General features: G+C 39.1%; 7 protein-coding genes, 5 long non-coding RNA genes and 1 other non-coding gene across 18 annotated transcripts in view; 7 read left to right on the forward strand and 6 right to left on the reverse strand.

Moving 5' to 3' along the window:
* LOC139118705 (uncharacterized) overlaps positions 1-262 on the forward strand; it is a 9142-nt gene extending 8880 nt beyond the window's left edge. Inside the window, exon 5 of the mRNA XM_070682128.1 lies at positions 1-262. This exon is cut by the window's left edge and continues 189 nt beyond it. The gene's annotated coding sequence lies outside the window, so the exon portion shown is untranslated.
* A 4481-nt stretch (positions 263-4743) lies between these two features.
* On the reverse strand, positions 4744-17138 carry LOC139118708 (uncharacterized). Its single transcript, XR_011548790.1, has 6 exons — positions 16814-17138; positions 16354-16699; positions 10522-14830; positions 10178-10412; positions 5903-8847; positions 4744-4832 (listed from the first exon to the last, which is right to left on the reverse strand). It is a non-coding gene; the product is annotated as an uncharacterized lncRNA (long non-coding RNA).
* On the forward strand, positions 10963-20132 carry LOC139118704 (uncharacterized). 4 transcript variants are annotated; one of them, XM_070682126.1, is made up of 4 exons: positions 10963-11026; positions 17515-17687; positions 17972-18211; positions 19668-20132. In XM_070682126.1, exons 2-4 carry the CDS (start codon positions 17666-17668, stop codon positions 19715-19717), a joined length of 312 nt encoding a protein of 103 aa, XP_070538227.1. In that variant the 5' UTR covers positions 10963-11026; positions 17515-17665; the 3' UTR covers positions 19718-20132. The 4 variants fall into 4 exon arrangements, 3 of the variants coding, with proteins under 3 accessions (XP_070538227.1, XP_070538226.1, XP_070538228.1); XM_070682125.1 differs by lacking the exon at positions 10963-11026 and adding an exon at positions 14079-14165; XM_070682127.1 differs by lacking the exon at positions 10963-11026 and adding an exon at positions 14079-14165 and having other exon boundaries at positions 17515-17672.
* A 6893-nt stretch (positions 20133-27025) lies between these two features.
* On the reverse strand, positions 27026-30021 carry LOC139118714 (uncharacterized). The gene is made up of 3 exons (XR_011548797.1): positions 29886-30021; positions 29448-29772; positions 27026-28370 (listed from the first exon to the last, which is right to left on the reverse strand). It is a non-coding gene; the product is annotated as an uncharacterized lncRNA (long non-coding RNA).
* A 1092-nt stretch (positions 30022-31113) lies between these two features.
* On the forward strand, positions 31114-32992 carry LOC139118715 (uncharacterized). The gene is made up of 2 exons (XR_011548798.1): positions 31114-31243; positions 32546-32992. It is a non-coding gene; the product is annotated as an uncharacterized lncRNA (long non-coding RNA).
* Positions 32993-37772: 4780 nt separating this feature from the next.
* LOC139118716 (nephrocystin-3-like) lies at positions 37773-47299 on the reverse strand. The gene is made up of 6 exons (XM_070682131.1): positions 46388-47299; positions 43690-45397; positions 43003-43297; positions 42329-42410; positions 41688-41918; positions 37773-39563 (listed from the first exon to the last, which is right to left on the reverse strand). Exons 1-6 carry the CDS (start codon positions 47037-47039, stop codon positions 39409-39411), a joined length of 3123 nt encoding a protein of 1040 aa, XP_070538232.1. The 5' UTR covers positions 47040-47299; the 3' UTR covers positions 37773-39408.
* An 8463-nt stretch (positions 47300-55762) lies between these two features.
* Positions 55763-78429, forward strand: LOC139118719 (protein Wnt-11-like). Of its 3 annotated transcripts, none has more exons than XM_070682135.1 (6): positions 55763-56128; positions 57757-57959; positions 66372-66607; positions 73899-74179; positions 75456-75748; positions 77238-78429. In XM_070682135.1, the coding sequence occupies exons 2-6, from the start codon at positions 57856-57858 to the stop codon at positions 77410-77412; spliced, it is 1089 nt and encodes a 362-aa protein (XP_070538236.1). In that variant the 5' UTR covers positions 55763-56128; positions 57757-57855; the 3' UTR covers positions 77413-78429. The 3 variants fall into 3 exon arrangements, with proteins under 3 accessions (XP_070538236.1, XP_070538235.1, XP_070538237.1); XM_070682134.1 differs by lacking the exon at positions 55763-56128 and adding an exon at positions 57328-57431 and having other exon boundaries at positions 77238-78428; XM_070682136.1 differs by lacking the exon at positions 55763-56128 and adding an exon at positions 57394-57549 and having other exon boundaries at positions 77238-78428.
* A 21842-nt stretch (positions 78430-100271) lies between these two features.
* Positions 100272-103196, forward strand: LOC139118721 (heparan sulfate glucosamine 3-O-sulfotransferase 1-like). The gene has a single exon (XM_070682137.1). It carries the CDS (start codon positions 100400-100402, stop codon positions 101705-101707), a length of 1308 nt encoding a protein of 435 aa, XP_070538238.1. The 5' UTR covers positions 100272-100399; the 3' UTR covers positions 101708-103196.
* An 18134-nt stretch (positions 103197-121330) lies between these two features.
* LOC139118724 (uncharacterized) lies at positions 121331-124560 on the reverse strand. The gene is made up of 2 exons (XR_011548800.1): positions 124470-124560; positions 121331-121809 (listed from the first exon to the last, which is right to left on the reverse strand). It is a non-coding gene; the product is annotated as an uncharacterized lncRNA (long non-coding RNA).
* On the reverse strand, positions 123949-124037 carry Trnam-cau (transfer RNA methionine (anticodon CAU)). The gene is given in 2 exon segments: positions 123949-123984; positions 124001-124037. It is a non-coding gene; the product is annotated as a tRNA-Met (tRNA).
* A 1749-nt stretch (positions 124561-126309) lies between the features above and the next one.
* On the reverse strand, positions 126310-128387 carry LOC139118723 (uncharacterized). Its single transcript, XR_011548799.1, has 3 exons — positions 128004-128387; positions 127528-127566; positions 126310-126399 (listed from the first exon to the last, which is right to left on the reverse strand). It is a non-coding gene; the product is annotated as an uncharacterized lncRNA (long non-coding RNA).
* A 6242-nt stretch (positions 128388-134629) lies between these two features.
* On the forward strand, positions 134630-135187 carry LOC139118060 (heparan sulfate glucosamine 3-O-sulfotransferase 3B1-like). Its single transcript, XM_070681355.1, has one exon. It carries the CDS (start codon positions 134630-134632, stop codon positions 135185-135187), a length of 558 nt encoding a protein of 185 aa, XP_070537456.1.
* Positions 135188-136846: 1659 nt separating this feature from the next.
* LOC139118726 (putative N-acetylated-alpha-linked acidic dipeptidase) overlaps positions 136847-144179 on the forward strand; it is a 22492-nt gene continuing 15159 nt past the window's right edge. Inside the window, exons 1-3 of the mRNA XM_070682141.1 lie at positions 136847-137261; positions 138538-138638; positions 142053-142209. Of these exons, the coding sequence (XP_070538242.1) occupies positions 137124-137261; positions 138538-138638; positions 142053-142209 (396 nt within the window). The 5' untranslated portion in view covers positions 136847-137123. The remainder of the gene's footprint in view (positions 137262-138537; positions 138639-142052; positions 142210-144179) is intronic.

Genomic DNA, 144179 nt, shown 5'->3' on the forward strand with positions numbered 1-144179 from the left:
TCGTTTAAATTTCCGTGCATTGGCTTGGAAACCAAATTTAGTGTACATGTAGCGTCAAGAGGTATCCCACTGAAAACGAAAGACATACGATGAGGCTAAGCCTTCCATCGTTGGGGTGCTCGTGCTGTGCATTTATATTTTTCTCTATGGATATTTCATCGAGATATAAATGACATTCTTTTGAAACTGAAATAATTTTATTGTGTAAGATTTTGATGACATAAATAAAATAAAAATTTGTACACAGGGGTATTTTAACATGAAAGTACTGGTGTTAGTGTATTTATTTGTATTGCTGTATGTACACGATACTTGTTATTACTTTCCATGCAATTGTTTCTAAATAGAAATAAGATGCATATGTTAGGTAAGCTGTGGCACATTTGTCAGAGTCATGGCTGTTCTGCTCGATCACTTTTTCCCCAACAAAGTCTGAACTTGAATGAACTTCAAGATATATGATTTTAGCGATTTCAGCTTCAAAGGCGTTTTTGTGATGCAAATGAACAGTACGTACTCGAGTGACAGGAGGACGTAATTTGTGCATGAATTTTGCAAAATTTACTCGGCCATTTCCCCATTTCGTAGGACAGTCAGCATAAAGCGAAGGGTCAACAAACACAATGTCTCCCGATAGGCGAAAAAGTTGACCCCACTGTTGAGTCTCCCTCTCCTTTCTGCTAATAAAATATCCCAAATTTCTTTGCATAATTACTTCAACGCAAGGAAATCCAACATCGGTAGCCCATGAGTAAGTCTATAAAGTCCAGTAGTAGTTGTAACACAATTATGTATAGAATTCCAAGAAATAGACTCAGTCCAAGCGCAAGTGCAACTGTTGAAGTCATCAGGAGTACACCAAAGTCTTAACAAAGTGAGGAGAAATGATGGACCTACGTACATATTTTTGTTTGCCTTCAAAGCCACGGTTGATACAAATTTGAAGAACTTTTTTAAATGGTCGATGACCATTTGAACACGAATCAAGGATGAGTCTGCGTGATTTTAACCTAAGACAAAATTGGTCCTTGATCACCAAAGCCTACACGTGAACAGATTAATCTGCTTTTCCAACCGATCAGCAGTGATGGACCAGTGTAAACTACTACGCTTGAATGATAAAGTACGTATGGAGGACTAGCAGACTGGACGGAAGAACCGCTAGACTGTACTGCGCTACTAGTCTAGGCCAGGAGTAAGGGACTTTCATGAAGATAGGAGCCCTTCTACTTCCTTCTACTACTCTGCGTTTGTGTCTTCACATTTCTTTGGTGCACCTGGAATCACTGTGGTGGCGAATTCATTACCCGGACATTAGAAACTTAGTCTTGTACATGTCACCAGATAAATGAAGATGCTTGACTGAAGTTATCCTAAAGTATTTACCTATTAGTGTGTTGTCATAAATTGGTGTGCAATAATGGAGCACTATATCGTGTCCACAGAGTTAGATTGGAAATGTCATAGAGTTCAAAAGTGTGCGCGTCCATATTATTGGAGCTAATTTCTCATTGTGTTGACTGGAAAATATCTTGATTAATTGGAATTTTTGTTGTTGACTATACATGTCGGAAATTTTGAGTAAGTGGTAGAGAGGAGAAAAGTATTACTCCAGTGGCGAGCTTCTGTGGTAAGGGTCGTCGGACTCGGTGCAGCCGTTTAGGGCGCATTTTCTGTTGGCGAGATGAGATGAGCACACAACTTACCATAGGCTGTTGGTTTTTTGTACTCGATCGTTCCGGTTGCCAAATCCTTATTGACTGACATTGTTCGTACAATAAATCTCCAAAGATAGCGATATTTTCAAATTTTACCGCAAAATTCACACAGTCGCAACCCTTTGTCGTGAAATGAAAACTCCGTTTTCATTTATACCTGCAACTGACCCAAGTGTATGAGAAACATGTACATATCAAAAGGGCATTTCAGTACGTGCTGTACACAAAATAATGACGCATCAAAGACTCCATGTAATCAAATATTTTATCAAGAGATTTTGTCATGTAGTTTTGTAAAATTGGTAGAATTGTTTCAAAGTACTGTTTTTTCAAAGGACCATTACTAACATTGATAAAAACGGTATTGAGAAAAAATAATACCCAAAGTGATGCGGTGTACTTGTTCGCTAGTTAATATATTTTTCTTGAAGACTACTTCTTTGTAACAAACAGTTTTTCTGTTAATTATTCAAGTTCAAGTGGGCTGCTGTTAACCCCTGACCCAAGGTTTTTCTACACAGTGTCGGCAAAATTGGATGGAAGTTGTCTATGGCCGACCATTTTTAGACATCTTTCAATAAATCGAACAACATCAGCAACTGCTCGTTTGCAACAATATTGGTGAAAAAAGGGTCAAAAGATAGCGATGATGTCCCTTTAAGATCGCAACACCATGCTCAAGTCTCGAACTCCCGTTCGACTACTCAGGACTGGTCTCAAATTCACTATCTTCCAAAAACGAGTCCAGTGCCCTTTTTACCAGATCGAGTTTTTGCGCTTGACAGTTTTTGGTAGCTTAAAAATTGTGCACAGTTCATCCAGTTGTTAGATCTTAGAGTCAAGAACAATAAAAAATCCACTGGACGAAACACAGCAGAAACCCATTTCATCACACTAATAATTGTATATTATTTTATTGCATACTAGTATTTGAGTGGCGCGGTTGTCGCCTACACAATGTTCCAGAGGTCTTTGGCGTCTGACTCGTACGTGATATTCTTTGAATTGATAACACACGAATTTTGTCAGTAAAGTTCCTAATTAAGTATGAGAGAACGAATAAAGTCTAGGTCTCATTAGTTTGTAGAGGTTGGGAACTGCATGTAATTAAAGGTAGCTTTCCTGATTGATTTCAACTAGTGGGTAAGAGTAATTCAATGAAAGTTACTGGGAACACAATAAGGAAGGCAACGTTATTGTGTTATGACATTGCAGCTATTGCTAAACTAAGATATAGCCAATGTACAATCGGAGCATTGCTTATTTGGCGCAGACATCGGGATTAATATTATTAGTACATTTACATATCTACAAATCGCATAATCTGTGCGTTCAGATTACATTGAAGATATTTGCAAAGAAAGTGATCAGCTTTCGAAAGTAAAAGGTAGATAATTCACGTCAAAGGTTTGGCAATCATGCTGTACGAACCAATGCCAATATTAAACAAATAATTTTAATTAAATCTATGAAGATTTATCATGAGGAACTCAATTAAATTTAGTGTCCTGTTTATCGGATGGTCGACTTACTCACAGACCTAATTAGAAAACAGTGTGTTGAAAGTTTTAACGTAGCCTTGCTTTGGTCATAACCGTTGAGTTAAATTTTAAATTGAAATAATTTGGAGTTTTGAAAAAATGAGTTGTTGTGAGCTCCATTAAGAATTACCGTGGCGGCAATGTTTCAGCACTGGATCGCCTTCGATAACACCCTCATACCTTTGTAATAGTCATATGAAGTCGCCTATGACATGAACAGCAGGGTCTTTTGTTGTTGTGTTTGTATGGGGCTTGAGCCAAATTGAGATGTCACGAGGCAAGTTTACAATTCTTGGTACATGTGGCTGTAAGCTGTAAACGTTTTGGATGCAAATTGACATTGCAGACGTCTTTTGTGATCCAAAAAATTCTGAAGGCTTAGGAATCGTAAAGAAAATAAATGTAAACACTATATCAGGGGAAGGTGACCTTATGTGACCCTTCGAGAATAGACATAACGAACAAACCTTCCCATGTAAACACACACGTTGAAGTATGTTTCTGACTGTGCATTCAAAATACTAACAGGAATATATGCCTGCAAATTTCACATTTATATCAGAATACGGAACAGATATTCACGGAATGTATTGTACACACATTCATAAACAAATATCAGTAGACTGCATCTCATTACATGACGACTCAAGTCGGTGTCATTGTACTTCATTTTGAGTTCCAGAACCTCAATCTGAATATGATTCTAGCTGCAATGATATTTTCTGTATTTTGAACAAAGTAGCATCACGTTGCTTTCCATTGAAGTGATAACTAGCAGTGTCTCAGCGTTTTGTATGTGCCCGTATTGCTGAATATCAAAGTGTTGCAGCGAAGGTTGGGAAATATGATCAGAAACAGTTCGTTATGGGTAGGGTTTGGATACCAAAAACCGAAGTGGCTGCAAAAGATGGCAGACGACAGTGATGGGACTTGACAAATGGAAGCTCCCTTTCGCATGACACAAACCGAGGTCATGGGCGTAAAAAGGTTCATCTCCCGAAGGTGATGATGATGATGATGATGATGATGATGATGATGATGATGATGATGATGATGACGATGATGATGATGATGATGATGATGATGATATTATCTTAAGTCTTGCTCGTCTTCACACTAAAAGGTCAATATATTATTAACGTAGCCTGAATTTGTATTGCACTATTGACACCCAGTCGTCACACCCAGATAGTCGGTTTTTTTCTTCTTTTCAGTCTGTTGCAGACATAGACGTCTATATTCCGCATGTGTAACTTCAAGATTTACGTTAAGAGATCTCCATCTTATCCCAGAGAAAACGCAACTTTGACGCGACAGTCGGATAAAGACACTAACAGGTAAACTCGATGTTCTTATAAACACTTGAAAAAATTAATACAGCTACCAGAATGCAATTGAAAAGTAGTATTGGCTCACCACACAGATTTGGTAAAAAAACTCAATGCACAATCGTTCTACTGTAATAAAAACACGTACATTAGTGATCACTCTGACATAAAATACCTTTATTCTTTGATACACAGTAAGCCATAAACAGATGCAGACTCTGGTTTTTTCGAATGCTTGACAGTTACTACTGAGCAGTGTTTTCTCTGCACGTTCATTGAATGGGGCACTTTCTGCCCCATTCATCAAAATTAGGGGGCAAATTTGACATTTTAGGGGGCAGTCACTGTTGATGTTGATTTGCCTTCCTAGGAAGCGCTTCCTCGATATCATTACGATCGTCACCCAGTTCAGTTGCGTCGTCTATGTCGCATGCAGCACCCGTACTAACATCGACATCATGATGTTTGTCAGCTTGTGATGTGCTCGGCTGCTCTCCATCTTCTGTCGATTTGTCACACACAGGTTTTCCGATTCAGAACTTGACGTACTTGTCCCCTTGGACACGATTTGGTCCTAATTTTTGGGTTTAAATCCATGAAAATATGCTCAGCCCGAATGGATCACTTTTTCACGAAAAAATCCCCTAAACGTGGATCGATTTTATCTCCAAAACACTAAGCATGGGTCATAACAAAGTAAATGTCCCATGCTTCAGGAAAACCGTCACGTGCAACAGAATAAAAGTGAAATTCCCTAACTTTGTCAAGCACATCCCTATCAGTGGGCAATATTTTCGGAATATACATGGGTAGATGTTTTCGACTTAATATGGCCGGCACACCCCCGTATGAAAATATCAGGAGTAGGCCTACCCTTCTGGTGCCAATCAAACGATTGTGTTTTATTGTGATCGAGATTGATCGTCTAAATCTAGAATTTTCCATAGTTTCATCATCGATGATTGTTTTCTGCTTTCAAACTTTAAAAACGTGAACATCAAAAACTGCACTAATATCCATGGAGACTGAAGCGCAAATACGTCGTTGGCTGTTCTTTTCCATGCGTACACTCCATGTTATGCACGTCACCAAAGCTGAATGACAGGCTATATTTTGTCTTTTCCGAGGGAATATTCTGAATAGAAACAACAGCAAATTCACTGGTCGCTACACTATGCGCTTGGAACACCCTAAAATATGTGGATATCTTTGCTTGCTGTGTTTTGTGCGCAATTTCCGCGCAGTCAGTAACTTTTAAAGGGCAGAAAATGGCTCGAAATGCGCAATTTGCGCAATTGCGCAGTCGAGAGAAAACCCTGCTGAGGATAATTCAATAATGAAAATAATTATCACTTAATGTTATTACAGATTCCTGAAAGTTTATGTTACAAAATTTGTGTTTAGATTGTCTAGAAATACAAAATATACGTAGTTCTATATTTAAGAAATTCGATGGTCAAAGTTACGATGAAAAATACAATTTTATGTATGCTAAGTAATTTCTAAGTCTTGAATAAAGTCACTCATCTTTGGTGAAACAAACCTTTGTTCGTGGTAGGAGAAATGCACATCTAAAGCAGAACTGAACAACAGGAGCGAATAAACATGCTTTCAGTCTTCATATAATATTAATTTTTGGATCAGGTAACTTTCTAGCTCTCGAGATTTTTATGCTCTCAGCACAGTGATGCGCACGGCAGTAATGTATGTTAACACATGTCATTTGCATTTAACAGTGTATTTCAGTCCTACCATGAACAACTGGTTTTGCAGATGACCACATGATGCTGACAGATTGTTTTTCTTAAGTGCTATCTTTCTGATTTTCTTATGTTCTTCAGATGAAAAACAAAGACAAATGGAAGTCACAGATACTTTGCATACTCGCAAGTTACTCTTCCCGCTTAAGGCAAGTAATTAATTTTAAAAAACATAGTATGAAAAAATAACCTATTTGTAGACAAGTATTGCTTAGCTAGATACATTCTACTTGAAAAATCAATATTACAATGGGACAGATATACAGTCAATTTTATAGAAATTGTTTTTTAATCATTTCACTTCACTAGATTTTTTAAATACACATGAATATTTTAGCGGTTATTGGCTTTTGCCATAAGGCATTGCCATGGTGACTATAGTAAATAGTATGCTTTATTCGTTTTAAACGATTTTGAAACCACTTCTGATAATGCTATGATCGAACTTAGCCTGTTTACTTGGTAGTTGAATAATTAATCTCAGTCGTTGATTTCAAATTAATCGATAGCGCAATTTTTCAATGCTGTTTCTTTGGGTAGAAAAGGTTAGGATAACATAACTTGCGATTACACGAAATGCATGCTATCTCTAATATTTCGAACACAAACTGAATGATATGTCAAAATAAATCAAACTGACCACTTTGTAGGGCTTAATCAAAAGTTCAAAGATCTAGTTTGCTACAGTTGAAATAAAATTACATATCACCTAAGTTGAACCATGCATTATAGATGCACTAAATTGTAGGGTACAAGAACACAACGGGACTTTTACTGCTGTCATAGGTTATAAATACCATCATGATATCACCGTTGATTGTCACTAGTGTTTGTCATACAAATTGCTTGTGACGGGTGTAGTATTCAATAGGTTCTGAGACCAAGAATTAAGAATCGCAAAAACATCACTTCAGGTACGATAACGAAAAGATAACATTCAAAGATGAATCACTAATCTGACAAATTACAGTAACGAGTAACCGAGATGCAATACAGTTGATTATAGCATACCAGTATAAACATAAACAAAGCAAGCTGATTGGTCGGGACATGAATATAACCGTGTTAATATTCGCGATATAGTAAGGTTGACACACGTTCGACCTCTGGGCGAATGCAAAAATCCTGTTTGAACATTGCGTGGCAGAATTTCATTCTACTGTGATGTATAAAAGCAATAAATCACACCTAACGACGGTATACCAATCGGTATTGACGAGTTGACTTCATCTATGCACTCACTATTGCTCGTGCATAATGTCGTGAACTGGTCAAAATCTGGTATATACCGTTCCCAAGTGTGGTTAATTGCTTAAATATCACACTGTCCCTTGGTGTGGTTAATCAAAGTCAAACTCTTTTCTTCTCATCATCATATTTTGACGACGATGTGTTGGTAGGATGAAAAACAGCTGCATGTTTGACAAACTCAGCATTGAACTTAAATGAAATAGACTTGTGAAATAATTGAAAGTCATGAAAAGGCAAGTAACTTTTACTTTGAAAACTGTAAAAATCACCTATAAAGCCACAATGCCATTCCAGGTGATTATCGTATACCTGCTGTATATCAAATTGGCAAAAATAGGATCCTCAACACGATTAGAACTAATTTGGGATAATTGGATAATTGGATAATAACTAAGGTCGGTTTATCTGCAAATGTAAGCTCATCTGCTTTAAGCAATGCACTTGTTTCAACGAGTAGTTTGTATGTTGCAACATTTAGCTATAGAACACCCAACACTATTGAGAAATTTGAAAAATATAAAGATCGAATTCACCCAAATTAGTTTCCAAGCGGGTCAAATATTTGTATAAAATCTCACTTCAGAGGCTAATGTTTGAACTCTTGAAAAATCTGAATGAGCTATCGTACTTGCCAACACTCAAAGACTCAGGGCAGGTGTGGCAATGTGAAACACAGTGAAAAAAGGACGTCACGGGGAAAAGGAAATGCTGGAGAAACGTTGATGAGATAATCAGTGCCATCAACTGAGTTTATAGCTGTAGATTGTTGTTCTTTCTCGATGAGTAAGTGAACTTAATAAATCTTGTGATTACTTCACGGTGGTAACCGGTTTGACAGAACTCAAGCCCAGAGGTCATGCAGTCTTGCTTTAAATGGTAGTGGTTCCATTCTGTAGTAGGGAATTCTTGATTTACGGCGATGGTTGTTCGAGTATTTTACAACGGTAAGTCAATAAGTGAAAGAGGACAGCATAGTACCTTTCAAGTTCAAAGGAAAGTTCGTCCTTGATCGAGGAACACATGGTATTCGGATATGTGCAGTGCATTTAGAAGATGAAATAAATTAAGTTATTGTAACTGACTGATAAACTGTGATAACGGGTGATAAAAGACAAAGAATACGTACAGGAATAAACTATTTTGTTTTTATAATAATAACACTGAACGGCCCCCTGGATCTTTGAAGACCACTCTTGGCTTCAAACATTTAGTATGTTTAGCAACACTTCCATGTTCAACATATTCGTTTCTGCAGAAAAAATGAAAATGTTGAATATGAATTCGATATTTCATTTACATATGACAATCGAAATAGGTTAATAATTTTCCTTCTACACTTTCTTACGACATGTGTCGATGGAAAATTAAATCTTGTATAATTGATCAAACGAGTGAATGTTTGCGGTGCAATAGATGTTAAAATAAAGATCTAGTCGCGAAACAGTAAGCCCCACAAACACATAGAGCCAGAATGCCTTTAAGTTTATAACAGCATTGCTCGTCTTATCGAAAGCAGAAATATTTAAAAATAAGTTTTTAAAAGGAGATTTATTAAGCTAGAAAAAAGGTTACACAAACTTGTTTCAGTAGTAGTAGAAGTTCTGTCGATAAATATATCTCTGATTCGGGTTTCAGTCCTTCCGGCGTTCATCTGCTGGACGTGTTCGTCAGATTTTCACTTCGATGTAATGTAGTACATCAAAGTTATCATTAAAAAATCTCAAATCACAATCAGTCAGGTTTCGTTCACCTAATCTTTATGTGGTTATGCCGTCGTTGTTCATTGAGGATGCGGAGAGTAGGCCCAAGAAGCCAATCTTCTGAGGCGCCGCGAAAGATTTCTGCTCAGTACGTTTAGAATGGCGACAGCTGAGACAGTAGTACAGAGTGCCTCGCGAACAGTAACAGGGAACCATAATCGCTTGGTTTTCAGTTTAATTTTCAGCATATTTTATAACCAGAATAGGCCAACATAATTAATGAAATAAGAGGATGGGGAAAAAGAGATAGTGCATATCAACATCATGGTAGGCTAATTTAGACAATGTTCTAGAAGGTCAGGCTTTGAAGCTACCAAGTGCATGTGGTTTGATGGTGTTAATCTGACAACAGTAAATGGCGTTATTTTACCACACAATTAAGCTAGAGAAGGAACTTTTCAAAATAGAAAAAGATTTACTTATTTTGCGCAGTTGCTGAGTACAGGGCCTTGCCAAGGTGCTGAACAGACTTTAGTGCAGACATCAATCAGTTTGAACTTTCAATGCCAAGAAATTTCTGTCAAATAGGATGTGCGCAGATAAAAAATAAAACTCTTTCCCTGCCAATCAAGACAGTTGCTGTTGGATGCAATAATGAATTTTTGCATGTATAGTTTTGATTGAAGAGGGAGACATATATATTGTTGATCATGGTTCGTATTTTTGTACTGCTCTTAATAAGGCAAAATTAAAACAACGATGTTATACAAGATCTAAATACAGAACAATCACTCTGGTTACTTGTCATGGGACATAGGCCTAGCTAATCTCTCGAAATGACCATTGAAACCTCGTTAGAGCTTAGAACATGTCTCTTACCTTAATTTTTACATCGAAGGATCTTGTTAGGCTGCCGAGACGGTTCTCAATTTTGACGCTGTATAGACCCGGCTTAGTTATTCCGTACAATCTTACTCCATATCCTGTTATGCTTTGATATCCACTTGGCCCGTTGAATGTTGCATCAGGGGTTGGTAAACCTTTGAATCGAATCTCTATATCGTCGTCATAGTCGATTTGTACAAGTCACGGGTGGACATAAATACAGGGGCATCTGCGTATCGAACATTATCAATATCACATTATGCCGAATATAAATGCCCAAGGATCTACGGCAATTTAAAATACAGTAAAAATTTAAGACAGTGGATTATATAACTTACGTTCTGTTATTTCGGACATGTCTAATTTTGTCAAGCTGGAAAAGAAATTGGATATTCGTCGCGCTCCCAACTTTATAAAAAGTACAACATGCAGACCATTTATATAGCATTGCTCACCTTCATGATATTTTATTCGTCCGCCAGCATCACTCTCCGAAGACGCAAACATAAGGAGTCTATTTGCCTTTGCAAACAAATTAAACTACAAGTTGCACGTATCCAGGATTGCATGGGCATCCTTAGCCAAGAGTATTGAAGTATGCCAATTTCGCTACAATAGGTGGGTGCAATCTTGTCGTTGTCTTAGGGGAAAATACGTCATGATAATTTTGGCTAAATGACACAAATTTTCGAAACTATTTGCAAAAACGGTACTTCATTTGTTAGGAGGAGACACAAAAAGCCGAAAAATAATCTTTCACTTGTTTCTTTTTTCTGCGGAAGGATTTTAGGTGCATAGGACATGATGGACAAACGTTGTTTGGCTTGACTATTACGGCAGAAGGTGGGTTTTGCCAAATTGATTTCTCTCCTGAGATTCTAGCTCGGCTTATACTTGACTTGTTTGTCTCAACGCACCCTTTCATACCTCTCAAAATATTTGGTGTCAACCTCAGACTGCTAGCTAAAAGTAGAATTGGCCACGCCTCCTATCACCCACCTATGGTGGCATTCCACAACGCATCGATGAAATTTTGTTTTTCTCCAAAATTGCTGCGTTAGCGGGTAATTTCCAAAATATGTCACTTTTTCGTTTCGGGATGATCCAGTGAAAAAAGCCCGAATCTATGACGAATTGAGATTCATGAGTCACCGTTGTATAGGTGTCGTCTCGTTTCGTAAAGGGTTTTTAACCCGACGTGGAAATTTCCCTAGTCGGTAATCTGAAACAATAGCGTCGGCTAGTATCGAATGCATCGATACATCGTTAACCGTTCAGTCCCTGCCGGAGCTGGTGTTAACAGTTGGGTGCAGACATCACACTGATTTCAAGACAAGAGGGTAACCGTTCCCGATTACCGTCTACCACGCAATCACACTGACAATACGACACCCACATTCAAAAAAGACAACATGGCGGGTCGTGGAAACGCAACGGGCAAAGCGACAACGACAACAACCAGGGACAGATTATGTGAGGTAGCTGCTGATGTTGGCACAGGATTGAGACGCATTGAAGTTCGTGCAAGGAAGCCGGTAAACAACCCAGAAGTCGAGAAAGAGCTTCGTGAAGGTACGTCTGACATAAAAGCCATGTCAATCTGGCTTTTCGCAGTCATGGTATACAGCCACATACATACCTCCCATTTCATAATCTAACCTTAGCTAATTTTATTCGATCTAGCTCATACACAATGTTAGTTGTTATTAAACACGATGAAATTGTCTTTCTTTATCGTTGTCTTTTAAGTAGGACTGTGTAACTTTCTCCACTCAAATTGTCATGACCATTTGTGTGTAAACTGACGCCTTTTTTGAAACAAAAAGCGTGCGGTCGTCACGGTCTCCTTTGTCATCGAGGCTAGCACGCCTAATACTCGACTCTAGTCGAACTACAGTTAATCGCCTACCCATGAATTTGGAATATCTAGCAGCACTAATGTCGTTTGATAAAGCCAAAAAAATTGTCATAAAGTTGACAGATTCAACTGCACAACAATTTACTCAGAATCGCTACGGTTTCACCCTCACTTCAGTCACGTCTTCCGATGACACACAACAGTTTGGCAGTTTCTGTTTATAGGGACACCTCAGCACCAGCCTATCTGGGTGTCGAGTCAGCAGAAAACATGACCCTACTCGTCTCTTCATAAATTATGACGCTTACTACAATTTCTGGCTATCTACGATTCAAGTTAAGCTTAATCGTTGTATGTAAGAATAACTCTCATTAAGATTATTTCGACATAATATTAATATCTTGTCTGTGAAGTTACAACAACCCGTATTGTGAGTTAACCGTACAGAAATTGACGATGAACTCCAAACTTGCTCATTCCTCCTTAATCCGAAATTAACAAAGCGTCCAAGTTTACCCTGTTTCCTTCTCTCTCTTATGTTCACAGCTGAAGAACGAGCGAATATAAAAGAACAGGCTGAGTGAAAGTTAACGAGCGGTCACAGGTTTCATGGACCTCAGAAAGACTCGTGCTACTGACAGAATGTCAACGGGAAATTTGACACTGGTTTATTCAATGCTCACAGACCGTTCCTAATAAGGCGCACCACCCGATCGGCGAGACAATGCAGCATCGGACTTTTCAGAGGAACTTTGCAGTTTGTCGCTTTCTATATACCCACAGATAACATGTAAATTCCGATTTTAAGAGACGAAACCTTGAGGTTGTCATTTTTGTAGTAAGCATAAGCTGCATTTATTGGATAACATATCCTTGAGATCAATATTTCGTATTTTCATAATAAAAAGGAGAAAAGAGTACTGAAAACATCATGTCTGTCCGATAACTTACTCCTCATGAATATTTATCTTGCTCATTATATATTCAGTACGTGTCCTTGGATGACTTCTGAACTCTGCTCTGTACATACAAGGCTGTTATCGAGCTGTCTTCTAACTGTGAAGAATCGGTCCCTTCAAAATAACTCTGTATGATGAGTCTGATGCTTAATATGGGGAGATGTTCCTCTCACAGACCAGAAAGCGAAACAAAGTTTCATTTGCCCTCATGAGCTCATAGCAGACCAGGACGAAGCCAGTATAAACAGGCAGTGTCACCCCCGATTCAGAAACGAAGTTGTCACTGCTTCAAAGACGCATTGTGTACTCCCTACAGTACATAAGATTAACTCATCGATAAATTGGAATGGCAGATTTATTAAAGTGTGATTCATGTACAAATTTTTGACCGGGCTTTCCAGGTAGAAATTGTTGTGAGTCCCCGAGTGAGTCATTGCCAGGACTGTCCCTACGATCTATTCAGGTCATACGAGATGACCTCATGATACTACACACAAAGACCGAACAAACACACAACATGGCGGACAAGAGTTCCAGTGATTCACGAGAAGTGTTCAAAACCCCCAAATTTCACTTGCAGCTTGGTGAAATGCATTCGCCGAGGTACAAGGGTGGTGGGGAGGGTCCCTTCGCATGCATTCTGGTCGGTGACGACGACAGGATGGGCAGGCAAAGTATCGAGCCACTAAAGATGGTATGCAGTTCAATTGATTCTCAGGCGATAGCTCCGTTCATGAATGTTGTCAAGATAAAGCCTTTACGGCATCAGCAGTTTTCACCGGCAGCTCACCACGTTGTAAATTGTATCATTTTCCCTGCCTTGTATGTCAAAAGAAACCCTGTCTTTGCAGACCCCCATGATTATGACAATTTCGTGTTGCGTAGAATTTACGCCTATCGCCTTCATGTTTGCCACCCTCCAGCCAGCCGGGGACAATCGTCTATTTTTGTTATGTAATTCATCTTCGAAGAGCTTACCATGAGCAGTACCCAGGTGTTCTTCGCATGTATCCCCGGTTGCGTTAATTCTGCCAAAGGATTTCACGGTCAAAATTGGAAAACATTACTGCAGCATGAAGAGCATAGCAGTCTGATTTTGAATATACTGCACTGTGTTAAACTGAACATATTGCATGCCATTAACAATTCCAGAAACGGAAATCAGGTAATGAAATACCTTAAAGGGATGTAGTCGTCGGAACTGCGCTCAAAGGTCGTATGGGACCCATACGACCCATAGCAACAATGTATCCAAGGCACAATGGTGATTGATGACAGTTAAAACATGTCTGTCATAATCTATCATCGTATAATTTAAATGTTGCAGCTATGATGATGAGGTGCATCTTGATATCGTGCACGAAATACATTGTTTGTAAAAAAGAAACTTGCACAGGCGCAGTTCCGACGATTATATCCCTTTAAAATGATCAACAACAACGTACTTGGTTTAAACATTTTAATGCTTCGAATTTACAACATTTTACTACTACTACTTGCAAGTTTCATTAAAAAATAAGATTTTCAGAAAACATTTCATTCAGAAGCAGTTTTTTACAAGTACTGATAGATACTGAGGTACAATACAGCGCATAAATACACAAGAATTTAGAGTAGCTAAAGTCCTGTAATTTTTCACAAATTCTTCTATACTGTCATATGCTTGATTCTTGATTGAAGCCGGGTGTATGTTTCTTGAAAATGTGGGCCTATCTTTTGAGTCCTTTCCAAAGCCATCACAAATTAATTCTTGCTCTTTGCATGCCAGTGTTATGTTGACGGCAAATTCATCTGTTTGTAGCTCAAGTTACAGGTTTGTTACCATGTATACTGTATGAGAGCAACAGAAATATATTTACCGGAAGTTAGAAGCGGAATAGTACGAGCAAGGGTCCGAAACAAAAAAAAAGATTCACTTTTGAGATGTTTAACTGTAAGGCCAAAAACAAAAATAATAAATTGTGCTGTTTTGATAGTATGGTTTTCAAAAATAGGGTAGGTAGGTAGGCAGGGATTTGTTTTTTCCAAACTATTTTTATTTTTAAATATGCATTTTTCAGGGGTCAAACACTGGTCACAACATTTCCAGAAGAAAGTATCATATATATAAAAGGCATAAAAGTATAAAAGACATCCTCGTTCAAGCAAATATCAAATGTGACAGGTAACGAACGCGTGATTTTACGGGTATTCTTTTTTCCTTCCATGTCTATGTAGCTCTAAAAAGTCTAGGGTCGGCAGGTAAAAACTAGGGTTGGTCGGGTTATCGGAACAGCACAATTAATTTTGGCATAACAATAATTTCGTCTTCAAAATTCCATTTGTCTTAATTTATAGTTTAGTGTCAACTATCCTAGCATATATACAGTACGTTGAGCTGTTGTGCATTACCAAATTAAAGAAATGTCTCCATGGATGATTGTCTCCCAGGGATTTGATCGTGGTAATACTTGCAAGAAATACTTCTGAGATATGTGTACATATACTTAATTATAAGAGAGCACTGGATGAATGCAATTCGAGGTTAAAATTATGTAAGGAGACTAACTGAGTTTCTGTGAAGTGTTTCACAGTACTAGTTTGCGATGGTATTTTCAGATACGGGGTTTTCCAAAGTTCTTTACGCGAATGCTGGGCTATTTATTTGCAAAGTTACGGTACAGAAGGTCCAGGCCCCTCCTCAAGTTACAAATTTATGCGTCATCAAGAGGTATTCTTGATTCCCTGCCAAGATGTGCGGATAGTCCCCTATCAACCACTTTTGTTGTTCTGAAACCATATTGTTAGGAAGAAAAGTGTCTTTTTTACAAATTAACTGAAAACTGGCTATCCCCATGTACCAGATAATCAGTTATTTCGTCACAGTTCCGGTATACATTTCTTTCACACTCAGCCTGAAATGACTATGACCTTCTGTGCAGCTCTTTGGCCGCATTACATGACTTTCTTTTTGTCACTACCACCAAATCTATTAGTCCCAGATCCTTTCCCCCGAGTCCTTCCCATGCTTAACCAAAAGGTTTTCATACATTATACCTGCTTCTTGTTTTTTCTGGTTCTTATGATAAAGGGAATGGTGGAAAGTATTGGCCGAAGCATGGGCAAACATGTTGAACTTTCATTTTCATCGTGTGTTTGTGTGTGTGTGTGTGTGTGTGTGTGTGTGTGTGTGTGTGTGTGTTGTGATGTGTTGTTTTGACAATGAGGTGTGAACTCTTGATCTTCATCAACAACTTAGCTTATCTATCGAGTATATTTCCAGTGGTTACCTCAAAATGACTATTTCGCCAACGTCATGGATTTCATGTGGCACGTGAATAACTTTTCATTTACTAAGAACTAAAGTTTCTTACTTCAAATCCCTTCATTGACCTTATACCTCCTGTTCTTTAACCGTGACTTTACACTTAGATGAGATTGGTAACTTGGGATTGAACTTGTTTGTGATCTCTACTGTAAATGTACCATTATCTGTTATTTTGCAGTCATCAATAGTCAGTCTCACTTCTGATCTTCCAATGGCGGCCCGTTGATTTATCGATTCAAGGTTCTGACTAAGTTGCGGTTCCTCATAGTCTCCTCTCCAAAACCATTGGGGTCGAAATTCTCGATCGCCACCAACGCTTGCCTCTAATACAATAGTATTGCCCGACTGCACAGTCTGTTTGCGTGGAAGATGAGTAGTGAAGTATGGTGCACCTTAAAACGACAGAGAGAGAATTCATGAGTTAACGATAATTTGCAGATATTAAATAATTTGGAGAAAACCATGATTCTATCACACTTCAGTAAAACTACAACTGTCATACAAACTGGGAGTTCTGGTCTCGCTCATTTTGTGATACTTTTCAGATACAGTTTCTTGTACCAGAATTTTCAAAAAAGCAAAAGTTACTTACTTCGGTCATGGTCTGCCCTTATTAAAGGCAAGAAAGGCCGCATAACTCGGTAATCATAATACGCATCACAGGTAACGTCTTCTATAGTCAATTATATAAAATTGTAGGGATGGTCCGTGACAGGGTGTAGTATTTCAGCGAGCTATGTCCACGCAAGACCAAAATATATTTTACCTGAAAGGGTTTTTGGTTCCCGTGGTAAGTATCTAGTGACTGTAACTGCATAATTAATGCCAAATTTATAAGTAATTATAAACTCGTGTAGTAACATATGATATATATACTTATCATAGTCTGTGACATACCTCGCATCCAGTGGTACAATCCAAAGCCGAATCGTCATGGAGACCTTGTGTTTTGGATATGTTCGCTGACGTAGTTCCCGAATAGTAACTTTGAAGTTAACTTTAAGGTATCGAAAACTATTTTTTCCTGATTGAATGTTGTGAGTACATGTGTGAACGCGTGCATTTGTGTCCGAAAGTGTATATAATATTGCTATCAGCAAAATCAACAGGCAATGCTATCAGATTTTTGCCGTAAGAGCACACTGTCCAAAATGGGTTGTGATCCGGTCCATTATTCTTCATGTATATCATATGTTTACGTCCACAGGCATGTATTCCACAAGGAGTGAGTATATTGACCAGAACGGCGTCTTTTGATATGGCCAAAATAACTTTTGGATGATACAATTGTCGGTGAGACCTCTCGGTGTAGAGGTAGAATCGACGTCAATACCAGACGGATTTCATTGGTCGAGAAGATGATTGGCAAGTACTTTCACGGTAATTTTTCCATGCCATGTCTGTAGAAATCCGTAGAACAGTCTTCTCGATTGTTCTGAACGACACGTCACACACCAAAGGGGCTTTTCACGCGATTTCGTAAGAATAGCACACTCGGGTCAGGACAAATGTAGAGCCAGGGCGTGACGAATATAATTTTCCAAATCACGCCGGAAATTCCCATCCTTAGCAGGTATGAGCGAAATGAGAGCTAAAGATAGACATTTCGCTTTGATCGTTGATGTGAGCACACTTTTAAATAATCAGTGCTTTTTTTATTTCAGCTCTCAATCTCAGTCAGCCGTGTGCGGTTCCCGCCATTGTGAAAACAACAACAAGAGGAACGACAAACATGGCCGATAAAACCTCAACAGACCCAGCTGACTCAGCAAGGCCCAAAGCAAACGAGAACGTGGAGCGACTGAAGCAGACTGCGGCCGAAGTAGGGACAGGAGTTAGACGGGTGGAGGTCCGGCAGAGGAAAGTCATTCTGAATCCAGAAGTTGAGGCTGATATCAAGAAAGGTAAGCTTTGATTGTCACACGAATGAACTTAAATTATTGAAGCTTTGCAAGCCATTTTGACAGTCTTTCATGGTCCCAATGTCTTGCTTATATCGAATTTGTACCGATTTGTTGGTCACTGTGGTCAAGCATCAACCTTGCAGTACACGATGGATAATTTTAATCGTGGAGGGTACGTTGTTGAATAAAAAACCTCTACCTTGTCAACGGGACTATTCTTAATCGGTCAGATATTAAAAAGCACATTTTCCCCTGAAAATTAACGTTGTAAGCACGTTTGTTTCTTTGTTGATCGTGCATTCCTCTAAAAAGACTAGGGCCATTCTTTGCTTTAATGCGCTTTGAAAAGCTTAGCTCGTCAACACAGTTATCGATATTCCGTTTTATGATTGCTTGCAATACTGTCAGCAACCTTTATTTGCCTTTAGCGACACAATCATAATAATGCAACCTAAATTCAACGATTGTCCTTAGTAGTAAACATGTCCTTAATAGAAATGTATTTTTAAAAGAGAAAGTGTCATTGTTACTACAATGTACGTCATACTTCAGTTAGACAGTTGCCATCATATCAGATTGTGTACAGTGGTTTGGGTTGAACCGTTTGCAATACAGGAACTAGATCATAAAATCTAAATTGAGTTCCCAACACTCTCAGGTGTAACTATCGTCTGGCTGTCGTCATGTTGTCTCTTTTCAACCCAAACACCTTTTTCTGGCTTGAATGAATGCAATAATAGCAGCACTTGAGGAATCGCCTCTTCATTGCAATATTTTTTATGAACTGGAAGTTATTTCACTGCGTGCACATTTTGAATATCTTGGAGTCATTTTACTACATGATTGATCGCTGGACTCTCTGAAGTCATTTTATTCAAGCTGTTTCAATATCAAATTTTCAATCGGCACTTTGCTATGATGTCCGGAGAATTTGCAGTCACAACAGTGACAGTTCGATTGTTCTGAGGTCCTTGAACCACCATCGTATTGTTCTTCTGTTTTAACTTAGCAAAGACACCGTGACGTTTATGTCGTCAGTGACCACAGAACCAATAGCAAATAATGCATGATAATGTGATCGTGAAAATGTATTTATCCAGTACTAGCAAACTTTACAACGGGACTACTAGTTTCACATCAATGCTGACCTTTTGGCCATTAGTAGAAAATACTTCTTGGTATGTGATACAAAGAAGTCTTTACTACTGCCATCGAAATAGAATAGTAGATGATCTCATTCCTGTATTATACACACACTACTGTAAAATGAATTATTGGTATCTGAACATGTACAAGATGGGGTGTAAAAAAGTAGTAAGGACGTTAATCGTATGAAACACTATAATAGAACAACATACAACAAGAAAACTAAGCTTTTATATGGTTTGTTATTATTTCTAGAGTCAAGAATTAGATACCACACTTTTTAATGCATTCTCTTCGTTCTGCTTTTCAGCCGAAGAGGAATTCCATAAAAGAGATGACCCAAAACCAGTTAGCAAATGAAAAGACTCTTTGTTAACAAACGCAACTGACGAATGTGATGTGTAAGCGAGTTTCGACCAAGGCCGAGAATGTGGGACAGCTGGCCAGAACAACAGATGCGGCATGTCCGTCACAACGACGCACTTCGGATAGAACTCTTTATTCTCCAATATATGACAAACTCGTTTAAATTTCCGTGCATTGGCTTGGAAACCAAATTTAGTGTACATGTAGCGTCAAGAGGTATCCCACTAAAAACGAAAGACATAGGATGAGGCTAAGCCTTCCACCGTTGGGGTGCTATTACTGTGCATTTATATTTTTCTCTATGGATATCATAGAGATATAAATGCCATTCTTTTGAAACTGAAATAATTTTATTGTGTAAGATTTTGATGATGTACAATAAACATGTCCAAAGGATTATTTTAACATGAAAATACTGGTGTTAGTGTATTTCATTGTATTGCTGTATGTACACGATACTTGTTATTACTTTCCATGCAATTGTTTCTAAATAGAAATAAGATACATATGTTAGGTAAGCTGTGGCACATTTGTCAGAGTCATGGCTGTTCGGCACGACCACTTTTTCCCAAACAAAGTCTGAACTTGAATGAACTTCAAGATGTATGTTTTTAGCGATTTAAGCTTCAAAGGCATTTTTCGTGATGCAAAAGAACACTACGTCACAACTCCAATGCCGGGTGGACGTAATTTGTGCATGAATTTTGCAAACTTTTGACAACCTTGTCCCCATTTCGTAGGACAGTCAGCATAAAGCGAAGGGTCAACAAACACAGTGTCTCCCGAAAGGCGAAAAAGTAGACCCATCTGTTTGAGTCTCCCGCTCCTTTTCCCTAATAAAAAATCCTCAATTTGTAGTTTCTGTGCATAATTACTTCAACGACAAGAAAATTAGTTGCAAAACAGTGGTAGTATACAAGTCCATAAAGTCCAGTCGTAGTTGTAATACGGTTAAGTAATCATACTAATGATTAATTTTGTTGGTTAGACGTGTTTCTGCTTGTCTTCAAAGCCACAGTTGATACAAAGAACTTTTATATGGTCGATGACCACTTGAACACGAATCAAGGATGTGAGTCTACATGATTTTGCCATTCTACACTAAATCGCTCCTGGATCGCCATAGTCCATACGTAAACAGATGAATATGCTTTTCTACCACTCAACATTGTTGGACCAGTGTAAACTACTATGCTTGTGTGATATTGTGCGTATGGAGGACTAACAGATTTGGCGGCAGGACCGCTAGGCTGTGCTTCAATACTAGTCTAAGTCAGGGGCGAGGGACTTTCATGAAGATAGGAAGCCAAGGAGCACTTCTACCTCCATGAGACCAGCAAACGTTATAGGTGCATGTTGATTCATTCTTATTGCGAATTTACTCGGATACGTAAATCTCAATTTTTAATTGACTTCAGATAAAAAAATTCTTCACTGAAGTCATCCTAAAGTATTTACGTACTGACATAAATTGTGCAATAATGAAGCACTATGTGTCCTCCGAGTCAGATTGGGAGTGTCTCAAAGTGAAAAGGTTTACTATTAACGCTCATTTCTCATTAAATTGACTAAAAGAATGTCTGGATTGTTCATAAATTTTGATATTGCATTATTTCATGAATAAGTGGTATCTAGGAAACCCAAGCACTTATATTCCTCAGTGGCAAGCTTCTCAGCGAAGGTGGCCGGATTCGGTGCGGCCGTTGAGGGCGCAATTTTTGTTGGCGAGATAACTTGCAACAACCATCGACAGACTGTTGGATTTTTGAATTCGATTGTTCTGGTCGCTAAATCCACACTGACTGACATTATTCGTAAAATTAATCTCAAGACATTACGACATTTCTTAATTTTTATTGGAAATTTCACGTCGTTCGAGTTTTATTGTGTCACTGACCCAATTATGAGGTACATGTCAAACATGTATTTCAATGCGATACACGTACGAAGTAATGTTGCATCACATAATGTAATCAAACATATTGTCGAAAGATTTTGTCATGAGCCACAGAAAATTTGGTAGAATTATTCCAAAGTACCATTATACAATATATTCATATATAATTATTCCACAGTACCGATAGTTTTATAAGGCAACTATGGTCCCTTTAATGTTGCCCACGCCAAGAAGCCAAGAAAATGTCGTCAGTGGAAGGCAAAGTCATAGATAAATTCGTTGTGTACAACCATATGAAAACTACGGATTGACGGTAAATGGGCGCCCGCATGCGACTAACCATCAAAATAAAACATGACTGTAATCATATGAAAATATGCTTTGATACAGGAGCCAGTAAGGTGCGAGCTGTTATTATTCGATTAATTTACCCATACTGCAATCAAGGTTGACATGGTGCATCATGTAAATATAAAAAATAGAAGGGAGCTTTCGCTTACACCAACATTTTTCTCGCATTTTACATATGTGGTAAGTTAGTCTATCACGCAAAACAGACATATTTGTAAAAACACATTATTAAACAATCATGTGTGTTTTTAAAAATCGTTCTTTTGTTGTGTTCGGATGTTTTGTTATCAGATATTTTGAGATTTTATATCAAAGAGACTAGAGCCGTTGACATTTTTGTGCGTGTACATGTGTTGCCGTTGTACAGGCGACATGATGTGAGGTAAACTGAGTACAGAGATCATTGGATCATTTTTCGTTTACGTAATTATTTTCATCTGCATTTTGCATGGATTTATTTAAATGATGTCAAGCAAGGTGCTGAATAGACAATGCTTATATGGAGTGTGTATCTTTCCGACGTTGCCTTCTTGAGTTGCTGTGGCAAAAGGTAAACAGACTACAGCATGATATAACACATGGCGAGCAAGTCGCAAGTGTACAATAGATCACGATAAGCAAGCAAAATGCTAGGAAAGGTAAAACATGATGACTGTACCAGTGTCATCAATTCAGGCTTAAGCTGCAAAAGTTTGTTTTGTAGTTAGAAAGTAACGTAACATCCCTTACTGTAACTGACTGATAAACGGTGGTGTGCTAAATATAGCTATCATTACTTTCACTGACAATAAAAAAATGATTGACTCGGTGGTGATAAACGATAAACAATATGTGGAAGTATTACCATATAAAAAATAACGAGAATGAAGAAAACTTCATGTTTGAAACATATCTAGATATACTTTTGAATATACCTAGCAATACATTTCACGGGTAAGCGTCCAAGAACATACATAGTAATGTTGCACACAACTCACTAGTCTTTCTCAATTTGAGGAATGAAACGACAGCTGATTTAGGTGATGCTTGTACATTGTACCTTTAAAAATCACCACATGGTTTGATGGCTATCATGTTTAGGACTGTCATTGAAAAATTAAAAGCTCAGGCTTGAATTTACGACCGAACTAACATTTTCAGACGAAACATGTAATTTATTCAACTAATTTCCTTAGCACAGGGCTTTGACTGTGTGCAACAGACTTGATATCTTTATGTAAATCACAATCATTGCCAACGGATGTAATATCAAATCTCACGACAAGTACAGTTGTGATTTGGCAGGAAGACATATACTATAGAAATAACTGACGACGCGCTGACCATTAACGTTTATTTATGGGCAAGGGCGAGAGGAAAGCCAAAAATTAACGGGCGAGGCTTGCCGAGCCCGTTAATTTGGCTTTCCTCGAGCCCGCGCCCATAAATAAACGTTGATGGTCAGTGCGGAGTATGTTATTTCCATTATATTATCAACGAACCGGAGAAAACAGTCAAAATTTGCGAAAATTTTCGGAGCGAACGACAACTGGGCCCAGAACTGAGCAATATGCGACGCACTGTCACGCGCGCTGTAAAATATTGGCAAATCTGCAAATATTTTCAGAAAAAGTATCTCAACCTGGCCCACAAGCGCTCCATTTTATTTTGTGATTGATTATGATTTACGTTTGAGCTGTAAAAACTCGATACTTTGAGTTGTTAATCTTATTATTCATAGTCACGGGCATATAAACAGACCATTACTGTGTATTCGTGGTCAGTCACGTGGTTCAGCTCGATCAATCAAAATGCGACAGGCAGGGCATGGTAATATAATATTTTTTTGCAATTCGTCTTCATACACTTCTCTTACTGTAACAAAACTGAAACATTTATACCTCATAAAATAAATGGCTGTTAAAGATAGTGCAATCGCCCAGTTTCCTGTGATGGGGAAGAATATGTCTCTCAAAATGACTTTTATGATCACAACCCGCTAAAAAGCGACCGCATGCTTTGCTGGAAAGCGGTTCTTGCATGAAAGCGTACCTTAAATGACTGTGTATCGCTGCCATACTTGTTCATGATTTCAATGTTGTATCATGACCAGTCAGAGTTATTCCAGACAAAGTAGATCTATATTCACTGTTAAGGTTGGCTATCCATTTCGTCCTTTCCATATTACTGCAGGTCTGCTTTGCCTCTAAAGCGAGCATATGTTAAACATACTCGATTTATTAAGCGTTTTGTATTTGAGAATCACTTAATACCTCAGTTTCATAATAGTGTTTTTAATTTTGAAAACTTTAATTTTCAAAATTAAGTTATATCATCTATCAATGCACAAAGATTTCCGGTTTTTTAATTTTGAAAACAAGAAGTTACAGTCCTTTAGTTCTGGACATATATAGAAATAAGGCATGTCCTTAATCAAGTTGAAATAAAAGTCAATCACAATATGTTGAAATTGCCCTAGGACTTTCTAAAATAAATATATAGAGTATATCTCACCTTTCTGGGATCTTGATCGTCTGCTAGCGTCATTCTCGAACTCTGAAGTCACCAAGTTAAGTAGTAACCGTTGTATTTGTAAACCAAGTGAACGCATGAGTGTATTGGCATCTTTAGCTAAACCAACAGTAGCGAAGTAGGCCTAGCCAATTTTGCAACGTACACTGAGAGGATAGATGCTTCGCAATACTTTTGGCAACACTTTCCAATGGCGGTACCTCTCTTTGATGAAGAGCAAATTCGGTAAACGAACGTGAACGCTTTCTCATTAGCGGAAGATCATATAGAAATGAGGAACATAAATGATGAGGGGTGGGGTTGACTGTTATGACGGAAGGGTTTGCAAACCGATTTTGTCTTCTGATCCTGCTACCTCGGCCACGTTCATTTTCCTTCGTTTCCTTGAAATCCATCTCACGATTACAGAATTAGGTTCCAACTCTATTTTCCTGTCGACGATTTCTCATGTCATGCCTTTCGTCTTAGGCCTGCGTTAATTATTTGCTTTCTGCAAAACTCCAAGTTGGCACGAAATATCTCAAATTTGCCATTCCTACGCTTTGGATAAATTTAAGGTAATATGCGCCTCGAAAATGAAAGACTTAAACTTTTGCTCGAACTTTTCTCTAGGAATCTTTCAACCATTCTCTTTCAAAATCTGAGAATAAAAATCAGGGGTCACCGTGCAAATTTTGGTACTGGAGAAACAAAATACCAAATATTTATTTACCGATATTTGAAATTCAAAATGGCTGCCATCCTGTGTTAACTCTATGGAGAAAAATAAAATTTTCGATTTTTGAAACACTAAGACGGCAAAAACTTTTCTTACACCAAGAGCTTTAAAATGAACCCCACAAGTACTAGATTAGAGAACCATTGTAAAATGTTGAGTCCAAATATCTGTCCCAAAGACGGGGTCTACCTTAAAGAGAGAAGCCGAACTCGATAACAAATTTTGATTTATGGGTAACCATTGTGGTGTCTTCTAGTTTCGGAAAGGGCATGTACGCTGAGATGATTTATTTCCAATCTTGACATATGTGGAACAATAGTTTCGGCACTACTTTCCCTCACTGATATTTCACCAGGCCGGTTTGCCAGCTTTTCATAACAAATCGTAAACCACCCAGTCTTTGCCAGAGTTGGTGTTAGAACTCGGCCGCTGCATATCACACTATTTTCACAGCGAGAAGTGTTACCCGTTATCTGCGACCACATACCAGCCGACAGACACTCGACAAAAGGTAAAATTATGGTGGGACATGGAAACGACGCAGCGAGCAAAGCGAAAACAATCACAACCAAAGACCGGCTGTGCAAGATAGCTGCCGAAGTTGGCACAGGAACTAGACGGATTGAGGTTCGTGCAAGAAAGTCTATACACAACCCAGGAGTCGAGAAAGAGCTTCATGAAGGTACGTGAGTCGAACAGAAAGTCTTGCCACCTCGACTTGAGACACAGATATCTTACGCGGTATCTGAAAATTATCCATACATCGCGCGTTTGACGATCTGACTCTGTTTTTTAATTCTATCTTACCTCTGACACTTACCAGTATATTTTAAATAATGTGATAGATTATCCTTTCTCCGATTATTGTCACATGACCTGCGGAACTATCTCCACGTCTACATATATTGTCGTATTCGTTTGTGAGAGTAAGCTAGCGCGCGCCGGCTTTTTATAATAATCAGTTATGTAGCTTTCATTTGTCTTTCTACCGTCGAACAAGGAAAGCATATAGCCTGACTCAGTCGAGTCGAACAGAACAAGTTTTCAATAGGATGACTACTGGCAAGCCATGCTGTTGATTTCTTGTGAAAAATGCAAAATAAATGGTCAAGTGACAGTTTCAACTACACAAATGTTACAGTGTACCCGATTCGTGCCGGTTTCGCTCGAACTGTAGCCTTCCCGATGACCCCACAGTTTTGCAAACATTTTTCTATTGACGAGATCTCAGCACCATCAAAAACGGATACCGAATCAGCAGAAAACACGTGCACCTATTCCTTGCATAACCATAGACAGATTTTCAAGCCAAAATAATTCTAGTTGAGTTTAAAGACTTAATTTTGAGTTCGAATAAAATAATCATTGAGGTTATCTTTACCGAAATTTATTTGACATACTAAATCTCCTCCCCATTATATGTATAGAACACCGTTCTGAACGAAATACACAATGAACTAACGATGAACCTGAAACATACGAAGTTCTCCATACTCAGAAATTAACAGTGTTTTCAAGTTGTTCTATATCTCCCATTGTTTCTTTTTTCTCTGTAATTATGTTTACAGCTGAAGAACGAGCTAGAAAAAGAGAACAAACTGAATGAGGTTTACAACAAGCCTAACTCTCTTGATCCTATCAGACGAATGTCTGGAACGACTTGGAAAGACTCGCACTACTACTGACAGAATGTCAACGGAAGATTCTATACACTGAGGTTTTCATCGCTCTTAGAATGACGGTACCTGAGTGGCGAGACAATGCACCTAGGACATTTCAGAGGAACATATCAATGTTTGTCATCAACGCATGTAAATTCCGATTTAAGAGACTCACAGCTTTCATTGATGTCACTTATGGAAAGAGAATTTGCAAGCTGCATTTATTTGATAATATGTCCTGAAGATTAAATATGTCATATTTGGACAATAAAATGGAGAAATGAGTACTAAAAATGTCATTTATGTTCAATAACTTGCTCCCTCATAAATATTAATATTGCTCATTTAATATTCCAGAGTATGACTTTTGAACTCTGCCCTGTATAATAACAAGTTGTTTGTCCAACTGTCTTGTCTAAAATACGAAGGTTTTGCCAGATTGGTGCCCTCAGAACAATTAAATATGACGAGTGTGATACTTTAAGGTGTAAATGGGTCTCCTACATCTAAAGAAACCGCAACAAAGCATATTAACTAGCCTCCCTCTGGCAGCATGAGTTGAGAACCGAAGTTGTCACAAGGAATTTCATCATCTATCAACCCTAATAATTTGTACATTTATTGAAGTGTAATTCATGCAGCAATTTTATGCCCACGCGTTTGAGTAAGAAACAGTAGTGACAGTCATTGCTAGGACAGTCTTGAAAATCAATTTAGGTCATCTAAGATGACCTCGTTATAATGTACACAAATACCGAACAAACACACAACATTGCGGATAACAGTCCCTTGGATTCACAAGAAGTATCTATCCAAAACCAAACAATATCAGTCAATGAGGTGAAATGCGTTTTCTGGGCCACCAGACTTTTGGTAGGGTTTTCGAATGGAGACAACAAAAGTTGAGATTCGGTGTACTTAACGCTCTGACGAAAGCATTGCCCATAATTGTTGTCAAGGTGAGCTTTTACAACATCAGCAGCTTTTATGAACACAGATCACCTTGCAGTACATAATTTATGTTCATATTCTTCGCTGTAAACGCGTTTAAACTTTTATATGAAAGGACTATCAGACTGGCATTGTTGAATTACAATTCATTCCAATCGTCATATTTGTGAACTTGCATGAAATTATTATCAGTACCACTGTGGTTGATACATTTTTATGCTTCATATTGCATGCTCTATTACAACTTATGGTAAATTTTTATTTGCAAAAATCAGGCTTAGAGGCAGTCTACTTATCACAAATAATTGTGCGAATAGGTGAGATACAGTGCTAATTTTAAAATACAAAACATATTTCACTGCAGTGAAGATCTTATAATTCACGAATTCATCATCAACGAAGTCATATATGAGGAAGTGTGCGGCTTTTTGAAAGTATCTGTTGACATGTGTGTCAGCGCTGCGTTGGTGATCAATTCCTCGGCTGTATTTGGACAAGACTCTGTTAGACTCCTGGCATCGTGTATCCACACTGATAGATTTTAAATGCTGTAGCCAGCTGAAATATGTTGACAGGAAAGAAAACGGGAATGAATACTAACAAATGTCTAAAAATGCCTTTCAGATTTCCTACTGTAACAAAATTAATTTCTCATTTCAACGACAATTTGGCTTGAATTCAGGGTCAACCATTCTACCACACACATACATTGAATGAATATTCTGTACCATATCCGATTAAGTTTTTCCTTGCACGATTTTCGCTGTTCTTTGATTTAGATCGTGAAAATACTTTTTCGAATCCTTTTTTTTTTCAAAAATGTGAACTCGAATGTGAGAAGGCATCGCTTAATTTGTTATGAAGGTTAAAATTATGTAGGGAAACTCATTTTGCTTCAGAATTTATGAAGTGTTGCAACACTTTGGTGTTTTCAGATAAGGGGCTTTCGACAGATATTGTATGAATTACGAGCGGTTTTGCCATGCAAATTTGCATTGCAAAACGTAAAGGAGACAAGATTAAAGTTACCCTGGAAGATATATGGGCAAAGGTTTGAAACTTTCATCATTTTAATTACATTGCGACCTACGCTATTCGTTGTTGTGACAAATGGCTATTTGATCGTGCAACCTCATGACAGTTAGCGCCTCGAAATTGAAAGACTTGTCAACTTTTAGTAAACTTTTCCTTTAGTATCATTCCCTTTCAACTTCAAGAATAAAATCAGGGTTTATTGTGCAATATTCGGTACTGGAGAAACAAATTAACCAATTTTTATCGGCACTTGGAAATCAAAATGACTGCCATCGCTGCGTTAACTCTAGAGGTGGGGTAGGGGGAGGGCGTAATTAGATTTTCAATCTTCACACAATACGCCAGTAAAAATTTTAGTTACTCCATTCCTCCATAAATTCAAAGTGAATTCTGTAAAGGTATAGACCAAAGAATAATTGTCGACTACTGTGAGAGTACGAATATCTCTCCCCGGGAAGCAACTACCGGAAAAACGATCGACTAAGTTTTCAAGTTATTTTATTCACCTCCTAATGCGCAACCCACCGTTTTAATGAAAGTGAACATCATAAACATTGTTCGGCACGTGAATAATTTGAGTTTGCCCTGAAATCAACTTACCTTCAAGCCTTTTGCCGACTCTAGTTCAGTACAGTGACTTTACTGGCAGACGAGACTGATCTGCGGGGATTGAAGGCGTTCGTCACTTTTACTGAAAATGTACCATTATCTGTTACTTTGCAGTCATGGAGGGTCAGTCTCACCGTGCCGATAGGTCGTTCAATGGTCGCCCGTTCGTACAGCGGTGTGAGATGAATCGGGCGGTCTCTCCAATACCATTCGGGACGCAATTCCTGAGAGCCACCAACTCTTGCCTCTAATACAATGGTACTGCCCGACTCCTCGGTCTTTTCGGCGGGGAGACGAGTAATGAAGTATGGTGCACCTAAGCGACATCAAAGAGAACACATGAATACACGACCATTTGCAGATAGGAGATGTTTTCGAGAGAACACTCATTATATCACATGTCAGTACAAACAAAACTGTCACACAAACCGGTAGTTTTGGTGTTCACTTGCCAGCTCATTTTGTTGAAACCCTTTTCAGACAGTGCTTCTTGTGCGGAAATAATGTCAAAAGTAACAAACGTCACTGACATCAGACAAGTTCTATCTTTTTAAAGGCAAGAAGTGCCTCGTAACTCGGCAATGATAATACGCATCACAGGTAACGCCCTCATTAGTTTTAGTCAATCAAAGAAAATTTGCAGGGAGGGTCCGCAGCCGACTGTGTCCCTGCAGAAACCAAACTATTGTTTCAAAAATGATTTTTGGCCCTCACTCAGTAAGCATTCCGCGACATTTTGAAGTATAAGTAATAATAAACTCGTATTGCAACATTGTAACCACACTTACCATAGCATGTGATGTACCCGGAATCAAATTGTCTAATCGTACACCGCAACTTATATATTGCGAAGTTCACTGAAAGTAGTTCCAAAATCACATGTTTGAATAAGTCTGCTATACTGAAAACCATCATCCCGTGACTGTATCACTCAAAACTACTGTTCTGTAATTGAATGTTTTTAAGTGCGAGTGGAAACTTGTTTGTCTATGTGTTCGCAGGTGTACATGACATTCCTTGTGCAGTGACACAGGCAATGTTATCCCCGGTTTCGGTCGTAGGAGAATTGTCCGAAATCGGCTGTGATCAGGTCCATCATTGTTCAAATAATGTTTACGTCCACAGACAGGTCTTCCACGCAAAGTGAGTACAGAGATCAGAACGGCCATTTTCCCACTGGTCCAAAATAATTTTGGATTGCACAGATTTCGGTGAGACCTTCTCGGTTAAGAGGTAATTAGAATCGACATCGATATCACATTCATTTGATTGGTGGAGACGATGATTGACAAAGAATTTAGCAGACGGTAATTTTTCATGCAATTTCAAAATGCGTTGACGGTCTTCTTAATTGTAACTAACTTAGTAACAGCACAAATACCAAGTCACACGTCAAAGAGTTTACGTGAGATATCGTAACAATCACGCTGGCGAGTCGTGACAAATTTAGAACCCGGGCACGGCAACCTAAATTTCCTAATGCTGTCAGAAATACTCGTATAGAAGGTCTATTGCGTAACAGTAGCGAGAGATAAACATTGATCCTTGGTGTGAGTCTACTTGTAGCTGATCAGCGTTGTTTTCATTTCGGCTCTCAATCTCAGTCAGCCGTGTACTGTGGTTGTTGTCGTCACTGAACAATCACAGGACGGACGATAAAACATGACCGAAAAAAAATTCCAACAGACCAAGCAAGGCCCAAAGCGAACGAGAAGGAGCGAGTGAAGCAGACTGCTGCAAAGAAAAGTCATTCTGAAGCCAGAAGATTGAAGGTGATATCAAGAAAGGTTGGCTATCATCATAAGGTTGACGCTCTCCCAACAATTAACTCCCATTATATATAACGGTCATTTTTACAGTTGTTTGACGTCCAAATGTCATGCATATATCACATATGTACCAATTTCGGGTCACTGAGGTCAACAGGTCCCTTGCGGGATAAGACAGACTATAATATGGGAAAATTTGGCTAAAACAAAAACTCTCCCACGCCTATCAAAATGTTCTGACCCGATCATATAACAGCACAGTTAGTAAAAATTTACGTTGTTGTGATCTCGTATTTTTTCTTTGTTTACTAGTATGATTAACGATTCCTGCTGCATTTTCACTGTAATTCAAAAGGCCTGGGCTTATCTACTCTTCAATATATTGAAACGCTGAGCTCTTCAAAACTGTTTGATTAAGCGAACTGTATTGATATCAAGTTGTTTGAGGTAGGGTTAGCTCCATGCTTAGTTCATCTTCAGAAATTTAGATACTATGAATTCTTAATATTAGTGACGCCTTCAAGAATATCTTATGTGTCTACTTTGAAAACAGGTAATAATGCATAGGAGATAAAGTTCCTTTAAATAGTATTTTGAATTAATGGGAGGTGTCCATATGCACAGTTTTTATACTGCAATAAGATATTTTATTAGTATTAACTACTACTTTGCTAACTTTCCGAGTAATATCGATGGACCCTGGCTCACGTCATGTCACGAATGGCCTAAAGGAATGCTTTTGGTCATCATAACTCATGATTTATCGCCTTATCGACACTCTGGCATTCACCAACTCCTTGTCTGTACATAATTATGATAGTAGCCGATGCATATGATACTACATGCATGAACAAATCAGTTGTTCTGAGGTCCAATATCATCGATATTTTTCTTCCGTTTCAAGCGTGGTCAAGTGCTGTATGATTGCTCCACAGGACTAATGAACACAAATACACTTATATGATAAATGTATGAAGCAGAACAAGAAAACCTGATAAGGACCTCTAGCCTTCAATCGACATTGGTCTTTGGGTTATTAATCATAAGTTGGATTATTATTTCATCACGATATCGCTGATTCTACCGTAAAAGTGCGTTTGATTTTTGTATTGATGTCTTCACAAGTACAATACTAGTATACCCTGAGTATAAGCAGCAAGCATGTTCACTGTACTTTATGTATATCATATAACAATACTATGACAGGAACAAGGGCATATAAAGAACAACTGGAAAACTACTCAAAGCCTGGTATACATCTTTATAATGAAAAGTCTTAACTCTTGAGTCACGAATGCAATATCTTTGTTTCTCTTCCAGCCGGATAGAAACACCGTAAAAGAGAAGACGGATAGCCAATAAGAGACTCACTGAAACGTAACTGACCGATGCAGAGAGTGTGCGTGTAACGACCAACAGTTATTTTTTATCAGCGGTTACAGTCGTACCAGAACAACATAATATGACATATCAATCATTATTTTACATTTCGGAAAGAAACATTCCATTTTGTAATGTATGGATTTGGCTAAATTATATATTTGGCTTTGAACATAGATTTCTACCTCTGAAAACGAAAGACATTAGAAGTACAGAATGTGAAGCCTTCAACGTTTCAGCGTTGTGGTGGTGGTACTTTACATTTATACTTTTCTTGAAGGATATTCGTCGAGATAATTGACATACTTTTGAAACTGAATATAATATTATTGTTTGGGTTTTAATGAGTTACAATAAATATGTCGAGAATATCGTTTCAACGTGAAACTGTTATCAGCGTACATTTCTTTAGAGCTCTGAATACAGCACTTTTTATTGTTTCTCATCTTATGATATGGTTTCTATTGATAAGCTGGTTCAGGGTAGACAATCTATGGCATATTGGTCAGTATCACGTCATAGCCGTGCGGAAGGTGTACTTTATTTTACTTTATTTTTACAGTGTTGTATATTTGTATTGATTTATGTTTTGAAGGCCATTTTCGTCTTTTATTTGAAAAACACGTGACAGGGGAAGTGAAAGTAGGAGTTGAGCGTGTATTGTTTAGATTTGGGACAACAGTTTATGTTATAGTTTATGAGACAATCAGCCTATGGTTGAAAGGTCAACGAAAATAGTGTCTTCAAACAGGCGAAAAATTGGTCCTATGAGTTTGGGTTCCCTCTTGTACGGTGTACCCAATTTATAATTTATTTTCATAACCACTTTAGTCACAAGCAAAATTAAATGCTGGTGGCTTACGACTGCAGCGAAGTAATCAAAATATGGACTAGTTGGTCAGCCGTTTTTCTGCTTCAAACGAACACATCTCCGAAATGGGGAAAAATCCTATATTAGATACCAGTAGTGTCGATGAAATTAATAGGGACGGTCGTATGCTGGCTATGCTGAGTGCATGGACGTAGCTTGGTATATTGGTGTATTATGGTTAGAAGAGGTCTGTGAAGCTGACTGATCGATGATGTTGAAGAACATTTGTACGTCAGCAGACGAATGAAGTTGGTAGGGTTCGGGTGGGATACAGAGGTTCATTATATTTAAGGTAGAACGCACCTCGGGGACAGACATTCGGACTCTCAAATTTTTACAATTCTCTTCTGATATACCACATGTGGGGGTTCATTTTAAAGCTCTTGGTGAAAGAAAACTTTTCACCGGCTTAATTTTTTGAAATTCGAAAATATCATTTTTCGCCATAGAGTTAACACAGAGATGGCGGCCATTTTGAATTTCTAATATCGGTAAATCTTGGGTAATTTGTTTCTCTAGTACCAAAATTTGCACGGTGACCCCCTATTTTTATTCTTGATTTTGAAAGAGAATGATTGAAAGATTCCTTGAGGAAAGTTAGAGCAAAAGTTTAAGTCTTTCACTTTCGAGGTGCATATTACCTTAAGCAGTAATGTATCCCCTTCCGGCCCATAATGGACGACAGCAAACTTTGCACACATTATGGAGTGCAAAGTTTGCTTGAGTCCATTATGGTATGGGAGGGGGTACATTAATGCTATCATTTTATAGTTTTGGTAAAGCAGATGAATTTGTAGATGTAGAAAACATCTTGGGCCACAATGCTGGATAACCGGATACATTATCAGTATAATCTGAGGGTATGACGTCACAAACTTCACTGGTACTGACAAAGCTGTAATATAATGGTGAAAATGGAGGTTAATATATTATTTAATGAGACCATCTGTAGCATCATGGGTGGATGGACTATTTGTTCTAACGGCAATCATCGGCACGAAAAGATATTTCCTTTTGTTGACAGAGAATGCAGGCGTTTTTGCAATATTCACCTCTTGTTTAGTTTTCATTCATATTAAGATACCTATCAAAAACAACAATACCTAATACAATGTTGCTTCTGATTGTTTTGCCCTGACGCACTTTCCGTCCTCTAAGTTCCCTTCTTACAGGATTGATTTTGATAATGGGGGGGGGGGGGGGGTCTAGAACACCAAGTTCTGTTCTGCGTTCACGGACTGTTCTAAATTATTTATGAAACTTACTGAGTTGGGAAGAGGTTTTAAGGTAAAATTCGAAAATGCGTAAAGGGGGGAAGGGGGGCGACTCCAGTCTTGATGCAGTGGCAAAGCTTTGCTCCAATATCCTGAGTTATTTCGCAGCTGGATCTCCGAAGCCAGTTGTTGCTGTTATTGTTGTTGTTGTTGTTTGTTGTTGTTGTTGTTGTTGTTGTAACAGTCGTTGTTTTATTTTGAATTGGAGAAAAACCCAAATGCGAGGCGTTTGTGCACGTGGGTTTGTTTGTACCGCCATCACGTGATGAAGCCACAATGTAATTTTAACCAAGTATTTTTCATCGGTTTATATCAGACTTCGCCAAATATTCAAGAGAAAATTGAACGGCTACCAAGAGCGATGTTTTATTCGATGAAATTGAAAAGTGGAAGTATCTGCGGGATCATCTTGACTTTAACAAATCATGGAAACAAAGCCATGATATCCATTGGATTAAACATAGAAGACAAGACTGCATTGGACCATGCTAAGTGGCTAACAAAATTGTCATGTTAGTCTTTGTTCACAAAAAGTAAATTAAACCGAGCGTTTCATGTCAAAATGAAGACACTGACAATCCAATAACCCAGCCATTACAGAAGATTATAAATTACAGTTAAACTGCTTTTTCATGACTCTAGGTATCTTAAGCTGTAGTTTATATGAATAACTGTTATACAGTCGCCGACCATTTGAACACAAATCATGGATGAGTCTGTGCACTTAATCTTACCCAATATCAAAAGACTTGCGAGTTCTGTCCTGGACTCAACTGAAGTTATCCTCAGAATTGATCCTCGACCGAAATTTTTACTTTTTCATACCAAACCAGGACCAGGACATTGAGGGCGCCTACACCGACGGCAGGAGAAGGTACAAAAACGGCCAACGACAGGTTGTTAGATACAGTTTAATTTTTGTACTCGTTCGTTACGGTTTTCGAGTTCACGTTGACTGGCAAAGTCGTAAACTTAGCCTCGACATTTATTACGTCATATTGACAAACCATCGCAACCCTAATTTTTTTGAAATAAAAACCTGCTCTCTTTTTCCTTTTGTAAAAGTGAGTTCTTCTAGAGTTCGTGGTCTTTCACTGTACTTGAACCGATTGTTCTGCAATTGTCAGGGTTTCTGTAGGGTACACTAAAGACCTGTCCACCGCTGTCATGTCGTGGAATATACTTGCAAGGAAATATTACGCACAAGCGGTAGTCGGATGCATGCTTGGTAGTCGTGGGGCATTGTGCATGAAAGTTTCTGTCTGCTGACAGAGAGAGAGAGAGAGAGAAGAGAGAGAGAGAGAGAGAGAGAGAGAGAGAGTGTGTGTGTGTGTGTGTGTGTGTGTGGTATACACACACACACACACACTCTAACTAAGGGACCGTCTCAGATTGTCGCAGAAGTTCAAAAAGCGAAATTCATTCGTTTAGGGGGGGAGGGGGTTTGACCTCCATTCAATTAGTGAACTTCACTTTCGCACTTTTATTTTGTGATCACAAGTTTTCGTGTGTTTATTTTAAATTAAAGAAAAAAATGCACACTCGTGCCAACAACTTTGTAACTGTTTCCATCTCGTTCGTTCCCCAAACACAATTTACCGATAGTAACATTGTATCCTAAACCTTTCATTCATCAAATTATTCAAAGACAAAAAGTATCATTTTTTAAAATGTGCTATTTATAAGCGTCTGCTCTAACCACTAGATGTCTTTATTCTCACTTGTTATGCACCTGGTCATAGTCGTTTTAATATGATTGAACACGCCTGGGCCCCCATGTCGAAGTTTCTCGCCGGAGTGACTCTAGCTATATGTCTACCTGGTGAGGAAAAACCACCATGTAAACAGACTGATATAACCGAAGCCCAAATTCGCTGTAAGGAATCAAAGCAAGTGTCTGCGACAACGCAATCAAACAGTCAATGCATACTGGAACGGCCAGAACTGGACAGGGTTTCCTATAACAAGTGAGGGATATCCGTATATGGGTAAATCGCCTGAACCGTATGACGATTACTCGGATGTTACTGCATTTGCAAGTGCATTATGGCATTGCAGACCAAGCCTCGGTTTGTTTAATGTTGTAATGTGGCAAGGGGAATACGTCTTTAGTAGCTATAGCAAAATGCAACATTGTACTCTCAGGCAGACATAAACATTTCGCACTTTTGAAGTTTCGTTTAGGGGGAGGGGGGAGGGGGTTTTGATCTAAACGAAGAAATTTCGTTTCTTGAACTTCTGCGACAATCTGAGACGGTCCCTAAGTAACTAGTGAATGTCAGAACGGAACTGGTCTTGTAGTTGCTAAACTCTGACGCTGTAAATATTGCCCACAGAGTAATTGAATCACCACGGTCCTGTTTTCGAGGAGAAGCTGTTTACTAGAGATGTCAGGAAAATTTAGTTGGTGGATGGCACAGACAAAGATTTGTTTGTGCGAGCAAATGAATACACTTAGGCTGGTTTGCGGTCATAAGCGCCCCCACGCGACAGAATTTTTTGTGACATATTGCTAATGTCAGCATACCAAACGCCTTGTTTGCAAGAAACACCTTGCTTGAAAGAATTGATGCGAAATAAATACCATTAAAGTGAAATGATACTGGTCTCAATTACATGCGAGCCGATTTTGATTTCCGATACTGCAACAGTAGTTGACATGTTGCGTCATTTAAATATGGAATCGAAGGACAGTTACGTTTTACACGAACGTTTTCATCGGCATTAGAGGAAGCCAGAAACCTTGCAAAACAGGGATACATAATTTGGCATACCAAAGTAAGGCATTTTTAGGATAATTCTTTCATAGCGTTTTAGTTGTGTTTTCCGATATGTTGACAAGTAATGTCAATGAAACTCGAGTCATTGCATGTATTGATGTTACTATACTGTCAACATGATGACGTAGCTGGCAATGGATATATAGGGCAAAGGTCAATGGATTATGTCGTTCACGTCATTACATTCACTCACGTTAAACATTTTCAATGAACTTATTTAAACACAAGATACCAAACAAGCGTCAAGAATAGAAGAGGTATTTTATTATGCAAAATATATTCTAGAGAAATACAATGATTTCTGGAAGGCAATCCTTGTGTGGCATTGTGTGTCTTTCCGACGAGTTGCACTTTTCTTTCTTCGAATACGATTGAAGATCTACAGACTGGAGCATGATATAATTGTGTCCAGTAAAACAAACACATCATCACGATAAAATAGACAACAGAAAATATGAATATACATGCAATGCATGCTTTAAAGCATCGTTGACAAGCTTAATGCCCTAGCATATTAACAGTAGCACAACAGTTTATGCTGCATAATTCATGATAAAAGGAAAATATGAACAATTATCGGCATTAAACTTAAAAGTAGGTGTTTAAGATGCAGGATAATAGCTATTAATTATGATAATCTATTCATTTACATGTATTTATGCTCTAAAGACTGAACACATTTTACTACTCCTCCTCCTAAAGTATGCCGAAACACAAAGTATGACTTGTTTTCCAGTTTTGTTCAAAACCAAATCCGTCCTTCATCGTATAGAACTGGGGAATGTTTATTCATTTGCTTCTGTCTCCGTGTACGTTATCTTATTTGGTCCATGGTTTTACTTGCATTGAAAGTCATATCATTTCTTGGTAGCAACTCAGTTTGCTCTATACCTACATAAATTATTAAACAACTTTGCATTAATTTGATTTGGATTAATATAAAAAACTTGTCTTATCTAAGACTGGCAGCTAATTATAAGTTACAGCGTACCCTTGAAAATTTAAATTTCAAACTTTTTATTCTCACAGTGAATGGCATTTACGCGGAAATAGTAATTTTGAATCTGCTGTCAAAAGCTGATTCGCCTCGCAATTTTGGTTAGCCAAAATCACCTAGACTTGAAATCGCAAGAAAGAAGTCATTGACCTTCGTGAAAATAATATTCAGGAAATAACGTCGTTTCAGCCACTGTTTACACGATTTGAGAACTTGAAGGTAAAAGAAAATTGAAAAAAATTCTGTGATTTCAAAATATTCTGGCATTTACTGTTATGTCAAATCTACAACGATATGCTTCAGATCTATTCAATTGCATGTAACTCTCAAGTGGTCACAATTACATGAAACTCTAAAGTAGAAAAAAAATTGGATCTATTCAATTATATGTAACTCTCAAATGGAAAAAAAAAGATTATCTTGTTTGACTTCATAGCAAAATTTCACAAAAGTCAAACGACACGTGCATGTATGCATTTAAGGCACAACTGTTCATCTACTGATAATCTGGCATTATTGACATGTAACATGAAAGACGTGATATTCATTAGGTTTATCTAAGGGAGAGAGCATTAGATGTTTGGAGTAGTGGTAAAAGAAGAAATCGGAGAAGTGAACCTGTTACTTTTTCAGCCTAGCTTTTTCTGATTATTCACGTGAGGGAATGTTGAATATTGTTGCATTGTGGGAAATATTATGCATGCGTGTCCTACACTGAAATTCATTTGATAAATCTCATATTCTTACAACTTCTATACAAAGCCAATGGCTTGTCTCCTACACACTACGACTTTCATTACAGTCAAAAGTCGCTGTAAAATGTCTTTGCATTCTAACACGCCCAAACCTCTCATTGTGCTGTGCCTCAGCATGAAGAAACACTAGTCGGAATCTGAAGAATTTATTGGGATAGCGTCCGCGCGACCATCGTGCCTCAATGGATGTAGTCTTTGGAATGGAAAACAGGAGCAACAGCAGCGAAGACGCCGACAACATGCCTTCCTGAAAATATGTTGGCTTCGACCCGTGACGTGCACTGAAAAAAAAGGAGGAAGTAATGATCAGTTTTCAATTATATTGGAAGAGATATACTGCATCGTTGTTTTCTCTTTCCAACGTCCCTTCTGCCAAGGTTAGGCTCACTCGCTTTGCCTTGAACTTGTCTCTTGTGTTTTTCTGTTCACTAATCTCTTGCAGATATTGAAGTGTTTTGGGATATCGAGTCAGAGTGTTGTCTGTGATTGGTATGAATTGTTTGCTGCTCTGACGGGAATACATGCTCAACCACAGACAAAAAGATGTGTATAAAGGCTGTGTAGAGTGTAAAATGATTTTACAAATGAGACTGTTTTATTCTGAAAATCTTTCATGGAGTATACTTCTGTACCATGACTCGCAACAACTTACTGAGTTTATTAAAGAGACCACCTAACATAGGCTATAAATGTTGTAACACGACCTTTCCATTTTCAATTTCAATGTAAGATAGTAAGGTCAAAGTAATTCTAAGTTTCATGAATTATATAATTTTTGTTCTGAAGGGGTTAATGAGAGGTTAATGTTCCTGCAAGTTATAGGTCACGTGATAAGGTGGAAGATTTTGAAGGGCGATATGATGTGTAGAAGGGATGAAGCTTAGTGAGTGTGTGGTGTTTGTGATATTTTACACACAAATATAGATAGATAGACAGATAGACAGATAGATAGATAGACAGATAGATAGATAGATAGACAGACAGATAGATAGATAGATAGATAGATAGATAGATAGATAGATAGATAGATAGATAGATAGATAGATAGATAGATAGATAGATAGATAGATAGATAGATAGACAGATAGACAGATAGATAGATAGACAGATAGATAGATAGATAGATAAAGAGAGACAGAGAGGTAGAGATATACTCACATACATACATACATACATACATACATACATACATACATACATACATACATACACATAATACAAACATACATACATACATACACATATTATATTACCATGCCCTGCCCGTCGCATTTTGATTGGTCGAGCTGAACCACGTGACTGATCACAAATACACAGTAATGGTTTGTTTACATGCCCGTGAATATGAATAATAAGATTAACAACTCAAAGTATCGTAACTTTACAGCTCAAACGTAAATCATAATCAATCACAAAATAAAATGGAGCACTTGTAGGTCAAGTTGAGATACTTTTTTCTGAAAACATCTCCGGATTTGCCAATTTTTACAGCGCGCGTGACAGTGCGTCGCGTATTGCTCAGTTTCTGGGGCCCAGTTGTCGTTCGCTCCTGAAATTTTCGCAAATTTTGACGGTTTTCTCGGGTTCGCTGATAATATAATGGAAATAACAGACTCCGCTCTGACCATTAACGTTTATTTGTGGGCGCAGGCTCGAGGAAAGCCAAATTAACGGGCTCGGCAAGCCTCGCCCGTTAATTTTTGGCTTTCCTCTCCCCTTGCCCACAAACTTAACGTTAATGGTCAGCGCGTCGCCCGTTATTTCTATAATACAATATCTGTTTGTATGTATGTATGTATGTATGTATGTATGTATGTATTTATCTATCTATCTATTTATCTATGTCTTTCTATCTATCTGTGTGTCTATTTGTCTGTCTACATAGCTATGGCTGTTTCTGTACATACATATAGAGAGATAGATGAATAGATGAATATACACACATACAATTGGTAGATAAATATACTTCTACATTCATACATAATATATTGTTTATATTCATATGCATCAATCTATCTTATGTATCTATATGTCTATCAATCAATTATCCTACAATTTTACTCTCTATTGACTATAGCTGGACTGTAAACGCTATGCCTAATTGCAAACAATAAGGATACAATGGTGACTTGGATTTATTTCTCTTCTGTTAAATGCAAATTTGTTTATCTCATCAGTCACTTGTTCAAAGTAAATCACCCATATTGAGTGCAGTGTTCGGACAGCCATCAACCTTGCTCATCTCAGCTACCTTCGAAACAAGGGCAAATTCTCTGGCAAAATAACCGAATATTTACACCTGACACAACATAGGGTAAACCAGATTTGTCAAAGAGATTGCTTACAAAACAAAAGGATGACTGACACTAGACTGCCAATGGAAAAGGGTTGTTTCTGTTTCCTACCTGTTGGCATGAGCGGTGCTGAGTCTGTATCGAATCTCTCGATAATTTCACTCTGGTCGGATGATGATTCTGACGCTCGTCTAGCCAGAGCCTTCACGTTGTCAATCGTTTTATTCTGTGCCTTTCTACCGTGGACATGTCTCGATGAGTTAGGCGTTTTACCGTCCTTGTCATTGACAACGGTGGGTTCAAGACTTGTGGATGTCGGCCCTTCGTCATTTTCTTCTTCGTCTGAGAAATTTAGAGAAAATTGTTTCACGTGTTTCCGCGTACATGATTGTATTATAAGATAAAGACAATTCTTGTCAGGTGAATTGTCTGCTCTCTTCTTTGTCTGTTTGTGTCTTATGCGTGTCTCTGATTTTGCTGTCTGCAATACTCATTCGTAACTCTATATCTTTTTATCTATACGGGTTTGCCTTTCTCAACCCCAATATATTCTCATAAAATGTTGGCTGCCTGTCCATCCGCTCAGTGAGTCTGTTCTTCTATTCTTTTTATGTTGTATATCAATTTCCATTTCGGGTATAGGAATGTAAACATCACATCAAATATACATTTAAGAGGCACTCACCTAGAAATTGCTAAAATTCATGTTAGTGGCTATTACTACACTGAAGTTATTATTGTGACTCTCTTACCTCCTGAACTCGAAAATCGTTCGTCACTGCTCACTTTCTCATCTATGGTCGGAATGTTTTCGTCTCTCAGCTTTTCAATTTCCTGGTAAAATTGACACAAAAACTCAAGAATAGCAGCTTCATTAACAGTAACATTTGCCGCATTTTCAGTATTTATGCACTGTTTATGAAATAGTAGCTCTCTCTACCAAAAGATCATCTAGAAATGCTTCGTCTTAACTGGTAAACATCCGTTATGCATGCAATGTCCACTATTATTTTAAACAACTCAACTGTAGATCGATCGACTTCATTTTAATATTAGTTGTTCATATTTGTTATTTATGTCATCAACAGTTACTTGTTTTACTCCCGACAGCATGTGGACATACACAGGATTCAGCTTGTCGACTCAGTCTGTACACGTGTAAACTGCAGTTTGTCATTGTTGACAAGTGAATTCTGGTACTGATTAGAATCAAATTTAAACAATAAAACAATAAAAGTGCATTTTCTTTGCGCATAGAGACGTCGTGTCGTCAAGCTAAATAGTTAATGTTTCATCATGCTGGGGGTAATCGTACAATAACTTGTAACAGACAAACAGAACAATGTCGAAAAAAATCATCAAGGCTGCCGGCCCTTGAAATCGCTTTGCCTCATGATCATGGAAACACCTTTGATGAAAACTGTACCTGGAATTTCCGAAGATATTGACTTCGCTCTCGTTCTCTATCTAACAGTCGGCAAACCTGTGGTAGGATTGTCTTTAAGTTCCTCCAATCAGAGCTCATCGCTTTGCCTTCTTTGACCAACTGTTCCTCCATTGCAAGGGCTTCCACTAGGAAATCTCGAGACTTGTCGTAAGCCTTCATATTAAGGAATATACTGCCAACGAAATATATACTCCGGGCGGTGCTGGGATGAACGCCAAGTAGCCGTTTCCTGTTGTGCATGGCAGTTTCTGCGTACTTCATGGCATCTTCATACCTGGGTTTTTGATAGGTAAGGCAGGTCAGGCGAGCGATGGATAGGTAGGCACAGATAAAAGAAGATAGAATTGTATCAGGAGAAAGCGCGGGTTATGTGGTAGAAAGGTAAGTAGGAGATAAAATTTACATATATTGTCTCTACGAGTTGTGATGTTAGCAGCTGTCTTTCTAGGTATAACCTACTCTGTTCCCTGCTTTTTGTTTCAGTCCAGAATAGAATTTTCATGTCAACCATAATTTTACAAATCATGCACAAGCTGCTGTTTTCACAATGCTGAAACTCTATATTTCAACTTACTGTAGGAGTACAAACAATAAAAAACTAGTTCAGTGGAGCACATTTATGAAAATATCGTAAAATGTTACAACTACCATCCCGTTAATACACACCTTCTCTGCTCGAAGTAACACATAGATATGTTCTTAAGAATGACTTGAGTTCCCTCGAAGCCCGATATCTGTAGCTCTTTCTCCAAATCAAGTGCCTTTTTGTACAGTTCAATGGCTTTATCGTTCTCCTGGAGATGCTGGTAGCAAGCAGCAATGTTCAGTATGATGTCCGGCACCTCCAGCTGTTTCTCGGAGCCGGTGATGTATCTGCGCATCTCCAGGGCCTGTTCAGCATATCCCAGGGCAATGTAGACTTTGCTTTCCTGAAACACGCACGACTGGGTGATTGAACCGTCCGGGAGTGTGTGCTCAGTGTCCTCAAATGCAAGACCCAGATTAGCAGCCGCCAGGAGGCCGTAGTTCCGCGAGGTTTCTCTGTGAATTCCGAGGTGGATTTGCCTTATCTTCAAAGATTTCATCAGATATCTCTCTGCTTTCTTGTAACTCCCTCGTACGTAGTACACTTCCCCTTTACTTTGGTAACACGTAGCGAGGCTTAGTTGGACCTCCCTGGAGTCAAAATCAGGCAATCTTTCGAGGATGAATCGGGCTTCGTTAAGGACGGGCATCAGTGTTTGCACCCTGTGACCCATGTCAAGAAGCTGAATGACTTCGCGACTCCTCATTTCAGCATACATTCTTTTGTTCCCTTCCTTTTTCGCTACCTCCCCTCTTTTCCTGTAATAGGAGTACCTCTCTTTACTGGAAAAAAGAAGGGAAATGATAAGTTCCGAGTCTCTAATATCCTCGACCTCCTCTTCGATTCCATCGAGGTCTTTCAACATCTCGATAAGGTATTGAAAGTTGGCGCTGTCGTCTTCCTTGCGTCTCATTGCATCTGAATGATCTTTGTCGAATTGCTTAGAGATTTCTCGCAGTTCGCTCAGATAGTATCGGATGTACTTCTTTTTACCTTTCTGGCACCAAGCACGAACGCTGTCGTCTTTCTCTGCCTTGATTTCGTGAATGAAGGTTCGAAGTAGAAGATGAAGATTGCTGCGCAGGTCTTGAGAATCCATCCCCTGGCATTCATCGTCGGATTCGATCAGGTTCCTACTCTTCAGGTTGGCAAGATCGAACTTGACATCGAGTAGTTCTTTGCATTTGTAACCGAGGATGTGATTGGCTGCTCTGACTGTAAAAGTGCCAGGAATCACCGACAGCATACTGATATTCCGTTTCTCATCTCGGGGAAGTCTATCGAACGTGTCTTCAAGTATGAGATCGATTCTCTCATCCCTTGTCAGTCCAAAGTGACAAAGGGTTTTCATTGTCCTTCCTCGAGATGTCTTGGATTTTTCCTGAAGGCTCTTGATCATATCCCCGACAGACATGCCTAGGTTTGGATCTTCCAACCTCCGAGCGACCACTTTCAGAGCTAGCGGGCACTTTCCACAACTCAGCGCAAGTTGACGAGCTTCCTCGTCGCTCAGTTCGACCCTGCCAGCGTGATATCGCAAAATTTGAACAGCTTCGTCAACCTTCAAGTCGTTTTCTTCGAGATTTATAGTTTCAACCAGGGTATGCGAATCGAACTTCTGATGCTTCAGACCAGAGCGTGTTGTTATCATGAATTTGATCAGCGGGTTGTTGATCTTGATGAAACCATCAAGCATCTCCAAGAACGGTGCCAGGAACACATTTGGTGCATCTTGCGACCCAGGTTCGAGAGGCTTATCCACACTGTCTAACACAATAGTGGCATATCCTGCATAACAAAAACAAAAATACCTATAAGTTGACCAATACAGACAGAGAAGTCACAAATCAACGTCAGCATTTTTTGCAACGGGCAAACGTTCAGTAACTTTATTTATCAACAAATATAGCACTGCAAAATGGGAAACCCATGACCTGCAAATTCGAAAATACAGCAGTGCTTTTTTATAGAAATTAAATAAACATCAGATTTCATGAATCAAAAGTAATGACGAGTCAACGTTTAACAGGATGCAGTCACTGTACGGTATGAATGAATTAGATTTGCATAAATACAGGGCAAGCAAACTAACAGCGTGAGATTCAATACACAAAATTATAAGTAGATGTTTGGTTAATCAGGATGGTTAGAGGATTGAGTACTCCCTCCCGGTAGTTCAAAACTACTCACTGTGTTGTTAGAGAATGCTACAATATGATTAATAGTAATGGCCTAATAAGAAAATTCGTAAAATATGCAAATGAGCTCATATTCTGTACGCCATGCCCACCAACCCTTACCCACAATATTACTACAAAGTAATTAATATACCTGCAATTGCGAAGTCATATCATTTTTTCCATACTTACTCACACACACATATACAAACAATGGTGACACTGCCCCCCCTAGTCCGCCTTCGACAAATAAGGGCCAAAAATGGTCATTCTTTTGATCTCGTATAGAAAGTGAGAATAATTTTCTGCCATCATGTTTTGAAAATCACTAGGACTTAAAGGTATAGTGTCACCTGTTCCAATTTTGCCACAGTTACCAATGAAAGAGAAAATCTAACCAATCACATATTTTAAACGGGTGGCCGCTTTTTAAAAACAGCGCCCTCATATGGGCATTTTGAATACCAAGGAACACCCCTTTGACCATATATGGGCATATTTAGATTACAGGTGACTGTATACCTTTAACTGACCATATGTATGCACTACGCTGCTAAATTAGAACTAAATCATAAAAGTGGTTGTACTGCGTGAACTCTACCTTTATCATATTGTTGCAAATAGTCATACAGAATATTTGGTTCGTAGTCTTTCGCACTCAAGCCGTCTAATTTGTTTACGATCGCGAAAAAGATGCTTTCGATCGAGGTTAGGCTTCGGAGTTCCACAAAGTACGGTTTAATTGGTTTGTGTGCCTGTTGCTCGACCATGAGACATATTTCTTTTGCCAGACGTGTCTTTCCCATTCCGGGAAAGCCGCTGATGCACACAATCTTGGCCCCGGTTGTTTCGTTGTTGAGTGATTTCAGTATCTGGTCTTTCTCCTTCTCACGGCCGACAAAGAGGCGATCGCGGAGCGCAGGCCTCGCCGACTGCTTGCGAGCGACGTCAGCTGTCTTCATGTACTCCTCGACATAATCTGAGAGATCTTCTCGCCCGATTTCTTTCATCAGGAGGCGCAGGTATTCAACGCTGTCGTCGCGAATCACACCAAATTTCTCCAACGCATCAAAGAGCTCGTAGGCGCTTTCGATCATGTCATACTCCCGTTCCCCTATTCGGCTCTTCGCTATGGTTTTCGCCCGTTGCAAGTCGTCAACAGCGTCCGACGTTATCATCGACTCCGCCAGGTGCATTCGCAGAGCACCAAACGGGTCGATCCCGTCATTACTTAACGGACCTTCCGTTAACATTTTAGTTATTTCCTGCAGGAGAGGTTGGGCAATCTTCCAAGCGATCGCAGGCTGGATTCGGGTTACATCGACAGGTACTGAGACGAGTCAGATCCGTGTTATATATAGTTATAGTTAATCAACGATAGGTCCCCTAAATCACATATCTTATTAGCAACATGCAACAAACCGGCGCGGAGTCCGGACACCACTTCACTGTCGTCGAGACATATCAACACGTCAACACACGTTTGTCCAGGATGAACTCTGCTTGCTGCTTTGCGTGACCTTTAACCCGGCTCGTTGTTGTTCCGGGGCATATCTCAAGGACAACAAGATTGCACGAACTCGTTACACATCAAGAAATAAATTATGCCGAGAAAATAAGCTGTCTATACTTTATTCGAGGAAGGCTCTCTTAAAAAAACACAAATACTGTGGCAGTGAAGCAACATAAGACGGTCGACGATTTCACGGTAACGCGCCCAACAAGTAAATAAGGCCAGTTTCATAAATTCTTTCGTTTTCACCATATGTTTTACGTAATGTTTGTACACTTACCCCTCATGCTATTGACAACTTCACTCTACAAGGGAACTATGTCGCGGAATAGTACCAAGAATTGGCAACATTCTATTTCTGTCATTGTTGTACACTTGTCAATAACCACACATATGAAAGATAACCTTTCTCTTCAATGGAAAACCATTATTTCACACTCTGTATTCCGAAAAATTTGATTATAACCATGGTGTCTCGAAACAACTTTAATAATTCGATATAATTTTGCAACATATAACCCCACATACATTGTAGTTATGTAATGCGAGAAGAAAGAATTGAGCGATATGGTATTTTTATGTAATTCCACATGTGGCCCTTTGAGGTAAACGTTGTGACACCTTGTGCCATTCTGTACGTTTTTTCAAATCTTATCGCCTGAATCATAGCAACCACCACTATTAATGTAACCATCATCATCATCATCGTCGTCGTCGTCGTCATCATCATCATCATCATCAACAACAACAGCAACAACAACAACAGCAGCAACAGCAGCAACAAACAGCAAACCAATCGGCAGCAGCAGTATTATTACACCATTTAATGACGACTAATTATAATCATATCATACATATTATGCGTTAACGTTCTTGAAGTGTACTGCCTTCTCCACAGCCATTATTATAGTCATCAACATATGTATTATAATCATCGTTGTCGTTGTCATCAATGGCGTCATCATCATCATCATCATCAACAACAACAACATCATCATCATCACATCATCATCATCATCATCCTTTGACAGATTCAATAGAGTTGTAGATGATGGCTGCAAATAGAGTTTCCCATTACGGTTAGGAAATTGACTATGATTCGCAAGCTTCTACTTTTGCTCAGGATGCTTATATTTTTGTGAAATTAATGAACGAATTCGTCGAAATTCTTATTTGAAATTTTAGCCATTTTATTCCGCTGTAGCTCTTTATCAGTTACGTTTCATTCTTTTTAATCATCTTGTTTGCCGGTGAAAAATGACCTTCGGTATTCGTTTGAATTATTTTACGATATATTTGATTTTCCCTCATTTCATTCACCGTGAGGGCGCCATGATGGATGCAATGATATTCATCAGAAATAAATGAAAGTCATATGCCAGCCGTTGATGATATACGTCATCCCTCACTCGATTCTGATAATCAAGACGCGTCACAATTTCTAACAACGTCAGAAAGATGCCACCACGACCGCTGTTCTCTTCATCTCTTGAGCATGAGTCATCATCAATTGTGTAACAAGGCGAGTGTATGTACATATGGCATCTGATTGCGTCATCGCGCAGTTTACATCACGCTTCCATCATTTAGGTCAATAAGGAATCCTGGTTCCTTTCAAGGGTTACATACCTGCCAGTTTCATGACGTAGGTAGAGCCGCGCGCTCTCTCCTTCTCTGCTCGATTTGACGACATCATCGCCTGTAATAATAACACGGTTGTCCAGACCTATCTCTCTGTAATACTACTTGGGTGTTTTGGGGGTTTTATTTTACTGTCAGTGATTTCGACCCTGGATCACAACATGCAAAAAGCGAGAAATTGTAAATCGAATCACATGGTATGAATTTACAATAATTTGGTTTTGCACAGGAAGAATTCCTGTGGGACTGTTATCATTGATGAGCAGAGATTGTTACAGCGCCCCCAGCAAAATTATACAAATTATCCTTCTGTTTGCTGTAATTTAGTGGAACGCGTAAGACATAGAAAGAACACAGTGAACATTGAAATTGGTGAGGTAGACAAAAAACAGAAACGCTTAAACGAAATATTAACTGATGAAGAAAAGCGAAAAGTAAACATGAGTTGCACTGACACCTGGCAGAAGGGTTATGTGTAATGTCAGGGGACGATTCTTACAAACTCTTTTAAGGTTGTATGCGTCTCCCTCGAAATTGAAAGACTTACACTTTCACTAAAAAATTCCTGAATGAACCTCTCAACCATTCTCTCACTAAATTAAGAAAAAAAGTCAGGGGTCACCGTGCAAAGTTTGGTACCAGAGAACAAGCTGCAAAACGTTTACGAAATTCGAAATTCAAAATGGCAAAAATACAATTTTTGATAATCGAAAAACAAGTTAACGAAGGAGAACATTTTTACTCCAAGAGCTCTTAAATGAGTCCCAACAAGCCGTAGACCAGATAGGTATTGAACAAACTGAGAGCCCAAATATCTGTCCCGAGCGCATTCTATAAGTTGGCAGTCACGTGATAACAAAGTGAAACGCCCTCTTGTAACACTGTTACGTTGTTTCGTACTTTATCGGGTTGTAAGTTTCCACCTGTAATGGCTTAATGAGGCCGACATGAATATTAATTTTTGTTGTTGATGGTGATGATATGATGATGGCGGTGGTGGCGGTCGCGAATTGCCCATAGTATGCAATGCAAAGAAAGCAACCATTTTTCGTGACCCCATCATGACCTTACCCTGGTGGGTTTTTGCTCTTTCTACAAATTGAAATCGTGGACTCCGTAACGGCTAACCGTATTCGCCGAAATCTGTTGACAGTGAATGGTCGCTGCGATAAACATGCATTCCTATGACCGCAAATTGTTGAATTTTGAATACTACCCAGGACTTGTTATCTACCACTGGTAATATTCATTAAATGTGGAAAGTCAGGAAAAAAATCCAGAAGATGACCCGGCATTTATAATCAGTTGTCATTCTACGACTGTGCCTCTTGTAATGCCGACAAATTTACAAGAGTGTACAAGTGCCTGCCCACTGTGATTACTGAAGATAGTTCTATCAGTTCGGTTCAAGGCTTTGATTGGAGAGGGCAGCGGCAATTGCGCAATTCCATATTCCTAACACGTTCTGCCGTAACTAGCATATTTCTAATAGCCTTTGGAATGACAAGATTTAATTTCAAAGCGGGAAAAATGCAATCTGCCCTCACATGTGAGTTCAACACTCTTCGTTGTTTTTTAAATCAATATAAATGGGGCTGGCTTTCTACTTGAAACGAAATCGATCACCGCCTATTACTGTAGATGATGGGTTTATATAGAGCCAGCTTATTCTATTCCGCTTGATGATGTACAATTTAAACTCTATATTCTACAGTTGATGGTTTAATAAGAATGCCGGGATACCACTTGTACTTTAGATATGGCTGAAAGGCTTGTCGTCATAAGTTTGAGAAGAAATGGTGACGAACCGGTGGGACGCAGCGATTGAACGTTGTGCGACTAAATTCATCATTGTGCAGCACTGAACACTCGTCAAAACAGATGAGGATCAGCATTATCTATGAAGATTAGATGTCAAGGATTCTCACCCAACGGCATCATCACTGCGCATGTCTGCCGCACACAGTCCTTGGCCGTTGTCAATTACACGTTTCACGTATTCCTGTAATTTCGACAGTTAGCTTGATCATAGACCCCGAGAGTTTCTCAAGGGCCTATGGCTTGTGCAATGCATTGGCATCAAAAATATTTCTCGAAAGTGGCATATACATTTGAAGTGCTTGCGATTCAAATTAGCTCAATGATTTGTGTGTTCATCGAAATGTACTCCAAGAAGTATCTTCTACCACGGTCACTCCGTGCCCCTTTCAATTCAAAATTCCTTACGTATGAATCATTATCGGTGCATATGGAATGTCTTACATGTGATCCAAGCAAACTAGCACTCTAGCTAGTATGAGAATAACTGTGTTTAAATCACTATATCAGACCGCATGAACACAGGAGCGCTGGAAGCACGAGCAGTCAAACTATACATTGTACTCACACCAGCTCTTTGAGGGTGTGAAAGGTTTTTGTGTTCGCAATTGCGATGGCTATCGGAGGATCCATGCTTCAATGACATTCATTGGAGACGGCATCCAAGCACGGAATGGCGCCACTTTTGATGAGAAATGCTCCTTTTGTACGGGTCAGGTCCTTGCGGAAGTGGAATATAACTTGGCAAGCCCGCTCCACTTCTCGTGAATCGGCTTGCCGATATGGGACACTGGTCAAAAATCTTACAGATGTCTCTTTTTTAAAGGCATTCCAACGTGCAGTTGATCGAAACCCGCTTCTCTCCGAAGACACAAACTTCTGGGTGTTCGCGGAGGCGCTTGACCGGCAGGGATATGACCCTACCTCGATCGTCCCAAACAAATTTTTTCGCTCGATGTGTTACTTGTACTCTTGTTTTGTCGACATAACTGAAGTCTACACAGTATTCCCTGGTTATTTGGGTGGAAAAGAAAATCATGTTGTTACACTGTATATTTTCAAGTTTTCCAAATTTGCATCGGTGGCAGTGACCTATTAATAAAACAGCCTACTTCATTTTTCTTTCCTCGTTTAAGCTTCATTCTTGCTGCCTAAAGTGACTGAAGTGAGACGATCCTGCAACAAGTAAGAATACAACATCAGCCAAGTTCTCATTAACACGACGAAACGCCGAAAAGCTGCTTCATATTTTTGATCTATGAAAACTAATGGACAGTTCTCACGTTCTGTTTATGAGATATTTTACTACGTGAATACTTAGGTCACGTGGGACTGGTCCCACTTACCAGAAGGATGGTGCAGAGTTCGAAAAACGAAAGTTTAACTTTGATGACCAGTAGGCCTACGCGTACGAAGAAACTGTAAACTGTTGTCTTCCATGATAGTGAGATAGTCAGTATGCAAAGTTTTGAATTGGAGATAAAAAAAAAGTTTTGAATTGGAGAAGCAAATTACACAAGGTTTAAATTTACAATCTCTAAAATTTAAATCGATCGCAATTATGTAAGGTCATTTAACAAGGAAATTTGTTTCTATTTACTCACACTTCAACATAGCAAAATACAGATTTTTTTTCTGGTGCAGCCAACGGAGCTATTCATTGGAAAAGCTATTCCGGGGCAATTTTTGAGGGCAGGGAAAATTTTAATTTTGCTAGGGCAGGGGACATATTTTAGCTGGCAGGGGAGCACATTTTAGGGTTTTTGTCGGGCAGGGCAGATATCGGTTGATTGTCCCGGTGATAGGGCTTGGTGAAAAACGAGGAGAGAGGGAAGCTACTTTAAAACGGGGACAGGGTAAGTTTAGCCATGGTGTTTTCGGTAGAAGGCCACTTCAGTATGTGTCTGCATGGAATGTTAATTTTCAGGGGAAATTTTTCACAGGGCACGGGAAGATCGACAGGTTTTTTCATCTCAGGGTAGGGTAGCGTCATGTCTGCAGGGGAAATGGAATGACAAATATTGAAGGGAATTTTTTTCCAGGGCAGGGGAAATCGGCATTCTTTTTCGCCACAGGGCAGGGGAGCTTCAAAAATTGACAGTGGGGAGGGGAAACAGGCAAAAATAAGTGGGGAGTGGGTAAAATGAAGTTTACGTGCGGAAGGGTAAGTCGAAAAATTTTCAGTGGGAGGGCAAATTATGAATAGCTAATAATTACCCTCATGACTTAAAATTAATCAGTTCACATTACTTGTCATGCACAATATATCTCGTCATAGTAAAGACCCCTTTAAAAGTGCGTTGTTCGTTGGCTGCACCCGTTTTTTGCACAAATCACAAAAGAACTGTACGCTAACATATCGATTTTAAAAAAATTACATTCAAAATCTCTGTCCCTGAGGTGGATACCTTATAAGTTTAACTTAATTGCAAGGGAGCCCAGTTTCTAAGGTGACCCAGACCACGAAAGTTCCTTGACCGAATATCAGATACGATAATGTACCGCAGCATTGACGGTTTAACAATCATAACCCTGTTCACAGGTAACATGTATGCTGACCTCTAGAGAGATGTTTTCCAGCTTTGATTAGATTACGTTTTGATCTATTACACAACAACAACGTGTCATTGCTATCTATCGGGCTGTCTTGGCCTCTGCACTTTTGTCTTGACACAGCCTCTGCTCTCGTAGCCGTCACGGTGGTTTTGACGTAATGCATTAAAAATGCAATTGGCGAGTTGGAGATACTATTCTACAGTCACCGGGATACACGGCTAGTTCCAAATAATGCGTTACGATATCGTGCTTCATGATTTAACACACATGATTAAAGCTAGTGTATACAGAGCTTGAAGTATTCGCTCCCTGTGTCCTTGTCTAGGATTATCTTCATGTGGGTCACATTATTAGTACAACGGCGTTCATTAGCAATTTTGCTCGAACGTGATTGTTTCAGGTGACGTGACGATTAATGAGATAGGGTTTCCGAACAACTTCCAAGGTTTAACGTTTTGGGAAATTCTCCCCAACAACCAAGTGAGTATTCCTACACAAGGAGTGTTTCACGTTTAATGTAGTATGTGTCTCGAAAGTGAAAGACTTAAACTTTTGCTGAAACTTTCCTAATTGAAACTTTCAACCATTCTCTCACCAAATCAACAATAAAAATCGGGGGTCACCGTGCAAAGTTTGGAACTAGCGAAACATATTCAAAATGGCTGTGTTAACTCATCCCTGTGTTAACTCTATGGGGTAATACTAAAGTTTTGAATTTTCGATTTAAAACTAAGACGGTGAAAGGTTTCCTTTCTCCGAGAGCGTTAAAATGAGCCCCCACAAGTGGAAGATCAGAAAATAATTGTAGAAATTTGAGAGTCCGAATATCTGTCTCCGAGGTGCGTTCTACTTTAAATGAAACTTTGATATCTTCATTGTTTTGTTCCATATAACAGTGCGATTACTTTAGTCTCCTCCCTAAAGTAGGCAGCTCAGTGAAGCATTGTCCTTATAAATACAACTGCGTATTACATGTATAGTCATTTAAGAAAAATTAACTTTAGTCGATACAAAAAACCCCAGCTCAATGAAAACATTTAGCAATGATGACTCGTGCAGGTTGAGCTCAAAGCTTTATTGGTATTTTGACATGGTTTTTATGAGTAGAAAACAACTGTGTTCAGACAGAACAAAAGATCGTAAAAAGACACCACAGATTACACTTCGGAGACCTTTTCACAATTTAACGGCCATATCGATTTTAAATGTTTTCATTGCTGTTATTGGACTCCAATAATGATAGTGTGTGATATTTATATCAGCACCGTCGTTTGTAAAAGTACAATACCATGTGCGTGGGGCTATTCTGTATATGTACGGGCTATTCATTATACCTTAGTCTATTTGTCCTGTACATCTGTCTATTACTGTATCTGTTTGTCTGTGTGGCTGATTCTACCTACATCCATCTATCCCTCTACGTATCAGATCCCCTGTATTTATCAGCATTCCCTTCATTTTAACATTAATTCATCATACACTCCTCCGAAAACTGCCGACTCTCTTTAACTCCTTGTAGCAACTGAAGCTATACTATCACAGACTCTCCAGTACACTGTATCTGATTTGCGACGTAAAGAAGCTTGAGCTCAAGTAATTACAGTGTATTGTCTCGATCAAATCAAGCCGTTGGTCCTTGGCTTGCAAACTGATCAATAGCCGGTCACTTATCAGCGGCGCAAAAGAGCAACTGTATTCAGATGTTTTCCCTATATCTCTGCTTCAAGTGACTATAACATGGTTACAAGTGGAGGCTAATGACCCACACAGCTCAAGTGAAAGTTTTGTTCCCTGAAGCCGGTAACTTTGGCCAAGGATATTCAATTTCACTCTCTCCACATGTGTTCCTTTGTCTGCAATCTCCAAAATTCCGAACAGGTGTGGCGCTGCGGGAGGCTAATGTTTGGCTTCCTTGAAATACAATTCAAAGGGTTTTCTAAACGGTGAAATGTTCAAACAGAAAGACACCCCCGAAAACCGCTATACAAGACAACTTTTGCGGAGTAATCGCTGTTAAAAGTGAGATGTTCTCGATTCGGAAACAACAACGGAGTTATTGCTCATAAGAGTGTGTGTATTCATAGCAAATTGATTATCTAAATCCTTTCAAAAGTCTTACCTGTTGTTGGCTTTCTCTTTAAGTTCTGCTTTTATCTGTTTTTAATTGCCAAAGATACATTGATGTATTCCATGATAACTTTCCTATTGCTACCACCATACCTTGGTATTTGTAATTACAGATGCTATAAACGTGTCAGATTTGCGTATCAATTCCGAAGGCTGCGCGCAGAGAGGGTACGCAGAAACCATGTCCATTACACTCAATGAGACAGGAGCAGATTGCCATGACTACCAAGGTGTCATCACTTATCAGGGCGGAGATGCCAGTCTGATTTCAATCAACACGAAGTGCCTTTCAGGCATTATCGCGCATGCGTGGGGCGATTTAAGTTATATCAGTCTATTGGGCCCATTGACACCCTTTGTTGAAGCGGCGTTTTCTGTGCAGACCTGCATCCTATCTCCCATTCGAATCGTCTTCAATGCTCCTCCATACACACAGAGGAACAAAAGAGCTTTCAGATATTGGTATAATCAGTGTGTTATGCTCGTCTTTAGCGGGGATACACCAGACACGGACAGGCACCCTCAATAGCTTGACTTCTCTCAACTGTCGCCTACTACACTTACACGTCTGAGAGAAACTTTTGATCCGGCGCGGCCTTCAATAGTCCACCGGGAAAAGCTAATCACACCCGCGGGAGTGGATTAAGGAGCTTTCACGGATATCGAGATAGTGTAGCGGTCTCTCCGGTGAGTACCCACGTATGTTTGTTTTTGTATGACCGTATACTAAAAGCGTCTGCCGCAGCAGGGCGGCAGTGTGTCGTTATTCGCTGGTACTACCGTGTTGTCATATTATACACCGGGTAGATGTCGCGAACTGTGGCGGGGGTCACCGGTACATTTGCAAACAGACACTACACGCCGATACACGCTACCATAACCTACATTTAACAGAAGGGTAGTGAAAGAATTAAGGCGAGAGATGTGATCGGAACGTTTGGATTTGTCAAAAGACGCACCATTTGGCATTGTTGCGCTGGAATTCCTAGTCTGCGTTCTATTTTTGTTGTTGGAATACAGTTTTTTTTTCTTTAAGCGACCTCGGGGTCTCAACTTAAAATGAGTCGCCGACCGATATATACACCTCTTCTTGGATGGATACCTGGCTCGTCAGGTCTCATTTCATCGCCCTAATATGAGGACAATGTTGCCCAATGAGTCGTGCTAATAGTAAACATGGCTCACGGCAGTGTTTCGGAAACCCTGAAAGGTAACGCCTTAGCCACCGTGAAGCAGCCAGACTTGGGCTGACTTGACGGCTGTGAATGCACGTCGTTGTGAGTACAGGCATTGATGTACATGTTACTGGGTATGGCAGCTACCGGGCCCGTGACAAGAAACACTAGCGTGCAGGTGCCGTCCAACTAGCGACCTTATAAAACAAGCGAAACTTTCACGTTGGGAAAGACTATTAAATTACCCACAATCATACAGAGAGTGTGGTGACACATTTTAATATTATTGCCTGTATTTCACCGTAAATCAACACTGAATGATTTAATTAACCCCCTCTATGTTTGGCGGCACATGAGATCTGATCAAAGGAGAACCAATGAGGCTATTGCTGTCAACAAGCCCCGATTCGCTATAGTGGAGAGCGTTACAAATATTTGTGTTTTCCATTAAAGCTCATTATCCATTCTAGGTAGTTGACACCTGTTTTGTTTCGTATCGATAGACGAGAATCGGCGTTGAATGAATGCACTTTGGACATTATTCGTGACACAGAGTGTTGAAATTCTCTCCCGCAGCGACAAATACAACCTGCACCCCTGTTATCTTAAACTTAATTACGTCTCTTTTTGAGGTCAGGGAATTCCAATTAATATTGGAAGCAAGGCAGGGTAAACACGCGATGACCCGGACATGAATGTCCTATAGCTCCCCTGTTTTACACAGCCGTGTGCAATGGGTTTAGTTGATATGTGTTTTCCTTGTTTGAGGCGGGTGACAATGTCGATTGGGCTTGAGGCGTTGCAACTTGGGGCAGGTAACGAGTCTCCGAGATGGCTCAAGATAGCCGTCTACAGTATTTGCATGCTGTACTATACTGCTCCCTCGTACCCTCATCTGACACTCAACATCTTGTCTATTTACACGAACAACTGGTATGGAGAATTGACTGCCGCCTTTTAACACACTAGTATTTCACGTGTAATAGTAAACGTGACGATGTCATATTCACGTGGTTGATTTCATTACAACTCACGCGCTTCTTTCAGAACTCACTGGTAAATACAATACGACAGTTGAGGCTACCCTGTGTACGTTATGGAACTCAGCGTCTTCTGTTTTTCATTCATTTTATTTTTCAGGAACATCTTAAAATTTCAGACTTTGTGATCTTTAAGGAACGTGAACGCAGAAACAGACGCTCAACTCGCAGTGTTGGTTCATAGAAGTTGAGTCAGTTGATGTTATCCATGGCGCTACCGAAGACTGAGTCACCTACAGCGACTGTGTTCTTCATAGTCCTTCTCATCGCTTCCGTACACTTCAGTTACGCTATAAAATGGCTGTAAGTTATTAACACTACTATTTTTCCTCGTCTTTTTAATTTCGAAACTATTGGAGGTCGGGCAAAGGGTACGTTTCTCGATCATGTCATGTGATACCGCGAGAAGTGGCAATTGCCCTCGGGGAAAGGAGTTCATACGTTATCTTGGTGGCAAGACATACGGTGTGCTATCAACATTAAACACTGATGTAAATTTGCTAATATTTCTGCAGACGATTAAACAAGAAAGTACGAGGTTCTGACCGACACGGCACATTACGCATGCTTGGTGTGCCGTTCCCACGCGCAGACACGTTCATCAGCATTCTGGGCGCGTTGCAGTGTCATGGAAGTGCCAATTACCTGACGAAGTGCTTCCACTAAGACGGATTCCCAGCTTGTCAAAATATTCTCTTGAAATGTGATTTCAAGTGAGTAGTTTTGCCGGTCGTTCTGTAATCATTACAGGGTCGAGCAACTTAAATCTCTTGAAACCTTCGATTGCCAGCGGGTTGTGTTGCAACCGTTCTCGTTATTTTTGTTTCATCTTATTTTGTTGTCGTCTTGTTGATGTGTGCTCAATCACAGTGTACATTAAAGGGAAACTGTCGTCGGGACTGCGCCTGTGCGAGTTTCTTGTTTACAAACAATGTATTTCGTGCACGATATCTAGATGCAAGTCATCATCATAGTTGCAACATTTAAATTATACAATGTAGATTATGACAGACATGTTTTAACTTTCATCAATCACCATCGTACCTTGGATACAGTATTTACATCGGTTGTATGGCTCCCATACGACCTTTGAGCGCAGTTCCGACGATTGTATCCCTTTAGCGGAACGGCTGTGTTTAACACTTTCACTTCTGGACGATTTTCCCAAAACGTATCGCTCACTTCGACGACATGAATACATATAGTTGAATAATTGTTCTCATATTATAGTGTTGTTTAAAAAGATACAGTCGTCGGAACTGCGCTCAATGGTCGTATTGGACATATATGACAGATATAAACACTGTATCCAAGGTACAATGGTGGTTGATGAAAGTTAAAACACATCTGTCGCAATCTACATCGTATAATTTAAATGTTGCAGCTATGATGATGAGGTGCATCTAGATATCGTGCACGAAATACATTGTTTGAAACAAGAAACTGCGCACAGGCGCAGTTCCGACGACAGCTTCCCTTTATTTTTTTATTCGTCAACTCGATACGTCAGCAATATACATAGTAACCATTTTATCAATATCGAGATCGCTGGGTTTCAGGTCATCGTGTAGAATTTCTGGTACACATTTTTGTTTTCTGTCGCGTCGAAAGTTTTCGTCATAAATAATGTACCTTCTCCGTGACATTCTTGTTAGCGATGCTAGGTACAAATATCGAATGAGACTACCAGATGGTAACACTGAGGGCCAGACGATAGAACATCGAATTCTCGGAAATGCCAGGAAATCGATCCGATTGGTATAAGAAGGTCGGGAACTTTGTGACTTGATTTGTTGGGGTCGAGGACCAGAGGAAAGCGAAACATTTTGGGAATATTTGCCCCCATTTCGCAGAACCTTAGTTGAATGCGAAAAATGTACAGGATGGGCAGTTTTGAAATAGGATAGGCCGGGTTTGGTCAGCAGACCGTGGGGCAGGTTACCGGAATCACACACATTTTTCCCGCTCCGCCATGGGCTACCAAACGGTCTTATCAAAGCGATACACCGTTGTCGGTTGCCCAGTACCACAGGCGCTCTTTGGCCGGACAGTCTGTCCACAGTCTGTCCGCGATTGCGAGGTGTATATGCAGAGCACCTATTACGCGACCGAGGGCCGCCAACAATCGAGCGCCTATGTTCCGGACAGGCGATTGTAAGTAACCGTGGATATATGATGTCGTAAATTGTTGTGAAGTAGTGAGGGAGTACAATCTCGTTTTGACCTTCAACCTTTGGGATCTTTCAAGAAGCAGTCCTTCGCTTTCTTCTATTCTACGCATCTGAAAAGAGAAAACACGGATATAACAATTAAAAAGAGCCACATGGCACTCGCTCCACTGGGACTCGCGTATCGAGTTCTGGATGTTTGTATCCGTCGGAAACCCTCGTAATCCCGGTATTGTTAAACGATGGAAATTGGACTTAATTGGATGTCAATTATTGAAGAAACGACCCGACCCCAAAACCAAAGGTGCTCACTATGAAACACAACAAACACCGTTTAAATCTTGTTAAAAATTTGTTCACGCCGAGTTCTCAACGGGGCACACCGAATCCTTCCGTTTGACACTACAGACAACTGACTGACTTGAACCTGTGTTTGTTTGTCCAAAGACCCTCGTTTTCTCGAGGGTCTCTCTCTCTCTGTCTCTCTCTCTCTCTGTCTCTCTGTCTCTCTCTCTGTCTCTCTCTCTCTCCCTCTCCTCTCTCTCTCTCTCTCTCTCTCTCTCTCTCTCTCTCTCTCTCTCTCTCTCTCTCTCTCTCTCTCTCTCTCTCTCTCCCAAGTTAACGCACAAAGGAAACGGCGTTTTCAATCATGTGGATACAAGCGAGAACCCATTTCCAGCACGATCCAATAAAATGCGTGTTAGTTCTGACAAGAATCATTAAAAAGATATACTGAGTCAGCGACTTCTTCGACACACAGCGGTTCACTTATTAGGCGACATCATAGTGTAACTATTTCGTCCCTATACAACTGGTTGATTGCTGTGTTGTGCCTGTTCTGTCATAGCATCGGGAATTCCTGGTCTTACAGTAGTTGTCAACACCCTCGTTATACGAATCCGAGTTACGAGTTAAACTTGGTGTCAATCATGACAACTACCCATTGCTTGACGTACGTAGTCGCTGAAAACGCGCGTATTTCCCAAGCCTCCGCGACAAACAAACCGTCAACTCGGATTGATACGCACGCACACACGTATGACTACAGTCATAACACAAACACAGGTAGAGCTACCGTGTACCACTCTGTCCCCGATATGTTTGCTAGTAAAACAAAGCGGTGAGAGACTATAAATGAATGCCGGGGATTTTCACACCCTTGTGATAAATGCCCGTTTAGCAACTACTTGCGAGGTGATGGTCTCAAATACTTCTTGCACGCAAATCAGAACCTTAGTCCCTCCAGGGACTGTGCCTTTACCATGAACGTAATTTTGCCTGTACATACTCGCTTTTACCGTTGGCCGTTGTGGGGTCTCTGTCTGTAAGGGGTGTTAGTTACTAACGGTTTATCAAGGGATTTATCGTCTGTGGCGAGATTCTTTTACCTCGCTCCACAAGAGTACACGGTTTATTGTCAACATTTGGTTTTAAGACACATTCCGCCATAGACTTTGGGAGATCAGAGAACTCTATCGAGAATAGGAGACTTAGCCCCTACTTTGAGCTAATTAGGCTACGTCATCGCCTCAGAAGACCCGCAGGCGAATTGACCATTGAAGGAAACCTCTCCACCAGTTCTGAGCGCCTTCAGGAATTCAACCCGATTGATATTCTCTTGTGTAAATTGTAGCCTTTTACTCCCAGAATAGCGACTAATATCCGAGTGAATTATATCGATGGCAGCCCCATTCAAACTCCCGAGAGCGATCGATAGCCTACCTTCAGTTTGTGACCTGGTTCGGAAAATCCTCCCTAGATTATTGTTGCCCCCGCCTTTCTTGGTATTACAGCATGAGTTTAAACTTTGGTTTTATTATATCGTCGCATTTAACAAAAAAAGACGTATATCATAAAAAACCGCAGTATGTTCACCTGCCAGTCTGATTCAAAGACGGTAGTTGCGTCCGGGACTCATAGGGTATTTCCTATGCCGATATAGCGCATGAAGTTCTGAGCGTTGTTCTATATCATGTCAAGCAATTCAGCACATGTTACATTTTTTATTCATCGAGGAATTTTGTCAGCAAAAAAAGAGAACAAAAGAAACATGTGATGATATTTAAAGCATGTGACCTTATTGTGGGTGATGCGGATTTTGATTTTTGAGGGGGGATTTGTAGAGCAAACAAGATTTCGAATATTGCCAGCTTTTATCCTTCGCTTGTACAAACACTTTGCCAACAAGAACAAGAGCCCCCTTGTTTATTACCCGAGATGTTCAAGGCGAAAGAGGTTCTTTTTTCTATTTGTCATCGCAGCGGGGTGTTGGATGGTGTCTTTTTAATCCCCTCCGCAATGCACCGATAATTCGTATGAAGCCGAGCGAAAAAAACACAGGCCAGCGGCTCTGTGATTGTTCGCCAATATAGCGAACCGAGAGAGAGCGCCGGGTCACTGCCCCTGGAGAAAGCCTGTAATCTCAATGTTGGAATCGGATGGAAAGCGCGCTCATTTGGAAGAAATTAAGTGGAAAGTGACTCATGTGCATAAAGAGTTAAGTGTTAGGCAGCTTCACTGAGCGACTAAAGTAAGGCATTATGTTAAAAAAAACGACTTGCGAACGCAGAGCGACTATGCGACGTTTCAGAGCCTCTCGAAGTTCTGAAGAATCGTAATTATTCAGATTCCGATAAGAAATTAAAAAGAGCCACTGATGAATGGGATTCCGATAATCACGTTAATTAGCCTGGTTTTTATAATTAAAATAATAGCTTCCAAATTTGGCAATGTAAGACGGCATTAGCATATTGTATTCAGATGCTAATCCAGTACTCATTACGGATGACTGCCCTCTAGGCACCCCACTTACACGAATTGTAAGTTGGTTTTTGGATTAATGCTTTCTTTTATTCCAATTAACTGGCGCGGTGCATTAGCGAACCATCAGTAGTGAGTAATTTCATGCATTGTGGCAATGCCGATGGTGTACGACAGCCCGTTCGGGTGTAAAGCCATCGCCGGTGCCTTTGATTCCCCGATCGTATCCGTCGCGAGTAGCGTTGCGAGTGAGGGTAAGCCAGGACGACCGCAGAATCGCGTCTTCGCCGGTGACTGCAAAGTGCAGTGTTTACAGAAACACGACAGATACTAACTGTTTTCAGAAATAACGATCTGTCATTACCCACACTTCAGCTGACAAACGTGCTTCTTCTCTGTAAATGATCGTTAAAAATGGCATTCACAAAAGTGAATGGCGTGTTTATCTTGCACACAGCTATACGTCTCCAAATGGCTTTGAAAAGTCGTCAAAAGATCTTTCCAATCCATAAAACTTTATGGAGTTGTTTATCGTAATTGGGAAAGCTTTCATTGGAATTCTAAATGATTTAAAAAAACCGAACGTCTTGTTATGTGTCGAACAGAAATTCAAGAGATAATGTAGTTGTTCGCGTTGGTATCCGATCTTGATGAGGCAGTGCGGGTCACTGGTCTCTTTCGAGCTTTTCAAATTTTCCTTGCGGAAGGCAATCATCGGTACAAATGCGAACAAGAAACCGACAGCGCGCCTTATCACTTGCAGACTGACAGGGCAAATTTTTCAAAGATTTGATTTCTCTGTCCCCAATACCGTACAAACCCATCAATCACGTTCCTTCCTCCAGAGAAGGGTAATTTGATGGTCAACTTTGACGTCACCTTGTCGCCCTTTAGGGCAAAGTGTCCAGCTCGTCAAAATCACTGTTATGAGATAGTCCTCGTCACATGCGAGCGACCAGAACGTTCCAAAATAGAGCCGTCATCTGCGCACTTTGCTCTGGCAGTTGACCGTTCAAGTCCCGACGTGACAGATTTTACCTTTCAGAACGTTTTGTTTATCATATTTGTTTCTCGGCACTTAGAGACCAAAGTACATCTGATTTGTGTGAACAAATACCGAAAGCGAATCGTACGCCCCCTTTGGACGATTCGCTCGCTCGTGCCACGCAGGAGATACAGTAAATCCGATGGTGCAATTAGTATTTGAAGTTGTCAGATGAATGAAAAATGATTTCTTTTGACCAAAAGTTCATTCAATGTCGTCATAACCTGATTGACAAAACGTGGAACATAAATTCGGTCAGTGGATATATTGAAAAAAAACCCACTGCCAACAGAAAGTAAATACGTTCAAAAACCATAGTAGGAACACTTTATCATTTTACACATTCGCTAAGACAAGGTTTTGTTTGGAGTGTTTTCAAGTGTCATAACCAAATGTACCCATTCAGTCACGAAGGGTAGACACCTAGTTTAGTTTTCTATGCCTTTTTAAACTTGAAGGCATAACAAGCTGGCGTTGCTGTTCTGAACACATTAAAGGGTTAAAGAGGCGACATTCACGACTTTTCTTGCTCTTTCCATTTCTTGAAACACGCACGGGCTTAGTGGGTCAAGAATCCAAAAATGATATTGTCAGTAACCCATTCGTGTGCCGCTGAGCCATGCGTCTATGTATCCAAAACACAACCGCCGCTGAACAGTTTGAGTGACACCCATTACTGCGTCTGTTGTCTGATACTATGGTCGATAGTCTGGCCATGTGGATGATAACAGTAGCGGCCAAGACAACCTAATTTATATTCAGACTACGTTGTTACAAAAGCTGTTTTTGTCATGAGATGTCAACTCGTCTTTCCAGGCTTCTTTGATGGCTGTACATGATTGTACTGATAAGCCGAATCCTTGAGCGCGTGGGAACTCCAACTATCGATACATGGGTCCGACAAGTTGGTGGTATCTTGCCGTAGGTGATGCGTAGCGTGTTCGCCTTGAGAAGTGCCCTCTTTAACATGTGATAGACCCAGTGATTAACTCATCACGCTACGCCTCAAGTAGCTTTCGTGCACGCCACATCTGAGATAACGCCGAACACTCTCTTTCTAAGGCTGTCCTAGTGTAAGATGTCTTTCCACGACTATAGCAAAAGAAGCTTAAAACGTCAACCCTTGAAAGTCCATCTTTGATAATTTCACCGTGGAAATCTGACAGACACTGACGGATGAACTGTAAAATTATATATGTTGGTTTGAACTTTTTGTGACATTTGTATAAAATCTCATTTTGACGTTTATAATATCATTATCAAGTATCATTAAAATTTGTCAAGATCATACATACAAAGGGCTGTCAATAACTTTTAAAAAATCTGTAGAGTAACTGTACCACTTGATATCCCTGTTTAAATGTTTTGAGACAATAGTTGACTTTTTTGTTTGAATTATCAAGATGATACAAGGAGTGTTTGGACATCATATTCAAAACGTCAGTCTACTTAATGTATAAGACGCGTAAAATCGCATTCACGCTTTCGTTTCGTCGTCTGGTGAGAAATTTGAATTTCCGCTGTCACGTTTGATGATATTGCAGTTTGAACATCGCCAGAACCCTGTCTGTTTTGGGGAAGAATGTACCATAGGTCACGTGGTTTGTGTGACCAACAGGTGTCGTCAATGATACGCAAACGGCGATTGATCAAGCGATCCATCCACTAAAGCAGTCGAAGAAGCCATTAGTCGAGAGACCAATCGAGTGGAATGGCAGGAACGAGCAAAAGAAAGCGAAAAATGTTTGTTGTTTTTGATCAGGTTGTTGGCTGTCTTGCTGTTTCTCTAAGTGTTTTGCCTCAAGCGGAACCGGTAACACACCTTCAAAATTGCGGCAAAATGGAACTAGGTCCGACGATTTTCTCATGTTACTCCGTGTTCTGTGTGTAGACAAAGCAGCGCGGCAGTATGAGGCGGATCTGTAAAGTGTCTATGTTTTAGAACTTATTGATGATCCGGGCGATCGTCTTTGCATTTGAGGAAACAGGAGAATGACAGTTTGTATATTAACCAGCGTCGCTAGACAAGTTTTCACGAAAATGTGGTTGTTGATCGACGTTTAGCAGAGACATTCTCAACATATTTTTAAAATACCTTTTTGTTCATGCATTGTGAAACTCAAAAGGCGACACGCCATCTGAATATAAGCAAAGCGTGCCAGAATTCGAGATCAACTTTGTAGTTATTGATCGAGACTTACCACAGTTACCACAAATGATTTACACGATAAGTGTTCATTCTACTATTCTCGAGGGCCTATGATATATGTGAAAGGACTGGTGAACTACGTGTATATTTTAATTGGCCGTGTAAGTGGCTCGATGTTCTTGAGAACTTGAATCCTAATAAAGTGTGTTCTCATGTGAAAGTAAAAATGTTAGCCCTTGTTTGCTAACTATATCTGAACATTTCAAGTGGGTCAACCCTTTGTCAACAAAAATGACCATAATGCAACAGCGTCCATTGTTTACTTAAATCTCAAATTTATGGTATTTACTGGGTTGACAATAAAAATAGCTCAATTATTTAAAAACATAATTTTTGAGTCAAAATCATCCCACAATACGTCATAAGTAACATTATTTTTGAATTGATGACTGTTCAATGAGAATGCAATATTATAATTGATGATATCTTGACCTCATTACTTAAAATGGCATACGCAAAGAATAGTCATTATACGCTTAAATATTATTTATGCTTCAAATATTTATTGGGTTTTATTGAATCTTGTGAAACAGGGCACTGGCTGAACATGAACCCAAACTTTACTGGAACTCAACGAAGACTTGCAAGAAAGCCAAGGGACTGGTCTCGTCACAGGTAAAGTTGTGTCGCCGGAATCTGGATGCCATGGAAGGTCTTGTAGAGGCTGCAGAGCTGACAAAAGAGACTTGCCAAGAACAGTTTTCGGATCGAAGATGGAATTGTAGCAGCATAAATAGAGCACCTGATTATACACCAGACCTCGATAAAGGTAATCTTAACTTAGTCGTTTTCTTTAAATTTCTTTCTTTTATCTAAATCTCTCTCATCTCATTTTTCCCTCCCACCTTTCTCTTGTGTGTGTGTGTGTATATATATATATATATAAATATATATATATATATATATATATATATATATATATATATATATATATATATATATATATATATATATATATATATATATATATATATATATATACACACTCTGTGCCCAAGTTCAGAGGTTGCCATAAAGCCATTATGGTGATAACCGGGAGGGCACATTGTATACATTTTGTGTATATATATATATATATATATATATATATATATATATATATATATATATATATATATATATATATATAAACAAATTACTTAAAGTGTAAAGTAACGAAATCTATTATTAAAGTTTCATTACTTTGTTCTTGAAGTAATTTGTTTTGTCGGCAAACTCCTGTTAACGCGACGAAAACACCTAACATTCCAACATATTTTTGTGGACTTGACCCTGAGAACATATTGAGAATTCTTCACGCAGTAAAGAGCACTCGCGGCAAACATTCAACGCGGCAATCACTGTTGACTGTGAAGAAAGCGCTATTAAAGAGCTATTTAATGTAGAATAGGGAAACAAGACCTCCCCGCTTCTTTGTCCAGTTGTAAAGTGTTTTTACCGAGTTTGTGTTGTTGTTGTTGCGGCTTGGATACTTGCTGCACACCGACAGAATTACGGATGGACACCATGCAGGTACTCAATGCAACAGCCTGGTGGCGTGTTTTGTAACCAAACTGCAAGCGTCCGTATAAATTGCTCGCCCCAAAGCCATCTGACTTCAGAACACCTTGTTGAAGACAACTGGGGTCTGACGTGTCGCCCAGCAAAATGGCGGCGACCAGTGTCGCTATTAAGTGGTCCGAATAATAAAAGAGTAGACTTGAAAAACGCGCTAGAAGAGATGATTGCCTTTCTGAAATGGTGAAAGGAGAGCGCCCACACAAGGCTTCAAATTCAAAAGAAACGCTAACAAGATCCACTGTATTCTATCTACACTGCATCCGTCAAAACAAGCTTTTGTATTCAGGGTGTATGAAGCCTTCCTGAAAAAGTTGTTTCCATGATTGAAAATGTCCTATTCACATCCTATAAATCTAAGTATAGCTTTACTGCTGGAATGGACAATATCTGTAACCTTGAAAACATGCGTTCAATACCGACCGTTATATGATGCGGAATGGCAGTGTTCGTAGTAGAATATGTTTCTTTGAAGAGTGGCGTATTGAACAAACCTGGGGGAACGCTGGGCCTAGTTTTTTATGCCATTAAGGGACTGGACATAAATTATAGGGGGTAGTTTTTTGAGGGTGAGTAGCAATTTTTAGCGCAAGCACTTTTGAAGGGTCACGACATTTCACGCATGCTTTTTGGGGAGGGTCATCATTTTTTGCGCAACTGTTGCAGCTATAAGAAGGTAAGATGTGACTGATAAGCTTACAGTGATTCTTCCAAAAATACCAAATCATAAAAATACATTGGAATCTATTGGGCAAATTATTAACAATTTTCCCCTACAAAACAAGCTATATGGCTGATGATTTATGGAAATGTACTTTTTTGAAGTGGGAGGTAATTTGATTTTTTGATTCCATCAAAAATGTTGATTCACTATACATGGTAGAGGACGAGAAAACTATGATCATTTTCCCAAAGTAAAACTGGTAATATCTGTACAGTTATAGATGTTTGATAATTGATATAAATCTACTTGGTAAGTATAGGGTGGTTACAAGTACATATGGGTACACAAAATTGGAATGTCACTGAAATGTTGTTTCACCATACGTTGTAGTCTATTACAAAACTATGATCAATTTTTATGCAATACAAACTAGCTAAATCTGTGTATTTGTAGACACTTCGTAATTGATATTAATGTACTTGATCAGACTAGGGTTGTTACAAGTGCATGTGTGTGTATACAAGAAATTTCAAGTTGATTTTGGAATTTCACCGAAATATTGATTCACTATACATTGTAGTCTATGAGGCAACTTTGGTTAATTTTTTTTCCATAACTTGCTAAACCTGTGCACGTGCTTTTATAAATGTTTATAATTGATATAAATGTACGTGATGAGAATATTATGTTTGAAAGAGCAGATGTGAACAACAAATATGATATTGGAATTTCACCTAAGTGATTATTTGTAAAGGTTAAAAAGTATCCTTTGAAAGTTCAAAGGTCATCTGAGAACCTATATGTCAATTAAGATATTATTGATACGGACTTTGGCACGCAGGAGGGTAATTGTTCTTTTTGTCGTTTTTTTTCTGTGTTTTTTGCGCATTGAAATTGGGGAGGGTCACTATTTTTCGCGCAGCATCAATATGAAAAACACCCACTCCGTAATTTCTGTCCTGTCCCTAATCCGCCCATTGCAATTAAGGTGACTTATACGATGAATAAGTTGAAATTGCTCGCGGGGTGATATTTACAGCAATACAGTGTGGCGCAATCCAAATATTCTCCACTGTCGCGAAACATTGCATAACATTGTGTTTGTAACGTTGCACACCTTTGGACCTTCATTTCAAGACTTGAAATTAATGTCAAAAAGACAGCGGATGATGTGTGAACAATTTTGTGCTGACAAGCTGAATTCCCGGAAGTATAACGAAACTCGAACATTAACTGGGAATTATACCCTCAGTCTGTCCCACACGACTTCAATCAACGGAACACACTGGAAACATATTGCCTTGTCACTACATGTCAACACAATGCGGAAACAAAGTAATTTTTCCCTCGATGAACATTCTACAATGCTATACCGCGAGAAACGTGGAAGAGCTGACATTTTTTGAAACGTCTATATCAGTTATTTTGTCCCTTTTCTGACTACTCGTTGATAATTCTTAATTGTCTATGTCGTTATTGTTGACAATTTGACGTTATTGTTGAAATATACCTTCTGTACCTGGCTGACGTTGACGTTGACGACTAACAGATGCTCCTTGACATAGAATATATTTGTTATTCAAAACACGAGGCAGTCAATTACGTTCCATCCAAATAGAATGCTAATGTTAAGTTTCTCCGAATAAGTATACTACGTAATAAGCCAGTCAATTAAACATTACAGTAAACGATCCTTTAATTTTCGTTTATTCTAATATTATCTTTACCTGACGGTGATATTTACAGTTGGTAGCCACGTGGGATTATTTTTTCTGTATGTCAGACTGCCATATCCAGTGTATAGATGGATGCACATTGCTAAGCAATTATTATATGCTCATAATTTAATTTTCATTTACTAAGTAAATTTCATGCCTCTTCAGAAAATGAGTTCTTCGAGTTTTATTTTTTTTTTTACAAATATGACTGTAATCGTGAACGTGTTACATAATCGCCACTACCAATAGAAACAGGTTAGGCAACAATTCTTCGAACTTTCAATTTTTCCGATTTTGATTAGGGCAGTTTTATATGTGTACCACGTCATCGATTTCCGATCTCATCTCTTCGCCTCTATGCAAGCTCGTAAGTCTAATTTATAAGCGTTCGTGAATTTTCATTCCATCGAACCTGAGAAAAAAATACTCGAAGCAAACAAATGTCATGGTGTGAAGAACAGTTGGATGTCGACAAATCCGATGCAGCTGTCCAAATTATTGGATTATTTCTGGGTCAAAGTTGCTTTTAACATTTTAAGTTGCCAGCCGCCGCCTTAAGGTAGTTCGCGCCTCGAAAGTGAAAGCCAAACTTTTGCTCAAATTTTCCTCAAAGAATATTTCAATCATTCTCTTTCAAAATCAAGAATAAAAATCGGGGGTCACTGAGCAAATTTTGGAACTAGAGAAACAAATTTACTCAAGATTTACCGACATTAGAAATTCAAAATGGCCGTCATCCCTGTGTTAACTCTTTGGAGAAAAAATAAAATTTGCGATTTTCGAAAAGCTAAGCTGGTGAAAAGTTTACTTACACCAAGAGCTTTAAAATTAACCCCCACAAGTGGTAGATCAGAAAGAATTGAAAAAATTAGGAGTCCGACTATCTGTCCCCGAGGTGCGATCTGTACCTTAAATCAAGTTTATAAACTTGAAACGAAAAACATTGTCGACGTGGATAGATTTACATTTGATTCGACAAAGCTATGGACCAGTCTTAACGGAAGACGTCACTTCGGATTACGAGAAATAGAGTTAGGGAATGTTAGTCGAGATGCAAACCAGTCGTAGACCAAGTGTAACTAATTTGCAAGAATGCCCCGTAGTTATTGTCTGAGAAACCACAAATAGTCCACTTGGTTGAGTCAATGTAATTAGAATAAAAACTTTAACAAGGAACACAAACATCAGTAATACTCTTGTTGTTTTTTAAAGTACAGGATTAAATTCTGTTTGTAAGGCTGTGGTTTCACTCCCTTCTGTCAGGAAAATCACTTTTACACTTAAGACAGCGGCAATTAACATTGACAGGACTGGTCTGGTCCATGTCGTTCCTGTGTCGTGGATGTCTATACAGAATTTGATTTGTCGATTGACGCCGGTCATAATCCAACATCAGCCAATCAAAACACCAGGAGGGAGCCGATATCAAGTCGTATAAAACAACATGACATGATTGATTGCACGGTCGGCCAGTTTCTTGACTCCCTCATCTTGTTAATGAGGCTGGGAAGAAAAACAAAACAAGGAATTGCCACTTATCCCGATGTACTTCCAAATGTTACGGCAGTAATTCCGACTGAGTATATACCGAATTATTTGCATGTGCTTGATCAACTTTTCGCTATTTTAATGACATTCATTTCCGAAATCCCGAGTCAATCATCGCGGAAAAACATGTTTGCGGAATTTTCTTGTACAGGAAGTTCATACATCTTTAGTTTCAGTAGTGCATTCTTTAAATCCATCGCGGTTATACTAATCTACGTTCGCAGGGCCTTAAGGGATTTCTTCTCCCAGCAATTAAAAGTGCTTATTAATTTCATCATAAGTATATGGATTTTCTTGATAAAGGAATAAAATGATGTTCCCATAGATAATAGCAATGGCCTTGCTCTTCCAAGTTTCGAGATCATCTCCTCCATGTCCGCAACGCATCATAATCTACAAGATCTGTTTTCTCCTATGCAAGGTTTACAATGCAGACTTTTACAGAGACAATGCCTTGTCTCTGTCCAGATTTACCTTCACAATTCGAGTTGTTGTCCGCATTCTTTCCATTTCAGGTTTTCTAGTTATGGGTTACACTTTGACTCACTCACTGCAAGCCACCACACGCCAGTCGCAGCCCCCCTCCCCCTCGCAACTCATAATCCTTCCAAAATAATGTGGAGTTTCCAGAGTTCATGTGTGTGTTAGAGAACGGGATAGAGTGGTTCATATAATCAAATAATCAATTACCATTGAACTAAAACTAGAAGAAGATTCTCATAGATTCTCTGGACTGGACTGTGGACTGTATTCTAGTGTAATACGATAGCTTTTTTAAAATTATGATTATCAATTGCTTGATAAACAACAATGGCTGTGCTCAGAAGACGAAACTCTCAGTTGGCGTCACGTTGGGGTAACCTGTTGATTTCTGTAATGAAGATAACTGGGACCCTACTCCCGGTCAAAAGGATTCTGACATTGACTTCTGCCAGCGTCCTTCCACACTCACCCTATACTTCTATACTACACTCAGGATGAAGGACGTTTCGTTTATTCTACAACTGACAGTTCACTGAAAGACTGCCATCCATCTTCATGTCAAACGACTGCATTCCGTCGCAATGTAGTACCGCGAACCACTATCTATCACCTTTGACCCCGTTTTGATGCCAACTAAGCGCCGTAAAATTGATTTGTTCCGCTCTTGTGAATCTAAGTGATCTGTTGCCCACGCTGGTGGCAGTAAACCGCATGCTTGCGCTATGCTAGTCCGTTTTTTCTCCTCAAATAGGTTATTAAAAGATCTAACTTCGCTGCTCTAAACAAATATTTCTAAAATTACGTTCAATTTTTCGGCCCTGTGCAGTGGCCTTTACGGGTGTCAAATTTAAATTGATTTTCACACGTGTCACATTGGCAGCGCGTTTTACTCCGGGGTAAACTTAAATGGCCACACAACTTCGTAGAACTCGAGCTTGTCGACCGAAATACCGTACGCGCAGGCACGCGTAGCCGGATAAGTAATTAAATTTATATTTCAATCGTCTTTGGAATGACATGATTTATATAATCTGGGCTACTTTCAGTCAAGAAAAAGAGCGACTTAAATAAAGTCTTAGCAAGCCTCTTTCTCTTTTCAGAATCAAGTTAACCTCGGATTTCCAGTTGCTCTTGTAATGATAGGAAATCAAAATGTTTTATGTTAGGTTAGATTGTTTCCGCTGACTCGAAAGGCCCTTTGAAATTCGGAGTAAAATGGGGACACAACACATATCTTTGGAATAGTAGCGCCACGCTCAGCAAGTTTAACATTCCGTAAAACCTCTGAGCAATTACTTGTCTCACTCCGCCCAGGCATTTAGTGTCCGTAACCGATGCGTTGGCGGGAAACTAATCGTCTGCTGACGTATTAGGTCGAAGAGGGCGGGTATGTTTCATAGTGCCAAGAGTTGATTTGCGGTGTTTTCGCTGCATATTAATTTTGCCTGAGGCGAGTCACGTTAGTCGGATTCCTAGACACTTAGTTGTACCCTCAGTTCATTACAAAGCAAGGACAGCCATGCCTGTAGTCATAGTAACGGCGGAAGATATAATGACTGTGAATTGTGACATTATACCCTCTGGGTCGAGAATACCCTTTTTAGAAGGGAACAACTACTTCCAAAGTGCTTGGATTAATTCATATCTTTAAAATGTCATTTGGTAATAGTTAAAGCCTGGTTATTTTGCTACCGGCTCGCCTCAAAGCGCGTTGTGGTAAACCGCTGCATAGCTTGTCCTTCGCAAATCCCCGGTGTCTCTTTATTTCGAAGCACCGCTTTCTCTGGCGGCGTTTCTTATAAGTCGACGACTGCAGTATCCCCTCCCAATTTTCCTGAAATTTGCCTGTCTGACTGTGGGAATTTTCAGCTTCTCTGTCCGCTAGCTATGTCTGTCCCCGGGCATGTTTTCAGTGTCACGGTTACCCATACTTCCGGTATGAATTTCAGTTCTGATGATGATGGTAATAATGATGATGATAATGATGATGATAACGATGATTACGACGACGACGATGACGATTGCAAAAACGACGTTATTATTATTATTATTATTATTATTATTATTATTATTATTTCTCCACATAAAAGGTACCAGGGAATCTGCCTACGTATATGCACTATCGGCAGCTGCAGTGGCCTATTCAATCGCTATTGAATGTAGTTCTGGCTCCATCACCAAATGTGGTTGTGGCCGGATGCCCGAAACCCAGAATTTCGAGGACGGCTTCCGTTGGGGAGGATGCAGCGACAACGTTGAGTACGGCATGGATTACAGCTCCCGCTTCGCCGACTCGCCCCTCAGAATGAAAAAAGTCAGGTCATCGTCGAAGTCTCTGATGAATCTGCATAACAACTATGCTGGGCTTCTAGTAAGTTGATTTGTTTTAAACTCACAAAAAAACTTTGCTCGCTCGAGTAAAAATGAGAATTTCGACTTATTCAGACATTCAATCCTAGACTTGTTGTCTGACTTTCACTGTGATGTTCATCCGATATTTCTTTAGGCCACTTAAAAAAATTATTTGTTTGCCGTCCTTGGATTTTTGAAAACCTATCAGCCAGCCAGGGGAAAAAACAAACACAGCCAAAAAGCACAAATGTATTAACATAACCACATTTTTTATTTGGTTGCCTTTGTAAAACTAATATTTTGTTTGTAATAGCATTAACATTGTGTTTGTTTTCTTAATTTTCTCTCAAAACGTATCAGCACGCGGACGGGAAACAAAGAATTTTATTTAAAGCGCCTTATTGTTGCTATTTCAAAACAAACCGCTCTAAATTGTGGCATTTTTAAGCCTTGCAACTACAGTTTGGTGTTCATTGATTCGCAAGTCGTTTGAGAGGAAAATCTGCACGACTGCAGTGATAGGAGTCGTATCAGACACTTCAAAGGTTTAGAGACCATCATTCATGTAGACCGCTTTAAAGATTGCGCGGCCATCTTAACCCATTCATTTGTTCAACTTCAAATCCAAACATATTCGGTTGCTGGTGAATAGATCCCTCAGCGGTCGCTAATGGTTCGTCTTGATTCGTGTGGTGTAAGGTTCTGATATTCACCTATACGTACACGTCAACTTTAAAGGAGGAACACTTTCTCTTTGTTCATGCACAGTCCCTCCATCATAAATTGCATGCTTCGCACTGATTGCCAAAGACAGCCAAATCGTTTATCGTGCTGCATGTGCCGATCGATACGGGAAAAATGGGAAATTATGAAAAGATTTGGTAGATGATGGTGCATGTTACTAGTAGTTTTGCATCGTCGTAAACCACGCGCCTCCACAGCTGAGCGCTACCCATTAAGATTTTTGCGTAGGTCAGCGGAGCGGAAATTATACTCTGGCTCGCGAGAATGGTAGTTTTGATATTTTGAATTAGAGTAAATGCTTATCTAATAAGACAATATAGAAACTAAAACGTTTACAAATCCTACTTATGATGTGATGATGTGCAGTCTCCAAAAAGTGTCATCAGGTACAACGGTCCAACGGTGGTGGCAGTATGCAAGTGAGAGACAAAATACACGGCTGTCACGTGAAAATTGTCTTAATTTTTGTCTGTATGATCATGCACGTAGAAGCGACATTCATGGCATAATCATATATAATCAAAGATGATATTCTTATATTTTCTATCCAGACCGTCAGAACAAGCACGAAAAGGGCCTGCAAATGTCACGGACTGTCAGGAGCATGCAACCTAAAAACTTGCTGGGAGTCCTTACCGGAAATGAGCGAGATTGGCTCTAAGCTGAAGAGGAAGTACGCAGGCGCGACTGAGGTCACAAACCAGCGAATTGGCAACAAAAATGTGCTGGTGCCGCGAGACCCGCATTTGAAGAGGTTCACCGAGGATGACCTGATCTATCTCACAATGTCGCCGGATTATTGCATGCCTAACCACGAGACTGGTTCGGTCGGAACCGAAGGAAGGTACGGTATTTATCACAAAAATTAAAGAATCAACCAGACTGCGATGAGATCATTTTTACCAGCCCAAAAGACAAAAAAGGATCATTACCGCCAAAAAGTGATTCTCAATTTAATTTCCATTCATATCACAACAATATGGTTATTTTTTCATATAAACCACGGAGACAATTCTAGCGCCGCTGTGTCTCCGCTAGCAGTTGTCTATTGAATAACGATACCAAGTAGTGCTTTACCTCTGTGTCAGAGAAATATATCTCAGACAAAAACAGAGGCGGCAATCGAATATGATTCCGAACCGGCAAATCTCCAATCATGTTCAACATTGAATGCTTAAGGTAGAACGCGCCTCGGGGACAGATATTCGGACTCTCAAACTTTTACAATTCTTTTCTGCTATACCACTTGTGGGGGTTGAATTTAAAGCTCTTAGTGTAAGAAAACTTTTCACTGGCTTAGTTTTTCGAAATTCGAAAATTTCATTTTTCCCCATAGAGTTGACACAGGGATGGCGGCCATTTTGAATTTTAAATACTTTGCGTTATTTTTTTCTGTAGTTCCAAAATTTGCACGGTGACCCGAGATTTTTATTCTTGATTTTGAAAGAGAATGCTTAAAAGATTCCTTATGGAAAGTTTGAGCAAAAGTTTTTGTCTTTCACTTTTGAGACGCATACTAGTTTAACGTGGCTAAAACTAACACATCAATAAGGCAAAGAAAAATTTAAGAAATTGTTTCTCATCCAAGACATATTGCAAAAATGATGCGGTGACGCGGTTTTTTTCTCTCAATTTTGTTTTTATTCTTCAATCAACAAGAACGCGCAAAAATCATGACAACAACATAGGAATGCACGCAGAGATAAGTGCACAGCAGTGTTGCTTTAGTACTTTTGTATAGCAACAGTTCTGTGGTTTGACTTTTAGTGCAGCAATGCACAGTTTTGACATATGTGTACAGTTCTGAATGGAATGTTAGTGTCATTTATTTTGTTTACAGTTTTGTTATATACAGCACTGTGTTATGCACTTTCGTTGCGTATTTTTGCATTATTTTTTCATTTTCATTTTATTTCCTCATGAGCAGAAAAAAAGGTTGACGCGGCGGGTCTGAATTGACGCGCGCGAGGATGAGAAACAAACTTTTTATTTTCCTTGGCCTAAGCCATTAAACAACAAGCCTTTAGAACACGATAACTGATTATTCGTAGCTGATTTTGTAATATCTGCAAAAAAAGGCAAAAAGAAATGGACTCTACAAAAAGTAGAAAGTGGGATTCCAATTACATTTGTCCTCTTCTTTCAGTGCCATAAGTGCCGTCATACACAATACCTTGATTTTGCTTCCAAAATACAGTTGCTCCGTTCAACATCTCACCCTTTTGACATTTTATGTATGAATAAAAAGTGAACAGGTAGACACAACACACTCTGACAAGACAAGTTGTAGGTGAGTCTTATATGTGTACCTCGTAATTTTTATTTCCTCGTAGATTCTGCAACAGGACATCTATAGGCAACGACGGGTGTGAATTAATGTGCTGTGGACGAGGTTACAAGAGCATGGTGATGGAAATCGTCGAGCAGTGCCAGTGTCGTTACCACTGGTGCTGTTACGTCAAGTGTAAAGACTGTCGACGAACTCTCGAAGTTCAGGTGTGTAAATAGGACCGACACTATACCCGCAGTGTACCCTTCCCAGGTGACATTTAGTAATACATGGAAATTATATTAAACATGTACAGTGGGAAATAACCGTCTCGCTCATTTTCTCTCCGTCGGGAAAGTTCGGTAGTACGTAATCCAAAGCATCGCGTGACGACGAAATCACGAAAAGCTCCGAACACTTACACTACGCTGCATCCTGTGCATGTGGATTCCGGCAAGCAGCGAAGATTGCCGTTTGGTGGCGCTTTAATAACCGACATGCATGCAGAGCCAGGTTAGGTCTTCGTCTTGCAGCATCGAAGTGATTCATCGACTGGCGGTGCAGTGTAAAATAACACCATCTGTACGAGTGTTTTATAAAGTTCAACTCTACGTTTATAGTTTATCGTACCGATGTAAATAGTTACGATTCGGTGTGGTTGTCATGCAGTGATCTGTATTTGCTGATACATGGAATGCCGTTCTCGTTTTCGTCATGCTCACGTTTACGCTGTGACCGTTTATCGCGAGAAAACAAGTATTTATGAAAATATCATCGAGATATATATTATTACTGTTATTTTAAAGAAGGTGGGGATATTTTAAAACTGATGTGTCGAGGTATTACAACTGGATCCATGCTGAAGACCGATGCTGATTTAATATAACTGTATACAAGAAACTGGCTTAAACTGTGACTTCCATTTTGAAATTCAACAGCGTTTCCACGTCGATCAGCCTGCCAAACGATATCGTCAAAACCCGTTACCAAACTAAAGATGCGCCCTCACAGGAGAGACTCTCACAGAGGGGGCCGAGAGCCCTTTGTTCGGCCTGTCTTCAGGGCACAGTGTTTTATGACTCCGTGTGGTGATAACTCAAATAGAATGTCCTTTGTGACTGTTTAACTGATACCCACCGATTTTTTTCTAACTAGAATATTATATTATGATAAAAATGACTGCCGTATTGTGATGTGGATTTATTCAAACTTTAGCTGATTATACTATTTTGTATAATAAAATACTAATTAGGTCAAAAAGTTCGTCGTCTGAGTGTTACGTACTTAGAGAGTTTTGACAATGACACCCATCGACAAGGAAACGTCAAATCGTATTCAATGTCAGACACAGGCGCTGGATCTAATTCGGATGCATTAAAATACTACTGAGGTTGTTTGATAGGCGGTCATCGACAATTCATCTTAAGTGAGGCGTTAACTTTTCTCTTAGGTCTGCACTAAGGATAAATTAAGACACGTGGGCAGCTGACGAATGTACCTGGCGAGTAAACATTCCGACCAATTGCAGCCTGGGAGAAATTTTGGTGTACTACCACGTAGACGTCATGGCAACCGCTGCTCGGGCTCCGAGTTTGTGTCGTTCTTCATATCCGGTATTTTGTGCACGGTGAATATTGTACAGTTTGTTGAAATATAGTTTTGGACACAGGTACACCCCCTCCCTCTCTCATTCGCTCAATTTGAGTAGATGTATTTTTGCACTACTACGTCACACTCATCTCGGATATTTGATCTGCTTAATTATAATCAGCTGTCAGATGGCAAATTAATGAACATGTAATCGATAATCGGCAGTGAATGAACGAAAACATGTTGCCATGGACGTTTATAATAAAGTGGTTAAGAACAATTTTGCTATTGCCACTGAGACTTGGGATGTTGCTAGTTCACCAGTAACTTTACTGTGACCTATAATATTTCGTTGCACGGAAAATGTAATTTCCCGAAAAGTACTAATATGTTCATATAGTTTACAGTGTTGCCAGGTGTAAACGCGTTTCTAGTTAGGCGTCATTTCGCCAACTGTTCCACAGTTTGCCAAACTTTGTGTACAATCAAATCAAGAGCTATACAATATATTTACCCTAGTCTGGCAGAGACCCTGCGATTCGCGTTCTTCCAAGCGTCAGTCAGTTGCACGCGCGCGCCCTTCAGAGACGCGACGCGAATCCCAGGGTCTGGACGTTCTTGCAAGCGACCGGTCGGATTTCTGCCTGATCCGGGTACTTTACAGAACTCCACACATCCGTTAATCAAACAAAAAATGACAAGTACCTTAGCCAAATAAAATTAAAAATGAAAAATAAAAACATACCGCGTATATTGGTCTACCAGCTACTTGTATATATTCTCTCCACGCCGTTAGATAGGTTTTTCTTTTGACGTCACTACCCTTATGAATATTCATATACTTGCAAGAACCGACAGTCGCTGTGTCTGGCAGCGCGTGCTCACACCTGCACAGCGTAGCCTTCGAATGCAGGCTCAACTTTGGCGCGCACAAAACAAGGCACAGCGACTGTGGAGAGTCTATATTTACCCCTACGTTTACTTTTGCTGTGGATGACACTTCGGAAATCATCAACCATTCCATCGTTCCTATGATCAATGTCAAGTGGAATCAAAACGAAAACTGAACAATAACATGTTGTCTGGAGTGTAAAAACAACCGTTTTTCTGCATTCAAATTTCACCTATGGTGGCAGTTGGTAATATGTGTTATAAATGTTCTAATTAATCCAAACATACAAAAATATAATACATATAAACACATTACATAGTTACAGAAACATAACAAATACATAAATTTACACATACATACGTAAATAGATAGAATGAGATGAATACATACATACATACATACATACATACATACATACATACATACATACATACATACATACATACATACATACATACATACATACATACATACATACATACATACATGTAGACAGACAGATAGATAGACAGGGACAGCTGTCTGGTCAGACAGACAGACAGCTTTAAGATAGATACGCATTCCGACCGACAGTCGGGCTCATCATAGTAAACGTTAGAAGTCTAAACGACCGAAATCCATTGTACGTATACTAAATGAGTTTATTTAAACACCGTCCACTCGTCTGTCCATCTGTCTGTCTGTCTGTCTGTCTCTCTGTCTGTCCGACCGTCTGTCCGTCTGGCCGTCCGTCCGTCTGATTGTCCGTTTGACGCACTGAATCCTTACTGACTTTCAGTTTCATTTTTGTGTCAGATATTTGTGTCAGATATCATTTGCCACTGGTTTGTGTGTAGGTCTCTATCTGTCCACGTGTCTCAAGCCTCTCTCTGGTATCGCACTGACTGCGGATGAAGCTAAACTGGTGACCGCAACGTCACAACAGCTGGTTGACGTCACACCATTTGTGACTATGTATTAAGCATCGGCAAACAAAAGCATTATGAACAGATTGTCAATTTTAAATTTAAAAACAAAAACCAACGTATTAAATCCTTTAACATGGCAAAATGCACAGACTTCAGAGAGAACAGTTCTCTCCATTCGAATTTATGACAGGAATATTTAAAGACTAAATGGTTAGGTAATATTTGATTCAAAGCTGTACCACCTCGTCGAAAACCACGATTTCTCTCGGATCACCGGTCGTCAAAACTGGTGACGTCTCATATAAATTTGTCGACATTTACATGACAGAAAAAAATCAGAAGGATGACTGTGAACCCAATTTATTAGTTAAAGAACGTGTTTAATTGACGGAGATTTAACGCACTACATTAATGAGAGAGTGCGCGTCAACACGGCGTTCGATGACCTGATCGTAACAACACTTTCTATCAGACTGCGAATGCACCGTTCCTATTTTTTTATCAAGGGCAACATGTTTACCTCAAATTCCTTTCAAATGCCTTTCGCGGGGATTTCCAGCTTTTTAGAATGAGGAATACTCAGAACCGACGAGGGAAGAGGTGTACGACAAGAATCGATAAGGAATCTCATAAATGATGTTTGTGTGTTTGAGCTCTTTTCTCCAATTATTTCCCCTGAAGAGCACACACTTGAGAATTCTTTAATCACGATCACTCCTTCAACCATATTTAATTATATTTTATTTAACAGCTTTAACAAATTGTCATGTCATTTCGGGATTAACACTTTTTTGTTTTAATTATTTATGAACATATTGGAGAAAGACCTGCTCGGAAAAAGTTTTTCTTCTGTCACTTACGGGCAGTGATACCTTTTTCATGACTAAATCTGTCACTCGTCTTATGTAACTTTAATCCGTATACCATATTGTTTTGGAATTTGCATTGATCGCCACATTCATGGTCAAATATGAAATTTCAAATAGGTAAAATATTTACTATGGAGCTTTAAGCGCTATTTTGCGTCAGAATGTCCGACAGCATGTTCGGCTGTTCAGCTGCCGGCAGAGCGCTGGAGAAGTTTGCGCGGTGTATCCCCGCCCGTTTGTGCAAAACCGCCGCTCAGCAACGCAGGACTCTGGCCGTCCTGTTCGTCGCGTCGGCAGTACTGGGAAGTTTTTTCCTCTCAAACTGGAACGAAAAGTCGGTTCGTGCGGAAAGTACCAGCAACAGAGAGGTGGGAGATGACACTCCCTATCGCACATTACCGACATTCACATTTGAGCAGACATCGCCGGCTGAAACCGATGACGATTTTCACATCACAGCTTTTGACAATGGGGATACCGATCTGGAAAGAGAGCCGTTAAAAATGAAGGAGCCTGATTCAGATCCTGAGCTTGGAGGAGAGTCCACCACGTCCTACGCCTTCTCCACTCCAGAGACGACCGAACAATCTACCGGAGAGGAGCCCTCTTGGCTGGTGAGCCGCAACGCCACTGCGTACTACACAGAAAGAAGGAAAAGTTCCTGCTATCTTCCCCAGAATCCAGTGTACTACTTCTCAAAGCCGGTCTCACTGCAGGAGTTCACAGAGAAAAAGTGTCAAAAGCGACTCCCGCAAGTCGTCATCGCTGGCATGAGAAAATGTGGTTCTGGCACGCTGATGCGCTTCTTGAACATGCACCCGCACGTCGCCGTCACGAATTACGAAATCCACTATTTTGATAGCAATTTCCGCGAAGGCGTGGATTGGTACGTCGACCAGATGCAATTTTCGACATCCATGCAGGTGCCTATAGAGAAAACACCCACCTACTTCTTTCGTCCCTACGATGCGCCCCAGAAAATGCGCAGGGTCCTTTCAAAAGAAGTCAAAGTGATCGTCATCTTGTGCGATCCGATACACCGAGCCGTTTCCGACTACCTTGAATTCGTCATGAAACGTCGTAGAACGGAACTTAATAATATTTTCTCCCGCAAGTACCTGGCTAAGACCTTCGAAAATTCTGTCATCAACCGCCGCAATGAAATCCAAGTGTACAACGAAATCGTCGACGCGGGCATCTACGTGAAGTACGTACATCGTTGGATGGAGTATTTCCCGCTGAAACAGATGCTCTTTCTTGATGGCGACAAGTTCAAAGTCGACCCGGCAGCGGAATTACGCAGGGTTGAGACATTCGTCGGTTTGAGGCCATTCTTTCGCAAAGAACATTTTTACCTGGACCCGTCAAAGGGCTTTTATTGTTCAAACTTTCCGCAGCCATCCTGCATGAACGCAGCCAAAGGGCGCGATCACCCCGAAGTCGATCCGAAAGTTCTCAAAGCGCTGTGCAAGTTTTACACCCCTTACGATAACGCTCTTGAAACTACTCTGAACCAAAAATTTATGTGGGTTGGCCAATGTTAAGTCTTGTTTCTATGTGAGCATGCAGTTCTGAATATGACGTCTTTCGGTCAATGGAACTCTGAAATCCGGAGATTCTGTGCCGGAGATTCTGTGAGTTTTAAAGTTGGGTAATCACGAGTCAATGGTCAACTGTAACAGTTACAACTTTTTGACATCAACAGGCTGTAATCTGTGTTAAGGAGCACAGCCAAATAATTAACTTAAAGGGATACAGTCGTCGGAACTGCGCTCAAATCAGAGGTCGTATGGGACCCATGCGACCAATGGCAACACTGTATCCAAGGTACGATGGTGATTAATGAAAGTTCAAACATGTCCGTCATAACCTAGTTCATATAATTTAAATGTTGCAGCTATAATGATGAGGTGCATCTAGACATCACGCACGAAATACATTGTTCGTAAACAAGAAACTCGCACAGGCGCAGTTCCGACGACTGTTTCCCTTTAAAGATGAAATGGCAATGCAGTGAAAGTAATTGCCACGTCATGGGTTTGGATATTTCATGATATCTCCCCATTCTGTGACATGGACATTTTCCACAAACTCAAAAACATTTAATGCAGCATTAAAAACCACCGGTGTGACGAAATATGCCATTCACATTTTTACGTCTCTTATGTATCTAGCACGTGACCATCACACTCACGATTTCTTACTTTCCTTGTAAACGGATTTTGAAACTGTGATTCTGTGCCCATAGGCATAGTTTGTCTTTTTGACGGTATATTTTTATGACAATTTCGGTTGATAAATGACAACAACTCTGATACAGCCTTGATCTGAAATCGTTTTGAGGGAAATTTAGTACGAAGTTCGTTTTCCAATTGTAGTTAGCATTCATTTGATAATGTAACAATGTTCAGGAAATGACAACGATACAATTAAAATAAAGGTGGCGTTTTTTCTGTAAAATGGTTAGTGAAAATAAAAATAAAAATAAAAATGAATGTAAAAAAAATGAGTTCCAGCTGGTGTCATGTCATAATAATATACATCTCCAAACGGAGCATTCTGGTTGGTAAATGGTAATGAATTCACATTTAGGTCGACCAATTGCAAAACAGGTAGCATTTTGGAAGAACGCTTGCAACAAGCTGGTACTTTACTGGATAACGGCGATAGGAGGTATTTACACGCCAGAATGCAATACCATGAAGAAGCACAAACACTGCTTTCACACGACAGAGTAAAAGTCACATCTGAGTCGATGGCCCTGGTTTAAAACATAACAATATGGACGCGCTTCGGTCCATTGTCGACCTAATGCGTGTCGGGCCTGAGGAATGGGTTCAAAGTCGACACAAATTTGTGACCGGGTCCAAACTGTGTGTGCGACGGTTCAGGATGTTAGTCCCGTCTCCCAGAACTCGTCGATTCATTCATGTATAATAATCACAGTAACGTGCGCAGCGTGAAACCAATCAATTAGTCTGCCTCTCACAACCGCCAATGGCGCACTTTACCTTCAAGCTCATTATTACATTGTGTCAGCGAATTAACGGTCTTGAAAACGAGATTGGGTTTGCTGGTCGACCTTGGCTCAAATGTACAAAAGTGAGATCGATAAGTGACTGATGAAAGGCCGGAGATTCCAAATATAGTGTAAACGCGGACCAATTTTTTTCTTATTTTACCACAATATCTTGAGCCAGGTCTACAGGCACTTGGCCTGAATGTGAACCTAGCAATAGCCTGGCTTATACCGGTATATGTAAGGCTTGTTTGTCACCGTTCGTTTTCGTGGCGCTCGAGAGACTGTCATTAAAAACAGTAGAGGGTCACACAACAAAGAGAATATCACGAAATCATCAGAGAAGTGGCTTTGAAGAACGGTCAAAATGAGATAACGTTAATTAATTAATTTATTTATTTATTTATTTATTTATTTATTTATTTATTTATTTATTTATTTATTTATTCTGTTGATTGTTTGTTTGTTTATTCACCTTTGTGCTTTCTTCATTTAGTTATTTATATGTTTTCTTCTTTTTATTTCAAATACAAAACCAGACACTGAAAAATTACAGAATTCTGGAAAATGTATATACATATTCTGCATGCTCAAAAATTGTTTAAATTTTTAAATAAAGATAAATTAAGAAAAGAAAGTAATTTCATCTAATTTGGGGATTTTATTGCTTATTTCCTTATACAGACCTTCAACAATTTGCAATGGGACGAATTACTGGGGGTAAATGATGACCAAAAACGAAGGAAGGCCCGAGGCTTACAAAGAGCGTTTGTCATTATTCCTGTTTCCAAAATGGAATTTATTTCTTGGGACATCCCTTGGGAAAGTTGAGATACAGGGTAGTTAGTCCCCTCCCCCCCCCCCCAAGAGTGTTTTGATTTCCTGTTATCGCTCAGGTCATGTGAAAAAGTGCGTGTCATTACTTTCCTTTTATAAAGTTTTGAAAAAAAGAGAAAAACATCATGACAAGAATATAATAAAAAAAGCCGAATACAGCCTAGTCGGGCTTCAATCCAATGATCTGCACTAATGTACATTGAATTGTGAAAATGGAACTAGCAGAAACATAAAATTAACATGTGAATTCATTTTATGGATCAGTTGATATGTTCAATAAACGCTCTGAAATGTCCTCAGGTTTGTTTCGCTCAGTAGCAACCATCCTTTATGGCGGCCATGTTTCAATTCCCCAAAGTGCGAGGGTTGGGGTTTAATGGGGTGGGGTGGGAAGTTTTGGTGGTGGACATTTTTCATTTTTTTTTTCAAAAAGATGGCCCTAACCTTTAAACCTCAGTCAATGAATGATACGACGAAATCAATGACTCTGAAATCACATATTCGTTCCTCGAAAAAGCACTGTTAAATTAATGAATTGAATCAAAATTCACATTTACAATATTAATATTGCTACCAAATAGTTGTGGGTGCCTGGATTTATAGTGTTTTTCCCCAGTTGTTACCTTGACTGTTTTTTATCAGTAACCCCAGAAATATGTCGATATTTTATCTTAGCTCCCTTGATAGACGGCATGGTACAAATTTTACGCAGATTATGCTCGCAACCATACGGTCGATGATGATAAAACTGAATGCCACGTCAAAGCGAGCGTCGGTTGTACTGATCCGTCATGTTGACCAACTGACACTTTCCACATCTGCATATGTCACCTCGAGTTCCCTCTTTTAACTCAGCCTATACAGGGGTGTGATTCGACTAGACGATGATGAAGTTGAACTGTCGTGGACCAGTCATGCCTCTAGCAGAGGTTTTTCACCGCTTGAACAGGATTTCACGAACATTATGGTCGCAAGACGCCAACATTTACAACAAATATTTTATGTTTTTTTTCTGATTTTACAACTTGCAGTGAATTGTCAACGTTATTATTACGAAATGCGCAAAACACTGCAAAGGCCATCTTTTTTAGACCTTCCCTTTTTTCTGTAGGATTGTTTTTTTTAATTGATTGCTTGCATATTTCATATTGATACACACATTTTTTGAAACATTTTTCATGATGTATTGTTTGTGTCGACGAATAAACAATCTGGTGCTTTTCATATGCAAATTGTATCCGGAACAGAGTGTTTCTGAATTCATTATAATGTGAGTGTAATTTTGGCTAGTTAAAGTAGCCGCAACAGTGGTTAGGAACCCTTTCTGTTATCTTGTATCCATTATGGAAGGAAACACACTCAGACGAGCCAGTCCTGACGGACCACTACAGAATCTGGTGCGGTATGCCTGTACTGGTGTGTGCAAAATTTTCATTCACTTCCTCAAGACCCTGGCCATCGTGATTGTTGCTGCTGCGATAGTCGGACTTCTCGTCAGTCCAAAATGGGACACCAGTACTCTAAGTTTAAACGGCGTGTTTCTTGGTTTCGGCCGAGAGGTAAAGAGGGAAGACCCGGCAGCGCCGCCGATGGAATTTGGACTCAACGAGCTCCTGAAGAATGACGAATTAGCCATTGCTAATTTAGCAATGGCACTGAACGAAAGATCCCCAAACAGGAGTTTACCGATTGCTGAGAGCGGAAACGATTTACCCATTATCGCGGCCGCGAATGAGGGTGAGAATTTTGAGCGAGGAGGGGAGGCTGCAGGAGTTGCCTCGGATTCGGGCACAGAAAGGGATGTCATATCAGAAGAGGAAGACTCTGATGCAGAGATCGATCTCAATCAAGAAGACGAACAGAAGCTCATGATCCAACTCGATAGCCCAAGTCCGCAGAGAGTTGAGTACGAAGACCCAATGCCTGGCAGGGAACCGGTCTGGCAGGCTAGCTATAACAGAAGTACGTACTACAATGAAAGACGAAGGACCTCCTGTTACATGCCGGTGAACCCGATGTACCGTTTCTCGCAATTGGTCCCGCAACGGGAGTTTGAAATGAAAGAGTGCCAGAAGTATCTCCCCAAAGTCGTCATCGCAGGAATGAGAAAGTGCGGCACCGGTACACTGATGCGCTATCTGAACATGCATCCACACGTCGCCGTCACTAACTACGAAGTCCACTATTTCGATAACAATTTCGAGCACCGCGGCGACCTGAAGTGGTACCGTAGACAGATGCAGTATTCGACCCCCATACAGGTGCCTATGGAAAAGACCCCCACTTACTTCTTTCGCCCTTACGACGCACCCCGGCAAATGCGCGAGGTCCTTTCAGAAGATGTCAAGATCATTGTCATCCTCTGCGATCCGATAAATCGCGCCGTTTCCGATTACCTCGAATACGTCAGGAAATTCAAGAAGGCAGAACTTGGTAACGTTTATTCCCGAAAATACCTTGCCGAAACTTTTGAAGATTCTGTCCTAAACAAACACAACGAAGTTCGAGTATACAGCGAAATCGTCGACGCGGGCATCTACGTGAAGTACGTACATCGTTGGATGGAGTATTTCCCGCTGCAACAGATGCTCTTTCTTGACGGCGACAAGTTCAAAGTCGACCCAGCAGCGCAATTACGTAGAACTGAGGTATTCGTGGGTTTGAAGCCATTCTTTCGCAGAGAGCATTTTTACCTGGACCCGGAGAAGGGCTTTTACTGCATAAACTACCCACACCCGTTTTGCATGACTTTGTCCAAAGGACGAGATCATCCCGAAGTTACTCCAAAAGTCCTCCAGGCTTTGTGTCACTTTTATACCCCTTATGACAAAGCTCTGGAAACTACTTTGAATCAGAAATTCAGTTGGGTGGGTAAATGTTAGCACTTATTTCCTCGGGCAAAGTTGGCAACACAAGTTTTTTAACGCTTTTCTATCATCTAACACTGTTTCACTATGTTGAAACGCCCTGGATTCTGTTGTATCACAGTAGCTGTGCACTGATTTGCCCCACCGTAAAGCGCCTTGCTAGACGTTTATTACTGTTATAAAAAGAAAGGTCGTAGTCGTATATCACCTTTTTGTGTTGTAATTGTGGCACTATTTTCAAATCAAGAATGTACACATCCATGAGAGCTGTATTAAAATTACATATTGGCTGTGCGTTTGTTTGATTGTCTAGTTTACTTATCATAAGTTGAGGACAAATGAAAAAATGCCAATAATCAATTTTCACACAAAACTTTGTCGTGCATGAAAAATTAGAGTATTTCTAACTTATTTTAATTGATTGTCCCTTGATAGCTCCGACGTTGCCAACCGTTTTGCATAACAGCTTGAGTTGAAATTGTGTAACCCTTTCCCGAAATAGACAGCCTATTTTTCACAGCAGTTACACAGCTTATCAATCACAGACTGCAATGTATTTGTAGCAGCTGCGGATAAACACGTTGGTTTGAATAGATGCTGTGTAGTGTGTGAATATCTATTGTACGCATCCCACACATCAAGATGACCTCTTAGACACGACTGATCATTCAAATCGGTTCACACCCGTCAATTCTGAGACTGGCTACACTTTTGTACCGACTGGGATGATGTACTGTGTGCAGCAGGGATCTCACATCACAGACCTTGCTAGGGTACTTATCTTAACATACTAATGACGTCATTGTCAGTGAACAACAATTTCATGTAGTTAAAAAGGGTTTTACGGAGGTATTTGAAAAAGTTGGCCTCGCATTTTGTCTTTATAAATTACAACACTTTGATATCAATCACCATATCCTAGGTTTTCTGTTGAATAGAGCACATTAATTGTGTCCTCTCAAATGGTGTCATGTGTTCATGATAAGGTAGACAGCAGCCTAGGGGTTAGATATTCAGACTCCAAACTTTCACAGAACTTTTCTTGTCTACTACTTGACTCATTCTAATGCTCATGGAGTAAATGAAGTGGTGTTTTTTTGTGAAAATCAAAAATGTAATAATTCCCCATTGAGTCAATAAAGAGATGGCGGCCATTTTGAATTTCGAATGTTAATTTATTGTATATTCAGTGTTAAGGCAAGAAGAAAAATATTTTTTGTGTTCCTTGGATTTTTTGCAAAGCTACAGAGGCTGCGAGCGCTTTCATTTGCTACTGTTTTATAGACTAACAAAATTTCCCACTAGTTACATTCTTATCGATGACTTGGAGTATAGGTTTTTCAAACTGCCAACATAGTAGACGCATTATGTATACAGGCAGTGTTGACAAAACAAAGTTTGAGAATTTCCATTTGCCCCAAGTAGAAATTTTAAAAAAATGTAAAAATATGCACAACAAAAATGCCCTATGAAGTAAAACAATTGCAGTGTTGTCTTTTAACGTCCTCAAGGTAGATTATAACATTTGCACGTTTTTATTTTACTTTAACCCCATGTTTTAGCCTCTTTACCTCCGTGACTGTCCATGCACAGTTTGCACAATGGTCTCACAATTCCGTACTATGATCTGAATAAGTTTTAGAGTCATCATCAAGGAACTTTTTATGCTCTGAAAGAGAAACAACAAGCTTCAAGTGATACACTTTTTGCAGCGTAGTAACCATTTGGTTTGTAATTTGTGGTGATTTGTACAACAACAACATCACTATGGAATTCATGGTTGCTGAGGACAGTGGCAAACCACAAATATAACTGCTGCTCTCATGTTTTCTGATTTTCAATAATAACCATACTGGCTAAAGTAGAATCGGCAATTCAATTGTGAGGAACAATTTAATTTTAATAAATCGTGTATAGCGAGGTATCTGATTCAACGTTTGGGCGTAAATGTCTCGGTTCTTCATTGACACCACTATTTCTCTCAGGTTTGTAAGTTCTAATCGGTACTCTGCGAGATACAGATCTTAGCTGCTCGAATTGCATCAAAATGTGGGATTGAAGTTACCAAATTTGATACACGACTTTGAATAATTGAACAGTATTCATGAATCCGAAGATTTATGTACTCTCTGCTTTCCATAATTTTAGAAATTTTATGTTAGATTTTTAAAATTTGCTATTGCCGATGAAGCCTGTCTTTTTTTCTCATTCAATACCAATTGCAAATTATCTTCTTTCTAACCCTTACGTGATGGCGCAGATCACTGTTAATTGGTAACTTAGCACGTAAATAAATATATGAAATAAATAAATACATGTTTGACATGGTATTTTTACAAGCACATACTTTATTTATCAACAGGCGAAATTATAACCATTACATTAGCAAGTGTACTACTAAAAGACTGCAAGGTATCAATGCCATGGTTATTTCTATATATAGGCACGTAATGTACATTCGGCCTGGCTTTTTGATACGGAATTTCAATAAATCCATGGCACGTGTGAAAATGTGTGGACACAGACCCTTGGTGACGAAAGAAGGGGTTTTCCGTTTCTGACTTACCCATGCCAACGACTCTCTACTAGGATGGCAGCGAGTTCTACTATAGGGGCAGCGAAAATGTCCGTCCCTAGGGGTGGGGCGGGGTGGTGGTGTGTTAGTCTCCGTACGGATTTCTTGTCGTTATTTTTTTTATTTCATTTTAATAAGTTTGAGCCTGATATTCAAAATAAAGAATTATACTACCAGTCTTAGGTATGTTGGTCTTATCTCAGCACTGGTTTGTAAGGATTTCTTTTCCTCCTCCACTGTGTCATGAATTTATCCTGTGATAACCTTATGCAAAATTTCACCACTATGTTCCTTCTACACGTTTGATTGCCTAATGCAGTATGCAACGGTAAGTTTTTAATATGGGGTCAAGCTGTCACCAAATTAACACCAGTTAACTTTGACAAAGTCAACAACGAAGGCAACAGTCTTCTGTTATACCACAGTCCCTCCACTGCGTTTGTTGTTGTCCATTTTGTGAAAGAGAATGATTGAAAGTTTGTTTGAGGAAAGTTTGAGCAAAAGTTTAATTCTTTCATTTTCAAGATTCGAACTACCTTTACAGGTTGGCAAAACAAACACACACTCATCTAAATGCTCCTCGACCAATATGCATCGCAGTGTTGATCATCAATTTTTGTGAACACCAAAGCATGATAAAATAAATGTAATAACGACTATTAATCATGATAAAATCACATCCGATTGTGTGCGTCAATAAGTTTGGAGTAAATGGTACTCAGCCATGGCACTGACATCTGTTTAATTTTGTTGTCACTTTAACACATGCGTAAACTTAGCAGTTTAGTTTTTTCACAGCTGCGATCGCTTATAATCGAACAGAGCTACGAAAATAGCTACCTACACGGACGTTCGACGTGTCAATCAATCGTGTGTGGCTCGTACATCCCAAATCTTAACTGTGTAGCTCTGTTTACGGTGGTGATGCAGTACTCTTTTCACTCACGGACCATTTCCACAAATTCGGTTTTGCGATAGCAACAGGAGTGCAATGCTTTGCGGGGAATTGGTGTGTCGCCCCTGGCTTGTTGATTAGATCACCATGAAACAAGTTGCCAGAATCGTTGGAATCAGAAATGCAAACACATCGTGGACCCAATCAAGGGTAAATTTACACGGTCCGTTCAATGAGTGTTGGCGATACCTTCATCCTACGTAAAACAACTGTAGCCCTTCATATGCAAATTTAATCCCGAGCAGACTGTTTCAGCAGTTGATGCTACTATTAATACGCCGCGACAATCTGAACTTGGAAAGAGAGGAACTCAATTCAGCATGATATTCTAGAGTTTTTGTCGCTAGAATGAGTAGCAGTATCTCCCAAGGTTCCGAAGGTGGGTTTTCGGACAGTTTTGAACACTATGTTGCCATCTATTTGTGCAAATGTATCACCCAACAACGAAGGAATCTTGTCATCCTGATTATTGCTATTGCAGTATTGGGAATTATTTTCATCTCAAACTGGAGAGCTTCCAATCCGACTGTTATTCCGGGTCTGGACAAGGAAAGGGAAAATGACGTCCCCTTTTTGACAATACCGCCAATGATATTCGGAATCGCCGAACAATCTGAATCGGGCACAGCAGCGAGTGAAGAGCTACAGACAGCGACGGCCGTTAGTGAGGATTCTCAGCCGAACAGTGACTCTTCAGGATTGGATTTAGGGCTGGATTCGGATTCCGAAATTGAGTTAGATGTAGAGTCAGACACAGAAAGTACCGAAGTCGACATAAATTCAGGAAAAGAAGGAATGTTCACCACGCCATTAGGCTACTCAGCCGATGATGAGACGACGGAAGATCCATCGATAGATGAGGAACCGACTTGGGAAGCAAGCTACAACGCCACCATGTACTACCAAGAGAGAAGAAAGACCTCGTGCTATCGCCCTGAGGATCCAGTGTACTATTTCTACAAGCGCGTCGAGGAAAATGAATTTAAAGAGAAGGACTGCCAAAAGCGTCTTCCAAAAGTCATTATCGCCGGAATGAGAAAGTGTGGTACTGGGACCATAATGAGGTTTCTGAACATGCATCCAAATGTCGCCGTGACAAACTACGAAATCCACTATTTCGACAACAACTATGATCATCGGGGCGATATTGAGTGGTACCGCGACCAGATGCAGTTTTCCAGTTCGCTGCAGGTGCCTATGGAGAAGACACCAACGTATTTTTTCCGTCCATACGACGCACCGCAGCAATTTCGAAAGGTCCTCTCAAAAGATGTCAAGATCATAGTCATCTTGTGCGACCCGATAAGCCGAGCGGTTTCCGACTATCTCGAGTTCGTCAGAAAGCTTCGCACAACTGCCCTCAACAACATTTATTCTCGGAAGTACTTGGCTCCAACTTTCGAAAAATCTGTCATCAACGATAAAAATGAGATTCAGGTGTACAACGAAATAGTTGATGTGGGCATCTATGTGAAGTACGTACAGCGATGGATGGAGTATTTCCCGTTGAAACAGCAGCTGTACGTGGATGGTGAGAAGTTCAAAGTTGACCCAACGGCGGAATTACGCAGGGCAGAGCGATTCCTTGGCTTGAGGCCTTTCTTTCGCAGAGAACATTTTTATCTGGATAAAGAAAAGGGTTTCTACTGTTTAAATTATCCGACACCTTCCTGCATGGGCAAAGCTAAAGGTCGAAAACATCCAGAAGTCGATCCGAAAGTACTTAAAGCTCTGTGCCAGTATTACACCCCGTATGATAAAGCTTTGGAAAGTAACCTGAATCAAAAATTTATGTGGGTCGGTCAATGCTAGCACCACTTTAAATTATTAATATATCTGTGTATCTGTCACTTGCACGTTACATGGCTGACTTATTCCTTTCAGTGACGTAATGAAACAATGTTGGAGTAACCATTCTAAGAGTTTGGCGTACAACTGGGCCTGAAGAGCGAAATTGGATTAAAAAAACCTATAGGATAAGTTAGGCCAACAGTTGAAGAATAAATAATGATTGGAGTTTTTTAAAATGAGAGTAGATTGTTTTCAGTGCAAATTATTTCATGCTGTCATAAACATGATTGTTTGCTACAACTATAGGTACAATAACTCGGGTTTAAGACTCGTACCTACGGGTTATACGACGAAATTAACCAAGATTGATCAAACATTTCGATTGCAGAACAACAGATTCTCACTTTTTTGTTTGTCTGTGATTTCACTATGGAGTATATACCAGAAATTCACAGATTGCAACCCCGATATCAATAGCAGAAATGAAAGATAATAATGTGTGAAAAACAGTCAACAGTAAACAACACCGTTTATCTAATATTGGATGGCACCACACAACTTGTCGTTTCTGAGAATCACATCGCAAGTCCTAAATACCAAGTGTTATAACAATGTCGTGTTGTATTTAATTGTATGAGCGATTGTGAGTGTGAAATAACAAAACTCTTAATGCAAACATCTGTTGCAAGCCCGTACATCGTAATTGTATCTGTCGATACATATAATTATGGCTTTTGTGTTATCTAGCATGCATTTGCATATTTTATTTTCATCAGATGACTTAATGTGTAGGAGCTACACCATACTGTCTTATAGAATGAATACCGAGGGAGTTTTATCACCATCGCCTTTCGATCGAAGAGAAATAATTCAAATTTTGAGGTTTCAAACAATAGCATTACTTGTGCTGTATTTGTCTGGCTCTGAGCTGTGAATTTCCTAAATGGCCGAAGGAGGCCACTGATTTTTATCATAATATTTCTCGGGCTGATTATTGTACAGAACTGGTGCTCTTAATTTTTTGCTGATGATCATTTGGTAATATCAGAAATCATTTGCGATTTTCTAAAATTTCATTGTGATACTTTATCATTTATTGTTCATTTCATTTATTGCCATAAAGAAATAAAAATAACAACTACTATAAACGTTTTACATATTACTGAAAAAGGAAAGAAATGGCAATTTAGGAGTCAAAAAATAGCTTTTCGCTAATCTGGTTTGGCCCCACCTCAAACTACATTTGCATCACTGTTAAAAGGGCTAGAAAGAAAAAAAAATCCAGTAAATACAAGGAGCTTAAAATGTAAGAATTTACATGGCAGTGAGTACTTTACGATTCATCGATGAGGTGTTGTTTTAACGCTTTTTTAAACAGGTGTTGTGATGTGAGTGATTTCATGTGAATGAGTAAACTATTCCACAGTTTAGCGCCTGAATAATTAATCGCAAATTTACCGGCATCTGTGTATATCTTCGGAATAGCTAAGTTTTGCTGAAGTTTAAACCTTGTATGTCGGCCATGGTCTACCATATTGAAATAGTCACTAATATGATGGGGAAGATTATAATTGTACAGATCAAAGATGAAATTTCCTATACCAAGTTTATACAGTTTGAAGATATCAAGAAGACCTAGTTCTTTGAATAGTGGTGCAGACGGATCTCTGAATCCAGAGTAGGTTATACACCGTAAACACATTTTCTGAATTTTCAAAATAGATTGCAAATATGTCGAGTATGTACTCCCCCACACTTCTAATCCATACATTATGTTTGGTTGAAGAAAAGCTTTATAAAGTAAAAGTAAAATATGTTTTGGTACAATGTTTCTTAACTTAAATAACATTCCTGACTTTTTTCGAATACAAAGTGTTACATAATCAATATGATCTTTCCAAGACAAGTGCTCGTCGAAAATCACACCAACAAAGGTGATATTTTCCGCCTGCTTTATAATTTTACCTTTGACCCTTAGTACACCATGATTGGAGATAACTTTACGTTTGCCATGAAAAATTATATAATTTGTCTTATCAATATTAATAGTCAATTTATTTGAGTCGCACCAGTGTATAACTCTCATGAAATGATGATTTACAACTGAAAGGTCTATGTTACTTAGCTTGTCAGGAAATGTATGAAATAAATTGGAATCGTCTGCAAATAAACGAAAATCAAAGTAGTTGGATGAGTTCGGGAGATCATTGATATTAAAAACAATGTTGGACCAAGTGTTGACCCCTGGGGCACACCACACGTGATTGGCATATTTTCAGATTTCACCTGGTCCGCAAAAACAAACTGGGTACGATTATGCAGATAATCTGAAAACCAACTGAGAGAGTTTCCCCTTATACCGTAATGTTGAAGCTTTGATAGTAAAATACAATGATCTATCGTATCAAAAGCCTTTGCAAAATCTATGAAGATCCCAATAGTAGCATTCCCGTTGTCGATCTGATGTCGATCAGTATAACCTAAATGATGTGCTGTATATTAGTTCTGAACGCTAACATGACTGACGCGCCCTCAGCGTTTCGATCAAAAATACACATTGGCGTTTGTTAGGAAATTCCATGTTCGGATTGCAGTCGTCCTCTTACGAATTCGTTAAATTTCAGCACAGTGTACACGTCATAGTCCATTGAGCTATGATACCTGACAGAACAACGGCTAAGAAATTCCCTCGCACACAGGGAATACTAAATACAATTTAGAAACACCGTGGCATAGTGCTTGTAGGTATCACATTGTCAGTTTAGCGTAATTATGACAAGTATAGACTCGGATATAGTCGTGTATGATGAGTACGAAGCACTGAAAATTATCAGTGACATGTGGTGACATTGTTTTGTGAGGTGTAATTATTGTTCAATAACTACTTGAGGTTAAGGCTGCGATATGATTATTCTGACGTTATGAATGGTCTCTCCGGATCTGGAGCTTTTGTATATGGTTATCTCAGTATACAAAAGCTTGTGACGCTTGTTCAGTCGTTAAGGTCGTATGGGCCTCGAAGTGTAGGACCTAAACTTATATGCTCAAACTTTCTTCGATAAAACGTTAAACCATTAACTTTCAAAATCACGAATAAAAGATCCGGGTCAAATCAAATTTCAATACCAGAAAAACATATATTAGTAAATATTTACCAATATTTGTAATTTTAAATAGCCGCTATCCCTGTATATAATCTATGGGAAGAAATTTTATTTTCGATTTTCATAAAAACATGACGGTGAAAATGTTATTTACACAAAGAATTTAAATATGAGCCCCTCAAGTAGTAGAAAGGTATTAAAAATCTGCTAGTCTGAATATTTGTCCCCGGGGACCACTCTACCCATAAGTCCTGTGTATTTTGGCATTAATAAGGTTATAAAAATCATTTGTTACATGAATATGAATTCTGCACAAACTAAGGTGCAGCTGAAAAATACTGGCCCAATTTTCCCATTTGAATAAAAAACCCGGGTTTCCCAGAGTCCCTTTTCATGCTTTTGTAAAGCAATCGCACCTCGTAATGATGTTGACTTGTAAAATTGTCTAGTGCGGACACTGTAATCCTCAGTCATCCATACAATATTCCCGCTTCAAACCAAAAGGAAGAGTACCTCCCATTAATATGAAAACTATTACACATGAAAAATACTTATGCCTCTACTATGTTCACCAAGACTGCTTTTGTTGCCTTCTAAGGAATAAAAGAGAAGAATTATTTTCTTGTATTCAAAGGAATGCTTTAGGAAGGACAAAAGAAAGTCATATTTATCTGTTGTGACACAAAATTACCATCTTTAGGGCAACGATTCTTTCATCTGTATTTTCAATATATACCTCAATATTACCGACGAATGATTGATTAGAGCAACCGTTTACGATTCAAAAGTTGTAGAATATATTACTCGTTGCCAGTTGTAGAATATATTACTCGTTGTGTTTCTTTGTGCTAAGTGCTAGTGAAATTCATGTGATACCAGTTTCTGTTGTAAATTCACTAATTGAAATGTCTCAAACTTGCTAAATAAATATAATTGAAGAGTTTCAGTATCAATATCGTGGCCTAACGTAAATGCTTCCATACAAACTAAAAATATACTCAGTCAGTTCAATCTGAAAAGCCAAAACATTGATGGCCAGTTCATCAAACACTGATCCAAACAGTTTAATTGTGTGTGAGGTTTCACTATACAATGCTGTGCTCTCCACTTATAGACACAAAAAAACAAAGTAGTTTCAAGCGAAAACGTGTGAGGGCCACTCGCACTCAAACATACTTGCCAACTGAGAGTTCATTTACTGGCTTTTATACAACACGTCATCAATATTGTCTGAAATGGCGTGGACGAAGGCAGGTTTGCCTTTGTTTAAAAATGTTGCGTGTTCAAAATATATTCCAGGCCTTTTCAATTTGCACAAACCTGTCGAACAGAACACAGTCTTCGTAATGGCACGTCCTGAATTTATATGTTTCTATTATTTTTGCATGAAATCATGTACGTTATTTACTTAAATTTCAACCATTAAAGAGAGAATCTTGAGAGAGAGAGAGAGAAAGTCGGGGATATGCAAAATATAACATAACAGTAGAAATATTATTTGCTGCACAGAAGTATACATGTGTAACCTCCACAAATGTAATAATCTCCAAAAATGTAATATCAACCACAATTGTAATAAAATCAACCACAATTGTAATAAAGCAGTCAACCATTAATGTAACAACCCGCAACCACAAATGTAATAAACAAATTAACCATAAATGTAATAAAACTCAACCATAAATGTAATAAACCTGAACTTGCATATGTGATCATTTGTTTATCAATGCCCTGAATAAATAATAACTTTACTAAGACTAGTGTAATGTTATAACATACTTTTCTGAAACTAGGTTTCCCTTCCGAAACACAGTATAGAGTACTTTAAGAACACCGTCAGAAAACGGCAAGGTACCGATCGAACCGTTGGATAAAGGAAATGGAAAGCAGTACTAGACACTGATAATTACATAAAAAGGAAGCGTCAAAATAACTCGTCAACCAGTGATACCACACAAAGTTTATAACAGATGACTCAGAAAAAATAACAGAGAAATATACAACCTTATAACAGAAATTTACGACACAAAACATGTTGACGAGAACATATATCAATATTTCAATATAGTCAAAAACATTACGAACACTACCTTGGACACAGTAGAACAAAATTAGACATCCTAACATCCCAGCAAAGGAACCAAAATTCAAGTGGGACAACATAGGAATACCGAAAATCTATCGATTATTCCACACAATTTATCCACTGAAGATGAATTTGAGGTGACTAATTATGAAAGTGCGGCAAATTTCGAAAAAAAAACGGCGTTAAAGGATCGCAGTGTTATACAGTCTCCTCGACTCTGGAGTATTATATATTATTGCCTGAATACATGTGTTTATGTGCCTGAGAGCAGGTGACAATTTGCCCGACGCCAGGAGGGCAAATTGTCTCCTGCTGCGAGGGCACATAAACCCATATATTCAGGCAATAATATTTTTATAACATGCCTTTCACAGTTAACGCTATATGACATTTAGTAACATGCAGGGCATTCGCGAACAATTTTACCATTATCGAGCTGAATCAAACAGATTTTAACGAAAGTCAAAATAGCAGTGCGCGCACTGATATTTTACGTCTAGCGTTAAGCGTCTAATTTGACTTCGAAAACGTTGAAGGGCTTCACCGGACCGGGTAACAATGGAAACCGGTCAGTACATCGTTCACACGCCCGCTTACTCCCCGGATGTTCCTATTCAAATCAATGCAAATATTTGCACTAACGTTGAGGCATGTAATAAAGACTGCACTGACACTCAGACAGCTGTGTCTCGCCATGGCCAATCAGTTTTGTACACAAAATAGGGAAAAGTAAAATACACTTTCAAATATACAAAACACACTAAACGCAAATAATTAAGATATGAATAATGTGTGGAGTTGCATTTCTTATTACAGAGATAAATATTGAAGGGCTAATTCCTCAAAATCACCTACAAAATAGATTTATTATATTTATGGTTGACAACTATTACATTTATGGGTGATTTTGTTATTACATTTATGGTTACAATTTATTACAATTGTGGTTGGTATTTTTATTACATATATGGTTTATTTTGTTACATTTATGGGTGATATTACATTTATGGGTGCATTTTATTACAATTATGGTTGATGTTACATTTGTGGAGATTATTACATTTGTGGAGGTTAGATGCATGTGTCACAGTTTAGCCAGTATCAACCAATGCTTCCCTCTTTAATTATATAATACAATAAACTAGGTCAAATATACATATAATATAATATTAGCGCATTATAGATTTTTGTAATTTGCAGAATAAAGCATACGAAAGATCAGTACTGAGCTCCCTATGGCACAAATTTTCTGTCGAAAAAAAAACATATATGCACATCTTTTCGAAGGTTGCAGCTTTTTTTTTTATTTCATAGCAAAGAACACGAAGTAGATTGGACCAGAGTACACTGTATATAAGATTGTCTCAGGATATTCTAAGAATCGAGCATCCGTCATCACAACAACTGCGGGTTTATCGTGTGCGGAATATGAAAACTTTAATTTAGCGCACTGATCACTTACTTTACAGTGAAAGCCCATGGTATGACACGCAACATATTGTCGATATTCTTTGTAACGAAATCCTGCATGCTCGTAGACTATAAATACACACAGGATGCAATGTACACACAGGATACAATGACAACACAGGCATCTGTTAATGAAGCATAGCTAATCTCTAGATCTGTATTCACAAAGCGTCATCTTTCACAGCCACGATGACATTCCATTTTGGAAAGAACTGTTTCTATGACGAGCCTCCATACGAAGATTGTCGCTCACGTCAATCAAGATGACTGGCACTTACTTCAATGGCACCAAAGCAGTCGGGCTTTTGGAGGGTCTTCAGCGCTGTCTCCTCGTCCATTGGTGCAACACGAAGCTTCAGCGCGAGGTAACATTCGTGCTGCTTGTTACAACGGCGTTATCAGGCCTTGTTTTCACCTCAAACTGGGCTGCTTCAATTTCAGCCCATATTTCGAGTTTGGATACAAAAAGGGATTGCGGCAACCAAGCTCAAACAGTGAAAATGGCGATGTTTGGAATAAACAGTCAGACGGACTCCCAGTTTGATTCAAAGAACTCAAGTCAACTTACCAGTAACTTCGGCTTATCAGCCATACCAGACACGACAGAGGATCCAGCACTCAACGAAGAGCCGACCTGGGAGGCGAGCTACAACGCCACGGTGTACTATGAAGAGAAAAGGAAGACATCTTGCTATCCCCCGATGAAACAAGTTCACTGTTTTACAGAGCCCGTTGATGAGAAGGAGTTTAAAGAAAAGGACTGCCAAAAGCGTCTTCCCCAAGTTATCATCGCTGGAGTGAGAAAGTGCGGTACTGGAACGCTGGTGAGATTCTTAAACATGCATCCAAACGTTGCTGTCACAACTCGCGAAATCCATTATTTCGATAACCGTTATGACCAAAGCATGGAATGGTACCTCAACAAGATGCAGTATTCTACACCCTTGCAAGTGCCAACGGAAAAGACCCCCACTTATTTCTTTCGGCCATACGACGCACCACAGAAAATTCTCAAGGCCCTGTCAAAAGATGTGAAGATCATCGTAATCTTGTGCGATCCAATAAGAAGGGCAGTTTCTGAATATCTTCAGTTTTTCAGGGTCTATAACAAAACGGACATTAATATACCTTACTTCCCAAAATACCTTGCCCAAACATTCGAAGAATCTGTCATTGACGAATTTAACGAAATCAGGGTGTACAACGAAATAGTCGAGGCGGGCATCTATGTGAAGTATGTGCTACGCTGGATGGAGTATTTCCCCTCAAAACAACTTCTTTACATCGATGGCGAGAAGTTCAAGGTTGACCCAGCAGCGGAATTGAGGAGGGTGGAGAAATTTGTCAGTTTGAAACCCTTCTTTCGCAGAGAACATTTTTTTCTTGACCCAACCAAGGGTTTCTACTGTTTAAAGTATCCTGGAAAATCATGCATGAACAAGTCCAAGGGCCGTGCACATCCTGATATCGATCAACAAGTGCTTAAAGCCTTATGCATGTATTACACTCCCTATGATAAAGCTTTGGAAAGTACGCTTAAGAGAAAATTCTTGTGGGTTGGAAATTGTTAGCACCAACGTCTGAGCTTCGATTCACTTCATTTTTACGAAAGATGAGTCTACCATCTGTTTATTTCAATCTTTCACGTGTAAGGATTTTTGGTGAATTCAATGAAAATGCACCGGTGCTGACGAGTAGTCAACACGACACCATATATCCACACATATCCAACTAGCTGTTCAGAATGCATCATTTGCAAGCCTCGTTTGTGATGATCTAGGGATGCTGTTTTGACCTCCTTAACGTCTAGGTAATGTTTCAACTTTCGCAAAGTACCTCTAGACGATAGTTACACCCGACAATATTGGCAACTTCTAGGTTTAGACAGTATCAATGCAAACCACTGTATTTGCAAGCGAGAGAGATTTGTTATTATTTATCTCAAATGTATGATGCAAGTTACTAGGTTGAAAGTGTTGACTGTTTATCTATTTCATGTGACACTGTAGATTTTGCACAGCAGGTTGTATTGTTCACACAATGTAAACAACCCTTTTTTCTGAAACCAATGTTGCAATAGGGATTTCGGTTTAGAATAGGGGATTTAGACCAAAACTAAGCCTGGAATTACATTTTATTGCGTCAGCTGTTACGATCAATGACCCATAAATACAGATACAAAATGAAACGAAATGAAGAAAAAAAAGCATACAAAAATGTGAAATTATTTCATAGTAGCAGCTTGCATTTTCACTATTGATATGCGTCATCTCATTCTTGTTTTCCTCTAGTTTACTAATGATAATGTTTACTCCTTGGAACGAAGATATATTTTCCTCCGATCGATTATTAATCAACATTAACCCCGCACCTTCAGGAATTAGAGTACATGATTCACGTTAGCTGCAGTTTCCCTTCTTACAATTTTTCGTAATGGTTATAACCAGTAGCCCAGTTGTTGATCTTACGTTATATTGTGCATTTACTTCTCTGAAACAGTATCTACTATTTGCTTGAGAGCTTTCGATATCAACCCGAAGACGCAATGTCATGAAACCATCGGAAAAATATTCGACGACCAACACTTTCTTATCAATGACATAACTTATTCCCCTCCTGACTGCCGAATGACATGTGTGGAATGCTGTAAGAGAAGATATAGCGTATATGATGTGAACTACAGCTTTCAGAGTGAGGGAAATAATATTTTTGTTGTATAATAGTGTCAACTATTGTCTCTTAATGGACTCTTGAGGGCTCAAAATACAAATGGCCCAGCTATGGTATTTACTTCTCTGTATGAGCGTAATGGGCAGTGCGGAAACAGAAAACCATGTAAAGAATGTGAGTGCTCCCAGAACGTTGCAAACTACCAATTGACGAATCGTCATGAACACTTCATCATAACATAGAGAAATATTTATAATTTTGTTCTTGAATCTTCTAGACTGGCAAGCTATGAAGGTCATGCTCACCTTGAACTCATATTTGTTGTAAAATAACACTATATTTTTGCCCTCTTGTCAATAAAGATTTTTGTAATTGTTCTCATTAGTTTAACCATGCAGTACATCTCTTGTTTACCATGAAATGTATGCTTACGTTGGTGTAACTTTTCATGCTGAAGGTGGTGGTCACATCTGGTCATAGGGTTTCATTTTATTCACCAATATTTTTAAGTAAGATGAAAGGTTATCACATAAACCAAGATTCAGAGACCGCAATTTAGGCTTGCTTTCTAAGTCGATTTCATTAATACTTGACTAAAACGCAACAGGCATTTTTTTATTTACTTGTAGCTCAACTCAAGCGGACTAATGCAAAATGTTTGTCCGTGTCATGGTGTCATTATTGTGAATAAGTTACAGTAGCTATGATATCAAAGCCACTGGAGCATCTCCGCTTAAAAGACATTTCACATTATTTTCTTAACTGAAGCCCTGATACAGTCAATGTAAAGAAAACAGTTTAAGTAACAAAGAGTTTGATAGCCACGTTCACAAATTTATGACAGGGAAGATCATCCAATCTGGACAGTTGATTGTACGATTTTACGTTTACCTTCTTGTGCAGTTCACACAAGCTGTGAAGATAAAGTAACCTACCTGTAGTTAATAAAAGGAACCAAGTTGTTTTAGTATTTTATCACATACATAGCGTCGCGTGGCTGTGTAGAGGGGAAAGGTTTTAAAGGAATGTGCATATCAGTTAGGTCCGATGGTTACCCGTCTTTTTCAATTCTTTCTGGATATCCACGCTGTTCCTCGTATTTGGAAGACGTCAACTATTATACCAGTGCCTAAAAAAGGGTGTTAAATTGTTAAACGACTTTAGGCCAGTAGCTCTGACCTCCGTTATATGTAAATGCATGGAAAGGATTATATGTAACAGGCTCACCACGTCTCTGTCCGATCATATGAACCCGCTGCAATTTGCATATAAAGCTAAGAGAGGAGTAGAAGATGCAACCTTAACACTCCTCAACTTAATTACGAGTCATATGGATTCCACTGGAAATTTCGTTCGAATCTTGTTTATAGACTTTTCGGCAGCATTTATCACAATACAGCCTCATGTTCTGCTCAAACGCCTTGTTGATTTGCAAACCAACACTACATTCATTCTTTGGATTAGATCATTTCTGTGTGATCGGCCACAACGTGTACAAGCTCATCTTTCGGACGAATTGATTTTAAATACGGGGGCTCCCAAGGCTGTGTACTATCACCCGTTCATTTCTCTGTTTATACAAACGAATTAAGATGTAATAACGTCATTCTCACTCTCATAAAACTTGCTGATGACATGGCCTTAGTTGCACGACTCAAAGACGAATACTCTCTTAGTCGTTATCTTCTATTCATAGATTATTTGAAGTCTTGGTTTGACCAAAGCTTTCATGAATTAAATGTCGGTAAAACTAAAGAACTTTGTATCATGGGAGCACAGAAGCAAGTTCCGAACTCATTACTTCGACCGATAACTATAGATGGAAAACAAATTGAAAGAGTGTCAATTTTTAAATATCTTGTACAATTTTAGATTCAAAATGTCGTTTTACAGACAACATTGAATTTATTTGTAAAAAAGCACAGCAGTGCTCATTCCTGCTTAGGAAACTGAGAGGCTTTAATGTCAGCAAGAATATTTTAGTAACTGTGTATCGTTCGCTAGTTGAGGGCATCTTAATATTTAATATTGTATCCTGGTATGGGAACCTCTCAGTTAAGGACAAAATGAGATTAACACAAGTCGTCAATTTGGCAGGAAAGATTGTTGGCCTAAAACAACGGCAACTTTCAGTAATATATTACCAATCTTTGAAGAGGAAAGCCATTCAGATCCATCACAATCAAACACATCCACTCAGCACAGAATTTAAAATCCTCCCGTCAGGTCGACGACTTCAGGTACCTTTTGCGCGTATAAAAACTTGTACAAATTTTTTTTATACCTTCAGCTGTTGCAGTTTTATACTCGGAATTTTATACTTAATTTATCTATTTCCCCCCCCCCCGATTTTGTATATGTGTGTTTTTTTATTGTTAGTCAGGAGCTTTGTGGTGCCTAGAGAAAATTTTCCATTTTTGCGTGTTTCATTAATGGACAATAAAGAAATTTGAATTTAATTGAATTAAAGCTATGGGGGGGGGGAAGCGATCTCACATGCGTGCATTATTTTTACATATCACGCCCCGGCACGGTGCCCAAATAATCTTTACGGCCCTGATACAGCTTTTGCGGACTGAGGTCGTATGGCGGAAGGACACGAGCGTGCGAGGGTCCTTTTCCGTATGACCAAGGTCCGCAAAAGCCGTATCAGGGCCGTAAAGGTTGTATCATATTCTTTATGGAATGATAAATATGTAGTTTACATAATATGCAGTATCATTTTGGAGATGAAAATGCGTACGATATCAAAAATTCATCGCCATTTGTGTCAGTTTTTCAGAAAAGCGATGGCCGCTTCCCGTCACGGATGACGTCATTTGTTTACCTGCAGAATTCTAGTACGCGCAAAGCAGTATGCGTACTAGAACGTGACCAACAGAGATCTAGGCTGATATTGAGGTGTAAGAAGGACAACAGCATGATGTCAATTTATTGTAACTTATACTGAACAGGCACGCACTTCGTATAAATGGGATTTCACTAAAATTTAGGGAAAAAACCGATGTCATAGGCGAGGCTTTACTGTCGCCAGGAGCAACTACGATCTGAGCAAGCAGACGTTTTCCGAATCTCGCGCTTGCTATGTGTACGAATGGAACGTTTCACTGAGTCCAAATATGGGCAATCGCATTTCTGAACAACCTAAATTCTGGTTGCTACTCGCGTTGCTATCTGCAAACATACATTCATAATATACAAAACCAACACGAGATCAGGACATCTGCAAATTACAAACGACCTCAGAAGAGGGATAAAACTGCAGCCAGTGAAAATGAATACAGTAAAAAATTGGTCGACCAGCGGGAGATACAATACTTTTTAAAAGGCAGAAGTTAAAAACTGCAATAGTTAAAACAAATAAAGTAAAATACTGACCAACCAGCGGGAAATAAAAGACTTGCAAATCGCAGAGACTAAAAACACGCAGCAACAAGCTTGATATACCCGGTGGCCAAACATTTCTGTACATCCCACCGCGGTCGGTCTGACATGGCAGTGTCTGCTTTTATTTCCACCACCAACTCTATACCCACTATACACTCGAACAGGCCAAAATTTTCAAACTTGGCACTCTGGCACCATCCGGAATGAATGCATATTTTAACGGATTTAATCGTTCTCTTGTTTGATTGGCTGTTTTAATTTCTTGTGTTTCCACGTTTCTCTAGCGAGTTTTAGTACTGACGAAGGGTTGCACCCGGAACGTCAGCGTGTTTTTAGTCTCTGCGATTTGCAAGTGTTTTATTTCCCGCTGGTCGGTCAGCATTTTACAGTATTTGTTTTAACTATTGCAGTTTTTATCCTCTGTTTTTTAACAAGTATTGTATCTCCCGCTGGTCGGCCAATGTTTTACTGTAGAAAATCTTCTGCTCGCGCTCAGATCGTATAGTGACGACAAAGGTTTGTCTGTCAAATCATCTTCTTTCAAAAGTGACCCTCGCCCCCAAGGTAGGTTTATAAAAAGTGACCCTTCGACATGGACAGTTTTCTAAAATATGACCCTTCCCCTGATTCCCCCGGCCCATCCCCATGTAATGACTGAAGGCTCCCTAAGCGATGTGTACGTCACCATACCGCATCTGATTAAACTGTCGCCATGACAACAAATGCATCTGCTCACGTTGCATGGTTACAAATCAAAGTCCCTTTTCCATGAACGTCATTCCGTCATACTGTCAACCGTTAACTATTGGAAGGATTTCAGGTGATATAACTTAGCCAAGACAAGTATCCCGGTGGTAGTCTATCGTCTACTTTTTATGTGGATGTCAGTGCCTCAAGCCGGAGCTAACCATCTTCGTCACTGGAAAGTAGTTACGTGGATATCAGTGCGTCAAGTCGGAGCAAACCAGTTTCGCCATTGGAAAGTCTTACGAACCAAATTTCCTGCAATTTTGAATTCATGCTTCTTCCCGTCGCGGTATTTTTTGAATTGTCGTCACCTCACACTGGATGAATTCGAGTTCTATTCCACATTCTGATAGCAATACGAAGGCAAGCTTCCGTACTCAAACGTTGCCGTCGTCGAGATTTAGAAGCAGTAGCCAGACTGAATAGTATACTTCAACAAACTAGAATTCGCAGACTGTGCCGACGAGAAAATTAGGATTCTAAGTCTAATGACAAGCCTCAAACTTTTGATTCGGTCTTGAATTCGGGTGACACAAAGTCAGACGAAGAGGTTAACAGGGATTTCAATTCAGAGAACGAAGGGCAGTTTATCGATCCGTCTGGCAACTTGACTCAAGAAACGACAGAGGGTCCATCACTCGACGAGAAACCTACTTCAGAGGAAAGCTGTAAAGCCACTATTTATTATAAAGAGATGTAAACTGTCGTAAAGAGCTAGTTTATCAGCAAGAGTTACTAAAAAAGATTACCAAAAGCGTATTTCCAAAGTTATCATCGCTGGATCGAGAAAGTGCGGTACAAGCGCACTGGTGAATTTCTTGAACATGCATCCGAACGTCGCTGTCACGGTCCGCAAAATCCATTATTTCGATAACTATTATAACCAGGACATGGAGTGGCACCTCAATAGGATGCAGTACTCGACACCCATGCAAATACCGATAGAAAAGACTCCCGCTTTCGCGCACTCCAGCAGATTCGAAAGGCGCTTTCAAAAAATGTAAAGATCATCGTAACCTTGTGCGATCCGATAAGAAGGGCGGTTTCCGACTATCTCGAGTTCGTCAGGCAGGTATTATAACGAAACTGATCTTTACAATGTTCATGCTCGAAAATATCTCGCTCCGCTTTTCGAAGAATCTGTCATCGACGAATTCAACGAAATCAGGGTGTCCAATGAAATCGTCGAGGCTGGTATCTATTTGAAGTATGTGCTTCGCTGGATGAAGTATTTCCGCTTGAAACAACTTCTTTACATCGATGGCGATAAGTTCACGGTTGACCCAACAGCAGACTAACAGAAGGTTGAATAATTTGTTGGCTTGAAGCCATTCTTTCGCAGGGATCATTTTTATCTAGATGCAGCCAAGGGTTTTCCTGCCTAAAGTATCCAAAACAGTCATGTATGGGCAAGTGCAAGGGCCGTGAACACCCAAAGTCGTTCTAAAAGTACTTAGAGCTCTTTGCAAATATTACACTCCGTATGATAAGGTAAGAACGCTGAATCAGACATTTTTGTGGGTTTGCAAATGTTGGGACAGACTTCAAATTGGTTGATTTATTGATTTGGATGTAAAGATTGATAGACGCCTTTGGTTCGTTTGTTTGTGTCTATTTTCGTTTCTAAAACTGTGTTCTCTCACGTAACGCAGAAGACTTTGATGGACTGAATGTCTCGACGACTGTAACTTATAACACACGTAATACCTGAGACGCTGATTGGGCAAATATGTCCGTAGTGAGTTAATGAGAACAAAACTGATGCGATTATTGACAATTCTGCAAAGAAGTGATCGACATTACATATACATAGTATTCAGAGTAAAATATGCAATATGCAATGGGATCGTACATTCATATATTGTAATGTACCTTGACTAGAATTAACCAGCCTCTCTTCCAGCTGTTGATATGCGTATCATGACAGTTGTCTCATACCTATACATTTTTTCATTTCCCGCTCAGCACTGAGCACCATTATTAGAGACATGCTTTGACGTTTTTCTGTGAGGTGTATTTTTGTTCAATAACTACTAGAGGTAGATGTTGTCATCTGGTTATTTCCACTAAATCAATGATCTCTTTATTTGGAACCTTTATAGGTGTTTATCTCTGGTATAAGAGGACGTAAAATTGTCACCTGTTCAGTCGTTTAAGGTGCCATGCACCGCGAAAGTGAAATACCTAAACTTAATATGCTAAAACTTTCTTCATTACAACGTTCAACCACTTTTTTTGAAAATCACGAATAAAAAATCAAGGGTCACCGTGAAAATTTTGATACCAAAGAAATACATTACAAAATATTACCGACGTTTGCCATTCAAAATGGCAGCCATTTCTGCATAGTATCTATGGGAAGAAATCGAATTTGCGATTTTCATAAAGATATGACGGTGAAAATTTATTTACTCAGAGAACTTAAATATGAGCCATCAAAAGTGGAAGATCAGACAGATATTGTAAAAATCCGATAGTCCGAATGTTTGTCCCAGAGACATACTCTACCTTAAGTCCTGTATATTTTGGAATGAATAAGGCTATAAAAATAACAATTCTACACAAACAATAATCTTAAACTGGCCCCAATTATCCTTTTGAATAAGAGCGGGTTTCCCAGAGTCCTTTTTCATAACTTTGTTAAGCAACGGGACCTCATAATGATGTTTACTTGCACAAGATTGTTCAGTGCAGGCCCTGTAATCCCAAGTCTTGCCTACACTATTCTCTCACTTCAAACCAAGAGTAAGCTTAAGAGTTCCTCCTGTTAATATGAAAGCTATTTTACATAAAAGATAAATTAATGTCTATACTATGCTTACGAAGACCGTCTTTGTTGCCTTCCAAGAAATAAAGGAGAAGAATTATTTTGTTGTGTTCTAAGGAATGCTTCAGGAATGACAAAAAGACAGCCATGTTAATCTAATATGACACAAAGTTACCATCTTTAGCGCAACGATTTTTTATTTGTATTCTTGAATACATACCTCAATATTACCGACGAATGATTAAGTGGCTATGGGTGTATTTAAGTGCTGACTGTGTTTCATTTGCGAAGTGTGAAATCACAAATCGTGAACAATGCGTCGAGCTTGAACATACTTTGCAAACACTCACCAAACCGAATCTGATTAAACTGTCGCCGTGACAACAAATACATCTGTTCACGTTGCATGGTTACAAAGCAAAGCCCTCTCTTCATGAATGTCATTCCGTCACACGGTCTACCGCCCACTATAAATGAGTTCAGTTGATATAGCCTGGCCAAGACGAGTGTCCCAGTGGTATTCTATCGTCTACTAGTTATTTGTATGTCAGTGCCTCAAGCCGGAGCTATCCAGTTCCGTCATCGGAAAGTAATTATGTTGATGTCACTGAGTCAAGTCGGAGCAAACAAGTTTCGCCATCGGAAAGTCTTACGAACCAAATTTCCTGTAATTTTTATGCTTGTTCCCGTCGCGATATTTGGAATTGTCTTCACCTCAAACTGGATGACTTCGAGTTCAATTCCACATTTTGATAGGAATACGGAGACCAGCTCCCGTACTCAAACAACGTTGCCGACGTCGATGTTTGGAAGCAGAAGCCAGACTTAATCCTATACTTCAACAAACGAGAATTCGCAGACCGTGCCGACGAGAAAACACCGTGACGATGCTCAGTCTTAAGACAAACCTATAGCTTTCCATTCGGTATTGAATTCAGATGACAAAAAGCCTGATGAAGAGGCTAACGGGGATTTCAATTAAGAGAACGAGGGGCAGCTTATCGATCCGTCTGGCAACTTGACTCTTGAGACGACAGAGGGTCCATCACTCGACGAGAAACCTATTTGGGAGGCAAGCTGTCACGCCACTGTTTATTATAAAGAAAGAGGAAAGACATCTTGCTATCCTCCGATGGCAAATGTAAACTATCGTAAAGAACCAGTCGATGAGCAAGAGCTTACTGAAAAAGATTGCCAAAAAGTCTTCCCAAAGTTATCATCGCTGGAGTGAGAAAGTGCGGTACAAGCGCACTGGTGAAATTCTTGAACTTGCATCCGAACGTCGCTGTCACGGTCCGCGAAATCCATTATTTCGATAACTATTATAACCAGGACATGGAATGGTACCTCGGCATGATGCAGTACTCGACACCCTTGCAAGTGCCTGTGGAAAAGACTCCCACTTATAAAGTTTCTTCCGTCCATTTGACGCACCGCAGAAAATTCTCAAGGCACTGTCAAGAGATGATAAAATCATCGTCATCTTGTGCAATCCGATAAGAAGGGCGGTTTCAGACTATCTGGAGTTTGTCAGGTATTATAACGATACTGATCTTTACAATGTTCATGCTCGAAAATATCTGGCTCCGACTTTCGAAGAATCTGTTGTCAACGAATTCAACGAAATCAGGGTGTCCAATGAAATCGTCGAGGCGGGCATCTATGTGAAGTATGTGCTTCGCTGGATGGAGTATTTTCCCACGAAACAACTACATCGATGGCGAGAAGTTCAAGGTTGACCCAATAGCGAATTTACAGAAGATGGAGAAATTTGTTGGCTTGAAATCTTACTTTCGCAGGGACCATTTTTATATTGATCCAGTCAAGGGCTTTCCCTGCTTAAAGTATCCAAAACAGTCATGTATGGGCAAGAGCAAAGGCCGTGAACACACCAAAGTCGCTCTAAAAGTACTTAGAGCCCTTTGCAAATATTACACTCCCTATGATAAGGATTTGGAAAGGACGCTGAATAAGACATTCTTGTGGGTTGGCAAATGTTGGGACAAGCTTCAAATTGGTTGATTTATTGATTTTTGATGTAAAGATTGATAGTTCGTGCGTTTGTTTGTATGTTTATGTGCTTGTTTGTTCGTTCGTTCGTTAAGCTGTGTGCTCTCACGTAACGCAGAAGACTTTGATGGAATGAATCACTCGACGAGTTCATATCATCACTCGCGTACATGTATCTGTAACTTATTAAACGCTGATTCGGCAAATATGTCCGTAGTGTGTTAATGAGAAGCAAAACTGATGCGGTTATTGACAATCTGCAAATAAAATGATCGACATGAAACCAATGTAGTATTCAGAGTAAAATATGTAATGTACCTTGACTGTAATAAACCAGATTTGTCTTTCAGCTTTTGATATGCGTAATCATGACAGCTGTTTCATACCTATAAGATATTCATTTCCCGCTCAGCACTGAGCACCATTATTAGTGACATGCTTTGACATTTTAGGTGTATGTTTATTCAATATTTATGTGACCTATATGTTGTCATCTGGTTATTCCTACATAATCAATGGTCTTTGGATCTGGAACCTTTATACGTGGTTATCTCTGGTTAAAGAGAGTGTCACCTTTTCAGTCGTTTAAAGTAGATGCGCCTCGAAAGTGTAGGACGTAAACTTAATATGCTCAAATTTTCTTTAATAAAACATTCAACCATTTTTTTTTCAAAATCATGAATAAAAAATCAAGGGCCACCATGCAAATTGTTATACTAGAGAAACAAATTACCGACATTTGCCATTCAAAATGGCCGCCATTCCTATCGGAAGAAATGGAATTTACGAGTTTAATGAAGACATGACGGTGAAAATGTATCAAAGAACTCAAAGAACGCGCCGAGGACGCCCTCGTAGTTTGGGGCATGGTCTGCGTAACCGTCGTCGAGTCTTCGTTTTACAGGCTGTCGTTACGAGAGAGAGAGAGAGAGCGAGAGAGAGAGAGAGAGAGAGAGAGAGAGAGAGAGAGAGAGAGAGAGAGAGAGAGAGAGAGAGAGAGAGAGAGAGAGAGAGAGAGAGAGAGAGAGAGAGAGAGAGAGAGAGAGAAAGACAGACAGACAGACAGACAGACAGACAGAGACAAAGAGAGACAGAGGTGGGAGGGAGAGAGAGAAAGTCGGTATGTGCGTAATTTATACCACTCCAGGTCATGTGACCTATTGTTCTTGCCATCCATTTATCCCTGAAAACACGACTGACACCTATTGTTCTTATGCAAATTAGTAATCAGTCATACTTTTATTCATATGTAAAAAAGTAATCACCACACTTTAATGAATGAAAATCATTATCATATCAATAAAAGTGTAGTGATTACTTATTTAAATATGAAAAAAAGTGTGACTGATTACTAATTTGCAAGAGAACAATAGGTCAAGTCGAGATGTCTAAAGCATTCACACACATTCAATAACAAAATGAAGACAATTTGTTCAACGGATATGTTATAGTATCACATTTTATAATTCAATTTAAACTTTCTTTGGACCATGCTCAATGTAAGCAACATGATTTGTTGATGAAGACTGTCCATCTTTAGATTCGGCGTCTTCTTGGGTTGGACCAATCTTGTCTGTTTTGTTACACTGTTTTGTCGTAACTTGAGAAACTGGTTTACTTACAGATTCCTCTGATTTAATACTAGATGGAGGTGGTAGTAATATATTCGACACAAGCTTTTGTTGTGCAATGGACATACATTTGAAGCGCGTAAAGTGTCATCTGATCTGTGACCTGTTTGTTCTTTGATAAGCTGCTCATCGAACCCCTGGTACAGAGATGTTGCCGCATTCACCTGAAATTATCAAACACAAGACACATGTGACAAATATCATGGAAATAAGTACAGCCTTTTTGTAACGTTTGTAGAATAGTCGAAAAAGAAATTCTGTGATACAGCCGCACACACAACAAATTGTTTTGGTCAATGAATTTAATTTTATAACTTTACAGAATTCGTTTTGTGTATAAATATTTTAGTAAAAGAATAAATTACCTTGCCAGAATATCCAATGTGCTGGCAGTCTGGCCAAGCCATCTTGCACATTTGCTTTGTGTAAAGACGTATATTTTCTGACAGGAGAACTTGATTATCCCTTGGCAAGGGTCATTGACAGTACAATCCCGTCCGGTGTTATCATCGCCAAGTACTTTTTTATAAGTTGAAGTACACATCGTTGATTTTATGCGCTCCGTAGTAGCGGCTGCTCTTATAGGGCAGTTTGCCCGTGTAAAATCCACTTTTGGTGGTTTTTACATGGCCGTCCATGGAACTCTAGGAAGTCTCTTGGGTCATCAGATCTTGACCAGTCGAAAACACGAAAATAGTATTTAAAGCCTGATGCATCCACGAGGCAATCACATGCATCTGCAGATTGAATTCCTTCTCGCTAGCCAATAGCCAACAAGATAGAGTAAGGCAAGCCAATTTATTTAACCAATCAGGCTAAATTAGTTTCCTTCTTACACAGGTTCATTATACCATTCTGTAGCCCTTATTCAAATGCAGATTTGCAGTTGACCAGAGCCCTTGTCCTACTTGTCTGGGATAGGTCATTCTCCCAAACTCGCAAGCCAGGTGCATAATGACCTCTGTGAACCTTTCGACGTACAATGGGTCACTCCATTCCATTGTGGGTATTCAAATCAAAAGTAGACGATTTATTGACAGTAATTTTCAAATTTTAGAGAAGATTGGCCTGTTTTTCGTGGTATAAGTCGTTAATCGCACCTCGTAGGTGAGCTGTTACAGTTGTAATCACCACACTTATGGTCAGGAACTTGTAAACATCACTCGGCCTTCGGCCTCGTGATGTTTACAAGTTCCTGACCATAAATGTGGTGATTACAACTGTAACAGCACACCTACTCGTGCAATTAACTATACATAACATAATGGTATGTATAGAAATATTATTTGCTACACAGAAGTATGTATGTGTCACAGCTTGGCCAGTATTAATCGGTATTTCCACTTTAAATACAGTAAGATCTTAGTTGAATCCTAAATATCAATGGGAATATTTGCGCATGATAAATATTGGCGTGATTCAGAATAAAGCGTTCGAAAGCTGAGTACTGAGCTCGCAGTGGCATCAATTTACTGTCGGAAAAACCCCACATATATGAACAAATTTTCCAAGGTTGTAGCCGTTTCTTATTTTGAAAGCACAAACCACGAAATATGTAAGACCAGGATACACTGTAAATAAGATTATCTAAGGAAATTCTAAGACTCGAGCATCTGACGACAGCTTCTGCAGTTTAGCATGTGCGGAATATGCAGGCTTCCATTGAGTGCACTGATCGCTTACATTGTTTGAAATCCCTTGGCAAGACACACAACATACTGTCGATATTCTTTGTAACCAAATTGTGCCATATTTAGACCGCTCACTACTGTAAATAAATCGTACAGACAGGATAACATGACAACACAGGCATCTGATTAATCAAGCATAGTTATTCTCTGTATTCACAGAACGTCACATTTCACAGCTACAACGACATTGGGTTCCGATAAAGCGCCTCTCTAATGTGAACGAAGATTGTCGCTCACGTCAATCAAAATGAATGGCACTACTTTCAATAGTACCAAAACTGTCAGGCTTTTTGAGAATCTCGAGCGCTGCATCCTCGTCGATCGATGCAACACGGTGCGGCAGTGCAAGGTCACATTTGTCCTGCTTGCTACCATTGCGGTATTATTCCTTGTTTTCACCTCGAACTGGACTGCTTCAATTTTTGCCCATGTTCCGAGTTTGGAAACGGGAAGGGATAACGGCACACATACTAAAAAAGTGCAAACAGCGATATAGACAGCCAGACTGACTTCGAGTTCGATTTAAGAACTCAAGTGAGCCGTACCAGTAATTTCGGTTTACCAACCATACAAGACACGACGGACGATCCATCACTCGGCGAAGAATCGACTTCGGAGGCAAGCTACCGTGTTCTATAAAGAGAGAAGGAAGACATCTTGCTATCTCTCCATGGAACAAGTTAACTATTTTACAGAGCCAGTCCATGCGAAGGAGTTTACTGAAAAGGACTGCCGAAAGCTTCTTCCCCAAGTTATCATCGCTGGAGTGAGAAAGTACTGGCGCGCTGATGAGATTCTGGAACATGCATCCAAACGCCGCTGTCACAACTTGCGAAATCTATTACTTAGGTAACTTTTATGACCAGGGTATGGGATGGTACCTCGCCAAAATGCAATATTCGACACCCTTGCAAGTGCCTATGGAAAAGACTCCCACTTATTTCTTTCGCCCATACGACGCACTGCAGGAATTCTCAAGACCTGTGCAAAAAGATGTAAAACGATCTTCGTCATCTTATACGATCCGATAAGGAGGGCGGTTCTGACCATTTTCAACTTGTCAGATCCTGTAAAGTTTATTTCCGACAATACCTTGCCAAAAATTGCGAAGAATCTGTAATTGACGAATTCAACGCAATTCGACACGGGCATTTACATGAAGTATGTGCTACACTGGATGAAGTATTTCCCATCAATCTTTACATCGATGGGGAGAAGTCACGGTTAACCCAGCAGCGGAATTGAGGAGGGTGGAGAAATTTGTCAGTTTGAAACCCTTCTTTCGCAGAGACTGGAGAAATTTGTCAGTTTGAAACCCTTCTTTCGCAGAGACCAATTTTATCTGGACCCAAACCAAGGGTTTCTACTGTTTAAAGTATCCTGGAAAATCATGCATGAACAAGTCCAAGGGCCGTGCACACCCTGATATCGGTTAACAAGTGCTTAATAAACTATGCATGTATTAGGCCTACACTCCCTATGATAAAGCTTTAGAAAGTAAACTGAACAGAAAATGTTTGTGGTTCAAGAAATGTTACTAACAATGTTGGAGCTTAAATTTACGGAATTTTCACGCAGACAACTTTATCATCTGTTTATTTTGTTTATTTTAATCTTTTATGTGTCAAGATTTTAAAATTTGCCAGTGCTGACGAGTGCTGGACTTTCAAGCGAATTCATTTTTAACATCTGGTGTGCAAGATTACTCCAGAACGTTATCATGGTAGTGTACATGTTGACGTAAAATGTGTAATAATTAAGCAATAACCCCCGCCGCAGGAGGGTATACACGAGATTTTGGTACAATGCGCTACATATAGCACGAGCCAGGAGGGAGGGGAAAACTCCGAACGCGACGCGCGGTCCTATGCTATGTACATTTGTGACGTCAGAGGTCAAACAGCTGATAGCGGGCGTGAGTGAGTCGCCGATGCAGAAACGACCCCGTCGTATTTCAGCTCCTTGTCATGTAAATATGTTTTCATTTCACTGAAGGATGATATCTTTGATTCGATAGTGAACCGGAATTTATGTTTCGTGTGCTTTTGACAGGCTCTTGCGTTTATTTTTGGTTTTACTCGTGAAAAATTGTCAGCTGTGGTCATCACCACTTGACCTAAAATCGTCCAAAAATGATGTTTTTGCTGCAAAAAACCGCCTGGATGGGACATTTCCTTTACGTGGCACTGATTTCGATTGCAGATATGGAATCCTTGGTACACCAGGTTAGTGCATGCCAATTTTGAAAGGTTTGCCCTTTTTCAAAAGATTTATCCATACATTTAAAGATTTTTGCCAGGTTTGATATATTTTAATGGCTGTCATACTCATAAGGGGAACACCATTTGATTTCTGGGGGGGGGGGTATGGAGGATTTTGAGAAAAAAAATTTGTCGCCAGGTGAGATAGAAGAAAAAAAAAATTGATCCTGCCATGACCTGAGAAAAAAAAATTGTCATAACAGACAGAAGTGAAAAAAAAAATTGTCACAATGCACCAGAAATTAGCAAAATTTGGAAACCCTATTCTCATGTATTCTTTGCCGGCGCGCCGCCATAGGCGGCGCAAATGTTTTTACCACAAGCAATTCGTATGTTTTTGCCAGCACTTATGATATAAGCATGCACTACATAGGTCTACTTACACCTCAGTGCACTCAATGTTTTCCTTCCCTTTTCTGACCCAAGAAATCATATTTCAGGATTTCTGTTGCAATATCTCAATGGCATAGGCACTATCTAAAGGGGACTTTTTGACTTCTGTAAATTGTGAAAATTTTAAAACACAAGACAGGAGTCAATAAACTAGTGTTAAAATCAATATATTATTCTCTCAATATAAATATATTAGGAAGATGTACAAGTTGACAATGAAAAATTGAGGAACAACAAATGTAATGAAATACAAGGGAGAGGGTCACTAAAAAAATTGAAAACTTCAGGGGGCGTTACTCAAAATGTGGAGAGGAAGAGGGGGACGGGGTTACTCAATTTTTTTTGGCGAAATAAATTGAAACACATCTCAGATTGCACCATTGCACACATCCATTTCTCAAAATTTTCAATGCGAGAGGGGGCACCCCTCTGGTGCTCTCCCCCGTTGGGTCTTCTAACAGTGTTACTGGTAAAAGACAAATTTAAAATACCTATCAGATTGCACTACACTGCACCGTAGCGCACATCAATTTCTCAAAATTTTCACAGGATCTAGGACAAAACTGAACTGTTGTGAATTCATCCTTTATTATCACAGAAACATGTTTTCATTTACCTCAGTTCAATGACCATTTTGACAGTTAAACGTATCATATTCATGCTTTTCATTAGAAGCTGGCAGCTGGAGAAATGACACAAGAAGGTCACAGATTTTCCGTTCCTGTATATTTATTTATCTTCAGTCTCTGGCAAACAGAACTGTTTTTCACAAATTGTATTGTCATTGTTTGGTTGTTGAATATTGTGACACAAACACTGATCATGCATAAAATGTAAAAAAATATTGCAGTGTTCAATGTCATTTTCAAACAGTTTTACCAAATGCAAAATAACCTGAAATTCCTCTCAGATTGCACCATTAAACACATCAATTTCCCAAAATTTCCAATACGAGAGGGGGAAACCCCCTCTCGTGCTCGTTTCCGCTTCTCCCCTTGGGTGTTCTAACAGTTTCACTTAGTAAAAAAAAATTAAAAAACACCTCTCAGATCGCACCAGACTGCACCATTGCACACATCAATATCTTAAACTTTCCATGCAAGATAGGGGAAAGCCCCTGTAACACTTTCCCCCTAAGCCTCTCACGTGTTCTCCCCCTGTACTTTCAAATTCTGCCCGGTCAGATATCCTAGTGAAAACCCTGTCATAATACCCATCCAAATTAAACAATATACTGTATGGTTAGATACTGCGTGAGCTTTTATATCTTTATTTTATTGTGACTTGCAATTTCATTTTGATGGCTTCACCTTTTTTGAACCATCATGAGATAACTGATGATAGTCTACCAGAGTACATCCGGATTTCAAAGGTCTTTACTGTTGCTGTATTTTGTAAATTTTACAAATACATGTATTTGTATTTAACTTTTCTAAGTGGGGGATCAGTCAAAATTTCAGAGTTAGAGAGGGGAGTTACTCAAATTCATCATGGTTGACGGGGGGGGGTGTCACTTGAAATTTCTGAGTTTCAGGCCGTAAATAATGACGGCTCCCTTATATACAACGCATCACAAACTTGATGACAAAGAAAAAAAAATTTGCATTGCTACTCTATTTGGAAAAAAAAAATTGATGCAGCTCTGACAGTAGAAAAAAAAAATTGCTGTCACTGTGACAGGAAAAAAAAATTTGCTCCCATACCCATTTCCTCCATACCCCCCCCCCAAAAAAAAATCAAATGGTTCTCCCCTAAACACATGTTTGTCATGTACGGGTACACCACCACGGTGTGGAGGGACCGTGACACCACCAATTATCATGTAGAAACACCAGGTAATTGTTATAATACTCATAATTAGTATTCAATGAAATTCTAGAATCATTACATGTAATAAATGATGTCTTAATCAGTCATAGTTGATTTTCAGAAGATCAATTTCAGGAAAGTTATGAAAATCAATAGGACCCAAGGATCCACGATAGATTGCTGTCTGAAATTTATATCATGGAAAGATATTGTTATATGCTTGAAAACAGTGTCACAGATTTCTTATGCTTGCCCTTCTTTTTTTGAGCAATAAAAATTTTAGTCCAACACATTTAACTGCCCATATCTTTAAAACAATGAAAGGGGAAATCTGAGACACTCTTTTTGAGGATGTGAAAACAGCTATCTATCTTGCAAATTTCGACCGGAAATGTAGCAGCTTTGTCACAGAAAGTGAGAAAAATCAAAGGTCAAATATGACAAATCTGTCACTCAGATGATGAGAGACAGCATTCCTGACTTTGACTCAGAACAGTAATTTGGCAGCTAGCTGAATTACTGTACAATAATATGTCACTCTAGTTCAATCATGAAGGGTGTAGCATGCTAGCTAGCCTGGTTAACTACGCGCTGATCTTATAAAGTGGTTCAAGATTGTACTACTGATTTTGTCATTGATCTTTTTTTGTTTGTTTGTTTGTTTTTATTGTTTATTGGACCTGGTAATTTACTTGAATGATTATGATTGCTGGAATTGATTTGATGTCATATTTCCTGAAGTATGCCACTTGAGTACTGCAGTTCTTTCATGTTCAAGTTCACCCTATCTAAGAACTTTTCAATGTTTAATCTGTGAGAGGATCAGTACAATGGAGACTTTGGCTTGAAGGGCTTAGATCAAAAGGAGATATTGTCTTCAACTTTATCTAGGGCAGTTACTTTCTTGAAAACATTGATGAAACTTTCTGATTTGTCAACATCACAAATCCATTCCATGAATCACATGCTCATTTTCTTCTCTAATTTCACTAATAAACAAGACCGTTTGACCAGTCATTAGTGGTGTGACACAGTGTTACACCACCCTGATATGAACTCATCTTGCCAGAGTTAGTCACAAAAATAAATTTGTTTGTTTGCTTGTCAGAGCAGAAAAAAGGGTCAATCATACAATGTGAAACAAATTAAAGTTCCATGAGCTGTAACTTTTGAGTATTTTTCTTGTATTTTTGTCCTCCCAATGAGTTTGACAAATATATCATATGAAAAATATTAAAACTACCTTAAACAGCTGGCACTGCAAAAACATCTGTTTCATTGCACCCTGCTGGGTGAACAGCTGTCATTATGATGTCTCCATTCATGTGTCTCTTAAAAATCCTGACTGATCATACATCATAATCTTTTTTCTAATATGAAATTATGTCAGGTATCTTATTCAAACTTGGTGAAAGGATGGTTCTCAGTGACTTGAATATGTTTATTTTATTTTCCAGTGACTTCGTCAAGCAATACAGCCAAATTCTGGGTTATTTTGGTCAAAATGGGATGTTTTGTTTTCCAATTTTCCCTATTTTTTGGTCCAAAATTAGTCTTCTCTGAAATGTGACTTATCCAACTGCTTTGAAATTTGTATTATGCAGGTTTCTAACTTTGAGCTAAGTTAGATATGCCCAAATTGTAAGTGAAATTTGTATATTTGAATTTTGGGGCAATTTATCCCATTTTTGGTTAAAAATCTCTGAAATCTGCCTAGCACACTATATGGAAGCGACTGTGTCCTTGACACAATTTTTTATTTCACTTTACAATGAAATAGTAACTCATCTATACTATTAGTATACAAACAATACATATACAAATGAAGCTTGTTGAAGCAGTTCTTTAGTTTATTGACTTAGTCATTTATGAGATTAAAATGTACACATTTAATAATTTAACAAGTAAAGGTTAAAAATATTACCGTAAACAACTCATAAAAGCTCACTGTTCTGATGGTATTTCTTCATGTTCATCTAAGAAATCACATGTGACTTGGTATGTTTGGGGATTTGTTAGTCCAAGTGTCACACAGTGCAGATTGCATGGTTGTGACTGACTTACATTGCATTCTTTGTGACAGAGACTACTTTGGCAGATTATTTTTGGTTTGGTATTTAGTGTGCCCATGTGAGTGGCCACGGTTTTTTTCATTGTTGAAATGTCTGTTGCAGGTTTTAATGTGGTCTTTGTTGTTCATATTTAACACAATATCATCTTTTAGCTCGTACACACCATGCAAGGTTTGTAAACGTTTACTTCCCGGATATTTGCATCCAGATATTGCACACACGTCAGCTTCTTGTCCTGCATATGGATTAAAAAAAGAGAGTAAAACTTAATAATGAATAAAGCTTATCCCAGAGTTCGTTTTCAGGTAAATGCCCCATTACCTGTACAAAATAAAATATTACTTGAAGCTCAATTAGCTGTAACTTTTGGATGTTGTTAGCTACTATAGACTATAGTCTATAGAAGCTATTGGGATGGGTATCCGTCCGGCGTCCGGCGTCAGTCTGTATGTATGTATGTATGTATGTATGTATGTCCGTTTGTGAGGCGTCCGTCCACTCAAATATCTTGAGAACCGCAGTACTTACTGATTTGATATTTGTTGTGTAGATGAAAAATATGATTTTGAGAAACTGTTTTTTTTTAATTTTTTGATATTGTTGAAAATAGGCAAATTAATGCCAAAAAAGGTGTTTTGGTAAAAAATCTTCTTCTTCATAACCGCTGGTCAGACAGCTTTGTTATTTGGTATACAGATCCCTAGGGATAACCCAACGTAAATTTGTTCAAATTGTGATGAAATATGCTAATGTGTATTTTCAAGGATTTTTTTTGTCATTTTTGGTCAAAATTTGACTTACATTGTATGTAATTCTTGTACTGTATAAACCCTATCAATTCACCCAGAAAAAAATAATTAATATGATTTTAAATAATTGAATTAATTAGGAAATCATCAAAGCCAAAATAATTTTAGTGTGGAATTATCAGAAAGTTCAACTTTTTTTGACAGTTCATAGTGAAATGCTTACCAGCTTGGAGGATTAAAACATGTAAAGGCAACTTTCCTGAATCCCAACTTTGATATATTCTGAACCACCATTTATGTTATCTAAAAGAAATTGCTCATAATAGTTTGTCATGATAGGGTGGTCAAAATAAATAGAGATAGAGAAAGTTCTAATTTCCATTTATGGTTGACTTGGTAAGGATAAAATAAGATTACTTTTTTAGGAAAAAAATAGAGTGGTCAATTAAAAGAGTGGTCAAAGTGATAGGGTTTTTATGGTAAAGCTTGGCTGTAAGATTCCTCATGTGTTATTTATACCACTTATGCAATCTGTGTAAACAGTGCAATGAAAGTGTAACATGATTCCTTATAATGCTTTTGATGACCTTGAACTTCTTAAGTTTCAAACATTTCTCTCTTCAGTGTGCTTTCTCTGACTACGTACAGTCTCAACTTATTCAACAGAACTTACTTGCAATGTTAATTTGAGAGTTAAAATATGCTTGGTTAATAGGATGAAAATACTGATAAAAGGATAACCAGCTTAAGATTCTTTATAACCTGACAGATATGCTGTTTTTTTATGACGTAAATCTTGATTTAAGCAAGTCTTGTTTACTTTAATTAGAATGTAATTAACTCTCGTTTATTTGCTATTATAGACTAATATAGTCTGATGAAATATGCAAATCTGTATTTTTACAGAATTATTTTCCATTTTTGGTCAGGCCATCCTGAAATGAGCTATCAAAGATACCCACCTTCTTCATCAATAAATGTGTCACAAAAGGTTATTCTCTACATAACACAGCAGAGCTCTGTCAACTGTTGAGTCGCTTGTTTTTTCAAAACCGCTGGTCAGACAGCTTTAATTTTTGGTTTACAGGTTCCTAGGATGACCTTAGTGAGATAATTTCATACAGTCAGGAAATACTTAATTTTGTATCCATGTCTATAGTAGCTTCAGGGACTTTGGCCCTATGTTGTTATATTTTGTTCGTGTGCATCTACTGAAGTTTCTTGTGAGAATTCAAAAAAAAAATGAAACGCCCAGTAATTACATCTCCTACAGTTTCATCTGTTTGTTAAATCTGCATTCATATTTGAATAACATGTACAACTAACAATAAAAATAATTCATGAATCTTATTAAATGTGCAACTTTCTACAAATAATTTGGAATTAAACTATTATAAAATAGTGCTCATTGATATCTACTTGTTCATTTTCAGGAGCAGTGAACTCAGGATACATGGTATTCCACTGGAAGTAAATTCATCAGTAAAATCTGTAATGGAATAAACCTGGAAAATGAAATGTGTTTTAATTGCCAGATGTGGAAGATTGAAAATGGTGATGGAACAGAGATGCAGCAAATACATCATTCAGTACTGCTGGACACTTAATGCCAGGAAAAAGTACATTGACTCTACCAGGGTTTGAACCTGGGACCCCCAGATCCTGTCTGTGCTGTAACATGGATCTGTTGCTCTGCCCACTGAGCTATAGAGTCTCACAAACATCTGATTCTGGATGTAGAATAATAAATGAAGCTAGTGATAGTTAGGATGTGATGTGATGTGATGGGATGTAGTACTAAATTGGGTGATGTAGAAAGTATGTAAAAAGAGAAAGAGTTTAGATGTTAATTGGGGTGATATTATAAGTATGATGACATTATGCTATGAAAAGAAGCAATTACAATTTTTTAGATCAGTGAGGACATGGTTAATGAAAGAGAGTGTGAGGGAAAAGTGATCATGACATGACTTTATTGTAGCAACATGACAATTAAGCTATTATTATCTGGTGTAAATTTGAAAAAGACATACAAAACATTACTTTATTGATTCGATATTCTATTTCAAGCAACTTAAAAACATTTTCATCCAAATTTAATTTTCATCCAAATTTAATACTTTTAAGTCATAAGTGGTAAACATACTGAGGCAAGGTCCATTTTACGCCTTTGCTCTTCATGGTCATCTTTTGCCATTGAAGAGACCTAATTTGGGAAGATGAATAATGGTTTTAAGTGTTGTCAATCCAATCAGTGCTTTGATTTATTGAAGACAATTACATTTCTTACCATGTAAATCTTCACTGGGATTGCTCTCAGCTCTAGTACCACCTGTCTGGCGTCTTCTATGCATTTCCTGAAATTGCAACTATCATGCAATATGCATCAAAATGGATTGTTTTGTTGAGATTATCAAGTGTATATCCGGTGTTTCAGAAATAGAATGACATGATACTAACATATTTCATTTTCTCCAGTAATCACAGCATAACAAGTGACAGTGCTGAACCTTCTTGTTGGATGGCATTTTGTAAAAAAATGTGCAGGTGGTGTTCCAGTAAAACCAACTGTCATCTAATGTAATTCAGTGAGAAATTATTACAAGTTACTGGACACCTGTCATACATAAGGGATCATCACTTAAAGGGAAAAGTTAAAAACTCACCTTTTCATGTTGTCTGATGCAGCCAGCAGTTTCAGTAATGCAGTGCCTCTGTAACGAAGCAATGCTCTGTCTCATCTGTTGATGGGCTTTCTGTAATTGGTGAACTCTCCTTTGGTATGACAGAATTAGATATGACTTGACGCACCTCATCTGGTAAAGAAAGATCTTTAACCAGTTATTTAATATACAGAATTATTTTGTATGGTAATACTCTTGAAATATTACTTGTATTTTACACTCGTTCAATGCACAACAAAAAAATATCAGTAATAATATTCTTCTTCACCCACAAATGATGCAAATTAGTCACTAGCTATAAAATAATATTTGATATTGAAAATTGTTTTCAGGCAATTTGCATATTTTATGCTAAGCTTGGAAAAGCACTGCCACAGGATATGAATAGAAGTTGAGATGACGCACACCAATAGGCCACTTTCATGACCCCTGAGCCCTGAGTGACCTTACAATCTGGTATTTCTGTTGGTATGGCATCATACAACCTTCAACTTTTCTCCCTTTGTGACTAATAAAATCCTAAGTTTTGTTCAAGGATGAGTTGGAGTACACAAATTTCAATGATCAAAAGGTTCACGGTTGCAGAGTTTGAACTCAAATTAGTAAAACTTATACCAACAAAAATGCCAGGATGTAGGGGTCGCACGGGGGTCATGAAAGTGGCCGATTTGTTCCACTCATTTGGACCTGCTTTCCAATTGAAAATTTTCACATATAAATGAAATTCCTGCACTGTTCATTACAAAATATCATATTATCCTCATACTGACATTATTTGCAACCCTTTTCAGTGTAGAAGTCAATATTACACAATGTCTAGTTTTCCTACACGCTTGCAATGGTGGCGTGTTCGGCGGCATACCGGCTACGCATGTTTTGAATGCTATGGAATGATATTGAGAAACTTGAAAAAGGTTGAATATATCGACAGTATGAAGATAATATGACATTTTGAAACAATCAGTACAGGCATTTTATTCAGATGTGAACATTTTCATCTTGGAAAAGCAGGTCCAAACGAGTGAAACAGAAATGGACTACATGTCTCCACTTCTCTTCATCGCAAATTTTGCATGTTTCAGTTAAAAGGATATTTTTGTCAGTATTTTTGTAAATGTGCAAAAGTGCATGATTATTGTTCTCTTCATCGCACTTTGCAGCACAGTGCTTGTAGGTGAAGCCGGTCGAAACAACCTAACGCCCACATGCAAAGCTACTATTATATATGCTTCAAATTTTAATCCGTCACATTGCTGTAGTCTCCTGCCAGAAAATACTTACCTGCGGATTACTTACCATATGGTATTTCTTGTGTATTAACCTCTTGTGAATCCTCTGTAATTGCACTGTTTTACAGGTCAGTTTTTCTATTGACTTTTGCAGAGTTTGGTACTGAAAAGTAAACAGACATTTTTATCGCTTGTCCTTTTCTGATCTTTAGGATTTATAATGCAGATGCAAGAAATATAAAATACCAAACTTGATATTGAAGGCACTGTCAAATTCCCATGTAGTATTCAAATATTCATAAGGAAACAGCAAGGAACTTCAGAAAAGCTGATTTAATGCACAGCAGTGTTCAAGCAGTGTATATATCCATATGAAGTGCTGATCAAATCTCTTCACTTCCCTAGGAAAATATGAACATTGCAAGGGACATTGATAGGGACTTCTCAACATTGATGTTTTACAATTTTTTGCATCTGCAGCAAAGGGTTACTGTCTGTAATTTTGACATTCTATTCTTCGCTATTTTTCTTCTGTGTATCCTTGTTTATAACGTTTCTTGCTTCCTAAAATATCTAGTTTTCTGCTTGTTAATACAGGATGTGGTTGTGTATGGTCTGATTGTTTTTTTGTCGTCAAATGACTTTAAATCCAGATGTAAATTCAATTTTCAACATTAAACAGCAGTGATTGTACACAAATAAGTTGTGTTCATTGGCTAAAAACTTACATTCATCATGCTTTACAGAGTTTGACGAGAAACTACACTTGATACACAGGACAAAATAATAAAAACAGGGGAACAGTTAGGGATAGTACAGCTTTACAAATGTAAATACATTTTCTGATTCCAAATGATACCGAGTTACTCCTACATGAGAATATATAGGCACTGTATAATAATATCTAGCAACTGTACAGTTGGAAATGGAACAAGCCAAATTAATTTCCATGATTAGTCTTAAATATTTTTATTCCATGTCTACCAAACATAATATCCACAATGAAAACCAGAAACCTCTTTTTCACCTCATAATTTGCACAACGATGCAATATTCTGCAACCATGCAAAAACACTTTGCAAAGTTTGTAAGCAATGATTTGTTGGCAGAAAAGGTAAAGGGAAAATCCTGTTGAAATACAGTGTTTTTTCATGAAACCTCCAAAAACCCATGTGCATGGGATGTGAAACAAAGAATTCATCACTGTGGCCTAATTTAAAGGATAAACTATATGTACTTATTTACAGAACATTTACTCGTAAGTTTCTACCTCCAATATTTTCATCCTTACCTTGTTGCTCAGCCGCCTGGCTGGAACCTCTATGAAACACTAGATGAGAAAAACAATGTCTGAGGCCACATATAAAATTAACCCATTGAACATAAATCATGCACAGAATTTGAGTTGAGATGTACCAGCTCACTAATTGTTGACTAATTGTTACCGGGTAATTATATATATTATAGCCCAAACATGGAACTATGTGCACGAGGGTAGGTGACCATTTGCCCGACGTAAGGAGGGCAAATGGTCTCCTGCCCCGAGGGTACATAGTCCCTTGTTTTGGCTATAATGTTTTTATTACATGCCTCTCTTACAAATATTTAAGTACTGTACAGGTATTTACTCGACCAATTAATATGCTGCTCTTCGAGAGTACCTCAATGGCCCCTTCCCATCACAGTTAAGCTCTGTGGGACAGTTGCTGTTGTGATTTAAGTATGCCCATGCTACAAGACGGAAAATACTTTTAAGCTAGTACGCACCTTGAAATTTAAGTTTCTCCGATCACTTATAAATTAAGGTTAAGGTTTCTATTTGTGCGAGATTGATCATATCAAGATTGGTATCAAAATGAATGTAGGGTTGATCATCCAGGATATCACTAAATGGTTGAAGTAACTTCACATTGTCAAATGCAATAACACACCATTCAAGCTGAAAGAAATAGTATTTGTTGTGTATTACTGTAGTTGCAAGAAATAATGTTGCAAGGATGTTGATAAGTCCCTATCAGTTTCCCTGGCAATATTCTATGTATATTTTATTTATCAAACTTCATTATTTATTATTTCAATCCTACGGAAACAGTAAGGGATTTAAAAAGATGTTTAGATAATACAAAGCAGATGCAGTGTACATATACAGATGTAGGCCATTAGTCTCTTCACTGTTTTCTTAGCAGATAGGAATATTGCAAGGGATATTGATAGGGACTTATCGTGATTGAGTAGAGCATGCTCTATTAGTCAAAATTCCTGTATTCGGGGCAATTTCACTTAATGTTACAAAACTGCTTGAAAATAAAAATAAAAATTCAAAAGCCAAAGTTTTAAATATTGTCAAAAGTTAAAAAAATGCATCCAATAGTAAATGAATCACAACAGTCAACACAATAGAGGTCAATCTACGTCGTTCAGGCCAACAAAATATCAGAGATAGCAAAAATATGAATGTATGGATGATAAATATATACGTTGCCATTGGCAACAACCTGACGCTACACAGGCCGCACCAGAAAAAAATCTGGATAAATCTTTTGGGCACTCAGAATTATACAGTTTTTTGCAGAACACTTGTCAAGGATACTGTTTTCCCTTCAGCGATCTTATTTTTTTCGTAAAATGCCCAATTAAATTTTGCGATCGAGAAAAATTTTGACCAAACGACAAATTTGTGTCCAGGTTGCACGATAACCACTGACTCCAAAGTGCGAAGTTTTTGTTGAAATTTCCGTTGATAATCTTATCCCAATGATTTTTGTTCTTGTATTCTCTTACTTGTTACACACCAGTTACTATCGACACATTTTTTGTCAATGACACCTCAGAAATATTCAGAAAACCACTATTTTACGTGCCTGTGCGACACCGACGTCCTTTAAATCTCCCGCTGTGTTGACAAAACTGCTGGTGACGTCACAAATTTACATAGCATAGGACCGTGACCTCTGTAACGACCCCCTAAGAGTCATTTTATTATGATGATAGCAAAATATTATTACGATCTCACGGCTCGAAATATGAATGGAAAAAAATCACTGTTGTAATTTTCATTTATAATTCAATGTCTGCGTGTGCTACGATGGAATCCCACTTTCTGTAATTTAACTTGTAACTGAGGTACACCGGCTATGCGTTGCGCGGTAAATTCCGTTAGGTTACTTAGGTGGCCTCATTCGGAGTTTTCCCCTCCCTCCTGGCACGAGCCGATAGGCGAGTGCTATATGGAGCGAATTGTACCAAAATCGAGTGTATACCCGACTGCGAAGGGGGTTATTGCTATTATATTATATCAACTTGCGTGTATTTGTTGTCTTACTTGGGAAGTTGGGTATTTTCATCATTCTAAGCGCCAAATACAGAAAACGGACGTCTGAGAGATCGAACGTCGGAAATTCTGCGCCCGAGACCGAGCATTTTTATAAATTGGGATTCCGTACAGGTACACAGTCAGCACAGTATCCTACGATAAATACGCAATACGTCCATATCGACATTGCATTTTATTCGCATGCGACACGAACGATACTTGTCAAAAAATACCTGCTGCACTCACACAGAAAATGGGTCAAGAGTTCAAATCAAAAGAAAAAAGTAACAATTTTTTTCGTAAATTTACATAAGAACAATAGTCCTGGCTTTTTTTGGCATACTAAAAATAGATTTGTCTCATTCTGTACCGCATACCGTCGCGACATTCAGTGGTGGCACAGTGAAGTTACAGGATCTATTTTTGATGGATAATTTGGACGTTAATTGTACCAGAAAACAAGCAGTTTTAAAATAATCCAGACTTGCGATGACTGCAACTGTGATGAACAGTTGTGCAGATTCTGAGTGTGTTGCCCGATGCAGGGAGAGCTGGACGCTGACACTGCTCGTTGCATTTGATCAAATATCGTCGCAGTCGCCAGGAGTCATCCCATTGTTATTGGTCTACATCGTTAGGACATCCCGATCTGTTATAGCCCAAACTTTGGTAAATAATATCTGACATACCGTTACTGTGAGGAAGTGTCAATTTATTTGTGTATGAACGAATACTATCTTCATTTTAAAGAGCGGTACTAGGATATATCGCGTCTCGACTCCCCTAAAGTGCACGGTGCGCTGTCGCCCTAATATTTGTGTGCATCATACCCAAACGTGCTGCTTCAGAGATGTCTTTCATCATCGATCCCAACTTATTTACACCAAGAGGTGAGTTACAGACCCACACTTTATCTGTGTATCAAAATTCGGTCTTCGGTCTTTGAAACAAAGTGGACTGTTTCGGTCTTTCTCGAGGGTCTATGGCTTAGATAGGTACGTTCAAATGCACCGACAGGGCAATTTTCGAAAATGCTGGTTTAGGAGCCCGTTTTAGCACTGCTGTCAGTGCTAAAAGTAAACAGTATTTTAGCATCGGTGGAATGAGCTCTCGTCCAATCAGAATGGCGCATGGTAGCATGATATAATATAATTTATGTTATTCTGTTATTTTTATTTTACTATTTGAAGTTAATTTGATCGCTAAAATCATTTATAGTCATTATATACGGATTTCGGCTCACAAACTGGATTATGAAGAGATATTTCCCATATTGTGTAAAACTGATATGTATTAAATTCTCCATCTCAACGACTGTGTCTACTAGGGAGTTCTAGTATACCTGCTAGAACAGCAGTCAAAGTGTCGGGTGGCATACGGTGGTTTGATTCGAACCTTTGCAAATACAACGACAACTTAGGACAATTTTTTTATTTTTGTTCTATAATCTTGCAATAGTTATCACTGAACTATAATTTAGTCGTGTAACTAGGAATTCTATCGATGACCACCGGATGACTAGTTAAATCCTAACTCTCTTATTAGTGTAAACGATTGTCTTCAACGGACGCTTGAGGGCTTACCATACAACGTGCCAGAGCCTATGTATTTCAACTGGCCTACCTATTTACCTCGATGTGTGTGCGCAATAGGCTGTGAGCGGAATACCGCAGATATGGTCCAATAGGCACGAATTCTGTAGGTATTAAATATTCCAAAGCTACGATGACGTCACGACCAATACGACGGCATATCGTTGTATTTCTACAATACCACAAATTCTTATTAGTTGAATTTTGCACCTTTGTATTAGTGGTGAATTATGTATTGAATTTATTCAATACTGGTCAAGGAGTCGACACCAGTGGACGCCGTTACCTGACAAGTCATACATCAATATGTTCAAGTCATTTGCATCCACTGTACACGAAAAGTCCGGGACATTTGTGCAGATTAGAACAGGTTTAGTCACAGGCTACCCAGACAGTATTAAAATGCTTATTATTGAGTTTTTCGCACTGTTTTCTCTATCAGTTCCTCTCCTTTTCTTCATCACAGTCCCTCTATGGATATAGGGACTGTGTCTTCATGCTCTGACTGATCGGAGTAAATAAAATAAACGGTTATATAATCTAACCTAGCCTCTTAACCCTTTATTCATTTTACACCCATTACAAGGACGTTTATCTCTCATATACATATCTTGTAATTAATTAGTCAACACAACTAATTATGCTAATCCGTGGACTTATCAGGGATTTTACGGGTTGGTCAACATCGCGAAAGATAGGAAAGGTTACATCTCTATCTTTGCAATGTTGACCAACTCTTGATAAGTCCACGGATAAGCATAATTAGTTGTGTTGACTAATTAATTACAAGATGTGTATATGGGAGATAAACATCCTTGTAATGGGTGTAAAATGAATAAAGAGGCTAGGTTAGATTATATAACCGTTTATTTTATTTACTCCGATCAGTCAGAGCATGAAGACACAGTCCCTATATCCATAGAGGGACTGTGATGAAGAAAAGGAGAGGAACTGATAGAGAAAACAGTGCGAAAAACTCGATAATAAGCATTTTTAATACTGTCTGGGTAGCCTGTGGTTTAGTTTTCGTGATGGCGCCCATAGTATGTCACGCATGCGGTCGCGCGTCTGAAACCACAGCCGGGAGCCGTTCATGGGAAGTCGTGCTAGTGGTAGTAGTTTATTTCATTTCAAGGCCTCCGGCCCATTTGCAAGGAGTTACAATTCAAAAATTATACAAATGGTTAACGGAAAAGATAAATGAATGATTTGATAGGTAAAGAGAAATTACAACTGAGTGTGGTTTGACAATACTTGTGTTTTTAAAAAGCGTGAGATGAGCCGTGCTAGTGCCTAATGTAACATAGGGAAAAACAAAGCCTTTTCAAGAAAAACATATGAGGGCTCACAAAAGGTCAAAACTATCAGTAGACGGATCGTTGTGGATACAAATCATAATACAGAACAATCTCTCTAATTTTGTAGTTGAATTTTCTAGCTTGGTAAGCTTTGGATGTCAATGATGCACCTTTAACTCATATGTGTTATGAAATAACTGTATACATTATCCTTCTTGTTATCAAAGATCATTGTGATTGTTCTCAGTAGTTTAACCCGGCTGTACATTTCTAGTTTGCCGTGTAATATTCATTCTGATGGAGGTCATATCTGCTCTCAGGGTTTCACATTATTTGCCAATATTTTTTAAGTAAGACGAAACGTTATCAGATAAACGGAGCTTCAATTACCGTAGCCCAGCAGACACGGGCAATTTTTTTTATTTATTTAGATCAACTCAAGGGGACTTATCCAAAATGTGTGTCCTAAGGTCACCCTGCCTGCCTGTGAATAAATTACAGTATCGGTAAAAGAGAAACCACCAGAGGATTTTCGCTAGAAGAAAATTTCACATTATTTAATCAAGGCAAGCCTTGATACAATCAATGTTAACAAAACATTGTAGTAATAAAGAGTTTTTATAGCTATTTTAAGAAAGTAATTATTGCTTTCTCTCCCACACGTACAATTTTTGAACACACACGAAATGATTCAATAATTTGCGATGGGCTTGGTTTGGTTTGGTTTGAATTATCACTTATCGGTTTGGTTTGAATTATCACTTAAACCGGTCACACTTCCTGGTCGAAAATTCCTTTCGGGGGGCCTCTCCAAAAAATAATTCTCACAGAGCATAGATTCTGCCACGACACAATTCCGACCAAAACGATATGTATTTTTCCATGTTCATCTTGCTGGTGTATTTGATTCGGAAACTGAGAAATGGAGATATGTCATTTATTTCGCACACAACTACCCTACAAATCGCGGAAATTGTGGCGGGATCCTCGATATATCGGGAATAAAATATTTTAAGCTGTTAAAATATACAACCGTGACAGGTTGGCCATTATTGGAGGGGATCTACACTTTTCAAGAGTAGCTTAGACTTTTGATATGCGTAGTAATAACACAGCTGGTCGATTTTTTGCGACATACTGCAAATACTGAAAATTCAGTACCGGATTTACTGCAACATTTCTCCTTAGAAATGCATAATAAATGACTTATTCTAGTGCTGACTACGTTTTATATACGAAGAGTAAAATCACACATAGTAAACAGCGCGTTTGAACACACTTTTTGGATTGAAACCCACTGTAAACCCCTGGCAAAATAACAAAGCTATATGTACGTCAACCCGCATCTGATAAAACTGTCTCCGCAACAACAAATCATTTTGTATGGTTACAAAATCAAAATCCTCTCCGTATCGAACGTCACATCGTCACATCATCAATCGTCCACTATTGAAACGAGTTCAGGTAATATAGCTTAGCTATGGTGGGTCAGTGTCTCGGTTGTAGTCTATCGTCTACCAATTATATACGAATACCTCAGGCCGGAGCGAACCAGTTTCGCCATTTGGAAGTCTCAAGAGCCAAAGTTCTTTGGTTTATTCAAATTTTTCGCTGAGCAGCGCAAGGTAGTAATGTTCATGCTCGTTACCGTTTTGGAATTGTTTTCACCTCAAAGTGGATCACTTCGAGTCCAACACCACATTTTTATCGGCATAGGGAGACTAGCTTCCCTACTCAAACGACGCTTCCGACGATTTTAGAAACTAGCAGCCGGACGGAACCGTATACTTCAACAAACAAGGATTCGCAGACCGTGTCGACGGGTAAAGAGGATTCTCAGCCTGATGATAAGCCTACAGCTTTTGATTTGGTCTTGAATTCGAGTGACACAAAGCCAGATGAAGAGAACGAAGGGCAGCTTATCGATCAGTCTGGCAACTTGACTCCAGAGACGACAGAGGGTCCATCACTCGACGAGAAACCTACTTGGGAGGCAAGCTGTAACATCACTGTTTATTATAAAGAGAGAGGAAAGAAATCTTGCTATCTTCCGATGGCAAATGTAAACTATCATACAGAACCAGTCGATGAGCAAGAGTTCACTGAAAAAGATTGCCAAAAACGTCTTCCCAAAGTCATCATCGCTCGAGTGAGAAGTGCGGTACTGGCGCGCCGATGAGATTCTTGAACATGCATCCAAACGTCGCTGTCACAACTCGCGAAATCCATTATTTCGATAACTATTATGATCAGAACATGGAGTGGTACCTCGACAAGATGCAGTACTCAACGCCCTTGCAAGTGCCTGTGGAAAAGACTCCCACTTATTTCTTTCGGCCGTACGACGCACCGCAGAAAATTCTCAAGGCCCTGTCAAGAGATGTTAAAATCATCGTCATCTTGTGCGATCCGATAAGAAGGGCGGTTTCCGACTATTTCGAGTTTGTCAGGTATTATAACGAAACTGATCTTTACAATGTTCATGCTCGAAAATATCTGGCTCCGACTTTCGAAGAATCTGTTATCAACGAATTCAACGAAATCAGGGTGTCCAATGAAATCGTCGAGGCGGGCATCTATGTGAAGTATGTGCTTCGCTGGATGGAGTATTTACCCTTGAAACAACTTCTTTACATCGATGGCGAGAAGTTCAAGGTTGACCCAGCATCGGATTTACGGAAGGTTGAGACATTTGTTGGCTTGAAATCTTTCTTTCACAGGGACCATGGGCAAGTGCAAGCGCCGTGAACACCCCAAAGTCGCTCTAAAAGTACTTAGAGCGCTTTGCAAATATTACACTCCGTATGATAAGGATTTGGAAAGAACGCTGAATCAGACATTCTTGTAGGTTGGCAAATGTTGGGACAAACTTCATTGATTTGGATGTAAACATTGATAGACTCCTTTGTTCGTTCGTTTGTTTATTTGTTTATTTGCTTACCTGTATTTTCTCATGTAACGCAGATTTCGATGGACTGAATGACTCAACGACTCTATATCATCACTCGCCGTACAGGTGTCTGTCAATGTAAAATACCTGATACGTTGATTCGGCAAATATTCCCGTAATGTGTGAATGAGAAACAAACTGCGCTTATTGACAATTCTACAAATATAAGTGATCGACATGGCGGCTATATAGTATTCACAGTAAAATATACAATTGGGTCGCACATTCATATATTGTAATGTACCTTGACTGGTATAAACCAGACTGTCTTCCAGCTGTTGATATGCGTAATCATGACAGTTGTATCATACCTATCATTTTTCATTTCAGTAGTTTAACAAAGTGGGTTGTTTATCATGTTTCAGTTTGCTTTGAAGTGAAATTCAATTTGATGATTTCATAGTCTACTAAAAGTATACTACTGGTGGAGCAGAGCAGTTTCCGACACTTTTGTTGTACCAAAATTGTCTTCGCTATAATTTCTATACTCATTTGTATGCATAGGCCTACAAAGTTGTATGAAGTAAATTTGGTATTATGGCTGTACCTTTGGATAACAGTTTTTCTCTTTGCTTTTGTCCTATAAGTACAAGTTTCCTAATTCTTTCCCAAACTATGTTCGAGTACAGAGCATCGTCCAACACAGTCAATTGTTCACAATACACTGCACAGTACAATAAATTACCCATAATGCTGTTTGATTTGTACCAACGACATTAGTTTTCTTATAACTTTTTCAGTTCTGTATAAAAGCGATAATGTGAAGTCTCACGATAATTTATTAATTATACTTATTAAAAGTACGTTGAAATATTGTAGTATAAATTTCAAAGAAACCGTCAATTAACCATAAAAGTCACATTCTGCAGGTACTACAAATGAATGAATGAATGAACGAATGAATGTCCGAGGCAAAATTCAGTTGTCCACGGTGACCTTTGACATCGCACACGACAGGCTGTATCTACAGTTGAATGCCTCTCATTTTGGCATAATTTTTGGAGCGACCCGATACAATTTTGCCCATTTCATTTGCCGTGACAAGATATGCACAGTTAAGGATATTCGCATCTGTTGCAAAACAGTTTGAATTTGCATGGCATCTGTCGTTGAATATGGGACATAACACAGCAGTAGACAGGATGGCGTTGTATATTTTGAACTAGTAAGCAGGCCAAGTGTGACATAAATATCATCCATCACTGGTCCTTTGTTTTCTATGTCATGGAAATATGAAAAGGTTTATAATTTTAGCACAGTTACTTGATCTAGTGCAACTATCTCCGTGTCAAAAGTTATTGTAGATAGTGCACCATAGATATTGGTGGAAGGGAATTTGGCATAACGTGTTTTGATGACACTGGACTCCTGACAAAACATGTTAATGGTCAAAACAACATGACGGAGTGTTTGCCAAATACACTTTCCTTGCAAACATGTACTCAAGACTTGAGTACATAATGCGGACAGCTCCCCAATGCGTCAAGCCGACCGAGGTGAACTCTGACCTCTATTATTAACGATCCTTGCTAGCACAAAGCCGCAGCTTTGCGCTGATTGGTCAGTGAAAAACTGTTCTATTTCTGCAGGTTGTCACTTTTGTTCTGGCGTGGACACTTCCCACAACTGGAAAGTAAAGCGGCACTGTTGTGTATCGTGTAGCGTCGGTTGGGTTTGTTGACACGCTGAACTGATTGAACTCTCGCGTTGTATCTCGGCATCAGCGCTGGGATAATGGAGACGGCTAAGGACGTGAATCGGGCGAGGAAAGTAGCCAGCAACTGGAGACTTATTCTGGCTATCTTAATTTTGATTGTTGTAGTACTGTTCGTCGTTGGTATTGTTATCGGTTATTTCGTCGGTCTAAGCAAGGTGAGAAGCATGTTTGATTTGTGGCGCTGTGTTTGCAAACGTTTAGGCATGGTCCTGGGCAAGGTCACAAGGCATGAACGGTCCTTGCAAGCAAGCTGTCACCGGACAATTAGCTGTACAATGTTGTACAAGTCCTGCACAAGGTCAGCTCTGAGGCGTTCGATTGATTCTACCGTTTCATGCATGTCATTGAAAGCCGCTGCATACCATGGAGGCACTGGAGATTACGATCATGGGGTAATAGACGAACCAGCAATGGTGGTGTTGCACTTTAAGGGAAGGCAGCTAAAGAAACGGGTCTAAATTTTGCACATCGACAACACCAGCTGAATCGACCATTGAAAGCTGTATTTGTGCAAGTTAAATAACAAATTCGTACTATTAATACAACTTCAGTGGCTGCATATTGATCCAACAGTGTTAAATGTAGCTTTGGGTCTCCGTTCAGGAAAGGGACTTTGCAAAAAGCTATGCGGTGCGGGCTACAAGAATTCGCAGAGATGAGCGCAGACCCGAACGGCCTTCGCTCCTTGTACGCCCTTTCTGTACAGGGTATGGCCCGAAGAAAGGGTTGCTCAATTCAGAATGTAATGTTATGCTATCCGAGTATGTCTTTATGCGTCATTCAATGTCCATGAACCCATGGATTACAGACATTGCACATGTCAGAGGTCGTGCAGTTGCAACGTCCCGCTTTGCAACCGCACGTCACCCGTACTCGACATCAGCACGGCACACACATACCTTAGGATACTCGCCGTATTTGTACCCATATGCATGATGTAGTGAACGGTGTGGACACAAAGTGTATTAAACCTTGCATCAGTTTTGCAAAATCTGTGAACTGTGGTCAAGATTGTGCACGGCTTATCGCTCCTTGCTATCATTAAGAAACTATTGACAAAATGACTAAATGCCTTTCAATTGTCGACGACTGGACCTCTTGACCGACGACAAATTGCTCTATAGGACAAGCTTGTCCGAAGAGCTGTCGAAACATTTTATCCCGTACAGAGCAAATATTTTGTTACTTTGGAGTAGAGGTTCTAAAGCGAGATTGCTTTTACCCAAGATTGAGTGGGTTTGTTAATGCACGTATAGTTCGCTCATCATTTTTTTGTAATCAGTTTCGTAGGATGAGCGACAAAGGCTTTTTAAATCTATCTTCGTTCTGCCGAATACGTAGAACCGTATGTCACTATTTTTTTTTGAAGGCGATCTAATTTTGTTCGCATGTTAATGACTCCTTCCTACCCTGCCGTCCATCTGCCAACAGGAAGATGACGTAATAAAGGCCACTCTGAGCGACGCTGACGAATCGGTGAGCAGAAAACTCATGGAGGCAGTCAACGCCGAAAACATTCGTAAGAACCTTGAGTAAGTATAATAACCAGTGGAAGTGTTTCTTCGTCAGCGATGAGAGTGGACACCGCCATGTTGACTTACGGTGAACTCTCGTACTTTCACTACTTGATGTTTGCAATGTCAACACTAGTCAATCCCTACCAGCATTATATCCCCAAAGAAAAAATAAACTTCGATTGTTTATGATTCTGTTGATTGCCCCGCCTTTCAAGTAAAACATGTTGGCTTATAAAACACAATGCCTCATTTGTGAAAGAATGTGAAATCATGACTGGCTTCAAAACGCATTTGGCGGGTGGGTAAATTATGTGCATTGAAATATGCTGTACTGGGGTTGGTATCTAGACAACATGACAGTTCCTTAGGTAGTATGCACCTAGAAATTTAAAATGTAAAACGCTGCTTAAACTTTCCTCAAGGAAACTTTCAACCATTCATTTTTAAAAATCGAGAGTAAAAATCGGGGTCACGGGGTTAATTTTAACAAAAGAAGGAGAGAAAAGTCCTCTTAATCCAAGAACTTCAGAATGAGCCCACATAATCGGTAGATCGGAAAAGAATTGTCATGAAGTCATAATATTTGTCCCCGAGGCACATTCTACCCGTTTCATTAAAGTTACAATTAAGGTAGTATGCGCCTTGAAAGTGAAAGAGTTCAACTTTTGCTTAAACTTTCCTGAATGAAACTTTAACCATTCTCTCACCAAATCAACTATAAAAATTGGGGGTCGCTGTGCAAAGCTTGGAACTAGCGAAACAAATTACCAAACGTTAACATTTTGCGATATTGGAAATTCAAATGGCCGTCATTCCTGTGTTAACTTAATGGGGGGAAAATAAATTTTGATTTTTGAAAAACTAAGAATGTTTAAGTTCTTCCTTCTCCCAAGCGCTTTGAAATAAGCCTCCACAAGTGGTAGATCAGTAAAGAATTGTAGGAATTTGAGTGTCCGACTATCTGTCCCCGAGGCGCCTTCTACCTTAGGCCTGGCCCGATGTACCCTGCCCTTTCACGGTTGTCGCCTATCCATAGTGGCTAATTTCTGGAAATCTCGCCAAATTTTACATCATAACGATTTTAAAAAGGGCAGTCACCTCGAGCTCTCTGATGTAGTCGTCAGAGGAAACCTGTAAATGCTTGTATTTGGTTGACGTACATTTACCCGTGAGGTATGGTGAGAATTTCTGACATAAGGGCAAACATGTAGGAACTGAAAACAGAAAGTGAGTTTATTACTTAGCTTTCACTTCGCTGCTGAGAATTGAATCATATTATCTCCTGTACCTTCCAACGAATTCCAACACCTACTAAAACGGAATTCAACACATCCCATTACATATAGACCAGCCGTCAGTTTTTCTCAACCTGTTGTAAAACGCTAAATACAGGTTTAATGATATACATATCGATTTCATGGGGCCACTTTGGCCTTGACTCGAGTACAACGCGCCAAAACCACCATCAGCCATGTGTGTCTTAGTAACCACAATACTTTTGCCTCCATCAGAAGCCGCTCTCGATGCACTGTGACCGAGTGTTGTAAACATGCAACCTGTTTGAGTGTTTATAATGCTTTCATTCCAGCTACTTAAAGAGTACTTATCATTTAAGAGGTGTAGGTAAAATTCTTACCTGAACCCACTTCTTAACACTTGTGTAGGGTGTCATGGCAACGTGAACAAGTGAAAAAAATGGCTTTGAGACGACCGTTGAACAAACACTTGAAAAGCAAATCTGTGATTTGTCGGTCTGGCACAGTCACACTCGAATTTAATCACCAAACGCTATTTTACCCGCTAGTCGCTACCTAGAATAAATTCCAGCTTGTTTTGCTCTTCCGAGTTTTGGCCAGATAACGATTGCGCATGCGCATGATCGTCTGGTCGTCATGACGAATGTTCATCTGATTTTCTGGATTGCATGAAAACTACAACTCAGGGCGTTATATTTGACAATTTGGGTTGAAGCACTTTGCAGACTTCAAATTCTAGGACTGCATAGTCAATAAAAAACAAAGGTCTCATGAGAGTGCGCATGTCAAACGGGAAAGATTTGGCGGAAACTGAAACAAGCTGACCGACATTACATTGTTCAGTTACCACATTTGCTCTATTTTTTATGCAAAATGTGTAAATGGGCATTGAATGTGCATATCAAATGATAAGGTACAACATTCATTATCTCTAATTGGCATCTTTCGTAGAATTAGTTTTCCAGAGATATGGTAATATTCTTTATTACTTTTTCTTTTCTAAATCTTGTCCGACGTCCAACCAAGCACTGAACTTCTTCCCATCAATATTTGCTTCGGTATGAAACTTCCCGCCGAGTAATATCGCTCATTTTGTAAAGAAATACTGGTGCCAACTGTGCAAGTTAATCACATCATGGGCATGGCAAGAGCCTATTTCTCATACTTGAAGAATATTGTAGCTGATAGAACTATTAGTACAAACGTGATTCTGACTTGCATGTAAAACGCAGGCTTCAACTTTGACCTTCGATAACGTAAAACGATCGACAATAGCATTATCAGGATGGTAAAATTCCTCAGGGGTAGCCAACAAAGCTATTCCTGAAATATCTGCAAGGAGATTTTAGCGCATGGGTAAGTTTTTCTTCATGCGGGTCATAATTTTAGTCCTATAATTTTAAAGCAGAGAGCTTTAAAGTGATCCCTGCGAGCAGGCAGTGACTACTTTTCTTTAATTTTTTAGTTTACTTATAAGTAAGACAACTACATTTAGCAAAGGGGAAAATTGGGAGTTCGAGTTCTGGTTGTCGGTATAGGCTGTTGGGAGGCTGTTTTTTCATAATGCATCAAGTTGCCTAGGTCTATAGCTTACTACATAATGAATGAAGTCTTTGTGTACAGCTTGCCAGAGGTTGCAATGTTTTGCCAACATACACAGTGTTAATGTCAGATTTTCCAGCAGCATGCACCAAGTCATCCTCCGCATTATCCTATGCAAATTCTTCTTTTTCGGACTCATGGAGTATTACTTTCAGGATAGGCACCCTAACAGAGTATCGCGTTTCACAATATTTCTTCATCTGGGATAACATCTGGTCTCATGCAGGCATTCGGTACCAAATTTACCACATGATGCAATAGTAAAGATGGGAATATGCTGTATTATTTTCGTCAACATGCGCAGTGTGCAGGTTGGTCTAGCAATCTACCCGCACAAGGTAATATGTACGATGCACAGTGCAGTGTGCATGTGGGTATTTCAAGCCCTGCCTGATACCCTTCATTGCAGAAATCCAGAACTTATATTAATAATATGGAAAGTGAAGGTGTCAATATATTCGTGCTGAAACAAGTGAGCCATTGTAAATGATATCACAGGTAGGGAATCATGTGAAAATATTGACTTATTAACAAGCTTGTGTTTTTCTTAATTTTATTTTGCTTTGGCAAGATACCTTACTTCTAAACCACATCTAGCTGGGACACCTGCCGATAAGGAGCAAGCTGACTACATCGTCAAACTGTGGTTAGAACAAGGACTGGACCACGCACAGGCCGTGCCATATAATGTTCTGCTGTCTTATCCGTCGAAAGAGCAAGGAAACAAAGTGAGACAAGGATTATTATTTCTCATAACTTTCATTCATGTGATTCTATCAGTGCAAGGGCTAAGATGCTTCAATATTTAACACGATTGGAAGTAATTTGGGAGAATATTAATTTGTAGTAATATTGGTATAATCAGCAAATTTAAGCTCCTCTACATTGCTTTTTTACAATTCACTTGTTTTATGGGTAATTTGTAATATTGCAACTTTCAGCTATAGGGCATCTGACATTTTGATAAATTTGAACAATAAAAAGATCATATCCTCCCAAAATAGTTCCAATAGTGTTATGTACGGTCTTTCTTCAACAATTTGTAAACAACGAATGACATTTCCTATGCATTGCCTTGTCTATGTAACTAAACCTCTCTATTTTCATACTTCGACCGAGTTTTTCTTAGTTGGGTAGAGAGGCAATTTTTATCCTTCATTCAAATTATGCTAAATTTAACAAAGTATAAATGACTACTTCATAATACATATTCACAAAGTCTAAGTCAAACATAGTCACGAAATCAAATGGTCGTCATGGGTCATTAGGCACGTTAGCTTATAGTCTAAGAAATTGATATTAATATCACAATTAATAAATATGGAGGTTCTTAATACATCATTTTGGCATTTTATCAGGGTTGATTTTCGTCACCGCTCTGCGATGCTTGGAAAATCACTGAACTGACGGGTACGGGTAACACTTGACACATCCATCTACAGTGGGTGTCTAATATATTGACGAAGTAGTGGAGGTCAAACCATAAGTTTTTTACAGAGAGTGACATATGGTTATGACATGCGTAGTTGTCATTTGCCAATCTGACAAAAGTATCCGCAGCATGACATTTTGACGGAGAGGGAGATGAGTCTCCAACAGCCATGACAATGATAGAGCATCTTCCACGCTGATCCATTTCATCTCACTATCGCGCGGCATTTCTCCAGGTTTAGGCAGAGTTCACAAACACTACTCGAGGGGGCGTGCCAGAAAATGTTGTCTGATTTTTTCATGTACCTTTCCAACAACCTACAACATACCGCATCATTCGTGCAATATGTATAGGATGAGAAACAAACTTTTTATTTTTCTTGGCCTTAATCTTCATTTTGGGTTACTCCTTGTTCAATATTGGTCCATAATAATTCTTCCGATAAACAGCATTTTGTATTTTCAAGTCTCCCCTTTCAGGCCAATAGTATTTCCAAGTACCCATAACGTACCCTCAACTTGTTCAAGCCCCCCTCAAATCCCAGAGGTGTTTGTGAACGCAATGTGATAGGACAACGTGCTAGGTTGTAGAACATAAAATCGACAAGTGAACTTTGGCGTGTTTTTTAATAAACGGTTTTGTGATATTTTCTGAGCAGGCTGTTTTTGTAATATTGAATTAATTTGATGTCCTTTGACATTCCCTTTTATCCCTACACATTTTTTTCACGCACACAAGTTGAGTTAATTATTAGGGAGCGATTTTTGTAATGAGAAGATGAAATAGGTCATGCAAGACTGAATAGCATGAAACTGATACAGTAGAATGTGGAATATGATAACACTGCATGCAATGTTCCAATAAACCATAATTAAATATGAACCAGCATAGCTACCATACTAATTTCCAACGCACGTACTATGAAATGACACAGCCAAAGATTATGTTACAAATTTATTTTAGCCGTTATTTGACCCAACAGACGTCTTCTGCATCTTATAACGTTTATGCTTGTGATGCCCTGGCCTAGTTACGCAGTACTGATTTGATACAATGCGCGGACAGGTGTTTGTTCTCTTTATGGAAGGAATCTGGGACATTGTGACATTTAAGTCAACCGCATTTCGATAAAGCAATGTCAAATATGCCCTGGAAAAGAAAAGGGTCACCGATTCTTGATCAAAAAACCGTGTTGGATACAGAAAGTGCCAACATTTTGGCACAGGCAGCAAGGGACCGGTACAGGATGTACCAAATTTCAAAAAC

The sequence above is a fragment of the Ptychodera flava genome, chromosome 19 (assembly GCF_041260155.1).
Source record: "Ptychodera flava strain L36383 chromosome 19, AS_Pfla_20210202, whole genome shotgun sequence".
NCBI lineage: Eukaryota > Metazoa > Hemichordata > Enteropneusta > Ptychoderidae > Ptychodera > Ptychodera flava.

Coding starts and splice junctions, on each gene's coding strand:
- LOC139118704 (XM_070682126.1), top strand. CDS start 17,666: ATGATTGGCAAGTACTTTCACG. Junction 17,688..17,971: donor GATTGGCAAGTACTTTCACG/GTAATTTTTCCA, acceptor TTTTTATTTCAG/CTCTCAATCTCAGTCAGCCG. Junction 18,212..19,667: donor TGAGGCTGATATCAAGAAAG/GTAAGCTTTGAT, acceptor TCTGCTTTTCAG/CCGAAGAGGAATTCCATAAA.
- LOC139118716 (XM_070682131.1), bottom strand. CDS start 47,039: ATGTTAACGGAAGGTCCGTTAAGTAATGACGGGATCGACCCGTTTGGT. Junction 43,298..43,689: donor TGTTACTTCGAGCAGAGAAG/GTGTGTATTAAC, acceptor TCAAAAACCCAG/GTATGAAGATGCCATGAAGT. Junction 42,411..43,002: donor AATATCTTCGGAAATTCCAG/GTACAGTTTTCA, acceptor CAATTTTACCAG/GAAATTGAAAAGCTGAGAGA.
- LOC139118719 (XM_070682135.1), top strand. CDS start 57,856: ATGTTATCCATGGCGCTACCGAAGACTGAGTCACCTACAGCGACTGTG. Junction 57,960..66,371: donor AGTTACGCTATAAAATGGCT/GTAAGTTATTAA, acceptor CTTGTGAAACAG/GGCACTGGCTGAACATGAAC. Junction 75,749..77,237: donor TCGGTCGGAACCGAAGGAAG/GTACGGTATTTA, acceptor ATTTCCTCGTAG/ATTCTGCAACAGGACATCTA.
- LOC139118721 (XM_070682137.1), top strand. CDS start 100,400: ATGACTGGCACTTACTTCAATGGCACCAAAGCAGTCGGGCTTTTGGAG.
- LOC139118060 (XM_070681355.1), top strand. CDS start 134,630: ATGCATCCAAACGTCGCTGTCACAACTCGCGAAATCCATTATTTCGAT.